The sequence below is a fragment of the Toxotes jaculatrix genome, chromosome 15 (genome assembly GCF_017976425.1).
Source record: "Toxotes jaculatrix isolate fToxJac2 chromosome 15, fToxJac2.pri, whole genome shotgun sequence".
In the NCBI taxonomy this organism is placed as follows: Eukaryota; Metazoa; Chordata; class Actinopteri; family Toxotidae; genus Toxotes; species Toxotes jaculatrix.
The window spans coordinates 10,835,492-10,979,670 of NC_054408.1; the positions used below are offsets into that span (position 1 = coordinate 10,835,492).

At 36.8% G+C, this 144,179-nt stretch overlaps 2 protein-coding genes across 2 annotated transcripts; one reads left to right on the forward strand and one right to left on the reverse strand.

Moving 5' to 3' along the window:
- Positions 1 to 24,625: 24,625 nt before the first annotated feature.
- Positions 24,626 to 103,174, forward strand: LOC121194876 (glypican-6-like). Its single transcript, XM_041058002.1, has 9 exons — positions 24,626 to 25,122; positions 43,142 to 43,300; positions 54,928 to 55,319; positions 61,085 to 61,250; positions 76,646 to 76,776; positions 77,444 to 77,587; positions 99,210 to 99,346; positions 100,421 to 100,596; positions 101,131 to 103,174. Exons 1-9 carry the CDS (start codon positions 24,972 to 24,974, stop codon positions 101,334 to 101,336), a joined length of 1,662 nt encoding a protein of 553 aa, XP_040913936.1. The 5' UTR covers positions 24,626 to 24,971; the 3' UTR covers positions 101,337 to 103,174.
- A 1,168-nt stretch (positions 103,175 to 104,342) lies between these two features.
- On the reverse strand, positions 104,343 to 111,379 carry dct (dopachrome tautomerase; the record flags this gene model as incomplete). The annotated part of the gene is made up of 9 exons (XM_041057374.1): positions 104,343 to 104,518; positions 105,526 to 105,727; positions 105,819 to 105,954; positions 106,057 to 106,236; positions 106,395 to 106,561; positions 107,231 to 107,331; positions 107,748 to 108,047; positions 108,169 to 108,432; positions 111,370 to 111,379. Coding segments are annotated over 9 exons (1,536 nt in total), but the record flags the coding sequence as incomplete, so codon positions are not given.
- Positions 111,380 to 144,179: the final 32,800 nt, after the last annotated feature.

Genomic DNA, 144,179 nt, shown 5'->3' on the forward strand with positions numbered 1-144,179 from the left:
ATTCATCCTGTTACTACTAATGGCATGTCAGCACTCGGCAGTGCATGAAATCTGGGAGGCTGCTGAGTGTTGCAAAGACTTTCACATGTTTTAAGTTAGTAAATAACTGCCATCAAATACAGATCGATTAATGTAAAGCTGATCTTTGATTACTTTTGTTTTTATGCAAATTCCCTCTTGTGACAAATTGTTAAACATATATACGGCATAACTTGCACTTGCGTTTTTTCCACTAGTGCTTATGCTAAGGTGCATCTAGTGCAGATAGTGAAGTAGACTAGCACCTACTGCCCTAAGTGCTCCTTCTGGCATAAGGTGCTGGGACTCTCATCTGCCCCGTATCTCTCTGTGTGTTTGCACGTGTGTGTATATATGCACACCTTTAATTGTGGCAGTTCTCTGTTAGTTTTGCATAGTTGCGCTGCAAGAAAAATAAGTTGTGCAAATCTATGCAAAACTGACGGTGACCTGTGTTTCCATCTGTAACCTTTTTGTGAATATCGTTTCCTCTTCCATGTTGTTCAATCAGGTTTTCACTACAGCTGTGTTAATAAGATAAAGACAGGTTTCAGTAGTATTAAAGTGCTTATAGTGCAGGTAGTTTTATGAAATTCTACTGCAGTGTGAGCACTTAAAGTACTTCTAGACTCATGTCTCTTCTTGGGAAAACTGCCGAAGTAGCTTGTGCACGTGGGTCTCTGATTAGTTTTGCTGGTTTGCTTTCAGCTTTTCACTGTACTGCTGTGCAAATCCATGCAAAACTGATCATAGAACTGAAATGAATCTATCAGAAGTGATCCCTTTCTGTGCAGGTTGGGATAGGTAGCAATGCTCTGTACTAGTGTGGTATTGCACTTGTCCCGGCCTGTTGAGGACATGGGGAACTATTCTGCGCTAGGTTCTCCTGTAAAATGACCCAGAAATACATCCAGGATACCTTTGTAATGGCCTTTTAGATTATCATCCACATGTCACCATCTCCATTTTGTCTGATATACTGTTGTCTGTGACAATCAGACTGCTAAATGTAGGTTCCTTCATGTGCTTGATTTAAGCCACTTCATAGATCTTGGAAGTTGAATGTAATGTAGACATCTAAGAAAATGTTTTTTCCTTAATGTTGCAAAAGTATAAAAATAATGATCCTGTTTGTCACTAATATTCAGTTTTGAAAATAAAATATTTACATTGGCTCACAGAGGTATTTGTTGCTTTCACACCAGATATATAATGTATTAATTAACTGGTTGAATGTCTGAGCAGATTTAAAGAACAAAAGGTGCTTCACTGTAAAGAACATAATTGTTTAAAAGCTCAATATTAAAAAAAACAATGCTTTTGTTTTATGGTAAATCAGTTAAATCTTGCTACCAGGGAGCTGGATGTAAACTTGCATCCCATTTTCAAGTTTACAAAATTCTGATTAATTTTCCCTACAACCATAAAGTTGTAATTTGTTAATGATGTAGCCTTTAAAAACTATTTCAATATCCTCATGTCATTTTCTTCACAATGTTTGATTACTGTTTTATTATTTGAAGGTTTAACTTTTTCTAGCTGTTTAAAATGTGATGAAATGGTGCATGGCAGAAATAATGGGAACACCTCTACGTGTATCTCTTGTCATCAACCTGATTACACTGAGGTAATTTTTTAAAAGGAAAAACCTCTGTGGTATCAAGTCAGCATAGAGATACCATGTATTATTTATCAAGGCCATTAGTATTTTACTATACGCTAGTAATGTTAAATGTTATTTGCTGTGGAACATCTAATCTTACAACCAATTTTATGAATACATTAAAACAAATTTAGAATGAATAAGAAAATATGTGTAAAACTGCCAATGGTCAAACTTTCTCAACAGTCTTAAATTGCAGGTTAATGAACACTGAAAGTTTTGCATGTGCACTGCAGCAGGTATCTTACCAGTTATACATAAACAACTTTAAAATCAGCAGGAGACAGTTTTGATGTAGCTGGTAGTTGGTGTTGCTTCTTGTGCGATCAGGCATGTCAGTGTGGGAGGGGAGACAAGTTTCAATCCTGTGTTTTGAATTTTGGTAGTAGGGATAGTTTGTTCAGGTGGATTGTTCCTTTAAATTGAATTTGCAGTTTGAGGAATACAGTTATGCCTTTCTTTCTCCAGCAGAGGGAGGTATCTGTATATTTATTGAAGTGTCTGCTTATTTCAGGCACCAATATACTGTGTTGTGAATAAAGCGTTAGCAACACTGAAAATCAAGACGAACACACACACACATACAACATTTAGCAAACCTCTGGCCAAAGAGCAGGGTTTTTATTATTCTGCATTGTATTGTAGGCTGGCAGGGAGAGGCACTCACTGGAGTGTTCACCTTTCATTATCATGTCCTCTTTATTTGACAGACAAGATAAATGGGAAGCATCCAGAAAGGACATGAACTCAAAGATGCATTTCTGCTTGTCAGCCCATGCTGATTGCTTTAGCAACCTCTATTTACTTTGATGCCTTGAAAATCTTATGCCTTTATTAGACATAGAATGCTGCGAGATTGTAGGTTGTCAGATAGATGGCACCTGGTGTTTTCGAGTTGTTGTGCTAATGTGGCCAAACAGTTTCAGAGATCACCAAATGCTGCATTCCAACTAGTTTCAAAATTCAGGATATTCAAATAAAACACTTAAAGGACTACATGCAGTAGACACATTCAGCCTAATTTGAAAGTACACATTAAAACTCTTCAGACTTGCTAGTGGCAATTGCTCCATGGATGGAAATGTCAGCCTGTCTGAACACCCACGTCTTTAGTTCAGACTGAAAAATCTTACTAAATGGATTGCCATCAACTTTCGCACAGGCATTAATGGCTTCCACTAATGTCTTCTGACTTTTCCTCTATTGCATCCACAAGGTTAACGTTTGTGGTTTTGCCATTATCAAGTCAAAATTCTAGTTTGTCTGATACTTTGGTTTATGACCAAATACTTTGGTCACTCAGACTCACTTTATGTACAGTGCTAATTAGCAAATGTCGGACAAAGATGGTGATCATTGTAAACATTGTACCTTAGCTTTGTCATTGTGAGCTTGACACCATGTTGACATTAGGATTTAGCTCAAAGCACCACTGTGCATATAAGTGCAGCCTCAGCTGCTTGCCTGTAGAGTGTAAGTCTTGTTATATCAATACCATTATTTTTCAATGAAAAGACGGCAGTAAAGAATTAACTGATATATATCCAGAAAATGGTCTAATTTTAGTAACAAATAGTCTAACTTGATTGTCATGTCATGTCATCATCTGCCACACAGTTATATTAGAGTAGAAATCAAGAGCGAGTACTCCACAAAATGTAAATTGTGTTGAACAAATGAAAACATCACGCTCAGGTTATTGAGTATTTCAACATGTTGTTTGGGACATGTCATTGTACATTTGCTATGAGATGATGATATGAGAATATCTATTCGTGAGCTATTAACTGTAGCCATGGGAAATGAACGCCTGTGTCTTTGCGGATGCCAGTTGTCTCAAGTCATTCAAAGGCGGACTCTAATTAAGACGCAATCCTCTCAGCACAAAAGTGCTCTTCGCTGGATGTGTTGGGCTTTCTGCCTTTCTGCTTGATTATGTTGTTCGTCTCATGGACCTGTTCCCCCCTAATCTGTATTCAGAGTTCAGTCTCTCCCTCTCCCTCCTCATCCATGGATAGAAACGATAGAAATTTTACTAGGCCTTCAACACATGACCGGTATTTTTCAGTTCAGGCCTATGAAAAGCTGACTTTTTTATTGTGAACAATCATTGCCCTCACTGTCCCCTGGTTTAGTGGAGATCACATAGAACACAACAAATGACTTTTAATTCATTATTTGGATGCAATGTACTCTTCTTTCCTCTGAGTAGAAGACTGAAATCTAACATGAAACAAACAAAAAAATCAATAGGCCTATGCCAGGATTCCTTGTGGATCTGACTGATGGGAGTCTGTGCATGCTTAAATTGCTTGGGATCCGTGCTGCAATTATTGTTGTGAATTTGTCAAGGATTACAGAGAAAGAGGATGTATGAGTCTGAGTCATTCTTCTTGGAGTTTGGTTGTTGGTTTCATCAGCGTTTAATAGTCCCCAGTTCTCTGCAGATGGCCTTAAACACTTAATTAACATAAGTCCTGAACACAGACTCTTGTCCCAATAGTAATTACCCAAACCCCAACTGTGTCCACCAATAACTACAGAGTAATGTGTGGCACTCATGATGGTCACAATTTAGCAGACGTCAATTTGATTTTTGCTTTAAGAGTCTTAAAACGTAGAGAGCTCTGTAGTACTTGAGCGGTTATCAGGGCGTGGCTACATTTAGAGGAACCTGGTTAGCTCCTCTTAGTATTTGTAGGGCTAATTGAATATTCAGAAGGGACCTTGTGTGTGTTGATGTTATGTCTCCGGGGATTGTTTAATTCTGCTAACAGATACGAAAAAGCCTGTGTCAGCCATGCTGCTGAGGCTGCAGTTCACTGCTGGCATTCACTCTGATGGGAAGGTGGGAAGGTGGGGGGGGGGGGGGGTCCTGTTCCTTCAGCTGACCTCTGTGAGTTAACCTTGGCTCTATCTCCAGGATTGTGCCCGACCGGAGAATGAACTCTAGTTTTACGTATGCATATGGCACACCACAGCTGTCAATTTATGCTGATGCACTTTTGAATTAGCCATGAAAAACAATTAATTTTCTGAGCAGGTTGATCGGGAGTTTTCACAAAGAGCTTAATCACAATCTTTTGTGCCAGAACACTTGCTGACTATGTGGCTTGTGAAGTGAGACATGGACAGAATTCAAAGAATGTCCATTTGAGATTAGGAAACAATCTCTTGCCTGCTTGACATACTGTGCACACTTGATCTGTTGCGATGTCAAGGAGGACCCTTGTGATTTATATCAGTTAGTAATAATTTCATCAGTAATTCTAAGTTCCTAATTCTTGTTAGTAATAAATACTTAAACATCGTCCAAAATGAAGGATCTCACACGTGTGAGAACATCAGTGACAGCAGTACCTCATGTTGTACATAATGAAGAACTCAAACTGTTTTTAGACCTTGAATGAGCTTATGAGCTTATGTAATGTGAATGGCATAATATTTAGTAGTAGTAGTAATGTAATTACCAAATCTGTGATTTGGGCAATAAAAAAAAGGTTGCAAGTTATGTGTGGATATATAAATCTCCAAAAAAAATGTCCTTGTAAAATATAGGCCAGTTTGGGGATGATTGTGGAAAGCTGCAGTCTGAAGAATAGGGCCCCAAAGGCACTGTGTGCAAGAAAGAGCACGTCTGTGGTTATATACTGGGCTGCTAAATCACATAAAATGTCTTTAACCACACTGCATCACAGCTACCAATCTGTGTCCTATTTTTCTCTCACCCTTACTGTCACCTGTCTCTCATTTCCTGTCCTTAGGGAGTCAAAGTTCCCTTTGGCTTGAAAACCTCTCCAATCTTTTTTCATCTGCTCAACTAATTTCCACTAGGCTGGCCAGTAAGATGCGCTGGCAGACGATTCAGGGCTGCAGATGTTGAAGCACCAACTGTTCTACAGTTTTCTGGCCCTGAAACCTATCAGACGATTTCAGGGTTGTTAACTGAAAGGACAGCGGTATCGAGTCTCTATTTGATAGCGATTGTGTACCTCAGAAGCAGTATTTTGTCAACCACATCAAATGATCCTGTTCAACATATACCTGTAGTGCAGCAGCTGCCTCTTCTGGGGGTTTTCTTTCCAAATTGCAATATGAAGGAACATAATACATTTTTTGTGGCTTTCGAGTGACTGGGTGGCAATTAAATTGACTGCTATCTCTTGGGTTTTGGTTATAGAAAAACCACACAGGTCAGATGGTGGTGAAACATCTGTGAGTATTCCATCAGTATTATATGGTGTGAACAATCCAAAATGTACCATCTGGGCTTTTGGTTCATGTACAGTGGCACAGTAACACTATCCTGTGCTATTCCCACGTTTGTGTTTTTCTAATGTGCAGTGATCTTAAGTAGAATACCTCTATTTCATGTGTGTTATTGTAGTAGAACTAGTATACTTAAGCTTGTTTATGACCATTTTTCTGATATAGAAGCTGTAGCTCATGTGAAGTGGGTTTATTAGTGCTTTTTCACTGAAAACAGCTGCCTGCTGCTGATGGAAACAGGTTGATGAGAGCAGTGAGAATGAACCAAAACAATAAAGTTGGGGGTCCTAAAAACCAAAACAATAAACTGAAAGACACTAAAATGCTCCACTGAGCCGGGAGGTATGGCAGAGTTGGGTATTAAGTCTCTGTGCAGAAAAACAAGTGGTGTTTTTTAACCCATAATATGATATTTTACTATAACTTTAACAAAGTATTTTTGTAGCTAAATCTAGCCAAACTTTAACAATGGTGGAAGATTGGACAATGATCATGTGAACCATTTTTGTCACTATCACTTGTATTGGTTTTAAAAGATACTGATAAATGATTTTTTTCTGCCAAAGGGGTACCGGACTGGAAACAGTCAGGTGTGTCATTTTGGAAGGCAGTGATAAGCATTGTAATTTAGTATGACTTGTTGGATATATCTGTTTATGTTGGTTTAAGTTACAAAATGGTGACTTTTGTAAGATATCCTGTAAGTTGTTTTTCTTTCTCTCAGATCCAGAAAGCATCACAGATCACAGCCATTAAAGTGAGCTGTAAAAAAGGGGCTTGTTACCTCACTTTAGTACTGGTAAACTTGGAACGTGTAAAATCTTTACTGCAGGAAAATGGCCACACATGGAAGTTTTTTTTAACCACCAGACTTGGTTTTGTGGGAGAAATCTGGTGGATTACTATGTGATACAAAACAGGAAGCAGGCTGTTTCCAGAACAAATACAGCAAATGTTTTCAGAAGGTTTCTGAATGGCAGATGGTGGATCAAGGGAAAGTCAATACAGAAATCCTTTCGATGTGCTTTCCTCCTTTAAAAAGAGAAAGAGTACTTTGAAGTGAAGATCCTAATTAAAACTAAAAGTAAATGGATTTATGGTAAATGTAGTCTTACATTTGATAGGTTATTTCTATGATGAGATGGAGGCTACCACCTACCTCAAAAGCAGTTTCATAGTTATACATGCAAAATATCAGATTTATTGATGCATGATCACTGCAGTAAATGACATTTTCTGTTCCATTTTCTGTTTACAGAGTGAGCTCACACTTGTAAGAATATCAGGGCGTGTCAAAGGGGGGTGAAATATGAACAGCGTGTGCCACTATGGCACTGTCTGCAAGACCTAAAGAACATTTTTAGAGAAATGTGTATTTATTTTCCAGCAGACAAAGGAGAGAAAAGATTGCAGCTAAGTCATTTCAGTTCACTCTTATGTTTTATAATGGCAACATGAAACATTGGCTTAGCCTTATCTCACTTAAGGCATTTCACTGTTCGAGTTATGTTCAATCGAAGAGAGGCAAAGCTTTCCTTTCAGTACTGAGAATAACTCATATCCCCTCAAAGGACATATTCTCCCTCTGCATGTCTTTCGCTTTAAGAAAAATGCCTTTTGGTATTGAATCTTTTAAGTTCTGCATTCATTGACGATAATCTATCTATGAGAATGTCACGGTGACAACAAATCCACTGATTTTGTTGGCTGTGGTGATAATTTAATTTGGCAACGTTTAGTTGCCCATAGAAGTTAAAGCTATTCTATTTCAGCCTCCCTGTGGCTCGCTAGTGCTGAGCACTGTCTAACAAGTGTTTGGAGGAGAACTGAGAAGCCAGGTCATCTGAGATAGCACGTGATGATGTTGCTTTTTGTCACTGCATTATCAATCTGGGGTACTGATTGGCTGCCTTAACAAGTGCTGACAGATTTCACACCATGCACCATAATAGGTTCTTGTACCATTAAGGGATTAGGTTGAAAAAAGTGTATTATTCCTTTAAGCAGCATTAGAACTGCTTGAGAGTTTTTTTTTTTTTGACACGTGTCCTGACCTTAGGCCATCTGTATGGAGATGTTATCTCACTGGCTGACATCTTCCTTTGCTTTTCTGCACACCTTCTGAAATATTTCATGCACAAGTCTCTGGGAAATAAAACCTTGTGACGAGGGACTTTTACTGACAGCTCAAATGACACATTGATTTTTTTTTCTGAGGAAACCAGCTGAGAGGAGAAAGACACAAGCCTCTTAGCAGTGTCTCATTCATTAATAAATTGTCTCAAAGGGGAAAAGAAGAAGTCTTGTAACACTGCATCATATGTACAGTTGTGGGCAATGTGGGTGAGAAACTGAACACTTCAGTGATTTACAAAACCGCTGCCCATTTGTCAGTTGCAGCTAAGTAACTGTTTGATAATGGGACAATGCTCAAGCCCTTTTACTCTTAAATGATCAAATTACTCAAATTGTAGAGCAAATATCTCAGCATGCTGCATAATATGGTATACTTCTAAACACAAACTACTTGATCCCATATAGAAAACGACAATAAATGACAATCGTTTTCATGTACTTAACCTCTTAAAATAAACTAAAGCTGTCACTGCTCTTGACATGTTTGACATGTAAAAGCATAAAGCTAAAGATATGTATGGGCATTTGTAATAATCCTCCAGTATTACTTGCAGTGAAAAGATATGTTTCCAGTCCCTCTGTAACCAATGAATCATATAATTTGTCATCACAGAGTGATTCTCCTCTGAGCTATTAGATTAGTATGTCTCCTAATTACTCAGTCTGAATTAGCATAATATTTCAGCTCCATCTTCTGAAAGTTTACAACGTAAAGCTGCAAGCAATTATCTGTCACCAACTTCAGTCAGGAGAATTGATGGTTTGACCCCACTTGTCTGAAAATCACACTTGACACTCGTACTCCTGCAGGCAATGTCAAACGAGACAGCTGGGGCTAACTCTGGATGACACACGTCACTGACTGCTGCTAAAGATGTACCATTTGTCAGAAATAAACTAATATTTCGCCTCAGCAACGGCTCTCTGTTCCACTACGTTTCATAATTGCTGCAAGGCAGCTCCAAATGGATGCTAGACCGGAAAGATCTCCTGTGGTATAAACACAACTGTGGTACTGACATGCCCTTTGTCCTAGATGTAAGAACCAGTGTTTCTGTTAACGTGATCCAAAGAGTTCTCATAAAGTCTGCTCAAGATTTACTTTACATGGACAGTTTTAACAAAAAAACTTGCCGATGCTGCCAGCATGAATTCTGAAAGGACTTAAGTGACTTTCCCACCAGAGAGACATTCATCGCAGCGCACTGGGCCAGACATTCTGATAACTACAGTCAAGTTTATCATGACCTGCTTTAATGACACAATTCTGCACTCTTTTTTTTTTTTTTTTTTTTTTTTATTCCATAGTAGACAATGTATTGCACTCTTTACACAGTGGACATCACCACCTAATTGCACATTAGTGTGGAGATGTGAAAAGCTTGATGCACGCATTGCACTGTAAAAGAACAGAGGAAATCAAAGAAGAATTCCAACTATAGAAATGCGTGGGATTACATGAAAACAGGAGGCTTGAGGATGTTATTGATGAATTAGTGGGTGGATTGTTCTCCATACTTATCTGAACCTACATAAGTGCATCCGTAGCTTTTCATTTCAGGATGACTGTGCTTTTCATTACAAAACAAATAGGTTTTTTTGTTAGTAAGAGCGGCCCATTTAACAGGTGAACTTAATTTCAGTGTACATTTGGCTATCTACAAGAACTGTAAACAACTAAACAATCCGTCTGAAGTTTGTAACATCTCTTAAGAGTCTTATCTGTACTTCTGCAAATGAAGACCTTAAACTCCGTACGAGTAATACATGCTTTGAATTTATGAGCCGTAACCCCTGTGGCAGCGTCATGTTGGTAGTGGAGTGTGGACTGAGCAAGTTCACATCATCTCCCTGTGAACAGAAGGCTCAGAAAAGCCAGGTTAGACGGATGTGATTTTAGTTTATTATGGGTAAGTCTTTTGGTACACAACCTTAATGACAATCATTAAAATCCTAACTACTTTAAAATGGGTTGAACAAGAGACCGTTTTATTTTACAGTCTGCAAACCCTGTGATAATACTATAATTACAGACAAAAAATGATATAAATGATTCCATAATCAGTCTCATTGCAGCATAAACAGTGTTCCCACATATTCTTATTTTTCTGGACTTGTTACCCTGTAATAACATTACTTAACCATGTAATTATTACAAAGGTACTCAGTAATTGAAAACATTTTTACTGTGTAATTTATTGATATCCTATTAATACCCTATTTATATATTAAAAAATCCCAAAAATCCAACACAGGGAACCAACAGGTTAGTACTGATCCGCAATAAGTAATCTTACAAAAAACCTAAAGTCTAGATGGAGCTAGAACTTCAAGCCTGCCTCATACTAATACACTAGCATACTTGCACACACCAATTTTTAAAAATAACAAAGGATTTGGTTTTGAGGATTTGAAATAAATTCAATAGGACAATGTACAAAAATAGCAAAAGAGAGCAAAAACCCATGGAAGTCAGCATTCACTGGCCCATGCCATACTCTATTATGTGAAATAAAAGGATGAATTGCAGAAAATAAAACCAAATCCCAAATTAAAATAGAGATCAATTATCAATTATTAATATAAGAGAATGGCTTAAGTAGGAAAGGCTCCAAGAAAAGTTGCTGTGAAAAAGTCTAATAATAATAACAGAGGCAATGTTAACTTGAGGCCAAACAGACTCCATGGGAGGCTCACAAACCTTTTGATAATTTATCTCATGGCAGTATTATTGATGCAGAATGAGGCCCTGCTGTTCTTTAGCCGATGTACAAAAGAAAAAAAAAATACAAAAGCCGTCACAAGAATTCTGTAAATATCTCATAAGTCGTGTGTCATATCCAAATGATTACAACTGCTAATCTACTGTAACAGGTGATACTGTTACAGTAGATTAAAATATTACAAAAAAACTTAACCAAATAATTTATCAGATTTAAAATAGACTCCAAGCTTATTGCCTCTCAATGGCCACTGTCTGTCAACCAAACACCAAAGCTGCTTTATTATATTCTCACTAATGAGCAGTGTTTGTAAGTGAGGAACCAAGGCCATGGGAAGGAAGACGGGAGGCAGGGCTGGATTCCATCATATTTCCCTTTTGGTCACCTAGCCTTGTTCTTAGTGTCATTGCCGGGACAATGCATGTCTGTGAATTTGGGGGGGGGTGTGGAGCTTCTGAAGGTGCACTGAAGGGAGGGTCACATTTGTTTTGCTTTCTCCAGAATTTCTTACTCCTCCTTTAAAGATGTCATAGGAAAGGTTGTTCCTGCCTCATAGCACAAAATGACCTTAATAGATGCTGATACTCATGGCTTCAAACCTCACTTTCCAAAATGTCCAATCACAATATTGGTACAAAAAATTTCATTTAGATGTATATGGCTTCCTCATTAGATCACAGCTCTGATCCACTGATTCTCTTCTATATTTAGCTGGTTTAATGGCTGGCTTATTTATTTCAGTTTCAAGCCACTGTAAACTGCCAGAAATCTGTCGATTGCACTGTGACTTGGCTACAGATAGAAGTCAATTAATGAACCATTTTCTTTTTAATTCCATTATCTTCTTGCCCTTGAGTTGCATCATTTTTGTCTGTGATTGTGCCAGCATTGATTTAACCTGCAATATGGAGTGATTCAACTGTTTCTCCTGCCAGTTGCGTCCAGTTACAACTAATTTGCAAAGGGGTGGTTGCATATGAATGTGAGATAAAGTCACCTTTTTAATACACGACATAACCTTCACCGAGTGGTTTGGTTGCCTAACCTTCCCCAAACATTAATGACACTGTGCTTGCCATGTTCAACATGTTCCACTACCCCCAATCAAGTGTTCACAGTTGCCTAAACAGCTATAGCACAACAACAAAGATGGAGCAGACCTTGTGAGCTACAGTACTGACTTCAAATGTAATAATAGGTCGGTAGTGTGGGCTCTAATATCTACTGTGCATTTAGTTTGAACACTACAACACTGTGGCAAACTCTTGCAAGGACTTCATTACTGCTACTTTCCAATTATTGCTGGCCTCAGCGTGGTGTACGCTTGTGAGGAGTGATGAGGTCAGAACCTATATAATCATTAACTCTGCACTTACTTTGTATTTACATAAGTAAACTTGTTCCTTGTAAGCTGACTGGCTGAAATAGTTTAATGATGCTTTAGCTGCCATGAGCTCTAATTGAAAGGATATGTAGACAGTGACCATTGTGCAGATGTGTTTGGGATGAACATTTTGAAAAGACTCTCATTATCAGCTTGTTGGTTTTCGTCCAGGCCTGAACAAGATTGTGACTTTCAAATAAAACATCATCCTATTAAATTCATTTTCTATGAAGACAAAGAAATATCCCCTGAATTTTCTATCTAATTAAAATTTTGGACCATACATAAGCTCAGAACACTGAGGCTGATAGTGTTTCAAACTTGTCAAGTGTATCAAGGATTCCTTAAGGTTTTTCCCCCCACATTCAACTTTCATTCATTCAAAGGGTTTTTCATTTTTGTTGCAAGCAGTTTGATGTTTGAAATTGAATGTATTCTTGATGAGGGAAGCTGGGAATTGGCTGGCTGTCAGATCAGCACTATTATCTGCCTTTTAGGTTTGAAGCAAATTAGACTTGGGGTCCCCAAGGTGCCTGGACCCTTGCATACTGGTGGTGTTGAATTCTCAGAGCGTGTCACTTCCTTGATGGAAATTCACTTTAATCAGAAGAAGATTCACAGCCCCTCTGGACTTGTTCACGGCTTTTTGATTTGTTTTCAAGGCGTGTCAGTTAGCACATTTTTCACCAGAAACAAAGAAATGTTCAAATGTATCTCTTAAATACCCAAAGACATTTTTGACCAGTTATTAATCTGGAGCAGGCACACAAAAATCAAGTTATTTAGCTGACAAACCCTAGCTTAACACATGACAGGGCCAGGAGTGGTGCAGACATACTTTGATGTTGCAACATGAACCAAGTTTTTATGGAAAAGTGAAGCTAAGATCAGAAATATACCTAAAATATAGGTTAACTGACAACTGGAGGATAGGCATGTACTGTCTGAATTTGAAAAATAAATGTAATTTATACAGCAATGCAAAAATTTCTTGGTAAAACAGGAACACAAACTACTGTTAATTAAATCCAAAATGTTTTGTTGGATAAATATTGGGCTTTGGCACTGTTTTGTGTTAACTGGTTTTATCTTGAGAGGTCTCCCATACCACTTTGGTGCAGTGCCCGGGTTAGAGCTACACATACAACATTCTCTTGCGTCAAATGTTTATGGGGTCCTTCCGATAGTTGCTGCGATATTTCAGTCTGGACTAAAGCGGTGTTCCAGCCGGCCCATGGACATCACCACCCTGAGAGCCAGACCACTAGCATGCTTAAAAATTAAAACAACATAAAATTGTCAACAGAAGAAACTGCAGAATGTGTTTGTTTACATCATTTAGTTTCAGTCTTAGAGCCTCTAAGGGGTTTAAATGGCCATCATAAGTGTTGTTCTGTTAGAAGCAACAGATTCAAATGCCTGTGAGAGGCTGGCCTTGATTGTTTCGGGTACTTTAGTGTGAAGTACATGATTTTTAAGTGCAGTGCAGTAATTTTTGTTTTTAAATCTGCCTCTTGGACCTTGATGGCAAAAACCCCAACCCCCCTTAACACACTCAAACACATATACTCACATAATAACATACAGTACACATGTGCTGTTTTCTACTTCTTCCTGTCTCTGCTTTTTCAAAAACATGCCTGTGTACACAACAGTATAAATAAAACACATGCTATGAGTGCTATAACTTGGACATTTCCTTAACAGCACAGTTTGGCTCTTGTTGTTGCCTCTCTGTTCCCATCCATCTTGTCTTATCTGTGTTTATAAACCATCAGGTGTGTTGTGTCTTACTGATTCCCGCAGGTAATTTGACAATGTATTTTCAAAACATCTTCCAGGCGCCCAAATAGTCCAAATCATTATGGTTTTTGGCAGATACAGAGCTAGCGACGGATTAAACCAGAGAGGAGCCAAGGAGTGTCAGGATTTGGTTTGTTTGTCCCAGCTGTGTTGTTTACAACTCCCTGCGCTATAGTCTGCTCAGCCCAGCACAACAGACCGCAGACAGCACAGAGGCGTCGGACTACAGGAGCTTTATCTGCTCTCACACTCATCTGCAGGCTCTGTGTGTCCACCACTGGAGAGTGATTGACCACTAGCCTTAGATTGAAATTGATTGCATAAGGGCTATAACAATGAAAGGCTGTTGGTATTCTGGCAGGGGCGTTGAATGAGTGTCAAAGGATGGGATACTGCTGTCACTAGAACAACTGGGTTCTATATTAACTTATTGTCTCGTAGTCAGATTCCTAAGATCGGAGTAGGCCTTTGATCCTAGAGATACTGTGTTTCTAATTGGGTTGTATTGATCCATCCTGCTCCTGCTCATGACGGCACAGCCATGATGAATGTCAGTCTGCTGCGTTGAATGAAAAACTGGAGTAACCAGCCAAATGTTGTGTAGAGTTGAGCTGGGTTGGCTGGGCAATGTGTGGAACCAGGTTTGAGATATTTAGAAAATAATGAAGCTGAAGTGGCAGAAAAGACATCATTACCAGTCTGCTTTAAAGTTTTGTATCACAGTTGTTAGAAGATTCCAAACCAGTAGCGGTTTGTTATCACACCTAAACCTTAATGAGAAAAAATCCTTGCAATCTTTTTTCTATTATTAAAGATAAAAAAAAGAATTAAAGTAAACAAAATAAACTTTTTAGAGGACATTCTTCGATGACTGTATTTTCAGGGGAAAAAATTAAATTGGATTGTATTTGACTGCTTACTGGCACAAAAACATAATCTGACATCAGTGAGCAAATTGTCTGATCACATCAATCAATATTTTGTTGGGTATTTAAAGAAAAGGTGGTGTGGTTTCTTTACAATATATACAAGAAATATTGATTGATTTAAAGTCTAACAGAGTTTGTTTTTTTTTTTTAGGCAAAAATACCACAGTGCCAAATAGAAATATTAAAATATTAAACAGTTCTACTTCAGTAAACAATGGCCCAACCATAACAATAACTTTTATGTGTAGTTTGAGTGTATTTTTCCTTTAACAGACACCCTGCTTAACACTGTTCTCAAGAATGTAAAGCCCTTATTATATAACATAAGGCAATTATGACCAGATGAGTGAGTATGAATAAAGATAAACCTAATTTTGCCCCGAAGCTGATTGATTTTACATTGAGTTTATCATTCTGACATTTGTATATGGCTATAGAGTTATACAACCATCACTTTAGACATATTATGTGGCGTTCATTTTAGCTGCTCTGAGCAATTGACATTAAGTAATTAGTCAGCTCAGTGCATGCCTTTGAAACTTCATCTGACATTTAGAACAAGCACAACAGTACTATACAAACGCATGATATGTTTGGATCATCTATGAAAGTTTCATGGATCCATACCATTGACATTGATACAGGCTTTATCTAAGCATATCTGCCACTGATTCATTACGCTGCATTAGATGCCCGGGGAGGAGGAAAGGGGCAAAGCTTGAAGGATTGCGCCGCATATTAAATCTGTCTTGCTGAACATCGGTAGAATGAAAAAAGTACCCCAAAGATCCAAATGCAGATGTAAAATAACACGTTGCTAGTGCAAAACAAATGACTTTTTACTCACATGCAGTCCCAGGAAATGGAGTGTAGCATAAATTGCACTCTATTATGAAAGGTAAAAAAAACAGGTTAATGTAATGTCACTTACTGTAGGAATGGATGATTTCATTGATGGATTTTTGTTGCTTTGTTTTCTGCTATACTTTGAAACACCTGCTCATGTCCTTCTGCCATCTCTGGATGACTCAAAGCGTGAGCCTGAGTCTTTGTCTTGCATGTTAAAATAATTAGGGTGTAATTAAGCAGAATTAAGTTATTTACCCATCTTTAAATTTAATTATGGGCATGTTTTACCAGTCTTCTGATATTTGCAAAATCTACAGCAGCATAATTGACAGTTCTTGATTATGCCCAGCTAAGTATTTGCACTTGAATCAAACCGCAGTCCTTAAATGTCACTACCATAAAAGAGTCGAGACTAGACTGGAGCAGCCGAGGTCATCAGACTAAAGATAAATCATTGAAATGGTCAGGTTTAATGACACCACACTTATCTTTATGTGCTAATCTACCCAGCTTTATTGCTTTTCTTGGGCTGTTTGCTTGTGTTTGCAGGTTCCCTCAGGTGGAATTCCTCTCCTCAGGGTGGTCGCAATTCAGATTAGACTAAAATCCAGTGTTACCAGGATGTTAATTAATTTTCAAGGACCCTCAGGGAAGAAATAGTTGGGGTTCTGCTTTGTTCAAGGTTGTAAATGATAATGATTAAAAGTTGCTTGCTTTAGAGATTTTCAAACTACTGTACGTTTTGGTTTGGCTGGTACAGAGCTGTGCTACTGTTGGCTGTGGCAGGCACAGGATTTATCATGGAGAACATTTGTTTTGTTGTTTACTGTGTTTGCATACTGTAACTGTTGATCATTCTTCATTATATAATGGATTCATTTCTCATAGTAAGCCCAAGACGTGCCCCAAAGACATGTTTGTTTCTAATGCAATGAACAATTGCTGCAATGACGAAGAATGAGTAATGAAAATATATTCAGTCTTCCCTTGCCTCAGGCTTGTGGAGAATGTGTGGGACCTCTCTGGCCATACTTTACAGAAGCTTCACTGGCGAACCACAAGAGAGGAGTGCTGATGCTGTCAGAGACACACAGTTATCACAAATGCCTTTATTTTCACACTTTGTGTGTACCTGTAAGCTGTTGGAGTTACAAATGTGACATTTAATTAGTCATAAGGAGTCTGAACAGTTGATGCTTTACAGTACACAAATCATACTTTTAAATCATACACAGATTGTGCATGTCTTCATGTAACAAATAATGTACTAAATGTACTGGACTATTATGTGTATTACAATGGTACCAGAGAGGGAGGTACAAGGAGAAGATCTTGTAAAGCAGTCTGATTCCAGTCATGAAGGTAATGAAAGATTTAGAAAAGAATGAATGGTGAATGAATGGATGAATCAGTATCACTATAGACCTTATTTAAAATATATATCTTCTGGAATCTGGTTATAACTGTCTCAGATGTCTCTTTCATTTAGCACTGGATAAGCCATGACTAAAGATAGCATAACACCTGCTACCTCATATTCATAAGCAGAATATGTGCGACGCATGAAGAATATACATGGTGTTGATGTTGGTGCAGTAGGCAAACTGGTGGGGTCCAGGGTAGAGGGCAGACAGGATTTCAGGTGTGATAGAACCAGTCTCTCAAAGCACTTTGCAATAATGGGAGTGGGTCAAACTGAGCAGCAGTGGGGAGTGCTTCAGCACTGGCAGTACGGTGGTGGTCTTGAAGCTTGTGGGGACAACTGCTTGGGCCAGGAACAGATTGAAAATGTCAGTGAAGACCCTGGCCAGCCGCCCTGCACAGACTCTGAGCACACAGCCAGGTGTTTCATCCAGGCCAGCAGCTTTCCATACATTCACCCCGCCCAGGTGCAACGTCAGAGGTGGAAAGTCAGTTCCCTGGGTTGTAGATCTGCTTGTTTCCCCAGTCAAAATGAGCACAGAAGTAGTTTAGCTCATCAGGGAGAGAGGCAGAGCTGGATGTGGGGCACAGTACTGGGTGATTTGAAGTCTCTGATGGTCTGTATACCTTTTGCTGGGGGTCTGAAGAGCTGAAGTGCTCTTCAATCCTCTGTTTGAATATGTGTTAACCCTGGGAGATTCCCTCCCTCAGGCTGGCCCTGGCTGATCTGTAAGCCGCCTAGTCTCCAGACCTGAAAGCTGTATCACTGGCTTTAAGGTGGCATAAGCTTCAAACACTCTCCAGTCTCTGTGCTGGAGCTGGAGCTGAAGAGCAGAGTCAGCACCCTCCAACCAGATCTTGATGGTCCTCGGTGTGGGTTTCACACATTTAATGACCTGGCTGTACTTGGGAATCAGGGACAATGAAAGATGGTCAGACTGTCCTAGGTCAGGGAGGGGACTGGCTTTGTAGGCATCAGACACATTTGTGTAGATGTAATCCAAGGTTTTGTGCCTCCATGAGACATTCTGGTAAAATATGCAATAAGGGAACCCTCAGTTTATTTGTAGTTTAATCTGATTTAATTAGAATCACTTGACTTGATTTCAGGTGCTAGTAATTGGCTTTGTGTCTGTTGTTAAATGTGCTTGAGTTTTTTTCATTCTAAACATAATCACAATCTGCTAACAGAATTGTGTAAAAGTGAGGTGTTTTAGTTTTTAATGAATCATGTTATCCCTACAGGAACTGTAGTTATTTATATATAATATAATATAATATAATATAATATAATATAATATAATATAATATAATATAATATAATATAATATAATATAATATAATTCACTCAGCACTTGCATAAACTGACACACTTAAACAGAAACTTAACATATTTCAGTTTCAGCTGCTCGCTGAGCTTCTTCTAGTCTTACTGCTTTGACTGAACTGTTAAGTGTTTCAGTATTTCATCAATTTCAAATCTTTACACAGCCAAATTTCAGTAAATTGAAACTGTAATATAGATTTTCTTCAGAAACTTAAGCCTTTTCTTGTTCTGCTTCATATGGCATTCATATCTTTCTCTGTGTTATTGTAAGTGATGATGAGTTTCATTTTTTGCACTTGATACATATGGGTGGGTTAGAGTAGGAATAGAAGAATGGGTTAAGCTGATTTTATTTGTGTGGCTTATTCTACCTGAAATTGCAGTCTTATTGTGGTGGAAAGGTTTGCTCCCGTGACCCAAGCCGAAGCAGTCTCAGGTGGAGGTCCATGCAAAAGCAATGCCAGAAGAGCTCTACAAGTGATTTAATAAAATCAAGTGAATCTCACCTGGAATAAAGACACTGGTGCCCACTTCAAGTGCAGGCTTGGGAGTGCTGCACAGAGTCAAGGGTTTGGTGACTAGGTAAAGCCTTTGGCTCAAGAACTGTCTAATTATTTTGAATGCTAATTTAGCACTGGAGAAGCCAGTGTTTGTTTATTCTTGTCTCTGTGGATCTTCAGCCTCACATCTCTGCTGAAATGCGGCGGCTTGTTTCACTGGGAGTGGATTAAGAGTCGCTGTCCTCTGAGCATCTGTTCAGTGCAGCAGGAGATGATATTTCTCCTCACACAGCTCCAGACTACCCTCACAAACTTGTGTGTTGTCATATCTTAGAGAAATGTGAATGAGGACACAGTTGCTGGAGATATAGACTGATACAGACTATTTCTCTCAGGAAGCATTTCAAGTCTTCAGTGCCAAAAAATAAATAAAAAATAGACATCAAATAGACTGGAAGAATTTCTAAGAGGTCAATAGAAAAACAAAGAAAAAAAAACAATGAAACTTTTTTATATTCACTTATTTCCCAGCTTCTAAATGTTAGGATTCACACAGTGAGGTGAAGTGGTTTGGCAGTTTGAGAAGTTTGCTGCATAAAGTAGTTGCAAGAAAATGATTTTGAAACTGACTTTTCTCAGTTTTGAAGTGGGTTGGTTTGTGATGAGTTTCTTCCACTTGAGGTGCCACAGAGTGGAAATAAAAAAAAGGATTTTCATTTTTAAAAAATAATTTAAAAATGTCTATTTATTATACTCCAGATGGTGAGTTTATCATGGTTGTGCATTTACAATATACTAAAAGTTTTGGTTGGAGATTATTAATGTTTATAATTGTTTGTGGCTCCAGATGTTTACGACTAATATCTCTCTTCTGTCTCATCACATTGTTTAATTGTCTCAGCCTGACCATATTATCTCCTGAGATACATTATCTCTTTGTGTCAAGAGAGACTTGGCATGAAAGGAATTATTTGTCCAATTGAAGCTATTACATTCTTCATGAAACTTTTTTTTTTGACAGTCGTGTAAGTTTGAATTCCAGCTGTTTAAAAGACGTTTGTGTGTGTATTATGTCGGTTACTCCAAAGTCAGGGTGTATTGTTTGAAAAGGCAGTCTTACTGAGTTCAAAACTGACTCTTTAGACACTGAAGTTTATCCATCCAAATGATCTGGTGAGATAAGCGGTAGAAACAGGAGAACGCATTTTATAGAGAGTGACTATGAAGATGAAAAGGAATGAATGAAACATCCTCCATACAGTATTTTCAGTGAAGTCAATTCAGTTAACATGTTTGAATTACAGCGATCAGCACATGATTTAACATCCAAAGTAAAATGGTATCTGAATGAATGAGTGGTAAACAGGACCAAGGCTGAGCAATAGTGTGATTCAGGCATGTACAGGGTTTCACCAAAACCATACTCCTTTATTTCAGTGTCAGTGTGATACAGTGATTCGCCGGCAAAAGGCTGAATGTCTGCAGAGAAGAAAGGAACACCTCTGCTTCAGTATCACTACAGAACAGTAACTCTGTCTGTTATATTATAAGCACATCACAACAAACCATGTCACCTAATATTACTGTACAGATTTTTTTAGTCCCACCCGACGTTCCTGGGCTATGAGCAAACTTCTTGTATTTTTCACGACATTACTGAGCTGTGTGTCTTTTCCCTGGGAAACCATCTCTGTACTGTTCTTTTCTGACATGTCTCTGAAATAAATAGCTAAAACACTGATTTATCTCAGTAAAATGTATTTGACCATAGCCACAAGATTATAGTCCACTTCAGCAGCACTGTGACATGAAGTGGAAGCCTTCAGCCGTTAATCAGACAATGCGCAATAGCATGAATTTGGGATTACTAATGAAACAGTCCCACAAGTGACCATATGAACATCTTAACTGGACTAATGCTTTGATCTGATTGTTGTCAAGGCCACTGGCCCTTGAGGTAAAGAACTGAGTATGTAGGGTTTGGTCATTTATATCTATTGTTACTATGGATCAAACTGTGTCTGTAAGTTTGACAATGGCAGTGGCAAGGATTATCAAGGGGAACAAAATCAACAAAGAAAAAAAAAAGAAAATTAGCAGAATCCTTAACACTTAAAGTCTTTATAGTTGAGATATGAATACTATCAGCTTAATTCTCTAGGGACACAGAAGTTGTGACTGACAGTGGCCAAATTAAAAGTATGAAACAGAAACAATGTGGCTTGTCTCCTTGGCATACATTTATTAAAAACAAACAACAACAACTACAACAAAAAACTCAGCTATCCATAGTACCAATTAGATTGTAAGAATGTTAATATCAGTGACACGATATATAATCAGCACAGCCAGTGAAAATTTACCCAAACCTTAGTAAATATAACAAGGGTTCAAGCCTAACAGATCTGACACATTGATCACACAAATATACACTTCATGTGGTGATACCTGCCTTAGATAGATGTGCTTGTATAGGTGTGATTACTCTGTTGTCTGACTCATGGAAAACAAACACGATGTTAAAACTGTCCACACTGTACCAGAGCAGTGTAGGCTGCTATGTGGTTTGTGTTTTATTTAATCAGATCTGTGAGCATATTCATCGGACCTTCTGGCTAGTGGGGGAACTGAGCCATCAGCTGATCTGATGGTGAGATCAAGACTGTCTTCAAAGTAAAAAATTGCAGCATTGGTAGTTTTATTTTTTTTTTCATGGCTTTAACAAACTCTGGTTTAAAACAGCATGATGTTCGTATGTGACACAAAAATGCTGAAAATAATAAACACTGTTGAGTTGTAGCAATTGAATTCTGATATCTCTTCAGTGTTGAGGAGATTTGGAAGCAATACCTGTGGATTGCCACACACACTACACAGCCTTTTGGGAAAAGCCTATGCCAGAAATGCAAGCAAGGAGATTCAGGCTGCTGCTTGAACCTCAGAGTCAAGAGTAAAATCAAATTGTGGACAAATATTCAGTGCTTTCACTCCAACAAAGATAATTAAGGGATCACATGGACTTACTGCCTTTCTACAAGATGATTTTACGAAAGCAAACTGTACATGTAGTCCCCATAAAATGAAATACCTGTAAATCAAGCATGTTCTTTGCCTGCCACATATATAACATGAGATCCATACAAGCATGTGGTTTACACTCTTTCTTGTTTATTATATTTGTGGACACAGTGTCAGACAAAAACAGTCTTTGAGTCAGTTTCTTATTTGCAGATGATTCTGGTTTCATTAGATCATGGCATCAGCGCTAGGTCTCTCTACACCTCCAATCCTGACACGTTGGTTGCTGCCCAGAATAAACATATATTTTCTCACCCATGTGAGCAGTGAGCAGCTGCCCCACGTACAGATATCCATAGGGGTGAAGTCAAAGCCTATTAGGATGCCAGTCAGGGAGAACACTTTGATTCATTTTCAGATATTCATTAATTTTTCTTTTTTTTTTCTGTTGTCATGACTCCAAGGAAGGGCAGAAATGAGGTCATATGGGTTTGTCAGTTTATCAGCATTCTCCATATCAATTTTCATTTTCTACCCAAAGACCCAGATCATTTCTAGTTCTCATTCAAGTTCTGTTTGTTGTTTTCTGCACTGTTAGTGTGACAGTTGCCAAAGTAATAGTTTATTCACCTTGATGGCAGTAGTGTTTACTGTTTTCCAAAGTAGCATTTGTGGTTTTGCCAAGATAATAAAACTCCATTTTTAGTGCATCGTCAGTCTCCTGCCTTTTAACTGCACTACTTTTTACACCTTCCTTTGGAGGAGTACTGGGTATAACCAGCTGGAAGGAGACCCCAAGATAAACTCAGAACACATAAGAGGGACTACATCTCTAGCTGGTCTGGGAGTGCGTGGGAATCCCAAAAGAGCTGGAGTAAGTTGCTGGAGAAAAAAAAAGAAAGAAAATACATATATTAGAAATGGCGTGCACAGGCAGCATGAAAGGCAGCCCATATGCCCATTAACACACACACACACACGCACACAGAAACCAACCATTCCTACAGTGCTTTACAATCTAGTTAGGCAACTTGACAGCTATCTTAGCTGAGACATTCCCATGAAATTAATTTTTCATTGTATTAAAAATTTTCATTTGGATGAAACTGTCCCCTGAGTTTCAAAGTTGGGTACATTAATTAACTGTGACATGTCCAGGTCAAAAAGTCTTACTATAAAAGTAGAGCGGAGAATTCATGAAGGGAGCTGTGGGATGGCTAAGTCTAACCACCATCTCTACCATCCTTTAATTCAATGCCATATTTTAGAGACTACATTTCTGTTTCAAATCATGTTACTGATGGTGTGTTCGAGCAGTTTATTTTTTATGTCTGCAAGTTTCATGCACATGACCACATATGCTGCAATCATCTGAGACAGAGATACATTGGAGTTTAAGTTCGGTGTCAAGATTTATGTTTTCTCTCAGTCAAACTATAATTCCCTTTTGAAGTGTTAAAGACCAGCGACCAGCAAGGTTTTTCAATTTGCTTTGGTCAATAGTGAGGGAGATACAAATCTGCTCCTGTGACCGATCAGACGACATACTGAACCTTGAATCAATTTGAACATAATCCATATTTATAATAATGACCATATTTCCTGAAGGTAAACTGGTGTGAGCTCATAAAAAGGAATTGGAGGTTTCCTTCACCACAAAAAGGAGAACCTGTCCCAATATTCCCCTCTAAACCTGCATCTGTGGATTTAGAGATCTAATGCAAAATCTTCTAGCGCAGCAAGCCAATGTCACTTTAAAGTACCTTTCAAAATCTTGTATCCCATACCAATAGGAATTCTTTGCACAGTGACGGCAGCCATGTTAATCCACTGTTGATCTACCCAAGGATCAAGCTGTTCCAAAATCAATAAAGGCATGAAAGCTTGCCTTCTGGTCTTTGTCACATCCTTAACATCTTCTAGTTAATACAATTTGATACTGCGCTACTGGTGTTTCGCTTTGGTACCAGAAGAATGTGAAAACATTCAGATCCTCTGATATTCTATGAAATCACCATCACTTGAACATCAATTGTCGAACAGTCCAAACAAAGGTTAGTTAAGTATTTTAAATCATAAACATAAAATAATACCAATAATAAAATAAATTAAAACATAGAACTGGAATGTACCACATCTAACAACACACAGATATTCTCTTAAGCAGCTAAAATATACCAATAAGAATTTACAGTAGTGATAATTATTTTACAGTTACTTTATCACTAATATCCCCCAAATATTCCAGTGAGGTTTGCTGTAGTGCTGCCTAATTCTGTGTACTGTTAACATTAGCAGATAAAACCTCATTAAAAAAGACTTCTTTTAAACAGTGACGTTTTATTATATTCAACAGTTCACCTACCCTCCTATCTTTCTATATATATATTATTTCTGATTTAATTATTTCCACTACATATGCGGTGGTAGGTGCCGACCTGCAGCTCCCCCTCCCACCCCCCTTCCCCCCCGACCGAAATGGATGAGGCTGGATTCCACTCCATATTTTGTATTCCGCTTTGCCTTGCCAGTGCATCTGATCTGAAGACAGAGCGTTCCCCTCTCCACGGCATTTCCACTTCAACACAGCGACCACGGGGCTTCGTCTGCTCGGCGAAGTTGTGTCAACACGCCGGGAAAACGCGCTGCCTGGATTCATGAGGCACCTCCACACTCGCTCTCCTCTTTCCTGCGGCGCCGGGGGACTTTTGACCATTCTCGGTTGCTATAGAGCCCCGTTTAGCTTAAGGAAATGTGCTGGTAGACACCATTAGTTTAGCCCACTCATTAAGTACCTGCAGATCTACTGCAGGAGAGTTTTTTTTTTCTTTTTTTTTTTCTTTTTCTTTCTTTCTTTTTTTTTTTTTTACACCAACAAGCGGAATACTGCCGATAACCTTAAACATTAAGGATCTTAACAGAAGTGAACAATGCTCAGACTGGAGACCATCATTTGCACTTTTTCTGTGCTGTCGGTTGCGGTAAGAGCTGATTTTAAAGCTCGGAACTGCAGCGAGGTGAGGGACGCTTGTATCGGGAAAGGCTTCAGCTTCGCACATGTTCCTGTTCAGGAGATCCCAGGTAAGGCTGGACTGAGTACGGCCCGTCTGTCAGTCTCTCGACCTGCCAAACACAGCACTATAACTTGCCTCGTGAATACAACAAGGGATTTTTGAGGAAATAAACGCATCTGCGGGCCGTTTAATGCTCAACCCTAGATGGAAAAGTTCAAAATCCCCATACCACCCCACTGCAACTCATTTAGGATGTGAAGTGGGTATGTAAAGCGGTTTGAATGCTGCAGAGGTTTCATGCGACTGCACCTAACAGCACCTCAACCACCTGTCACTCACTAAGTTGCTGTGAGTTTTCGCTGACCAAAGTTTTTAAACGGCTCACATGGGTTATACCCAGCTGCCAGAATAGTCCTAATTGTTCTGATATGGTAGTGACCAACAGTTGGAGCAGCCTCCTGCATCCCACAGCTTGCACAAGTGAAGTGACAGGCCAGCTGTAATCAGCACACCCGTAAATTAAAACGCCTGAACACACAGCTCTGGACAGTTTGTGTGAGGTTTAGTGATTGTATGTTCATGCTGCCATAACAATATCCAATAATCTCAGCCAGCATCAGTAGTACCCCCCCCCCCCCCCCCCCCCCCCCCCCCCCCCACTCACCCAGGCAGCTGTGGTAAGATAAGTGTGTGCGTGTCCAGCAGAGGTCTCTGACAGTGCTAACCAAGCAGAGATAATGAATGGTCAACTCTGCAGATTAACTCAGATTCCTGCGAAAATGAGGTGATAACGTGAAGTGGAACTGCTGGCTCTTGGAGTGCCTCAGCAGTAGTCCATAACGGTGCCCATTCTTCATCATTTCAGCCGCTACCCTATTGAGCAGTTATGTCAAATACCTCACTGAGTGAATGACACATTAAGGCCTATTTGCATATGGATCCTGTGACAGTAAAAGGTCGAGAGATCATACATGCAAGTAATACATGTTTAATGAAGTTCAGTGTGATTCCCTGTTGGCAGTAAGAACTTGCAAACTTAAGTAGTTTTTTTGTTTAATACAGTTTTCAAAATACTTATATGTCAGAGTGCATTAATAAATAGTTGATCATTTAATCAGCACTTTAATATATTAATAAAAATGACAGGTAAAATGTCAAAACACTATTAAATATACCAGTAAGTAAATTATGAAAAGGTATATGATTAGTATATTAACAAAACAGAAATGATAAAATTCTTGGTTAAACTTGAGCTTTATTCTGTGATATCACTGGATTTTTTTTCTCCACACTTGGAATAGATGTTATTTATTAATTAAGGATATGTTTTGTTTTTTTTATTACTCCTGCTGAGTTATCTCTCCAGGTTGTCACTGTTATGCCTCAGGGCCAGTGATGCTTTTCTATACAGCAGAAAATCTGGCGCAAGTAAAAGGCTGCATATTTGATCACTGGCACACCTGTTCAGAGATGGGTTGAATAACAAACTGATTAAATCCTGTGGATCCAGGTCCCTGACATCACAACTAATCTCCCAAATGAGTGAAAAATTCAATCTCTCTCATCTCTGAATGATGTCACCCTGTATAAACGCCTTTTGATCTAGTGTTTGAATGAGTCATAACCTTACATGTCTGCTAGAGAGACAACGCATTATCAGCACCTCAGCAAATTCACACAGTGATGGGCATGTCCTTCGGGCTTCCGACTTATTGCCTTTCACTCATGCAAACAACATTTGAGCTAAGCCGAGTCTTGACTATGGTAAAAGTGGACATGCCTTTTATTTAAAGGTTAATGTAAAAGTATAACATTTTCTAATTAAAAAAAACCCAAAACCTGTTTAAAGTATCAGAAGCAGAAATAGTACATGTTCTCTATTCTCTTCCATTTTCACTGGAATATAATTTTGAGCTGAATTTAAGTTTTGTCTAATTGATGGTAATCTGCCCTTTTTAAATTGAGCTTATAGTAGACAGTGGAGTACTTTTTTTTGATAAATTAGGAAAATACACTCAGTATTTAAAGCTCATTTAAAGTACACAAATATAATAGAGTTACGGTTTAGTTAAAGGCTCTATGAAGTATATTGGATACTTGTTTGAGATTTCACGATTTTCATGTCGCAGGTTTGTAATATTAGCTGTTCAGCAGATGGCACTGAAGGGGTTAAGAGCGTCCATGTGGCAGACGGAGAGTGTGCTCAATGATGACATTAGTTTGGAGTTAATATTCCAGTACTTGTAGATTAGTTGGTCCTTGTGGGACTCAGTGTAGAGCGACTCTTAAAGCTTCCTGTATAGTTTATTGTTTCTGTTAGCCTTACAGCTGCCATCACACTCTATTAACTCACTGATGATTAGGGAAAAATGTCAACCTTCATGTTCCTGGCACACTTAAAAAAAAAAAAAAAAAAAAAAAAAGGCTTTCGCTGCTTCCCCATACTGTACTCTAATGTTAAATGACATCGCTTTGCTGTTTGATGCCTTGAAATCCGCATTATCTGATGGGCAGAGCCTCCAACATGAAATTGGAGTGACAGATATGTGTGTGTGTGCTCTTGCTATTAGAAAACATGTTAGAGATCAAATTAGTTAGAAAACAGTAGATTTCGTCTGTTGCTTTGTCTGTATGCCACATTTTCTGATTTACATCATCTGCTAAATGTTAATCACTAAATGTTAATCACATTAGACTGTTAAATTCTTGATCACATTTATGTTAATGAATACCCTTTGTTTTCATTGAGAGCCTTTTTCATATGTTTGCAATGGTTGAACCATTACAAATATAATATAGAAATAACAGCAAGTTATAGTGTTCTCAGCACCACTTGTAATACTCAGCCAGAAGCTACAGTATGTTTTTTTTTTTCATGGAGCTAAAAATGAAAAGCTTAAAATCACAGATTTTTTTTTCTGTTGTGTTTGGTCAAACAGAAGGAACCAGGTCAGGTGGAATGACAGTGTTGAGTCAGTGTTATTGACAGAAATGTTGTTATGATCCAAAGCCTAAAGGCTGAGTCGGTACTGTAATTTCTCAAGACTTAGGCGATGTCTCTGCCTGCTGACCAGGCCAGGCTGGAGGCTGTCAGCAGCAACTTGGTGAAGGCATTTTGAATCATGAGAGCATGAACTTTCAGGCTGCTCTAAAAATCTTTTGAGTGTTCACACATCTAAAATTGCCCAGAGCATCTCCCTCTCCACAGTATACTTACCGTTTTTCTATTTAATTGAACTCTTAACAAATTCATAAAGTTCTAGGCTTTTACAGCCTTTAAAAGTTAACCTTAAAAAGTCTAATTTTAAATCCAGTTGCTCTGGTTGAAGATGAGACCTGCTCTCGGTCTTGCCCCTACTGTCTCAGTTTCCACTCAGTGGATTACCCAACGTCTGGAGACAAGATGGGAAGATATGGAAAGTGAGTCACACAGCAGACTTCTGGATTGAATGGAACTTCTTAGCATGTCATATTCTGTCATGCAGTCATTTGACGTCCAGCTCTGTTTACTCCCAGCCAGGAGATGGAGGTGGGACAGAAATAACGTTGCTGATATTTTATGTGATCCTTGGCTGCCTGCACAACGAGGCAAATGATCTCTGCTGAAGCGTGTAATGTGCACAGGTTCTCTACTGTCATGTAATGGGATGGAGAGGATTAAAAAGGGCTAAATGGGAGTGCCTGCAGAGGGAATGGCCAGGTGACTTTGTTAGCCCCTGCAGCATACGTCAGTATCGCTGTGATGTATTGTCAGATTATTGTGACCTTCCTGTCAGTCACACATGTGGTGGTAGATCTGGTAGTAAAGTCCTGAGAGGGATCACAGCTTTTGTTGGGTTTATGGTGTGTTTATTCCTTTACATTTCACCCTGCAAACATTGTAATATTTGTGATAAAATTACAGCTAATTGGACTTTTGGGATTGGTAGCTATTGTTTGAGTTTTTATGTGTAGCACTGGCATTTGAGGCTGCATTCTGCTATATAATGCAATGTGAATGTGTCCTACTGAGAAGCGAGGAGGGGCGAGGGGGGGGTACTATCAGGGAAGAAGAATCCAAACAATCATCATTTTTCCCACAGCAGAGGGGATTTCTCAAATGCTTCCTCCATCCCTGTGTCATCAATCATGCTCATGAATGCCAAAATGGTCTCATGATGGGCTCTCTCTGCGGGTGTTCCCCCTGAGAGCTGTAGGAAACATTTTGTCCTGCAAGTGTTTCAGGGATGCAGCATTGGAAGCAGAACAACACAATTCTCAAATAGAATCAAAAGGCCTATGCAGGGCAATGTTTGATTATTTTTAGTTTTTCTTTCACTTTTGTGTTTCATTTTAAATTGATGAGCTACAGTTTGCTTTACCGCTGGATAAAGCTCTTTGTGATATTGGGTGTATTGTGTGCACAGTACACCTGTACAATTTAATACCATTAAACACATCAAGCACAGTAGTCTTGCGTTAAAGGCCCTGAAAGCGTATTCTTCTCAATCAGTTATTTTCTAAGAGCACTGGGGTCCAACGTGAATACAACAGAGTTTTGAACCTTACTTTTCTCAGTTGTTTGAAGTGGAAAGACGTGACGGCATGAGCGTCTGAGTACCGATCTGAGTTCAGCAACATTTGAATCAAAATCTTAAAGACAGCTGTGAGGTTGTTTGCTTGTGTTTCCAGGCTACTGTCAATGAAATCTTATTAAACTATATCCACATAGTCCTGATGAAACAGATTGGCTGAGTTTTTGAATATGACATGGAGAATTTTTCTATTTAACCTTAACTGTGATTGTTGCTTATTTAGTCATGAGTACCTAATGCTGTAGAGAAATTTGAAACCAACCTTTAAGGGGTTTTATGCCACAGCTGATATGATTAGTATCATGATATTGATCAGTGATGGAAATAATAATTACTTGCAGCCCTACTTTAAACTCTATCATTGCAAAGCTTTGTTGATTTTATGTCAGAGATGTGGCATTTCGAGGCTGCATTATAATAAAAGATCTTTTCATACAGTGTAGACAGATGTACCTAATCAATTGATTCAAATATGTTCTTCAGATTATTCTTCTGTTTTATGTACATGCAGTATCTATTCCATAGTCAGATGTTGCATCATTAGCTGATATTCACAGTATGTCTGTCACTGTCAGGGACTCTATATTTCCCTGTACAGGCCATTTAATTTGTTCAAGTCCAATATTGACATGGAAAGCCTCCATCTTTGCCTCCATAGTCATGCAAAGTTTTTTTTTGACTGAGTTATTTTATTCTACCACTCTGGAACTTACAGTATATGTAATAATGCTCTTTTGCAGCTCCCACAAGGAAGATATCCTCAGCTGTGAATTTTGATGTGTCTGAGTTTGTTTAGGAGGGAGGGAAACTCATGTCTTCAGGGTTACTGTGCTTTTTTTTTTTTTTTTTTTTTAACACCAAAGGTACTTTCTGGATAATATTTCTAAACCCTAATCCTGTCTGTGACCCAAGCTTTCTGTTTATTTTGTTTGTGGCCTTCAGCGGGGTTTATGTCCAACTTTCTGTTGCTCATAACCCTGGTTGCTGAAATTTTAATACAGCCTACACATTTTAAAACCAGAAGGGATTTTAGTTGGCGGTTGGGCAGTTATTAACAATGCTGTTTATTTTTTTGCCAATTTACACTGCATATAATGTGAGCTCATTATTTCGATATTTTCAGTTGAATTTCACTTATTCTAATTGTGTGTAGCAACAAAGCTTACTTCTTTACAAAATGTAATTTCTGAATACTTTAAGAATGGTAACAAGAACACATGAAAGAGACATTGGGTTATTGAAGCTTGGCCAAATACTATAAACCTGACATGCCATCTTTATACTACTGATAAGCATCAGCTGTCATATATGTTACTGAGGGACTGTGTGAACACAGTCTTAGATAATTAATGTTTGTCAAACTCATTTGAGATAAATCTGCTGTGAAAAACATGGAAATGGATTGAAGTTATTCTCCTGAGACGTTGTGGCAATGGCTGTTTAATGGTTTAAGAATCATTTGAAATTGAAAGAATGAGTGCTCCTGTTGTCAACAAGAGATTGAATAGATGTTATTTTGATCTATTAGTTCCTGTCAACAACTGTCCAATTAAACTCTAACCTGTAGTCACTGAGAATTTAGGAAGCTGCCGTAAACACATTTCCACCAGTCATTGATCTTATTTTTTCCCTATTTCCTATCAGTTTGGCCTCGACATACTACATTATTTGTTATAACAATAGAAGCCTTCAACTGCTCTTGGTAGGTTATGTCTTACAGTATAATTAAAAAAAAAAAACTAATTTCATTCATACAATGGACATCATTCTGTTCACATAGTCACAAAATTTAATTTACTCAAATCATAGTTCAAATAGCAGATTTCTGTATGTGTTAAGATTATAAGAAGACTGGACCTATGGTTCACACATGAGTTATTATTAATTTTAATTTTTTTTTAGAATTGTTTACATACTTTCCAGTAGTTGACAAAATGTTGCTGTCTCTTCTCAAGCTGTCCACAGATCAATATTTACTTTCGGAACGCAATCCCCAGGATCAATGTGTATTTCTTCATTGTCATGAGAATCAAATGTTGGCTTTTTCTGTGACGTATAGCTGGTACTTTTCCCCAACACCTCATCTGCCTGTCAAAACCTAGCCATCATGAAATAAAGCCCCCTCGAATGCCTCATTGCTGGATCTATCTTTAGCCACACGTCTGCCACTCCTGTCTTGTTGACAACGTCTGACTAGACCTGATGTGCAACTGGAGAGGATGTTTGCCTTTATGCTGCTGCTGAGGACGGTACAGTCTGGTGTGTTTCAGCAACCCGCCGTGGGGAGCAGTGTGTTGTGCAGTTGAGTTGTGTCTTCTCCCTCGCAGTTAAGCAGACAAGAGGGCGCTTGCACTGGTACAAGGTATCAGAGCTAATAATGGCTGGTATTGGTAAACTAAGCTGTAAATGAATGGTAATGATCAGTGCAGGTCTCAGGCCCCTCTAGGTCCACAAACAGCCACCAGCTGCTACCTGTCCTCTCCCATGCTCCACAGTTGACAGAGAAGATAGTGGCCCTCCCGCTCAGGTCTAATTCTCTAGGCATGCTGCCCACATGGATTGAACATCCACACCTGTCTTCTCCTGCTTCCACTAGGCTTTTTTATTACATACTTCTCAGTAAATATCAAAGCCACACATAGAGCTATACATGCTGATTATACTGTGCCTGTCATTCCTAAATGTGCTGCGCATGGTGGTAAGGAAATCCATACATTAATCTTAGGTTTAATGATGTTGGTGCACCTTGCAGAAGGGTACAGAATATCCCATAGCTACTACCCTTGAGGTCAAACATATTGTACTGTTTGGTTGTATATTTATCTTCGTGGCAAATATTTATACATGGATGTAATATACGGCTCAAAGAAATAATCTTTTTTTTATACATTATTGACTAATCTGCTTTCTTTTCTCATTTAATTGTTTAGTCTTTGAAATTTCAGAAAAAAATGACCATCAGCATTTACCACAGCCCCAAGGTGACATGTTCAAATTGTGTGTTTCATCTGACCAACCGTCCAAAACTGAAAAATAGTCACTCTACAATCAAATATGACAAAGAAAAGGAGCACATTCCCACATTTGACTAGTTGGAGGCAGAAAAAGTTTTTTTTTCCTTTTGACTGAATTTGACTAAAACTCATTCGTTCCCTGTAGATCGAGGTAATGATTAATCTGAAAATGTGTTCAGCTCAAGGGGATTGCAAACACTTTTAACTTGTCTGGTCATCTCCTCTGTACTAGATTACCCAGGATTTTTACCTTTGAACCCAGAAGAGCAGGTATGAGCTGCAGCTCCAGAGAATTCAAATGTCACAGTGTAGCCCAGTTTTGGGAACGATAGGTGTGAGAACTAAATATATTGTCTAGGAAACCTATTTCTCCCCAACAGTTTCTTCAAAGTCTCTTAAAAATGTTTCTTCTGCAGTGACAGAGGGCAGTTATGCATTTATATTTCCTCCTTCAAAGAGTTTTTTTTATAGTACACTTAGAAATATTTCAATATGAAACACTATACCGTTGAGTCAACACTTGGCTGTTTTATCATGCACACAGCCTTGCACATGGCATGTTGCAGTGGAATATCTTGACATATTCAAAAAAATAATATACTGACACATTTGCTAGGAGTCTGAAACTGTTCCAACATCTTTATTCTTGTCCTTTTTCCCTTCACGCTGACTCTCCTGAGGATGAAGAACACCATCATACCATTGTACTGTGCCGCTTTTATTGTAGACTGTTTTATGTCAGTGAGATTTCATTTCCTCTTGAACCTGTCCTCATTCACCCAAGGACATACACTCCTCTGTATCAGCATCCCCTAGTCATTTAAAACACGAGCATGCCTTTCATAATGACTTCTGACATGACCCAAAATGTGATAGGAATAATGTCATTCAATTTTGATTAATGCAGGTTGTAACTTGAGTGAAAATCTTGGCTATTCTGTACACAAAACCCTCTAGAGACTTTATTAAAAGTGTGAAGAAAAAACTGCATGGAATATGCAGATTCATAGATCCATGCTAATGTTCACATACCATGAATTTCATTCTCATGTTCTGTCGTTCCTGAGGATATGATCTGACGTTTGCATGTACTTATCTTGTGAAATTCCAATTGTCAGGGAGCAAGGGTTTCACTGTGCCATATAGAGTGAGAGGTGAAACAAGAATAGTAAATGCCCACTACGCTCAGTATGTGCACATTACGTATCTTGCATGTCTGAAAACATATGACATCAACTGAATATGATCAGTGCTAGACAGTGAGTTACAGCAACCTCTGGCTAACCTCTTCATTTATTTTTGACAAGAAGGTGAAATGTGTGAGCTAACTTAGTCTGTTTAGGGTTAGATCTAAAGATCTTATGGTTTATCATTTGAAGATGTGATGCTCCTGGATCCAGAAAATCACTTATTATCTTATTCATACAGTATATCCACTCACTAATTTGTAGTTTGACTAATTCCTATGTTGTTATGTAGTTTAGTGGTATGTCCGTCGGTGGTCCATCTGTGGTGACGACAGTAGTTACTGAACTGTGAGAGGTCTCAGAGGGTGTGAGCAAGTCCAGTAGAGCATGTATGACTGTTCAAGGCGGAACTAAAGCAATAGTGATTAGGACCTGGGGGACATCGATCAATCAAAATGGACCGGTCACTTGATGCAGGTTGGCAGTGTGGAAGGTTGCGGTCAATGGTAGATGGGGTTGCGTGAACATTTGTTGTTTAATCTGTTGGCAGCGAGCAAACAGCTGCCAGATGAGGCTAAGCAGCCTGCTGAACCGCCCCATTCCCCGTCCACAGGTGGAGGAGTTAGGCCAGAGATGAAAACACTATGGTGGGACTGTTTTATAGAGTTAAAGTGACGGAGGAAGTTGCGTTTTGTACGTGTCACTGGTGCTGGTGTGCATAATGATTCACCTCCATGTGGGATTTGTTGATGTTGGTTAATTTATCCATGATGTCCAGAATGGTGGCGCCAGGAAATAACAGAGTGTGAGCCCCATTCATTCTCAAGTTCCTCACAATCGAATCTCCAATTAGGAGAGCTGACGGAGGACCTGGCTGATGCAGGTGAGGGGTGTGTGTGGTCATCTCTCTGGTTAACCCCTTGCTATGGTGGGGCCAAGACAGGCCTGTGTGTGGGACGTTTGGCTGCTTTGTCGAGCGCTCTGGCAGTGCTGGGAGGTCAGTGGTGCATAGCCGGGTGATGACTGTGAAGAGGAGATAGGATGGAAGTGACAAGACAGCGGGGGGAAATCCTACTCATCCAGGATGCTGTACCTGCTACTCAGTCCGAGTTGACAGGGAGGTGGAGGATGAGGGGGAAGCTTTTTCCTCCAGCTGTTCTTATGGAAAGTGGACCATGGCATCTTGGCTGGAGTGGAGTGAACTGGTTTCTTCGGTTTAGCTCCTTCGAACAGCCAGTGGTCCTTGCTCAGGTGTTGGGCGACTGGCACTGGGGAATCCAGCCCCAGCTCCTCTTCAGCTGGGCCAATGGCAGCCGCACCCGTTGTGACGGACGGAGTCTATGAACGCCATGATCTGGTAGAGAGTGGAGATCTGTTCCTTCAGCTCGGCGATTGTTTGGGTTGAGTGGAGACACCTGTCGCACTGGGATGGAATCATTTTTATAAATCATTTTCGTAGTGGAATGTAGTGAACTTCGAGTGACAACTCATCATCATTATCTTCTGAAGTCAAAGATTTACAGCATTGTTAGTTGTGGGCTAGGCAACTTTTTTTCAGAGGATACGGAAATACGAATCTATTGAGTGTAGAACAACTCACACTACGCTATTAGGCATACTAATTAGGTAGAGTTAACATGTTCTTGCCCTGGAACACAGCCACATCCATAGCTCAAAGTTTGTCAGGGGGAACCACGGGACACAACAGATGGCAGAGAACATATGCTGTGGGCCTCTTTGGCCAGGTACACTGATGAATACTTCTGAGAGATGGCCTAGCTTTGCTGGTATACACTGGAACTTGGACAATTTATTCTCTAAGCTGACTCATAAGTTAAGCTGTGGCATATTACTTTGCAAAAGCCATACATACATACATCTTAATGTAAACTCATAAAACACTTGCCCTTGAGAGAGCATATTACAGACAAGGATGTTACAGAAGACATGTTCTAACTGACATTTCAGTTACCTGTGCACTGATGTGAGAATGATCACAGGATCAGCTGATAAGTGTAGTTTTGAATGCTACTTTGCTACATCACTTATTATGAATGGGGAACAGAGGGAGTTGGGAAAAGTTTGCAGAGTTAGATATTAACACTGTGTCAGACAGTTCTTCGTCAGTGACAGAATTTAAGCAGATGTGACTCGAGCGATTATTAAAAAAAAAACAAAAAACAGAAGGATTTTAAAATGCATGCGTGGAGGGTGGATGAATGCTCGGAACAGTTAACAGTGACAACAGATGCATGGAAGACATCACTAGATCCACAAATTAAATGAACACAAAACATTCACGCAACAGAAAGCCAGAAAAACAATCCCTGCCCTTTCATGTAGGATTATTACACAAACAGATTCCCTCAGCTTGCTGGGAGCAGGTGAACATCCAGCTTGGTATCATCAAACAGTGTATGAATAAGACGCCAATTTCTGTCATTTTGCGTGTTATCACAACACAGTTTTTGCTTTTTGTGTGATATTTCACGCCACGTCATTTCTCTACTGACTAACCCTTAACCCTAATCCTGTCTAAAACAGCACTGATGACAAGCAGAACTAAACGGCATTGAATGACATATGAAAAGCTTAAAATGCATAGATATGACATGCAAGATGTCCTGAAAAGTGGTGTGCTGTATGTACGCATTTCTCTGATATCACTTAGGAACATCAAAAAGCCTCACTTTGAAAACTACTTAACCCCGTTGAAGGATGGGGAAAGGATTACCAATACTCACAACGCATTTGCTGACCATTAAAAGATAATCAGAAATGCTACTATTAAATGGCAGGTGTGCACAATAAGATGTGACTATGTCTCAGCAGGAAGAATAGAGCCAGTAATGTAAGAGCTTCATTAGCAGCGATAATAAGCTACCTGATTTGACTGACACTCCATTTGATTACAGACATGGTACTGACAAGTAATCGCAATTTTTTATTATTATATATATTTATAGGCATTAGTGAATTGCTGAGTGCTTGCATAAAACTCTCGTTAAAACTTAACCTTACATTTTTTTCAGTGTTGGAGTATGTACGTATTGAATATGCATTGCTACTTGTTTTGTTTCTATTAATATGTTAATGTGAGTAAGATGTGCTCCTCTATATGCATGTAAAACATGATATGGTGCCATGGCTCGACACAAAGTGAAGTTACCTATCATCCTGTTAGCCCTGCACGACTGGAGGACAAGGACTGGGATAGTGCAGTGAGGTCAGGTGGGGACAGGTCCCTTTGTCTCATCCTCACAGTCTTGTTATTAATGAATGACTCACCACAAGCCAGTGTTGATACAGTGCTATTAGTGGGAAATAATTCCCCTTCAGCTCCTAAAGTATGGCTTGCTCAGGATCACAGACAACTTGAGGTGAAAATCGTGCTTGATACCATACCAACTAAAAAGCAAACAAAAACCCCATCTACATAAGACTTGGCTCAGTGCAGACCCAGTGAGTAAAGAAACAAGGAGGACTATCCCAAAGCTCTGCTATGATGTTTACTGTTGTTTTCAAAACTCCTTTGCAATTGTCATGGGTCTACACTCACATTGTTCTGTTTTTTGTTTTAGATGGGATACGGGGTGATAGAAAAGCTGAGAAAAGCTTAAAGGTACAGGAAACTTAATCATAGGAAACCTATTTAAACCTAAAGTACTGTGATGCTGGTAAAACAAAACAAAAAAAAGTGAATGATGAGTTCATGATGAATTTCTTAAGTCTCCTCGTGTCTATCTGTGTGTGAGTGAGAGAGAGGCATTACTTGGACAATTTAGCAATACCAGCAATCTGTTTAATGTTTCACCTCTGCCCAAAGGTATCTGTTATAGTAGAATATCTATTGTAGTTGTATACTTGAATGTTAGAAAATACAATACTGTGTCCTTGCCAATTTACAGTTTATTTGAAGAAACATGCTGAGTTCCATAGAAATGATAATAATGGAACTGTATTCAGCCAATAATGTCCCAAATTGCATCTCCAACTACTCACAGCACAGCACAATTTTTTTTTAATCCCCTTTCCCAAAGCTTTGAACTAGCAACACACATGCATGTTGTTTCTACAGCGGAAGACCATAGTTAGAGGTAACAAGTTTGACCTATGACTAATAGCTGTGCTTTTATTGTTAGGAACACACTGGGCATACGAATATATGTCAGAGTACTGGATTATGCTGCAGGTGCTGGTTTGAGAAGTTCCTGATTTCTTATGTTCTTTGATTTTTTTTTGAGGAGAAAAAATCTCATATCCTGAAATCAGTCATAAGAAATCTTTCACCAAAATAATTTTTCAAACTAGAGAATATGTTTTCCGAAGGAAAAGGGCTACAGAACCCAGGGGACGAATGGCATTGCTGGAAAAGCTGTAAGTGATGAAGCAGCTGAAATAAGCCAACAAGTCCTCCAACTTAAATAACCATTTATAATTTGATAGCCCCTACCTTCGGATACGACCCATAGGAGTGTACCAGCAGCAGGTTTACGGGACCTTTGCCATTATATTAAAAATAATAAACCCTCGGTTAAGATTGATGAATGGCCACAGTTTGGTTAGGTTTAGGCACAAAAACTACTTGGTTAGGTTTAGGAAAAAATTCAGTTTGGGTTAAAATAGGTAGTTCCTTAAGGTTAGAGGACCTTTGTCTCCATGGCTACTTTCTCTGTGAAAGTCCTGTGTGTGCCATGTATATATTATATACTACTACACTACTTGCCTAACAATACGGTGTAACTATGAGTTGTAAAAGCTGCTGCGTGGACGACCTGTGGGCTCATTTGGTGACAGGAGGACAGTCTCAAAGTAGCATAAGCTGCAAGAAGCATAGGAGGATGAAAGGATCATAGAAATGAAGATAAAATGTAGTGTGACCTGTTTTTGGTGTAGTGGCTGAACCAGGTTACTGCAACTTCCGTGTTCATCATGTGATACATGGTGGCCCCAAAAAGTATTTTTCCTTAACACAATCATTGGAGAAGGAGCTGCAGCAAAACAGTGAATTTTTTGAGTTTCGTCACAAACCCTGTGAATTCGATTCATTGTATCCAGTAACATTTGGAAAACCAAAAAAATGCTTGTTAGTTGAATTAATTCATTGTTGGTTATAGTTTTTTGATGTTGATCACAATAGAAAATCTAAAAATCACTAAAATAATATAAATAAGTAAAAATCTTATAAAGAACCTTTCTATGATGCTACAGAAAACTCTGTTTTTCTTTGCTGTAAAAGAATGATCTGGTCCACACTCCATCCTGTCTGTTGCTAATGTGTGGTCTGTACTCCAGCAGACAGGTTATCTGTGAGGCTGCAGTGCTGTTTTAACCTTGGCTAGGAAGGTCATGACACTTTGCTGAGTGGTGAAGTCCCTTGAAAGCACCTTCCCATATGTTGCTGCACGACAGGCTTATTTCTAAGTGATGTTTTGCTCTGTTGAGACTGCTGGAAACACAGTAGGGTGTTGTGTCAAGATGGATTTTTTTTCTCTCGACATATCTGATGAAAAGGGTGCACTCAAAAATGTGTAGCCTGAGGGGACTTCCCAGCAACATCTGTTTTAAAGACAGTGTAGTGTGTGGCGTAATGAAGTTCTTTAATCCATGTTTTTCATCATTTAATGTTTAAATAACTGGTGATTTGAAATACAAAAATTTTCACCTGCTTCTCAGTCAGCACAGGCCTGATTAAATGATGCAGGAAATGTGAGCCTCATGTGCGTTATTCAACAAAACATCTGCAGTGGGAGGTGTCCACTGAATGCTCCACTAACATATTTGCACAGTGGCATATTTCCATCTAAGATCAAAACCAGATTATACTGTGCGTGTAAATTTGTCTGTATTTTGACAGTAATTGTTCTGTTTCTCTTTCACACTATGTTCTTATTTACCAAAACCATGGAGATGCTATTTTCTAGAGAACTTAACTATATAACATAATAGCAATAAATGTATTGAAATTATATTTAAAGATTCAGTACACTGATTATAATTCAGTCATAAAAAGCTGTCTTTGGATTTGTGATGTGCGGGATATTTATTTGATCGATTTTACCATCGGGGGTTCAGGGGCCACTCCCTCTTGACATACTTAGCAATACCTGCTGCCTATTGAAAAAGGAACAAAACATTAATAATACATTATTTAATACATATAAACAAGCTCACACTGTGAAAACACTGAAACACTTTGAAGTTACACATTCGAATTCTATGTAAATAAAATAAGTTATTTTTTGATGGAAAGTGAGCACCCATGGAGAAAATAATGAAACGTTTTAAAAGTCAAACTCCATACCTTATAGAGAGGGTGTGTTATTGGAAGAGAGTTTTCTCTTTACCACCCTCTGTTTCAGCCTATGGTTTGCGACCGACTCGCACAAAGATGTTTTATCAAGAGTTAATCTGTCTGCTGAAAAGTAGGATTTGTTCAGTTTATGAAGCAAAAGAGAAATTAATTACACTGTTTTAATTTTACAAAAGCCAATGTTGTTCTAGCCGGCAACTAAAGCATTCTTTCTACCTCATGCATGCATTACTATCAAAGTATACTTACAGTGCTTCTAATGATAAATGCAGGATTATTATCCTTAGTATGAAAGCTGTTTCTTAACCATGAGATCAGTATGTGTTACAAAATAATCTCAACTCAAGGTCCATTTCCAGTGCTTTCAACCACATCTCACAGTCTTTATCAACAAATTCAGTTGGCTCAGGTATCAGGACGACTCGCTGTCACACAACTAGAGTTACATGCTTAGGTCATGTAGTGACACCTGAGGCACTTTCATTCGCTGACAACGCAGTTGAAGGTTCTGAGTCTGACAAGTTGATGGTTAGTTGATATTACTTTGCCACACACTGGAGTCACCAGTCTGCATGTGTTTCTTGATCTTCTGCAACACATGCTTGTATGTTTTTTTGAAGTTATCAAAAGTGCAACAGACTGCAGTTGTGAATGCTGAGTTTCTGAATTGTTAGGATCTCATTCATAACCCCAAAATGCACACTGCTGTAAAGTACCTTTCACACTTTCATCTGTGATCCAATTGACACTTTTATATGTCACTTTTATATGTCACCTTTATATGTGAAATCACTCTCCCTTTTTCTGGTCTGTACTTAAATAAATTCTAGGTGTTGAAGTATGAATTTTTTAGATCTTACCTCACGTCATTATTTTTTGCACACCAATGCGCAAAAATGATCTTGTGCTCATATCATATTGTTGCTCACTCTGGGGCGCTCACTTAGTGAAATCCATTTCTTGTTCTACCACTGTGCTGTCTATCTGTTGCATGCAGTGAGAATTTTACAGCTGCCATCTGCTTACAGCTGCTTTCCTGATTGGAAGCTCATGCTCATTGTAGTCAATGTACGTTAAATGGGCTTTTTTTTTTTCTTCCTTTTTTTTTCGTGCTTTGTGGAGGGAAGAGAAATCAGAGAGTAAAGTGTGTGCAGGGGACACTGCTGAAAAATCTGTGAGGTGGCATCCATTTAGTTCATGATACAGCCCAGGTAGAGGATACATGCTGAAGGCAGTTGTAAAGGCGCATTTATTAAGTCAGTGAAGTTGGTAGGTAGGTGGACTGAATTCCACTGACAATCTTCAGTCATTGTGAAGTAACAGTCATTAATAACATGTGATTGTGTTTCCATTTCATTTCCTGTTGTGCTCACCCTGCCACAGTAATATTAGGTTTTAGGCTGTGAAATGAAGAAATAAATGCTGTTACAGACTGAGTCTGCATTATCTGTGGCTCTTTTGAAATGGCTGCTTGGGAAAATGGACTGATGTAGATCATTAACTTTTGAGTCACTTCAATATTTTCCCACTGTCATTAATTATGTAATGTGCAAGAGAATATTTTATAGGAATGTGTTATCTGTTTCCTTATTGATTTGATGACACCGAGCCAATGATGCTGCTTATTGTCAGACCAAATGAGAAACACCACTATTGTTCCTCTTCAGCGTAAAATAATGTTAAAGATTCTGTAAGGCAAAAGCCATTTTTACTCTGTCAGTTTCTGAAATTAGGAACTCATTTTCTGTACAGAGGAAATTAGAATGAAAGTGCATATCTCATTTCATGTGGGGATGGTTCCCGACAAGGGTTTCATGTTAGACTGCTGACACTTTAAATGTCATTGAGTTTGTGAGCTACAGTTCTGCCAAACCAAGTGTAACTATAAGTCACTGGCATGTGGTTTATCCATACCAAGTCTCATCCTCATTTATTTTTTATAGTTTTATGTCTGAAAGTGTTAAAATGTGTAAAAGTAGTCTCTAACAAACTGAAGTGGCTCAAAAATCACATTTTTGTTTACTAAGCAATAACAAATTACATTATGTGGGGTTACAGATCATGAAAAGTTTTGTTCACACACATATATCACTCCTCCCAGCTCTGCGGTAGACCTCCCTTGTCCCTCTATGAATTTGTAAAACTGTCACATGATGATATCCTCATCCATTTCCCTTGGTATTATCCCTAAAAAGCTGTTCAGATTCAGTTGGCCCTCAGCCTCAGTGTGCTTACCATCATGAATAGCTCTCTGTCCCCTGGATGTGATCTTTTTAAGACTGCTTCTCTTCAACTGTGGCTGAAGAGTCCTGGCCTAGAGCCCACAAACTTTCAGCCTGTTTCCAAACTGCATGTTCTGTGTCACTGTAGCGTGAGTAGCATTTGTAACCATCAACCCCTTCAGCATAACAGGTTGTGTTTTATCAACTGAGGAATGTTTCCAAGAGCAGATCAGTTCTGTCTTTTGGTAACTTTTGGAAATATCGTACCACCTCTATCACAGTAATACCTTGTATACTTGACTCAACAGTGGAGCCATGAAGCAGCTCCAGATTGTTCAGCAGCTTGACCACTGACCCAGAACAAAGCATAGCTTACGCTATTGCTGCCTTTAAGTCTCGTCTAAATGCTCACTTTTATAGAATTACCTTTCTTAATAACTAATATATTCTCCTTTCCTTGTGCTTCATGTACTGGCTATTTGTTTTTTTTGTATATATATGCTTTTTTTTATTTGTAATTTGTTTTCTGTTGCTGGAATTTAGAACCGCAGATTTTTGTGTGCCCGAATTTCCTGTAAATTTGCATAGTAGTCTTTAGAGAAATTTAACTTAGAAGAAGGATGACTGTAGGATGGAAAGGAAGGATTTTGAGGTGGTGCAGCAGTTTTAGAAATTTTATATAGCCTAGTTCTGTTACAGTTATCAGGACTATGTATAGTCAGTGTCGGTTTCAGTATGGACATGTTAACATTTATTTATGTATTTTTATTTTGCAGGTGACCATCTTCGCATATGTCCTCAGGGAAACACATGTTGCACCCAGGAAATGGAGGACAAATTTGGCCAACAGAGTAAACAGGACTTTGAGAATCTGGTGGATGAAATGAGTCACGAATTGAGAAGCACCTTTGTTTCCAGACATAAGAAATTTGATGGTAAGTCTTAACAGTTTTTTTTTAAAGTTAATGCTTTTTGCTGATTAATTAATTTTGTTTATTCTACTGTTTTAATGGTCAGTCACAGTAGAACAAATTGCTATAAAAAGGCAAATCAAAGTACTGAGACTGTACATGTCAGTTCGAAAAGATTCACAGTTTGTACATTTGTAGCTGTTCTCCTTCAAGAGGAGATGGGATGTGAAAATCTCATTAATATGCCTAGTAATGGAGAACCCTCTTGTTGGATTAGACAAACATGGCTTCTTGCACAGCAGACTGACAGCCTGAACAGCAGTACAGAGCCACACTCTGCATTATTAAGGTTGTTTGGTGGTCTTGTGCTGTGTGTGATCTTGTCTTAGCCCCATGGTGACTGTCTTGACCACCGCACATCCACTGAGCTTCTGCTATGGGAGCGGATGTACTCATTACTGAACCAAGCTCACTCTACCTCTCCATCTGTCCCTCTTGGTATCCTTCTCTATGGAGTCAGCTCCTTGTAGTTACAGTTTAATGAGAAATAATAATCCCTCCAGCTCTCAACATTAGACTGTGTGTGGAGGAGCAGCTTATCAGTGTGAACAATGGTGAAGGGTGGTGGAGGTGAAATTTGTCAAGCATGTCCACCTTTCAGCATTGTTAAACAATTTATTAGGAATGCAGCATAAAAACCTTGTAATGAGGAATCACTCAGAAACCTTTGAAAGATTACTGTGTCTGAATTGTCTTTGTCTCCAGGTGAATGGCAGGACATAAGTTGGACAGGTCGTAATGAAAATACACCCTAATGATTCCCATATACTATTTTAATGCAGGGACACATACTACAAATGGCTGTACTTATTGTTATTGTTATTGTTATAATTATTATTATTATCATCATTACTATTTAATCCCTGGCATATACTGTAAAAAAAACAAATCTCTATATTTAAAACCCCAGATTAAATTTTCCCTCAAATATTTAGTTTATTTGTTTCTAGGTGTAACTGTGAAGAAAAAGCAAAGCTGTCCGGGACCATCAAACTTTGGCAAGAATACGCAAACTTTATTTGTTAATGCACTCATCAAAAGAGTGGTAACAAAGTGTCTGAAAGGGGAAAGAAAAGAGAAATTTTGAAACCACAAAGTATAAAACCAAGAAAAGCCAAAGGAAGCAAGAGAGTTAAAAGTTTAAAGAGCTTTTTGAAAGGTGTGCTGGGACTTTTGCAGGATGATATTCTAAAGTGAAAGAACAGGAACCAAAATAGCAGTATCACCTTAAATGAAAGGATCTTGTATGCCGAACACGTTGTCATCTACAAGTGCCGTTGCATTGTGGCTGATAGAGGTTTATTAAACTAATTTATCCGGTGGTACATGGATCTCATTCAGTATGATTAATAGTTAATCTTGTCTGTTGCCTGTGACATGCATGGTTTGCATATACAGCAGCGTAAAAAGAAGCTTTCCTGTCTCTCATGTAGGAACAAATGCACATAAACACACATAAATCCAAGTTAATTTTGAGTGTTATTAGCAAATCAAGCATCTTCTAATTGCACTGGCGCTGACATTTTTCTGGTATTTGTTACAAATCTGTTTGCTTGCTTGTCATCCATGGAATTTAAATTGCAAAACAGCAGTCTCTGACAATGCAGGAGTCTTGGGGCAAAGAATCTAGAGTTGTCTCTGAATTCAGAATTGGTATCGAGTAGTAATTGTTCTACCAGTGCAGAGCTGAGACGACTGAACTGATGGTACTCCGACAGCTGCTGGTGTTAAGGGCTACCACACGTGCACAAACAACAAAAGGCAATCAGACTAGGAGCACAAAAGTGACAATACTGACATTATACAACACAAATAACATATGTTAACAGATTTCTAACTAAAATAAAAGGTGGGCACTGTTTTTTGTTTTTGTTTTTCTCCTGAATGCAAGTAGTTCAGAAATATTATAGAACCTCAGCATATTTGATTTCACGTCCCTATATTTAAAGTAAGGTTTATCATCCACTACAGTGTATCTTGTGGGATTCCAGCCCATTCATATTATATTATTTCCTGAGACTTTTGGGTTTTGTAAGTTTCAAATATTAATAATGCACATTACGGCAACTTGGCCTGGGCCTCATCTGTCATCACATCTTCATGTTGCTTTACAAGATACTATCTTACACCTTTACACCATTAAGCACTTGTTGTATGATGTTAACACCTTGTAAATAGAATATAAATAACATAAGGTATAATATGTCAACATGAATGTAACCTCTCCCCTTAGATCTCAGAAGTGAAGAGCCGCACTCCCCTTATCCAAAAGTAATTCTTATCTTTGTCCAAAAGCAGGAGGTCAGAGCATAGGTTTTCATACTGGGATAGCTAAATATATCCAGTGTCACTACTAAATAATGTTTGAGTGGTTAATAGCGCAATTTAATACTCAGCAGTCAATGTCTTGTCTTTCTGTACTCGTTCTTGTCAAACTATTCAACATATTATATGAAACGAATGCTATTGAGTTACAGTATTCAACTCTCAGGTGATTGCACATTGCCCAGAAACTCAATGTCACAATTCCTCTGTGATGTCTGTCTGTTTTTTTTTCTTTTGTTTTGTTTTTTTTTTTCCCGGAATATACACTTCTTTAGCCAGCATGTGATTCCTGGAAGCTTGCATAAATAAATAAGTGTTATTTTGATCAGCTGCTGTCAGGATAGTGAATGTCATGAGCAGGGCTCCACTGAGGGAGGAAATGGGGTTTGTCCAGCAGCACTTAGATGTATGACTCCAGGCACCCTCCTTCCTCTTGGGGTTTGCTGCCACTCTCCATAATTTCATCAGCGTCAAAGCAGATGCTATATGCGGGTTTCAGCTCCACAGCCCTTTGCTGTCTGGAGACTCTGCGTCTGCTGAGGGTCTTGTCTGACCACCCGCTATGGAAATAAGCAATATTGATTGTTAGATTTGAATTTCACCCTCATCTTTGTTTGTCATTAATTGAATATGAGTGTTTGATGTCGTGTGATCATTAGTTTTGAGTTATCAGCTGAGATTTAACACACCACTGCCAGGATAAAAAAAAACAACATGCTTTTTAGTATTTCAATTATTATTTGTTTAGAAATCTGCACATTTGACCCCATGTGCCTTTTTTTTACCAGAATAATTGTGTTGGCCTTGATACTGAGCCAGAACACATAGCTAAAGAACCAAACAATACAGTGCTGTTAGTTCATTTAGATGCTCTTTACCATCTATTTAGCACCTGGCTCTGGAATCCCACCTACACAGACAGTGTATGTGTGTATTTTCTTCTCTTTATGCAGAGTTTGTGATGAGTGTTACTGTAGCTGACAGTAGCTGGCCAGCCCACGCATACCTGACACCACTGCCTATGTGTCACAGTTAGAGGGCACAGTCTTGACTATGCCAAGACCATGTGAGCAGAAATACAGGAATATCCACAACAACCCAGATGCACAGTACAGCTGTATGAATCTAAGAGAGAAACAGCATCATCTGAGAAATCAGTGTCAAACAGGCTTTCACATTTGCTGCATTTTATTAATAAATGTGGTGATTTACACACACAAAAATGCTATTTTTTTTCCACCCAAGTGCAGGGTTGAGTCTGTTGGGCCATTTTTCTGAGTTATTTCCACAGAGCTAGGTAGTTTTTGTGTAACCCAGCTGCCGGTTTAGTGGTTGAGTCAGCCCCAGTGACAGCTGATGCCTTGCAGACAAGACCGCACCCCCTCCAAATTCATGTATCTACCCAGCTGTGCTTTGTGCCCTTACAACTGTTCGAGTGTTTAATTGTAAAGTAAAGAGACAGTTTGTATATAGCTGTTGTGTTAACTGTAATGCTAGCGCGCTAGCATTTTGATAGCTAGCGTAAGCAATCACAGTAACTTGTGTGCACTTTCAGCATCATGGACAGCTCAACATAGAAATAGTCCAAACACTACTGGAATGAGGGTAAGCCTCACCTTTCTCTGCGACTACTATTATGCACTTATGTATCAGCTGACATTAAAATAGCTTAAACCAGGGATGTCCAAACTGTTCCACAAAGGGCCGTGTGGAACAGTTCGGACACCTCTGGCTTAAACAGTTCCCTAAAATTGAATTAATCGAATTAAATATACAAGCAATACTATATTTTACTTGGAAATGGAAAGTGTATTAAAAACTACTGGTAGTTTAAAATTGCGTTTTGCGCTCTCTCTCAGCACCATGGACAGCTCACTACAGGCATGGGGAGCGAAATGGAGCACGAGAGACAGAGGGGTAGCAAGCCAAGCGGGAGAGAGGAATTACGATTGCTGGAAAAATTGGGTCGCTGCCTATACACATATACCTATATGAGTAAAACAAGTATTTCATGTTACTAATGGTATTATTACTAACTATTTCTGCTGAGGATGTTTTAAAAATCAAAAAAATCTGAGGTGGTTCTGTCTGAAGAACTTCACCCTCCTTGAGTGCTGAGAATTCTCTAATAATTCCCTCTTTGTCCAGTGATCTGGTTATATCATGCTCACTTGAAATCTGAGCAAGAGCTGACAGATGCTCCTGGAACACAGTTGACCTCAGATACATTTTGATGAGCTTTAAGCTTGAGAGAGTCACTACAGCCACAGGCACTGTCACCATGAGTCGTAGAGCAATACTGAGGTTAGGATACAGTTCAGCTAAATGGTTGCTGTTAATGCAACAAGGAATATTCAGGCCAGTGTTTTCTTTCACTGGCACGATACTGACTGCCGTTGACACCTCATGGAAAAAGTCCTCGGCATACACACCTTACTTACTCCGTGATTAGTTTATTTATTTGTGTTATGCATAGCCCTCTTTGTGTTTTTGTTTCAGGTTTACTATAGCCTATCTTAATGAACAGCTGTGTCAGAGGGAAATGAACAGAATGGCAGCTTCCAGACCTGATAGATAGTTTTACAGGAAAGCAAATAATTTTTCATTGTTCAGTTAAGTAGCCTTCCTTTTCGTCTTATGTTCCCTGCATCCACAGCATCTTGATTCTACATAGCAACATAAAGTTCCTAAAATACTTTAGAGAACTTGTTAGTTGTTGTACATATTTTACATGTTTTTACAAAGTATTTTTTATAGAATAGAATAGCCTGCTTGACAGTAATGTTATGGCCGTGTTTTCATGTCATAATAACAATAAAGTAATCATACTGTTGCTGTTGTTGATTCAAGTTTTATAGTGTGTGTGAACTGACCCTTATGAATTTGTTATGGCTTTTTGAAAAATAAATATTTTTCTAAAATTCCAACATTGTTTAAAAATGTTTGGTTTATTGCATATATGTGTGATTTGAACTACCAAATCTAGCACAAAGTATTTTGTAGACATGTAGTCTATTGAAATAGCATTTTTTTTGTGTGTTTTTTGTTTACAGATTTTACTGTAAAGCAATATGAAAAACAATAATCAGTTTGAATTTTCAACCAATCCACCCAGTATTGAAGTTAACATGAACCAGCATCTGAACAGAATATTCATCGCATCTTGCTGAGCTAAACGAGCAGCCTCCCTGTGTTAGATTAATGCAGCGTGTGGTTGGTCCAATAGTAACCCAGCAGTGTACCCTACATTTTTGAGGGTGTATGTATCAAATAGCGTGTCTGGATATTCTCATTGTTTTCACAATAATGCATATTCTAAAACCACAGGACCTAACTGTTCAGAGAAATTACACAAAACAATGGCTGGCACAGAGAATTCTTTTCTGCCTTGCTTATTAAAGACTAAATCAGGGGTCTTAATTGCTAATCAATTGTTGGCCCTCCTGACCATGAACACCATGGTGCTGGGTAGCCAAACGGAATATTAATCCACAATTGATCTTTTTAGCAGTTACTGACTTACACACTGTTGTGTTGTTGGAAGCTTGTTGAATTTTGCATACTTACACAGGAATATAAAGAGTGAATTCTCTCCTCTCTTAGCAGCCATTGTTGAGGTGCCTTTGCGCAAAGCACTTAAAGCAAAATTACTCCAAAGAAGCTTCCAACCATGAAAGGCCGTACTGTGCTGGCCAGCTACCAGGTGTGGATGTTTGCGACTCAATGAATGTGAAGCTGGACGGTGCTGAAAAGGACATGCTTGCTCAGCAGAACCATTCTTTAGTAAAGAAATCCCATTGGGCCATCCAGTTAGAGTGTGTAGGATTCAGGCAGAAATTGCACAGTATGTATCTCTGTACACTGTAAAGTTTTGTCTGGGATTTTAGCAGTCTTCATTTACAGGTTCTGATGGACAAGCTTTGATGTTTTTGGAAAATTTGAAGATTCCACTTATAACTTTTCCTAACTCTATCTTTTGTTTAAGAATTTTCACAAGATTAGAGAACAGAATCTCTAATCCCAGTTAACACTTATAGTATTAACCAGCACTCTAAGTATTCCTGTTTTTTCCTCATGGTAAAGAGCTGGATGTGGTAACTTGCACCTATGCAATTAGATTATATAGATAGATTATATTAGATACTAATGCAATTAGACTAGATTAGATTATATTTCTATACATTACATTAAGCCTTTTTTTGGTGGATGTCTTTGTCTGGACTCACCAACATGCAATTTACTTTTTTATTTTGCAGCTGTTATTTTAAAGCCTGTGCTTTGAAGTGTTACTGTGTGACTCACAATAGGCAAGTCACAGGAATTAAAGACAAGAAAATGGAGACCTAAAAGGTCAGCATGTCATGTACTTTACAGTAGCATAGCACTCAAGCAGCCCTCTGCAGACCAGCAATTCCTGTCAGACCAATCAATGACCCAGCTTATGATTGACATATGGAATTCAAAGTGCTCCTTCATGTACAGCTTCATGTGCAGACATGAGAGCTCAAAGAGAGTGAAAACCTAGCTGTGTACTTTATATCCTGCAGTTCCAATAATCACAAAGTAAGGGATGGGCTCCCTCTTTGATTGGCTGCAGGCTGCTGTAGGAGAAGACACTGAGTGTTTCTGCTGGAGATAACAGGCTGTTTACACAGGACAGGGTAGCTTCACTAGTAACTTACACAAAATTCTGACAATGCGTTGCTTGCAGGACTGTGTTTTACGAAGGAGACATCTGACAAATTACTAGAAAAAAAATATTGTACTGAATTAATTAACTTTCTTTTAGTGTATTTGGGTTTTTTGGTCTCTTTCATTAGTCTGTGGCAGTTTAAGAATTATATTGTGAAATTTTAGTGTTGGGTTAGTCCCTAAAGGAAAATATGACTTTATGTTCACAAGAATTAATATATTCAACCTGTTCCTTGCAATTGTGAGCAGTTCCACAATATTTCTGAAAAAAACTGTTCAAACTGGAGGGTGCATCCACATTTTTCCAATTGTTTGTAGGTTTTCTGCATAAACCCATATAATTCAGTGTCAATTTTACAACCCCCCAGGTCAAACAAATTCCATCCTGGACCAGAGCACCTTTTCTGGGCCAGAGTTTACTCCCAAGACATTTCACCAAATTATCATCTCCAGGACCTTCCATTAAACACAAAATGACTAAAACATGCCACAAATTGCATCACATTTTTATAAAGAAAATATGCAAATATTAATTTCTTTGTGAAATTGTCACAAAAATCTTTGTCAGGAGAGACTGGTAAGGTTTTAACTGAGGCCCCATCTTTCTTTTCCTCCCTACACAGCTTGACTGTATCGATTCGTAAATTGCACTTCACTCTGAGATCCTGTTTATGTCTACAGATGCTTGTACCCAAATACTACAAATCTGCAAATTATCTGCCATAGATACACACAGATTCTGAGATATCTTTCCAATGTCTATCTAAAAAAGCACTGAACCAATGTTAATCAACTGCTCAAGACTGAAAGACTGATCAAGACTGAAAGATTTAACTGTGCTGCTATATGAACATCTCTTCAAGTCTTTGTTTGAGCACAAATATACATGGAACTCTGCTTGCACAAACCATGGAATGCATGGTCCAGAAAGCTAATGCCGCAATTTCCTGACCACTTTTTTTCTGTTTTTGCTTGCTTGCTTGTTTGTTTGTTTTTGTGGATTGTATTTACTCAAACAAGGAAGAGTGAATTGTGGTGGAAAACCAGACCTTTTTATCCTCCTGCGTTATGGCTGGTCACAGTTCAGGAGACTTTGCTGTAATTAATTTTGCAGGCCACTTCTCACAAGGGTTTTCACAGTGGATGTCATCCCACTCACAGCTGCCTTTGCTGGTTATGTTCTTAAGACCAAATCAAGTTGACTCCATAGTCTCTATTATCTCCAGAAGCTGTGGTCTGCTTCTAAATGAAAAGCACGCAACTTGCCTTTTTCCATCATCTAGCTCTAAGATTTAAAATAGGAGCGATCGGTTTCAGGATTGCTGAAATAGAGATTACTGACATCTCTGACATCTACGCGAGCATCCATGAGTAGGTTGTGAGAGCAAGCAGCTGTGGAAGCACGTAGAGACACAGGCTTTCTCTTTATCACAGAGAGAATGGCTCTGTGTAACCTCTTCACAGCTCTGTGTGCACAGTGAGGAATTGGAGCCCAACTGAGTTTTATCAGCGAAATGTAATGAACTCTGTGCAAGTTGGGTGTATTAGAATCACCCCTGTCCTGCTTTTCAGCATCGTTATCCTCTGTTTGCAGCTCTTGCAGCTTTTCATTTAGACAGACGTCTTAATTACTACGAAGATTTATGTGAGCTTTCCTGTTAATTTTTAGTCTCTGACATTTCACTTAATTTGCTATTGTAGAATATGATCCCTCATGAATTTTTGCTAATTAGATTAAGATATCTTTTTTAACTAAATATTAGAGTCACTGAATTATACTGAGGCCATCCATAATGTAATCACTCCAAAACAGAGCTCAGAATGACATTAAATATATTGCCCACATTAACAATAAATTTTTCCTTAATTACATTAGTTATATTCAATTAATATCTCAGCTCATACTTTGACTGCAGTGAGATTTTTTTTTTTTAACTGCACCTTTTCAAATGAAATTAGTTTTGAAGCTGTCATTAATCAGTGTGCATATCGCTCAGCACCACTGACTATTTTCATTACCAAAAATGAGTTGCTGAAGCACAAATCATGCACGGCGCTTAGCATATTTAAATAACTGCTCCCCGTAGTCTTTCATTCACTATATAGTCTGGAGAATACTCAAAATAACCATACTCTGGCCAACACCACAAGTCCTGCATCCTGTACGTACTAAGAAGAAGAAGCCATATCCTCTTACAGAAGAAAAGCACGTGTGCAAGTGATGTAATTTTAACATTCTGTGTGCATATTTTTCTTTCTGTTGTTGTGCAACCTCTCACTGATCAGATGTGATTTTGGTGTGGCATTATGGACAGACATGCCATTTTGTTTCTCTGCTTCTGTAATGTGTGGTTTCACCTGCATTGCTGAGCACTAATGACCACTTCAAATCCATTACAGTTTTGTCAGGGCCATTCTGATAAGTGACTGTAATGTGCATGGCTCAGAGGTGCCAGATGGATCTTTTAGTGGATATGTGTTCAGAGTATGTCATGTGACCTTGCTACCCTGAACTGCTGTACGGGCGCTAGTTAAGGACGACACTGGCCTCTAGCAGCCGTGGTGATAATGACCGGAGAAAAGGAGGAAGTTAGGTGATGTGGTGTAAAGAACAACAAAGATGGATGGGTGGATGGATGGATGGGTCAACAGAACAGACTGCTGTTCATTTCCTATGTGAAACCGATCAGTCAGTGATTTTTCATTTATCCATGATGTTTTAATCGTATCCATGGCAACAAAGGTCCTCTAACCTTAAGGAAGTACTTATTTTAACTCAAACCATAATCTTTTCCTAAACCTAAAAAAATAGTGGTTTGCTCAAACCTAACCAAACTGTGACCATTTCACCATTGTAACTTTGTGGATTATTATTGTTACCATGACTACAAAGGTCTGGTACCTCTGGGTCATATACAACGGTAGGGACAAACGACTTACATGGTCGTTTAGGTTGTACAACTACTTCTTCAGAACATATTGTGAGATATACAAGGGCTGCAGTTACTGTAAAATGCACTTGCCAGAATACAACATCTGGATTGCCTTAATAGTCCGCAACTTTAAAAAAAATAATAATAATAAAACACACACAGTAGTAGTGACAGGGTTTGTGATGTTAATAACTAACATGCTGTCACAGGGACAACCCACGCAGCTCATTATTTCAAATCATCCTTGCCTTTTGAGTGGTTTACTGCTAGCTTTGTCCACACAGTCACTCCTCTTTCCACTACCTGCGCCGCCGAGAAACTAAGAGGCTTTAAAGCTGCGCTAATCAATTTTTTTTTCAACAATGAATTGAATAATGTGATAATGTGTGTTAGTTAATGTGAAGTTAAAGGTGTCACTTGTCTCATAGTGACGAATCCACAGGAAATTATCTAAAAGAAGCCGATTTACCGTCAGGAGTTTGCATAGATCAAAACTGAACTAAACGTAGAGAGAATATTGGACTTCCAGAAATATTTCTCCAGAGAAATGCTGATCTGTGTGGCCGATGTGTAAATAGGCAATTGTTTGCAAACATGTTCGCCATATCAACAGTATGAAATAATAATATTTGAATATTGTGTTTACAGCTATTTCCACTACCTTCCAGTGGCCAAAAAAATCAATTAATGCTGCTTTAACTCCTTGGATGGGACATACTGCCCTATAAAACATAGTCATTTAGGAATATAAAGGACTTTATGTAATCTCTACTACCCTTTGTAGGATTGGAGTCTCCTCTGACTAGTCTTAAACTATTTCTTTTTGCTGTTAAATGTGCAGACTTTTGAAGCCCATTTAAATTTTAATTGCGGTCCTTGAAAGCCAGCACTATCATTATGAATAGCAGATGGTCAGAAATACTATCATCTCATCTGAGTTTCTGGTGAGTCACAGAAGTCATGAGGCATGAGGCAAACAACAAGTGGTGGAATAAGGAGAATACAGAATGGCTGCAAACCCTACAGACAAACTGTAATGTGCGGTCGTAATCATATGGAAGGATAATTTATTGCACCTCATCTGACAGCCTTATGCTTCCAGCATATGGAGCAAATACTCCAGTCAGAATCTGTATATAGGAAATCATTCACGAATATATATCCTTTCTATAAAGGTACAGGCATGTTTGGGGTTTAAAGGTGAGATATGTGTAGTACAGACCTCATGCACTGCAAACACAGAACTTATTGCTTTCCAGAAATATATGAGGAAGGCTCCTATTGCAATGTCAAAAGTAGTTTGCTGGAGATAAAAATCAACAAAGCCGTGAAGTCTCTTCAAAATGAAATCAACATCAGACGGCCTAACTGATATGCTATTTTTATATTTTTTGGTTGTCGGCATATTTGCTGTCGGAATTGCAATCAAGCAGACTTCCCTTTTAAGCTGCATTCTATTTTGCAATCAGATTTAATGTAATTTTGTTGAATTCCTGTTTTAATCACAAATGTAGGGAGGGTTTCCTCTGCATCTCATCAAGGCACATCTTTGCATGCCAAGTACGGAATTAATACCAACACAGTCACATATCAAAGAAAATCAGACAATAACTAAGACTTTTTTGTCTCTTTCTATCCCAGAATTCTTCCTGGAGCTACTGGAGAACACAGAGAGGTCCCTGAATGAGATGTTTGTGAGGACTTACGGCAAGCCTTACATGCAGAACTCAGAGGTCTTTGAGAACCTGTTTGTTGAGCTGAAGCGCTATTACACAGGAGGGAATGTTAACCTGGAGGAAATGCTTAATGACTTTTGGTCGCGGCTACTGGAGCGTATGTTCACACTGCTCAACTCCCAATATGTCATCACAGAGGACTATCTGGAGTGTATCAGTAAGTACACCGACCAGCTCAAGCCCTTTGGAGACGTGCCCAGGAAGCTCAAGGCTCAGGTTACCCGGGCATTCATCGCTGCACGCACATTTGTCCAAGGGCTCTCCGTTGGCCGGGAGGTGGCCCAGAGAGTGTCTAAGGTAAAAGTTCTCATCATTTTATTTAAATTCAAAATTTAACTAGATTATAAAACACCCAATCTACTGCTTGTTTTAGTCAGTTACAAATCCTAGGTCATTCTTCTAGAAAATATTCTGAATTTGGCCTCACCTTTGTGTTTGGTGTTTCTGCACTAAGCACACATTATCCCCCCTGGATTTTCCACACACAAGTTCCTGCCAGATACTTTTCTGACTAATGTGGGCTCTCTTGGTGCATGTCTTCAGGAAGTTTGGGGCGAAAGGCGGCTTGTTCAGGTGCTGTCTAGAAAACAGTGTTGAAGGATACGTAGATTGCTCAGGAGACATGCCCAGACAATGAAAAAGGAGAAAAAAGAAATTTCTGCCATCCCTGTTTATTGCTGTCTTGCCTAATATTTGTTCAGCCTGTATAGAGAAGCTATTAATCATGTTGTTGCCTTAGTATTCTGTTTGATGCAATGTAATTTTAATGCAGCTCCTGCAGTATATCATACTGACCTGGGAGAGTGTGTAGTTTTGATCATGTACAAAGTAAGATTAAAGGAAAAGCAAAGGGCTAAGGCTTGGATTTGTACACACTCTACAACAACAGGACTGTTTCTGCAAGCCCTCTCATGGGTTGAGAGAAGCACTGATAAGCACTACACAGCAAATCCCCAGCCACCCTGCTTTCTTTTCACTACTGTATTGATATCAGTTGGATTGGATAATCAACACTATTATAAATATTTATGGGCCTTCTGAACAGTAGGAAAATATACAAACCCTCTATCATCAGACACAGAGAGAAAGACACTAAGGACAAGACACTGCTGTTCTCTAAGAAATCCAACATTCATTCTCTGTTAGTCCCACCACAGTGCACTTGCTGAACTTATCAGCTCCCCCCTCACCGATAGTAGTGGTGAGGCTCATTTAGAAGTAGCCACAGAGGATGTGTTGTTAGTATGCGTTTACTGAGTTACACCAGCATGTCCCAGCTTCACCTCTTGACATTTCAGTGGGACCTGAGATCCAGGTCATGTGTCTGGGACTGCAGCCCTTTGATCCCCAGGGTATAAACTCATCATGAGGGATTGGGTGTAAGCATAATGGAATAAGACACTCTGCTAGAGGTGTCTGTTGCACAGTGTCTCTAAGATGTGACATCCATGTTTATTGCTGCTGGGATATATATTGAATTAAAGCAGGCGATGTAGTACTTTATTTCTTTTCACAGCTTAAGAGACAAAACCCAGCAGAGCTGAGGAAGCAGAAACTTATGTCTAGAGTCTGCGTCTCACAAACAAAGCTCAAACTTCTTCCACATCCTTACCCAAACAGTACATCTTCCTTTATCTGAAGTCATTAAAATTTTATTGTTGTTTGTCTGTTTTTTGATTCTTTACAATATTTAAATTAAATATTTAAATTCCGGAAAGAATACATTTATTATCTGAATGCACTCACTATAGTAAGATAGCAAAGTAACTGACAGGGAAAAAAATGCATTCACTTCACAATAATTTTATTTTGAACAACTTGCTTTACAACTTTAAATATGGCAGTACAGAGGAAGATCTATGATTTTGCTATAATTTTATTGTACATTTTATCGTACATCTACATATTTGAATCATTGACCAACTACTTGTTGTGTGACACCTGGATCTTTACCACTGCAACAGTTTAGCTAATGTAGCTAAACATGAACATATCTAAGCAGCCCAGATAATCATGGCTATAACGCTGACTATCAAGCTGACTCTGTGGTTACCTAGCAACGATACCCCATGCTCTTCTTTATAGCTACGCTTTATAGCTATGTTTACATAAAACTGCAACCTTCCATCCCTGTGTTATTTGGTTACATACAGTGGGAAGCAATTTTATCCAACCCTCCTGAGTATCTAAATGTTTACTCAATAAAGGTTTTCTGATGACATTTTTATAAATTATATTTTGAGTTGAGTGACAATTATATTGATATTGAAAATGTACCTAATATTGATGTTGTTAATCACTTGCTAGTATGTAGGGCCACCAGATTGTTGCAAAACACAGCTAAGCTTTTGGGAACTCGGTGGTGACATTGAATTTGCTTCAGCTGTGATACAGATATAAATCCCATCTATGCAGGTAGCCAAGCTGAGTAGCAAACATAGCAAAGATGAAGGAACTCTCTGAAAAGCTAAGAGAGGAAATTATTTCATTACTCCAGAGAGACAGTAGATACAGGACGAATTCCAAGACACTTCAAGTTCCAAGAGACATGGTTGGCAGCATCATACAGTCTAAAATTCATGGTACAGCAGCAAACCTTCCTGGGCTTGGAAGAAAGAGTGAAATTTCTCAAGGGAGAATCAGACATTTGAGAACAACTCCTGAGAAGAAAAAAAAAACCCAATTACTGCCAAAGATTTGCAGGAAGACCTGATGAAGGCAGGAACAGAAGTTTCAGACTATAAGAGGAACATTAAACAAGCAAGTACTTCATTCCCAGAAACCTTGTTTTAGTCCATAAGAAGTCAGTCTGAATATGCAAGGAAAAATGTAGACTGGTTCTGTAGAGTTCTACGAGTCTGTTCAATGGAGTGATGAGACTAAACTGCAACTGTTTGGACCCATGGATCAGCAGTATGTCTGGCAAAAGAAGGCTAAGGCAAGACAAGAAGAACATCCTAACTGTCAAGCATGGACAGGGATTCGTCCTGTTGTGGGGTGTTTTGCTGGTTAACTGGTTAACGTGACCCTGTCACTGGCATCATGGCTTCTTTAAAATACCAGGCAATTTTGAAGAGGAACATGGTGCCCTCAGTCCATAAATTAAAGCTCTCAATCCCCAGATTAAAATCCCACTGAAAATCTTCAAGATTTTCAGTGGGATTTAAAGAAAACATTGGCTGCACGATCGGTGATCTGGTGAAAGCTTTGGCACAGTAATGGTCTACAATGCCAAAAGAGAGGTGTCAGAAGTTTATGAGAAACTATCAGAAACTTTTAGTGGAGGTCATAAAGATTAAAGAATGCTGGACAAAATATAATAATAATAATTTTGCTTATAAGCCTTTCTGGAGAAAATTTGAGACAGTCCTCCTGTAAAATAACAACCCCACAGGTCGTCTTTGCAAGCAGCTTATTATGGCCCATAGTTAATGTTTTATTGCGCCCTCTAGCTAGAAATTATTATGGGGACAAAGGAGGAAATCAGGTGATGTGGATGGAGCAACAAAGTCTGCATTAGGTTAGGAGAAGGGGTTGGGTTGGATGAAAACACGACTGTTCTTTTCCTGTGTGAAATCGTGTCATTTGTTTTAACTGTGACCTGTTACAGACAACTGTCTATCTAGCTGATAAGGTTGGAGGACTTATTGGAAAATTAAATATGTCTTTAGCACTGTTAGTAAGTTCAACGTTAGGTTCTTAAAATGACTCACTTAGGCAGTATTACTAAACTTTCTTTGACAGTTTACCAAGGCTTTAGTTGATATGCTTTAATTAAATTTTATTAACATCACCAGAATGTCTTGCAGGTTAAGGGGAATCAATCATTTTGATTTGCAGCTGTAATACAGGTTTCCTCTTAAAGACTAAAAATTTCCTGCAGTTACATTCAGGTTTGATTTTATATTATGAACTCATTTAATGTATCGTCTCAGTTTTCAAGTAAAGAAACCTGGGATGATTTGTGTCAAGCTTGTTGTGCATTCCCATTAAGCAATGGGTAAGGCAATAAAAGCAATTTATCCCTCTCACAGTATTTACATTACATTATTTTAGCATATGCCAAAGAAATTTACAAGAGGGGCATCCATCCTCTATACAAGCTAGATATTGTAAAAAATTGTTAGTGCATAGTTCCTCAGTGCCACGGGAGAGGTTAGAAGGTTGTTTTTATTTATTATTTATTTATTTATTTATTTATTTTTAAGCAAATGAGACATTTAGTAAGTGCCACCATGGCATGTCGGGGTGTAGTCTTAAAAGGCAAATTTTCAGCCTGAGAGATGCTTAATAAGATTCTTGTTGGTGCTTCATGGAATGCAGAAAAAAAGTCCATTAGCTGTGACCCAGGAGCATTCATTCCAAACATCTTGACAGGGCTTCAGAGTACAAGCAATTGAGTGTTGAGAGTAAGAATGTGGAGTGCTGCATGCTCTTCAGAAATCATGTAACAAAATCAGTTTCAGTAGGTCATGCAGTCAAGTTTTTATTTGCTATCTCAAATGCCACTATACTGGCTTACACAAGGCAAAACACTGATAAGGTTTTGCTCTTTGGCTATAATACAGCAGAACAGCTGATCCAGCTGTGTCCTGTAGTTCTGTGGGAATTTCATCACTATCACAATGCCTCCTGAATGAGACGCAAGATGATTGCTTTGTTGTTTGTGCAAAGCTCTGCAAATGATATACAATCTATTAAAGTCACACGCCGGATACGCTCCCTTAAAAAAAACAAAAGCATATCTAGATCTGCACATCCTTCTCATGGATATTAGTCTCCCCGAAGTGAGAATCTGTCTCGGAAAACATTTGATCAGCATCATGTTCAGCGAGTTGTGAAATCGTTCTGATTGAAAAAACAACAGTGAGACAATACCACAGCTGATTGTTAAACTCCACCCTCTTCAGATGTATTATGAATTTAATTTTGGCTAATAAATGAATTTAACTTTCACCCACTAAGATAATGCTGTGGTTCTGACTACAACCACCTCAATTGACCTCTTGTTTAGATCAATACAAGAAGGTCTTAAACACAGCATGAGTAAAATATCTGTTCATTTTGATCATATATTCAGAAAATCATTGTTTTGTGTGAGTATTTCTGAATCAATTGGTGTTACAGTGCATTTGGACACCAAAACTTCATTAATTTGTTTTTTTTTTAATAAAAAAAAAAACAAAAAAAACAAAAATAAATACAGCCTCAATTAAAAAGTTTGGATATCTCAATAGTCAGCAAATGTAAACCAAAATCTAGTGTGAAGTCCTCCTTATAGTCCACTCCATTAACTATCTGCTTCATTACCTTTGCACTGATCCAGTCACTACAACACAATTATATATTTCAGTGTGTTGTTGTGCTTTTTAAGGCCTGTTGTCTACAATTGTCGACCTATTATAGACTTTCTGTGTGATATGCCAAACTGGTACCTAAAGATAAGGTGAACTGCATATTAACGAGATTTATAAAATTTCGTAGCTGTGGAGTGATTATGTGTCAAAACACACTTGATAAATACTGTGTCAGTGATATTTATGCTTATCCTGTCTGCTGTAACTTGCACTTTTTGATGTGCGTTTATAACTCGGTGACTGATGAGGCCTTCCTGCCATCTTCAAACTCCACCTGTCACACAATAACATCATATCCTTTTTGGCTATGAAATCTTGGAAATTAAAAATAGGAAAAGATGAATAACTGAAGAGCAAAATGCTTGACAGCTAATTCTGACTGAAGAGTAGGGCAAATAGATATTTGTTTTTATGTGAGTAAGTGCTGGCCAAATTGTCTGACAATGATCACACACACTATAACTCTCTGGCCTCGACTCTAGTATATAGTATATATATATATAAATAGTATTCTGATAAAACAAAAAGTTTTCCACCTTAATAACTTCAACTGTGGTGCATTCAGACAAAGCAAGTTAAATAAAGTAGATGGAAAATGGCAAACATTCAAATCTATTAAATGACAGAATATGACTCAAATGATCCTGGATTTCACAGGACCTGTCCAGATGCTAATGACTACTGTCTCACTCTGTGTCCTTGCAGGTAAGCAGCACTCCAGCATGTATGCGAGCGCTGACAAAGATGCTGTACTGCCCTTTTTGTCAGGGCATACCAGCAGTTAAATCCTGTAAGAACTACTGCCTGAATGTCATGAAGGGCTGCCTGGCCAATCAAGCTGACCTGGATCCTGAATGGAACCAGTACATTGGTAAGTCTGTATACTAATGTCTTGGCATGGATGCGGTGGGTATGGGAAAGACGCACAGGAAGTTATGTCACATTAGCTTTCATAGTGATGAGATATTTATAGAATCAATTTTCACCTTCACCATTACCTTATAGATACTGCTATTGCTGCTTTTACACAGTGTTAGCTTTTAATGGTAGGCTGAATTTAGAAATCACATCCTTTTTTTTGTTTTCTTTGTTACACTTCAGAAAGAACACCTTAGCGCTGAAACACGAATGCTTTAGACACTTTGAAGCTGATGTTTTAAGGCCGTAATAATTTCAGTTTACTTAACGTTGAAATTTAAATACCATTCAATTTATAGCACTGAAATATTTTTACTTTATAAATCAATTGTCTGAATTTATGTGGTTTGAATTTCCTTCTCTCTAATTCCCACAAGGTTAAATTTCATTATTAGACATTCAGTTGATTCAAATTATTATAATGTTTTCATGTTTCCATAATGTTTGTTGTTTCTTTTGGCCTATGCGAGCTGAATGTGTGTAACTCTATAGTAAAGCTACTTCATACCTTTCTTTTATTTTCAAACTATTGATATAAATAAAATGTTAAAGTCAAAATGTTAAGCATGTAGGTATGCAGGATTACGCAAATCGGTGTGTTATGTTGTAGCGTTTGACTTTCTATTTTAGGAGAGGTTACCGCTAGGGCTGTGTTGTTTTCTTATTCTGACAATATCAGTTTCATTGACTCACATCGGGGCCTCGGAGAAGGTGCTTTATTTGTTGTTCATCTATCAATATTTTCCTGCATGGAAAGATTTTATTCATGGGATTCTGCTCTCCTGCTGGGCTAAATGGGGACCTGTAATAGGGCAGAAGTGCACCCGCGGGGAGTGTCAAGTTTTGTGAAGAGAAGTTCAATGGAAACTTGTTCATCTCAGAGACAAAGAATACAAACATGAATGTAATATTTATATATTTATTTAATATTTCATGGAACGCGTTACACAGATGATTCATGCTGTCAGTTCGATAGGCTCATCCTGTAGGATTGAACTGGAGCAGCGACAGTGAAAACGTGACTAGGCTGCTGTGGGAAAGAGGAGAAGGAGCTCTGGTTGTTGCTTGCTAGTCTGTGGCAAATAAAACATTGAAATCCTACCACTCAAACTTTAAACTGAGAGCAGACAGCTTTCCAACTTTTTCCACCCTAGCGTTTCCAACTGGTATTGGCACTGCAAAGGCCAGATTTCTCACTGTTTTCCTCAGAGTTTAGCAACTACCAGCAATAGGGGACACTAACTCTAGCCGACAGTTTGTTTCTGGCTGATCATGGTTTCCTTGTGGCTCCTGGTTTGTTTTCTGACTGCTAGCAGTAGCTAGTGGTATCATTAGCAGCATGGCCAGTGCTACCAGAAACCTCGATCTCAGTGCTACGATAAAGGCAGAGTAAAACACAGAGTTGGATTTTTTTTTAATTTATTTTTAATATTTTTTTAAATATGAATTACTTCCCATTCAAGACTCTCTTGTTTTACCTTGGTTTCTGTCACTCTCCCTCTTCGCCTTCTTTGCTTCCTCTAACAATGGGTTCTTTTTCTTTTGCTGGGTAGAGTTTCTAGAGTTACTTCAATTGTTCCACCATCCGCATGTCATTCCAAAAATTCACTCCCCTTTTAGCTCCTGTTTGGTGCTCCATCTCCTGAGGAAACATCAGAGGGTCTTTTTTTTTGGCCTGCTCTTTGTTCAGTCCTCCTCCAGTCCACCAGTCCCTCATCATCTTTGGCACTCTGCCATTTTACACTGGGCAAGTAGTGTGCAACAAGCTTGTGTAAGCTTGTGACCTTGACACAGCTACACAAAGTTTTGTGCCAGTCTTTGAGCCACTGGGACTATATGGACCAACGAACCAAAACAACGAGCAGCTCAAAGAAGGTGAAAGCTGCAAAGAGCTTCAGGGTGGAATGTTGATTCTCAGTGGGATCTGCAGCACTTCCAACACTTTTCACATTATAAGGAGTCATATGATTCATTGTTATTATCAAAAATATCTCCTAATGAAGCTTTAAAGATATAATCGATTCATGTCGACATAGACCTCATCAAAGATTTCTAAAACAGAGCAAGTGCGTACTGGAAAATATAAGGGAGCTAATTTTATATTTCTTATTTGAAAGAAATTTCCTTGTACTGCTTACTTTCATATTTTTCAGTTGATATCAATGTCATTATTTTAATTTAATTGCTAGACAGTGTTTTGATTGCTTTTCAAAACATTAGAAAATAACCAGTTTTAACAGATTGCTAAGATATAAAACAATATTGTGTTGGATATATTAGTTATTTTTATGACTATAAATTGCATGTCAGGCAGGAAAGAAAACAAAATTTGCTGTCGACGCATGCTGTGGAACTGAAGCCGACCTGACCTGACCTGACCTGACCTGACCTTAGTGAGCCAGAATGAGAATTATTAAAACAAACCATAAGCATAATTACAGATTTTATTTTCTCAAAACAACACATTTGTTCCATCCATCATGCCCTTGAAAGAATGATCTTTCCTGACACCAAAGGGGCATGGTGGAAATTTGTTGTGTGTTTTTGTAGCATTGCCTTACAATATGGAATGGTTGATATCTATTTAAAATCAAAGCAGTTTAGTCAGAATATGATAAAACTGCATGTAAGCTCACTGCCTTACAGTGCTGCCTCTTATGAAATTTAACAAGGTGAGATACTGGTATTTGATAAACATAATCTCAGTGTTTTCACTTTGCAGTTGCCTTTGTTCACACAAATCCATCATTATCTCCATTCTATTTGATTAATAATAGTTTTTTATAATTTATTCTTTTTGTTAATATATAATCCACTCGATATTTTACTGTATACATTTATGGTATTTTTTGAAATGTATTTTTACATTTAGAGTCATGGGTTTTCTTGTTAGAGTTTTCTTGTTAACCTTTGTAGACGAAGTTCAATTTCATAAAATGAATTCTCATTTTAGGTCAATACTTTACAGCTGAACTTTTATGTAGCTCACACTGCATGTCAGAAGAATACTATAGATAGAGCATCTTCTAGGCTTGTGATGTGTTATGACAATAGCACATGACCTTTTACGGGGGGTGGTGGTGTTGGAACTTATTATAGCATTTGCTAAAAGTCAGGGAAAATGCCTCAAGAATTACAAACATTTCCACTCACACACACACACTGATCAGATATTGCCTCCTACAGTATTCTTCTCTTACTGAAGAATTAAACATGCTAGAAATCCAGCATGGTTGCTCTGCAATTGCTGTACTTCAAAAAGGTATTTCATTAATCTACAGAGCTGAGGTTGGTTGTCTAATAATACTATAACTGATAAGCTAACATCAGCCCAGCAAGTGCTGTTAATGTCAACTTGTAGAGTGTCAGATGGAAGATGATGGTGTGTTTCTGCTTTGCTAACCTTTGATATGAATATTTAGACAATCGGTCTTATATTTTGAATGCTGCTCCCAGGTGAGTGTGGTCATTATGACTCACTGAATAATAATTCATAACCTGATACCACTGTTAACTAGTTCACTGCCTTTTAATGGTGACACCAGTTATACCAGTCTGTGTCCTTTATTGATGAGGGTAAGTGCATTACTGAAACAGTTGGTCAATTAATGAAGTAGCTGAGCAGTAGAAAAAAAAATTAGCAAAGTCAGTAATGTACAAAATTGGTGGCAAAGACACCCCCTTCAGAGCTTACATTCAAAAAACAATCAACAAAGTAAACATGGCACCATCACAAGCTGTAACAGCATGTCTGTTAATTACAGTTTCAACAGGCCAAGCAGCATATCTATCTTACGTGCCAGTCTGTTTTAAATTTGTGTATATATATATATATATATATATATATATATATATATATATATATATATATATATATATATATTAATCTCCATCCATCTATTTTCAAAGCCACTTACCACTTAGACAATCAAGACTCACCGTTCCACATTACCTGCATTTCTTTGGCCTGCGTGAGAAAACCCACACAGAAACGGGGAGGAGGAAATAGAAACTCAAACACTGTGTGTCTTCACTAATACATTGCAATATACTGTATGTAATCAAGTGTCAGTAAGAGAGATTGCTGCTTGCTTCTAAAAACCAACCAAGTGTCTTTCAGTCCAACTAGAAATGTCTACATGTACTCCACCAACAAAGAATGAAATTTAGACACAGCTCCACTTGAATTTGACAACTTTGCATTTCTGCCATTAATCCTGGAGCAACGTTCATTCTGTCTTTATCAGAATTCTTGTCAATTGGATTATTGTTCCTTAGTGTAGATTAAATGCCAGTTCCATATCTTTTGGCGCTGACATTTCATGCTCATTATAGGATGAAAGATTTTCAATTAGCTTAAGGTCTAACCACAAAAAAAGTATTGACTGGGCTCTGCGTGTTAAATTGTCAGGAACGCTTGTGTATGTTCCACACAGGCAGACAGAGTAGTGTGATGTGTAATGTTATGTGCATGAGTAGTATGCTAATAGGAATCATACTGTATAACTGCATTGTTATTTCTCTGACCTTTCAGGTAGTCATCTTGCCTTTATTTACATATAGAGGTCATCTAAAATGTGATATATTAGCTCTCTTAATAAGAATACGCTTTGGCTTTAGAGAAATTGGGAAAAATACCTGAGAGTCTTGCAGAGCTGATACAGACTTGGAGCTAAGATATTCATCTTGATTCCTGTGGCATCCATTCAGACCAACATCATATACCTGCTCCACTGACCAGAGAAGACAAGATATTGGGGAGGTGAAAACTAATCCAACCAAAGAGTGAGAAATCCTTTAAACCTAGAGGCTGTGCCCCTGATAGCAATGATTTTTCCCTACAGCGCCTTCTCACTGCACAGCTCCACTCGCAGGAAATAACGCCCTGTGATTAAATGAATTCCAACTTGTGACAGAACTTGAACAAAAACACACACCAGCTCACATTAAGCAAGTCCTCACCTTCATTTATCCATTATATGAGTGAGAAACAAAAGGGGACTGTTGTGATTCTGCCAGAGGCAAACTGAAACAGGTGTGTGTATGAAGAGCAGCTGCACTGCTATATATTCCACAGAAATGTGAATTGTTTCTAAACATATCTGAATTTATTTTCCAGTTTTCTGTGGTTCTACTGCAAGAAGAAAAATAATAATGGTACCAGAATCTCATATTTGGATGCATTGCTTTGATGTTCCACTTTCTCTGAAATTAATTGTTAGTTGTTGAAGCCAGCGTACAAGAAATGATGGAAAAATTGTCATGTCTGTAAGTTTGTGTTACTAACAACCCTAGATCAAATGGCCTTGCCCACATGCATGTTTTGCTTGAACTTGATTAATTAGACAAGTAAAGCAAGGAAAATATGACCAGCATTTGGAAAGGTGCTGTTCCTGGAACTAATATTCTGGAGCTTTAGTTCCAGAGGGTCATCTAATTTAGTAATATTATTATGTAACACTTTTGCTCAGGAGAGTTAGTAAATATTTGTTCATGCAGCAGCTAAAATGAGCTCAACGTAGCATAAATATGAGCTAAATAGAGCTAGAATGTCACACTGTAATCTGTATTTCTTGCTTAATGTTACACTGAATAAATCAAATCCGAAATAAATCATACAGTAGATTAAATGGGCTCTGCTGAGTAGCCAGTCTCTAATCCATTCGTTCCCACTGGAGAACAAATCCTTGCTGACCTCTACCCATTCTGCTCCTAATCACAAAACTTGCTCAGTGCATTAATTATGGAAACAGATGCTAATTGCAGCATTTTTAAGCACTGTATTGTATTAGTTCTTGCAGTGTAATCGTTGCAAATACCAGAATTTGATTTAGGAATTAGTTTGTTATAAATGCTACTCTTTTATGCACTTATAAACGTGCATTTCAAAAAGCAGTCCATGGTCAATTTGAAGACATTAAGAGTGGGATTAGATTTTAACTACATGAATAAGCAGGGAGCTACTGATGAACAGCTGTCAGTCTGTTCACTGCACCTGAGAACTCTCCACTGAGCATAATCAGGACCCACTCTCCAAATCCTCTGGGATATATAGAGCATATACGCTCTCTGCATAAATCACCGGGAATCTGTTTTAAGATCATCTCTTTGACAATGTTTACTTGTCTTTGTGTTCTTTTTGTAGAGAAATGTTCTGAAGCAGATTCTTTTCAACCATTTTTGCTTATTTGGTTATTTATCAAGTTGTCTGCACAAATTGATGTCTTCTTCCTCTCAGGTCATTTGAATATCACTCACACTCTGTGGTGATGAATGTTGTCCTCTGCAGTTTGCACCTCACATGTCATTATCATTTTTTTTGTGCTGACACGTAGTTGACACCTGTGATGGAACTTTTTCTCCTGTGCCCTCACAGCATTCACAGTGAGACTCACCACTGACTTACAGTAATCTTTAAGTGGACTGGTCAAATGTTCTGCAGCTTTATTTGCAGTCTTGTTGAATTGGTGTTTACAGGCTGTTACTGTTCTCTCTGGAGAGACATGTCACCACATTGGAAGTGATCTGCATCGATTCCATCTACTCGTTTCTTTTTCATTAGGTGATTTGTTTCACTTGGTAACTGGAGCCACCCACAACCTCACTGTTTATGAAAATTCAAGCCAGTAACAGATCCTTTCCTTTGTGCAAAATTCCTCATGAATAAAATATTGACAGGAAAAAAAATCCTTCCCTAACACACTGTGAGTGGACAACCCATGGCTGAAAGTCAGACCGCATGTAGAAAATATTTTCTGCTCACAAGGAGGGTTTTGAATTTTTCGTGACTACCAGCATGAATTTAAACACCTATATGTCTCCCACTTGCACTTTATCATAATTAAGACAGTCTAGTGACAGGCTAAACATGCAGCCAATCAGCTTATCAACCAATCTGAATGTGCAGTGCCAGTGCAAATCATCCAACCAATGACACTTCTACCAAAAAGATTTGAATGTGGTTGAGACAACACTTGGCTTTAGTTAACAGGTATTTCTATTAAGTATACAGTGGGAATTTAATTCAGTATTATTAATGTTTAAAATAGACTTAATCGACTCTGCAACTGATCTGACAAAGGCAGAGACAAAGAGACAAAGAGCCCGTGAGTGGGCGAGTGAAAGCGAACTAGCACATCGAAAGAGCTGAAACTTATCTTTATCTGGTACTTATATAATGTAATTGCATATGAAACTGTTGCAGACTTGAGTCTCTGTGAATGGTGACAGCCTCTGATTAACCTGTGATAGATTTCACTCATGAAATAATCTGGTGGCAAAAGTATTCAGATCATTTACTTGAGTAAATGTACTAATACTACATGGTAAAAATACCGCCTTACAAGTTAAAATCCTGAATTGAAATTGAGTATATAACCATCATCAAAAAAGTGAAACTATAAAGTGGCATGAAAAGAAAATACTCAAGTACTTCAAATCTTTACTTAACTATAGTACTCGAATAAATGTACTTAGCTACATTTCCACCACTGGAAATAATGGGTTATACTGAAAACATAGTAACAGACAAGACAGAGAAACTAGTGAAGATGATTTGCTCTTACTAAAAATCATGAATCTCTTCTAACTAGTTTCTTTAAAATTATGGCCCTAATACCACTTCTGATCTGCATAATCTTCCAGTGTAAATGCTGCATCTGTATGTGCAGTATTTAAAATCTGGGGCCTTTTTGCCCTCTGCAATGCTGATTAATGCCTTGGTTTGTCATGGAAATTCTTAGACTTATTTATGAGTGTAAATAGCTATTGTCTAGCACATTGTCACTGATTTCCATTATTGTCGACAAATTTCTTGATGAGCCTTTAAGCTTTGTCTGTTCTGCATAATGACCTCTAAGAAAAAGGAGGATAGAAACACGCCTCGCATCTGATATTTGTCTAATTATTCATAATATTGTGCAGTCAGTGGATTGAAAATCGGAGAACTTGAACTCTCGCGAGCAGCCACACATCTTTACATTTAATCAGCTTTCCAGACTTGCAACACCCACATCCACATGAAGTTTTATTGAATATGCAGATTTCTCATATGACTACCCACCAAAGTTTTCACCTTGTGTGGGGCCCAATCTCTAACATAATGTCAAAAGAAAATTAGTATTAACTAAGTACCTGAAAACTAGCTGTATCCTCTGCGCTATTTCTGTTTTTCCTTCCTGTGTGAGGTCTGACTTTCCATCCAGAGAATAGATGCTTTTGAACAGCGATGATTTAGAACTGTGGTGCCTAAAAGCCATTTCACCCACACCTCTGGAGTTAAATGGATTTATAATGGTTTGCACTGCCTAAGCTTTGTGACTTGTTTCACCACCCATGGGCAAAAGGTTAAGTAAACACAAAGCTCCACTGTAAAAAAAATCCCTTCTTCCAACACTCAAAATATTCTTTAATCTAATAAGATGTGCTAGTATTACTAATGACTTGTTATACTGTATGTACTGAGTATTCAGAATTTCAGGATTGAGCTGTTTGAATTTAGATCATTTTTCTTGTCTTCAGCACAATGACATTCAAACTAGACGTGAATGCTCCCTCATACCTGAGGAAAAGGAGCTTCACCAGGAGCGTGTCACGCAGCATGGGTGCACTTAACAGCAAACCTTAAACCATTCAGTTATACATATACAATAAAGCTCACCTGTATAAAAAATGTTCCATATGTACGTTACATTTTTTAATACTAATGCAGCAGTCTGCCTATGATTTTTACAATGTGGTAGTTATTGGTCACTGTAATGATTGCTCCAGTTGTTACTGGCTGTGAAGCAATACCTGACTAAAAAAAAAAAAAAACACTGTAAAATATGGGGACATATCCACAGTCTGCTGGGAGCAGTAACTTTCTCCTGGTTGCCTGGCAACCGGTATTCAAGCCTATAACCACCCATAAAACTCAGAATTGTCATTTTTTACACTTTTTTACACATTTCTGTGTAAGTCAAACAAATAAGACATAATGTGTGAACTAGTGATTTTTTTGTGTGTGTGTCATTGGCAGGCAGATTTTATTATTGTTGGACACAGCATGGCTAGCTGTTCCCTCCGTTTCAAGTCTTTGTGCTAAGCTAACCATCTGCTGGCGGTAGCTGAAAGAGACGTGGGATCCATCTTCTAATTTAAATGTGCACTAGAAATCAAATAAACATATTTCCCAAAATGACGAATTATTCCTTTACGTTCAGCAGTGGCCAGTGTGAGGTTTCAGCAGTCTGAGATATTAAGATCAGTTGGGGGACCTTCAACCTCGCAATTGCATTTAGGTTTTTGCTGGTGTTGTGTCCCAGCAACAAGCCTACAGAACATATCCCTCTGCCCCATCTCAGCAAGAAAAACACTGCAGAGAAAGACAAAAAGGGACTATTAAGCTGAACCTTTGAAGGCTTTTCAGTTTTCACTGGCTAGTTTGGTCTGACTCTCACAATAAGTAAAACCATTTAGTTTTCTTAAGAAATGTTCAGGATATTAGAATGAAAGCCATTCAAAGAACTTTTCGGCTCATGTTGTAAAATGGTCAGTGACATAATCAAGACAATTTAGCTAGATACAAGTTTGAAAAGGTGCTTGACAAGAATATTGATCTTGCATAAGAATAAGATTATTTTTAATAAACCTTAAATAATGTATTTTTATTGGCTTTTTTGCAGTGTAGTTCAAATGTAGAGACTACTGATAAAACTCCATGTCTTTTATGCTCCCAGCTGTGAGAAGACCGTAAACTTGAACCAACTGGCTGAGGAAATTACATGACATTATATACCTTCACACAGAGTTATCACTGGCACATTATAGACCTTGTCTCTATCATCCATTTACGTCAGCCATCTGAAAAAGTCAAACAAAGGCAGCACCAGGTGAACATAGTGCTCCAACTCTGTTTAATGTGCAAAAGCATCTGTAGTGACAACATTAATTTCCATTTTGTTTTATAGTTCTTTGCTTGCCTAATCACTCACAGTTACATGAAGATGTGGTTGAGCGGATCTAATTACAGATTCACTTCCCACCTGTGCAATTACGAATCTGCAGAAAGAGAGAAATTTTGTGAAGAGAAAGAAATGATTCTCTCTGGTGTGGTTATGAGCAGCGAGGCCTGTCATTGTCTTTGCTCAGAGCTGCTCGCCTGTTGAGCCCGTCCAGATCACATCTGAGCTTTGTGATGGTGATATGCTCCGTTAACATGGCTTTTACAAAGTGCAAACAAGGACGCTGACTGGGGGGGGCGGGGGTGCACTGGTGTTCCTTCAAATTCCATGACATCTCCAACTCCATTAGTAACGCGATCTGCTTTTGAATGGCTTATTATTGGATTATGCTGCTTAGTTTCATTAGCAGCGCAGTATCAGTGCTGCTCCAGTGGCTTTTGCATTAGTAGCTATGCTTAATGTTAAGTGTGCTGTTATCCCTCCATTACAACTTTGTACAGTAATAATGGAAACAGAACAATGATGAACGTGTCTTGCTTTATTTGCAAACAAGACCAGGAGTCTTCAGCCATGTTAGCAGCTAAATGCTAAGAAAGACATGCTAACATGCTGATGTTTAACAGGTAGTATTTACTATGTTCACCATCTTAGTTTAAAGACTGTTAGCATGCAAACATTTTCTAATGCAAAGTACAGCTGAGGCTGATGAGAATTTCCTTGATTTTTCAGGTAATTGGTCATAAATCCAGGTAAACCAGGTAAATTTGACCTGATTATGGTGCTAGATGAAAAATCAGGGGATCCACAAGGTTAATGGTTGGAATGTGTCTAGCAAATTTCATGTAAATCCATTCAACAAGTGTTGAGACATTTTACTCAAAACCACAAATGAAAATCTTTTGGTGATGCTAGGGGGCAAAAATTAGGAGGTCACTTAAGTCTTTGGATAAATTGTTTGGAAACCATAAGAGTCTGTACCAAATTTTGGCCTAGTCTTTGGGTAGATGTAGATGAACAAATAAATCAAACTTTTTTCATGCTGGCAGTAGAGGAAGAGTCAGGGGAATACCAGAGTCAGTCTGAGAATCTTGATTATTGGTAGCAAATTTCACAGCAATCTATTTAATTGTTTTCTAGAAAATTGATTTGAACCAAAAATGTCAAACTCGCAGTGGCACTAGAGGAAACATCAAGGGATATTCATAGTCACTAGGATTCATTTTCCAGACCAGATTGCCATCCAAAGGTCCATGTTGCAAGTGTGCTGCAGTCCTTATGAAGGCAGGTTATTGCAACAGTCAGCTACATCTTCTAGAAAAACTCAATGCACGACTTGCCCTTTGTAATTCTTGTATTTTCAGGGGATATTTTTAATACACTGTATTCTCCTTTTCTGTGGCTGTCCTTACAAGTCACTGAAGGTCAACAAAGACCTTATTATCACCAATTTGTGTGTGGTAGCCATGCAGAAACTTAACTGCCATATGAGTGTGTTTTATGAAAAAACATTTTGAACATGGCATTAATGTTGTAGAAGAAAAATTAGTTCTTGATGGTCTAAGTGTGCCATCTCTGTTTTATGGTTATTAAAACTTTAAAAGTTTGTTAACATTATATGGAAATGTGTCTGCACATAGGTGTTCAAATGTATGTCTGTATGTGTGTCTTTGCACATATAGAAGGACTTTTTTTTTTATCAGTACAAAGTGTGACCAAATGACAACATGCATCTTTTCCTTTCCATTTTTATACCGTTTCATATTGCACCATTAGTTGGTTGACTGAACCACAGATGAGCTATGCTTTACAGAATCCAAATTACACTAGAGCCATTTTTCATCCTGTGGAGCTCTTCACAGGCAAAGAGCCATAGACGGGCTTGTTCACTTTCCTTATTTGTCCTTGTCTGCTGGAGGCTTGCCGCTGGCTGACATAGCCTGAATTTAAGTGGACATCAATCTCGATAAAGAGGCAGAGCCCCGAGTAATATTACCTCCACTGATTTTTTTTTTAGCTGTTTTCCAAGACAGCACAAATAAGCATGTTTTCACATCACAAACTGAAACATTAACCTCTGCAATGAAACAAAACATTTGGATCACGCTGTGGTTTCGTAGCATGGGTGTCTTTTAGTTTTACATGTCTTTATCCAGGGATCATCTCGGTTGTTTCTAAAAACCTTAGCTCAGAATAAGACAAGATCCGTCTATTTGCATGACTGTGTCATGATGATAACAAGATTTCCTCCAGCTGGCCACTGTCCTATCTCAGAGCTGCAAAAGTGATGCAGGGAAAATTTGGCTCAGAGTGGCAGCCGGGCCACTGCGGACTAGACTTCATGCACTCTTCATAAATGAGAGTCATTAATTCTCCATGTAGGTAGAATTTTTCACATGCGGTGCAGGAGCCCCCTCTTCCTCTGGGACAAAGCTGTACCCTGGCCTGACTCAACCCAATCAGCACCACTTCTCATTCTCTAGCTCTCTTCTTTCCCTCTTCTCTTCCTTCTTCTACTTTGTCTCTGTCTGCTCTCCCTCAGTTAGGTATGAAGACAAAGTTCCCGGTTCCCTCTGTTTGTCGAGCCCATCTGATAAGTTGCAGATAAGTCACCATTGTTTGGAAAGATTGCCATCGCCTCTGATGCTGGAGGCACTCTTCTTTTCTCTTATTATGAAATATGAGTTGTTCCCACTTGGCTCCCTTGACCTAAATTTTCAGTATTTGCACTTGTCAGTTTTTAAGCATATGCTTGAATTTAGATTTTTTATTGTGTGTATTTTTTATAAAGTAGGGGCTCCTGAGGCGGTTGAATGAATTTACATCATAATCAGATTAGACAGCACGCTGTATGCCAATGCCACATTCAAATTATTTTTCAAGAACTGCAAGACAAAAAGAAAATATTCAACCTTAATTGGAATTAGTGTAAAGAAAAACATTATGACAACTACTCTGCGTCAATACTAATATACTGATACAAATTTTAATTTTTCATTTGATGTCTTTGCTGGTCCAGGTGTCACTTACACTTCACCACATGGTTGCACAGTGCTGTGATTGAGGCACTGCTGTAGAAAACCATTTGGCGCTGACATACAGTAGTCTGTATATTAAAATCTCAGTTCGCATCAAAGGCTATTTGTAGTCCACAGTGTAAACAAACATAAGAGCTCTTCAAAGGCTCAGCCTTTGACATAATTGGAAAGGAAATGGAGTCAGAGCTGAGCTAATGTTTCTCGGCTCTTTTCCTCTGCCATCAGTGATCTCAGGTCCCAGTAGAATGAAAAGCTGGACAGGTCTGCTATCAAAGAACTGGAGAGTAATTTGGATTTTTTTTTCATGTACAGTATTTGTCTCCTATTTCCTCTTTAAATCTTTGGGTACCTTTCACACCCAAGTATTGGAATGTTTACAATTCCAATTATATCATTAAATATATATTATATATACATATATATATTTTAATAGGGTTTCAGTCACTGTTCTTTGGTCTCCTCTCTGAAATATTATCTATGTCTTCACCAATTATGCCATTTTCTTGTGATAGGTGGGGTTATGGGAGCAACAAGCCAAATTAAACACATAACTGTTGAAAAAAAAAAAAACAACAAGCTGCTTACTGCATTGTAGTACAGGCACGTAAGATGTCATTGTTTCTGTCGTCTCCAAATGACAGGATGACCTTATTTAGTAAGGAGGTAATTGTAGAGCCATTATGACAGCCTGCTGGTGAGGTCTTATCCTGGGAGGTCTGTGGATGGAGAAACCTCTCCTGACAGACTGTCTAAGTACTGTCTCCAGGTCTGGAACTTGCACAGTTATGAGTTAGTGGTTTGGTGATGTCCAGCTCCCTGTGGCACCCCATTCAAATGCAGAACTGCCATTTTGGAGAGTCTGGCACATTGACATATAGACCCTGCGCGGCTTAGAGCACTTTAGCACAGTTTCATGGCAATACCAATTAACTCACGTAGCCTCTAAATGTTTGCCCAACTAGTTTGAACTACTAAGTTTGAGCTAATCTGCACCATCATCGTTGTAAAGATTAAACATTTTGAAAACAAAATCCCTCTTGCATTTGAAATAAGGTGTTAATTGAAAGTGATGAAAACAAATGGACTCTGTGGAGATGATAAAGGAAAGTGTCTCATGTTCAACAAGGCCTTCTGGCTTGTGTCCACATGGTGATATTAATGAGCCATTGACCTTTTAGTATTCATTGCCCACAGTGGATGTAAATCAGTGCTTGACTTTCAAAAGTTTTTTTAAAATCTATCACTCATCAGTGGTATTCGTTGCATGCAGCATAAGAAAATTTTGTAGACTTGATTGAATTTATCTACATAAAAATAGAATTTGCCCCAAGATGGATTCATGCTTCAGAAGTGTGTATTGGTGGACTATGATGTGGAAGCAGAGGTAATTGACAATACTATGTAGTGATCAGAAACCAAGACACAATAGTTTGTCCTATTGTAATAGAACCTGGAACCAATTTTGGTCTTTTTGCATGAAAAACAGTTATGAACATAGCCGCTGGTAAATCTGTTTTCAATGAACTAACTGTTATTAGGTAGGTATAGCATTTTAGCATTTAACCAAATTCAAATAAGTAGAAGTGTGCAATACAGTATGGAGATGAACACACTTTTCTCTGGTTGTGTTCTTTTTTCTTTTTGTTTCTTTCTGTTCTCCTTTTCTGTGGAAGTTGATAGAGACTTACTGACACACTGGTAACTTGAGAAAACAGAAACAAATGAAAAAAACATTTGTCAGTTTGACAACAAATGCATTGCATTTTGGAAAGCACTTCATATACAGAAAGCACAAGCAAATACAGAGAACCTGCATAAACAGAGAACAAGCATTTATGTAAAACAGAAGAAGATACAGAAAATAAAAGTAAACACAGAGTCGCTGCAAATTCACTGAACTTAGCTGCAACACAGTAGAAACGTATCCAGGGACATGAGTGGAGCCCTTTTTGCTTGTTTTTATGACTGTGTTTTCCACATTTGCAGTGACTTTCTAAATGTGTGATCCAATCAGTGAATGTAGTTTTCTTCCATTTACTTGTGTTCTCTCTAGTGATACTAATGTTGGACCCTGCCACATCTGACATGACAGGAATGCCTCCCCAAGCATTTGAACGAGACCACATAGTACATAAAAATATTGAGTGAAAATAGAGATGGTCAGCTACATTTCAATCCAGTCATTTCCCAAGTACATTGAAATCACTGCAAATCAATTTTTGTTAAGAAGAAAAAACTTAACAAAAATTGCTATATTGAAGGTTATTTTTGTGCGTGAGTAAGAAGTGTTTCTTCAACTGTATGTGTGTCTGTTTTCACCCCCTCCTCCACCTTCCAACACCCCACCTTTTTTGCCACTGTTATGATAGATGCCATGCTGCTGGTGGCGCAGAGGCTGGAAGGACCTTTCAACATTGAGTCTGTCATGGAGCCTATTGATGTCAAGATTTCAGAGGCCATCATGAATATGCAAGATAACAGTGCCCAGGTCTCCTACAGGGTATGTCAATTAGGTTTATTCCCCAGTGAACAAAAGTAACACCTCAGACTGATTGTTGAAGTCCAAATTCTCACAAACTCAAGTATGGGTAGGAGGGGAGCTTGCTGTAAGCCATACTGGGCTGTGTCTAAGGTGTGTAGCACAACACATTCTAATTATGTCCAAGTTTAGGTCTTGTATTTGAATTATATGTTTCAGTTTGGTCAGAAAATCTTAGTTCAACTAACAGTAGTTAATGTGTTTCCTGTGTTTTACTGCATTTTTCTTTGCCCACTAAATTGTAGTCAGAAAGAAAAAAAAATGTAGGTGGTTGTGAAGAATTTTTTCAGCCCACACAGTTTTGGATGCCAGTTTTCATTCAAAGCTAAATGCTCTGTTGGCTTTCCCATGCAACAGATGCAGTTTTGTTTATGGTTTAAGTATATGTGGTGTTTTCCCAAAAGCCTGTAAAAACTTAACTCTATCATCTTAAATAGCATTGGTCACAGCTCCTACTTGAATCACCTATCAACATGGTTACCTCAACTTGACGTAGAGCACTGTCACGCTGGTAATGTGGGGTGAATGCTTCACAAGACCTTAACAAAACAGCATGTTTTCCCTATTTTCTGCATCCAGAGTAATTTAAACCCCTGACAATTGGGTGCCCATGTTTTTGTAATTGCAGGTTTTTCAAGGCTGTGGCCAGCCAAAACCCGCAGGAATGACTAGGTCTACCCGTGGTGTTTCGGATGTGTTCAACGCCCGCTTCAGGCCGTACAGCCCAGAAGAGCGGCCTACCACTGCAGCTGGCACAAGCCTAGACAGACTGGTAAGGAGACAGAGCCAATGCTGCTATTTTCAGGCAAGACACTGCTTCAGTGTAAACATCATTTGTCTTTCTGACTTGACACTGTTGATTAAAGCTGGTGATTTGCCATCTTAAGCCCCTGGAGCCGGAAATTAATTCTTTGTACTTGTCCTCCATTCAGGCCCCTCTATTGATTTGTGTTTGTTAACGAATCAACAGCTTTACCCCAAGAGGGCAGTGGAAGGTGTGGTGCACTGCATTCAGTACCCTTCTCATCTCTGTGTACTTGGACAACAGAAAAGAAGGGGATGAAAGACGATAGATAGATTTTGTGAGGCTGACCATATCAATTGTTTGCTGTAAAGCGCACCTTTATTTTCTACCAGATTAGTTGTATGTTTGTGGGATTGGATCTTGATACATGGATTTCCATCTCAAACAACCTTGAAACCTAAAATGCTGCATCAGGGTAAAGGTTAACATGGAGCTGACAGTCCAATTCAGCTGAGAGACAGTTCTCATCATGGATTACCTTTGCAGCCACTGTGTCCTTCCTTTCTCCCCTCTAGCCCTTTTCAAAGTGAATCATTGTGTCTTAGTTATGTTGGTATTTAGAGCTATTTATATCAAAAACCCCCCAAAAAAGATTTTTTCATATTTGACCCATGAAAAGTAACAAATTTATGAAATTGGTCTTGTGAAACAGATTCTTAATCAAGAGTCTTAGTGCTTTCTGTCAGGTTAATAATAGGTTATTTAGTTAATGAATACATAATTAGAAAAACAGCAGTTTCAGGGTTTTTTTTTTTTACCATCTGGCTCTTGGAATCCCACAGCAATAAATTAGTTATTTGTTTTATTCAATTCTAATTATGTTTTGGCACAATCTAATTAATTCTCCACATATTTTGATGTCTTACATACAGCAGTTGCCTTTTTAGCTTTGTATGTCCGTCAATGATTTCTTCCACCTACACTGAATTAATTAAGACTTTCTGTTTCCCTGCCTTTATGCTGCAAACCAGAGGAGTGTTTGGAATACGATGCAACACAGTGTAAGGTTCAATATTTTATACTCATTTCAGTAGTTTTTTTCTGGGAATATTGTCAGGTATTGTTTTATGTATTATGACTGGAGGCAAAGATGATGTATTAATATTGTGTGGATGGGGCATAGGATTGTATTCGAAGCATTACGGGCATTTACAGTAAACAAGCATTGTGACCTGTAAATCCCAGTGGTATCCAGCAGCTGTTGTGTTAAGTGTCAGTTATATTTTCATTTTCAACTCACATAGGATTCAGTGTCACATACTGTCTTTGAATCCGCCATGAAGGATTTCATTTATCAGGGGGCTCTAATGCAGGAGCTGTCCAGAGGTCGATAATGGCCGCTGTGGTGTGTTATGGCATCAGAGTATCAGCTATTAAACACGGAATTTTACAGTTGAGCTGCTAACTCCAAAGGGATTGTCGAACACATGCCACAGTGTCCTCAGCTAGTGAGGATTTCTCTCCGGAGATCCTACTTGAACCTTCGTCAACCACCATATCTATTCTAGACACATTCCAGTCCAAGACCCTCATTGCCATAGCTAATAGAGTCAACTCCTCGAGGAAGCCAACCAATCAGCAGGTGACCTGTGCCATCAGAGCTGGCAGAGGGGGAGAACTGTGAAGAGCTGGTGGGGGAGTGTTTCAGCCAGCATCTGCTCTAATGGTACAGTGATGTGGGGGCTCTAGACTGCTCATGAATAACTGGGCAATTAGCCTGCTTGGAGAATCCTACAAAATGGAGCTCAGTGACAGCAGCTTATTTTCAATGTACGACAGCTAGACCAGTGTACCTGAGTAGATATTCCCATTATCAAAAGCTGTGTATCCGAGGAGTCCAAGCTGACCTGGCCACACGAAGCCGCAAATCGAGCCGAGACTCAGAACTCTACTTTCCATAGATTTAGAAATTTCAGTAAGCATTTGAAGGCTTTTTGGAACGTGACATTTCAAATAAGAAATGAGCAATAACATGCATATTAAGCGGCATTGACTCCTAGTCAGAATGTGCATTAAATGATTTTTATGGACAGTTGAGGAAAGCAGTAAGCTCAACACTGACATTTTAAGTAATGTTACTTGAAAGCAAACTGTTTAATTTGGAGTTGGGTTTCAGGCAATTTTACAAAATATTCGCTCTCCTTTTAGCTCTGATTTTGGTCTCCACTGTCTCTGTAACTATCTGTGAGAGAAGTATCTGTTTTTCTTTAAGCTGCTGAATGCTCCGATATGTTCACCCTTTTTTACTGAAAGTAGCTGCCTGCTGCAGCCACTACTCTGGGTGTGACATTGTGGCCAGAAAACCAAAACAATGAGCTGAAAAATGTTCTGTCTGGTGTAGTCTCTGTCAGTTTACCACACTGAGCAACAAGTCACAACTTTCACATGCAAGTAGTCATATGGTCCACTATTTTTAATTAATATACAAGTACTTATTGTAGTTGATTTAGTATGTATACTTTTGAATGAAATGAATTACGTATGTATACATACAGTATGTTAAATGACATAGCATGTGGCAACCACCTCAGCTGAATGACAAAGCCATTGTGAGAAGACTCTACTTATCCTAATCCTTCTAACTGCCACTTTAACTGGCACCTATTAATATAAGCTATAATAACTTGATGCTAATGGAAATACAGGTACTAAAAATCAGCAACAACAGCTATATTTCCTCAATGACAAGTCTGTAGTACCCTGGGATTAGGTTTCTGATAATGAACTGTGAACATAAGTGTTAAATACTGTAGACATTTCCCCACTAAAATAATAGAGTATAGCATCTGTAAACATGAGAGAATTAAACCTTTATAATGAAAAAATTAACACATGCTGGTGTCCTGGCGGTAGTGTGATTAACCTTGCAAACACTTTCCAGCTCGATTGCAGTTGTGAACCTTTGTATAATGTCATCTCCTCTTCTTCCTCTTTGAATTTCCTGTCTCTTTGTATTGTTGTGCTACCAATGAAGACAAAAACACATTAAAAAGTCTTTTTTTTTAGTTAATTAACCCAACTTACCAACTTAAAGTAGTTCAAAGAATTATCCTGCATTGTTCACTTTTGCTGGTAAAATGGTTTAGAAAGTGATTTGTGTTAAATGAGTGCTATCTCAGTTGCATTAAACTTTTTAATCTCATAAACCAACTATATACTGAGTTTTTATGTAGTTTTGATTATACAGTAAAAGAAGCAGCCACAGTGGCACAGTAGCACAGTAGTCAGCATCTAGTGTTCTCTACTGAAGACAGCAAAAGTTGCAGTGGTTTGTTCAGCCAACACTGAATTATCTCTGTTGAGGTCATATGTTTTAGATATTCACACACATCTGCTGTGTGCTGCAGCTTACTTCCAGCTGTCAAACATCTTACATGGTTGTTAACACACAGTAAGCAAGCAAAGACATGGCAAGGACATGCAGAAAACTACCCTCAAAATGCACAAGTGCCCTAGTATTAACCTTTTATTGGTACATTTCGAACTCGTGAAAAGTTAAATGAATTTCTGTTGAGTTCTTGATTTTGCAGAATTTAGATGGTTTAGTAGTGATGATTGTATCACACAAGGTAATCCTATTTAAGGAAATTTCAGCTTTACAAAACATGAGAAAGACAAGAGTGTAAAAGTTCACAGTAGATGCTTTTGGGTGGATTTGTTAAGAAGGTGTAGTACAATGAGTCAGGAAACATAGGCCACTAAACTGAATAGAATCACTTAAGGTTTATTGCACGCAAGACGCTCTGAAGTGTGCAGCAGGATGTGGTCTTCACTGTGGTCATATTAGCTAATTAAAAAACAGGTGGTGTACACTCATCAGTAGCCACAAGTTATATTAATGCTTTAATGTGTATTTTGTTTATTCACCTCATTATTGTCAGGAAGTTGGTTTACCAGAGGTTGTGTAAGGATACATCCTATTATTTGTTTGGAATATAAACAGCTGAGTTGTGGCAGTAGGCATCGCATGAATTTCCCCAAACTTGCTTTTGTATCTCTGCAGTCCTTGAGAGCTAAGGTGAGATAGGTGGTCAGGGGGAGAAAAGACAGAGATGACATCTCTATATGGAAAGTTGGGTCAAGGATCTCAATTGGCTCAAAAAAGGCTTGGTACACCTAAGAAATATCACAAAAATACAGTAACACAGTGACTTCGGTTTTACCCGAAGCTTTCTGTCAGTGTGCATGTCTCAATTGAAACTGCACCCTGTTATTTTTTCTTTTTTTTTCATATCTGTGCTCTACATAAGAAATACTTGTAAAGGTGCCAGTCTCGTCTTACGGCTGCCTTGTGCCATCATTAATGTGACAGCATTTATGTGTTTACCCACAGGCAGGGACATGACTGGGTTTCCTGTGAGAGCACATCTTTGTTATCCCACACACTGTCCTCGTTTACATCCTGGCACAGGATAATTACCCGTGACAGTGACACTGCTCAGCCTTGTGAAAGTTGACAATAGTTGAAAGTGTCCTTTGATAGGAACTTCTTGTCTGGATTTACCGCTAAGTTTGTGAGTCAAAGAATGTGCAAGGGATGGCAGGGAGTGCCTGCATTCATTTCTTCTGTTGCCTATAGAAGAGCCTGGAGGAGCAGGCCCACCTCCAGCTCAATGAGCCATGACTGTTTAATTGCCTGACATTCTGTCAGAGCACACACCCTCAAAGCTCTGAGAGAAATGGAGATTTTAAAGTCCAAAGAGGGGATAAAGGCACAACAGACTGTCAGGCTCAGAGGCACATTAAAGATAAGAGGTGGTGCTTTTAATTTGACATTTGTAACAAGTTTTGTGCAGTTCAATTTAGTGTAGTTTTATTGGTCCTCTTTGTCGCCCCTCTGTAATACATGGTTCATATTTTATCCGTATGGCACTATAAACAATGCGAGCCAGACACAAACAAGACTAGACTGTAGAAAGAGCCTGTAGGGAGCAATATATGTCAAAAACGTATCCCTTGATCCATGACTTTGTTTCTGTAAATAGTGTGGGACCTTTTTACGTAGCTTTCAGAAGATACTTCTTGAAAGTCAGTCAGATGCATCAGATAATATTTTTATTGAAATTATTAAGGCATCATTAGCAACTTCAAGGTTATTCATGTACAAACTCCTATTATTAATAAATGAAACTTGAGTCAGCTGTGGCCCGCTCCAGCATCCTTGATGAATTTAGAAAGCTCTCTTCATAAAAAAAAAAACAGCTAGCTCAGTTAATCTGCATTAAATGGAAGATACGTCAAGTTTTGGTTTCAAGACGCAGTTCACTTCTGTTCACAAAGTCTTTTTGCAACAAGTACAGTACTTTCCAAAAAAAATGCTCCAAGTAATGGGAGAGAAAATACAATTGAGGTTGTGATTATTGATTAAACAGTTCCTGTTTGCCTTTTCTCAAATCCAATTTTCACCTTTCTCCTAATATTCAAAATCAGCAATAATATTTTTGTTTTTCTTGACACACAAACATGATAGAAGGTTGAATATTGTGACAATACACATCAAATGGGAAAACTATAATTGTAAACAAATTATAGCTCCCCTTTCATCTGTGCAGACATAATTTACTCCTGACTTTCTCCTCTCTCTCTCTGCCCGTCTCACCCTGTCAAACAGTTTTTGTACCATTTTGAATAAAGTAAACATTTTTGAAAACCAAAGTCCACAATCAACAGAAGTTATTCAGGATGCATTTAGGCATACACCCCAAGGTTAGTCTAAGCTTGCCGCAGAAATTCCCGACTCCTGCTCAAAACAGAAAAACACTTTAGAAAATATTGTGGAAAATGCTCATCAGACAAAATGCTGGACACTCACAGTGGTTTCTAACCTTGGATCGCAAGATAAATATGAGGGATTGCATGAGGATTAACAAGATAAACAGAAAACTGTGTGTTTAGTTTTTTGGGTTTTGTCTAACCTTTTGCTTTTTTTTCCTGTGAAACAATAAAAAAGCTTTACTTCTTTAGGCCTCTGATTGTTACCTATTCAAATAAAATGATCTGAGACAAGTTTTAAGACACTCTTGGAGCCTGGATTTGTGTCTGACATGGTTTTCCCTCAAAAAAAAGTTAAATTACCGTAAATCTTAAAATTACATCTACCCATTCCCCCTCATTAAAAAAATATATAAATATACAAATATTTTTCAAGTTAAACTGCTGGACACCAGATTTCTCCTATTTCAAGTCCATTCTCAATGTATGTGTCTCGGTGGTTTAAAGTTTCTACATCACACCAAATGTCACCAAATCGTGCTCATACATACATGTCTTAAACTCGGTTGTAAGGTGAACACACAGGCACACACTCTCCTCCTTCAGCAGGTGAATGTGAAAATGGCCTTCTACTGTCAGACTGTGCACATACATCATTCTGCACAGTGAAGGTCAAACTTTTAAGTGAAGTAACAATAAGCAAAACATGTTTTTTAGCTGAGGTGGACTTCATAGAGAATAACCAAAAGCAATCAGTCTCACACTCTGACATTAGATCAAGGGCAGTTTGTTGTGGGTTATATCCTCCAGTTTGTTGCGTTCTTTATTTTGCCCATGTGCATTTCAGTAGTTGGAAGACACTCAAGACAGAAAGAGGCACTCACTTGTTGTCCTCTTGGCTTGCCCTCTCAATAAGAAAAGGTGGCAGCACAGTGGATCAATGCTTAGAATTGCTGCCTTGCAGCAAGAAAGTTTCAGTTTTTTACCCATGTTTGTGATTTTTTTTCTCTTGGTACGTCTGTTTCCTACCACAAAGGCATGCAGGTCAATAAACTGCTCTTAGGTGTGACTGTGCGATTGTCTGTGTTTCTTAGCCTTGTAACAGACCAGTAATCTACCATTGGTTTTTCCTTGCTTTTAGCCAATACATGGGCTCCAGCCTTCCATGACTTTGGACTGAGTGTGGAAGGAGCAAGATTGGAAAAAATAAAACATTGCACAAAGGCAGTCTTTTCTATGTATGGTTTGAGGTGGAAACTATCACTTATCACTTATCTGTGCTCGCTTTCATGTCAGGATGGATTATTCATTGATACAGATAGTACATGGATAACTTGTAATAGTATAACATTAAGTAAAACTGAATATTCATACACACAGTCTTTTTCTTTTTTTCTCTCATTCTTTGCCATGTTCTGTAGGAAACACTGAGTATAAAACATCCGTGTGTGGTTTGTGAAGTCAGTTGTCAGGAAAAAGCGCAACCACTCCTTTCCCAAAATCTTGACCCTGGCATTATATTTCTTCAGTCCAGGAACATGTCAAGCCACTGAAACATTCTTGTTTTGGATACAGCTTAATGGAAGTAAAGTGGGCCTATCCACAGCTCCATTCTCTGAGTTGTTGTATGTACAGACTCTTGCCCAGGCCTTGCAATTATGGAGATTCCACAGATTCTAACATAACTCATACTTTTTCTAAGACCACACAAAAATAAATAGTCTAGAAGTGCATATGTGGCGTGATACTCCAGAGCATCATTTGATGGTAGATTTAACAAGTCCCTGGGTTAGAGTTGAATCTCAAGTGTGGAAAACAAACACAAATTGAAAAGGTTAATTAGCGACTACATGATGGGTATTATAGAAGGTCCCAGACCTCTTTTGAATTTTGAAATCATGATCACTTCCCTTTTCAAACTAACCACCTGTGCAGTACACACTAGTCATACTGCTTGTGGTCTTTGCTATTTGTCTTGAACGCAAAAGAGCAAAACATCTTACCAGCTTACCAAAGCAGACATGCTGTCAAAGCACCATTTTCTCACTTGGCCACTGCGTTTACTGTTGGTCAGATGAAAGAAAAAGTAACTTCCATTTTTAAGCATGATATTTTGGTGTGCTTACAAATACGAAAAGCAGTGGCAATGCAGCACATGCAGATGTTCTCCATTTTACAATGGACAGAAACCTAAAGGCAGTGGTATATAAACGTCTGCATTGTTTGTTCCCCCATAGCAGTGGCAATACTGTATGTTATGTTTTTCAAGCGTTAACATTAGCGTTTCAAAAGATCCAACATGCAGAAGCATCATTTACTTGGTGTTAGGTTTACTGCTTGCTGTCTGTTTGGGAAATGGGGGAGTCTGGGTGGAGCTGACATGGGGATAGGGTTGAATGCCAGTAATTGAGATCCCTGGATTTCAGATGATTTCTCTCTAAAATCTGATCCTGTAATTTTTATTTATTTATTTATTTTATATTAATGTTCTCTGATTCCCAGTTTATGATCATTTTTAACACAGTGTCCATTCTGAGAATGCGCTCCACCAGCACTGTCAGGAAATAAGAAGATATAAAGGGTTAATATCTTTTAATGTTTTATTTTAACAATAACTGCACATTAGACCAAGTGAAACTACTTATTGGGACAAGTCCTGTGTTGGAAAATAAACTAATAATGTATCATTTTTCTAAAAAAAAAAAAAATGAACATTTGAACAGTTAGCTCACTTGAGAAGAGCTGTCAATGTTCAATCCTGCATTGTCCAGAGTTCCTCTACAGCCAGTATTAGAATTTCTGCAACATTAGCTACTGTGGGCGATTCAAACAGAGGGCGAGTTTACAAGACATAGCTAGCCATCTCCCACTTCCCCCTCATAATGTGCGCAGTTATTGTAATATATCTCTGATAATGTGGGAGGTCCACCTGTCTGTTGTTGATGAAATGCAGTTAGCCGCTTTCAAGCTTTCCATAACAATTTGTCTCGTTTCTCTGAAGCGATGTGGTGTCACAACACTAAAAGAGTGTTTTCTTATTTGCGACCCTTCTTCCACTGGTTTGTGGAAAAGGGGTAGATATTGATTTCAGCTGTGTTGTTTGGTCCCGTGGCAGTTTTTTCAATGTGTCCTTTGCCTTTGTCACGTTTTTATGGTTGTCCTGGGGATGAGTGCTCATGTTGCTTGTGTTAGCTGTTGTGTAGGCCATTATTTTCTTGCACAACTTACAGATCTGTCAGCAACTCATTATTCATCATTTTCTCCACATTTTACAAGAAAGCCAAAATACTGCCACACCCCTGATTTCAATGCAGGTGGTGCTTATTCTGTCTCTGTAATACAAGCGTTGCCTCCCGCTGCTGCCATTTGTAAGAAGTGCAGATCTCAGGAGACTGTTTTGTACAATAAAGGCGACTGCACCCTCTGAAATACAAAATATGGAATAGGTGAGGAAAAACATTTACGGTTGGCTATGGAAGGCTATTAACTTCTGTTCTGATATCATAATGGCAAAAAAAAAAATTCTGATGTAACAAGACCACATGATAAATTTTATGAGACCTACCGATGCATTTCATGATATTTTTGTGTCATGATATCTCAAATTGTGATTCATTTTCCCATCCCTACTTTAGAGGAACTGCAGCGCCAATCACCTTCACACTGCTTCAACTAATCAGAAACTTAACTAAAATTTGCAAAAGTAAACAGAACTGATATGGATAGAATATATTCTCTGAATGCTAATTATAACAAGAGACAGCAGTAATAAATAGTAGACCTTCAAGTCCCCACTCAGAGTAAGATCCTGCATTATTTATGCTGTTAATACATGATCTGAATTCAGATTACTGTTTGGTCTGCAAATGATGGTCTATGCAACATCAGTACAATATGTTTAGTTTTAAAAATAATGTATAAAATATGGTTTAAATCAAATAATCCTGTTCAAAACATCATACCAGACCACCATAAACCTCGTTACCCCAAATCCTTACCCCAAAACTATAAATAATATATATATATATTTTATTCTTTTCCTTGATTGCATGAACTATGACACACAGACACGTGTGTGTATGCTCATGGTCTGTAATGTTCTGTATGCAAAGCAGAGCGCAGGAATGTGGAAAAAATGATGAAAGCATGCACAGTGTCATGTGCACGTCTGCATTTAAAATTCAGATGTGGATAAGTGCTGGCTTTTAGTGCCTGGAGTTGGCTTGTTGTGGCTAAAAAGCAAGTGGCAGTATTTTATTTTGAGAAGGACAATGAGCCACATAGTGCTCTTTCTCAAAAGCAGTGCTATCGCAGGTTTATTGCCAAAGTAAAACACTGTGTGCTCTCTCAGCCATCACTTAGATTCTCAGACGGACAGTGTAGCGCTGGATGGGGAAGGAAGAGCCCCGGGAGATGACACACTGCTTCTACCCTGTTAACTCAGGAGATTGCCCTCCTTTAAAAAACAACCATTATTATTATACACCATATTTACTTTATATATTAGGTGACCTGTGGTGACTGTAGGTTTAAGGATGGAGCACATGAGGACATCAGGTGGCATACTATATAGAGCGACACAGTTCATGTTAGGAGGAGATTGGGGTGGATGGATGGGTCAACAAAACACAGGACTTTCACAGAGAAGAACTCTATTTGTTTCCCATGTTAAACTGATAGTCTCATTGATTCTTTCATCCATGGCCATCCCACAACTTTAACCACGTGTTTATTATTCTAACCATAATTACGAAAGTCCTCTAACCTTAAGGAAGAACTTATTTTAACCCAAACCATGATCTTTTCCTAAAACCCAACCCAAGTAGTTTTTGTGCCTAAACTGTGTTTATTGTTGTTACCATAACAACAAAAGTCTGGTATGCCTGCTGCTGGTACGCCCCTATGGGTTGTATCTGAGTGTGCTACATGTCCCCTGGTCAGGGGCACTGTGCTGGGCAGCTTCCACTTGTCCACATATGTAATTGTTTGCATATGGAGCCATGCATTCCTTGAAAAGAGCATTCTTCACAATTGAATCCCAATAAAGGTTTAAAAAAGGCCAGTTTGTGTGGGTGTGTAACCATGTAGATGAGTCTTTACAAGGACCACAAGGCGTACTTTTTTTGAATGGACCCCTGAGATCTGTTCTATATTAAAACTCACTTAAGGTGACCAGTAACCACAGTAACCACCATTCACCACATCTACCAAGGCAGATGAATTCTAGGATGAGCCCTTCAGGGTCTGTTCACAGATCTATTACACATAATAACAGAAAGCAGACACAGTTTTGCCTGTCAGCAGGACTCTCTGATTATAAAATTGAAAAGTCTGAGAAAGTGAGAAAGGAACTGTGTATGTAAATGAATGGGAAGTAGAGCCCCTCTTTGTCACACATCCATCACTTTGTGTCAGGAGCTAAGGCATAACTAAATAATGCGTCTGACGAACATGCAAAGAGACGTATTCCATAGAGACACATCTCAATCAGGCTATCAGAGAATTGGGGTTATAGCTATACAGTACAGCAAAGCTCCATGACCTTGGTCCTGTAGCGAGATAAAGACATCAATCCAAAAGGTGCAACAACCACAGAATACTTATCTTCCACATTTCACCGCTGAGATTCAAAAGGCAACACTTGTAATGCTATCAAGGAGACAGGCAGAATAGGATCACTGGGCCTTACTGCTAACTGGGTTGTAAACAATTCACAGGCCTGTGAGTCTAATATGTAATAAAGAGAAGCAGAAGTAATAAAAATTCACCTGTTTTTAAAATTCACCAGATTGATTTCTTCTTTGAAACAATTTTAGAATGATTTAATTTAAATGCATACGCATTTTCCTATGTGGTGTAAAATAAAGGGTAACACTTCCAAAACCATTCTTGGTACTCACATTTTACATCTTACAACATTTCCAAAGCCTAGTCCAAGAAGTTCAAAATGAACTTCAAAAAGAATAACTGGAGTCTGGGCCATGTTTATCAAAGTTTTCTAAGAAGTACATTTAAGAAAGCTCTCTGGAGCCAGCTCAGGAAAAACAATTCTACACCAAAAGTGAAGAATAAGACACGATTATAAACCATCTCAGTCTTACTTACAGCACAGAGTAATCTTTCAGAGCAGCTCTCAACCAATCACATGCTTGATCACATGTAAACTCAAAGAGAAATTGGATTTAACATACAGCTGTTCAATTTTTAACAAAAATCATTACATTTAATCAGTGATTTGTTATTCTGTAAAAGGCTGTATGTTTTTTATTTTTAAGTCAATTTTAGTTGTGTGTATTCTTTGATATATGAAATTGAATTAATAGAGATTAAATTATACAGAACTGGCAAAAATGGACACAAAATGAAAAATGAAAAAAAAATCTGCGGAGGTACATCAGAGAAAACAAATTATAAGGTGAATACAGTAACACATTGACAAGCGCAGGGAATGGGAAGAGATGCATGGAATGACAATGTGGACAAAATTAGTGCCAGCTTTGTTCTTGTTATTTGCACCAAGGACTGCTAAAAAAAACATCTAAAACACATTTGAAGAAAACAGCTTACAAGAAAGCAGCCACTGTAGCTGGCAAGATAAAATAACCCCATTCTGGATTATATGTATTACTCACATCATCCTGACCAAATATACAGAACAGTAAGTTGCAAGGGTTGCAAGGGAATATTATGGGTGACAAAAAAAAAATCTCAACTCAAAGGTTGAGTAATCTTCTCTGAGCATCTGAAAGCTGCGTACTTTCCTCTTTCGCCGCTCTGCAGTTTGATAAATTTGGGCCATGGGTCTGTTTAGGTTATCTGGTTTTACAAAGTTACTGGCTCACAAAGTAATATGATGTTGGCCTCACCTCCAGTGATGCACTGAGAGTGAAAAGCCTGCACCTATGATTAATACAGCTGTCAAGAATCCTATCAGGAATAAAAAGAAAATTGAGGGTATTTAAAATGCTGTAAATGTTATTTAAACACAGTACATTATGTCAAGTATACTAAATTATGTATTGTCAACTATGATCCTACTGTTTGTTAGCTGCCTTGGTGCCTTGGGGAAAAGATTAATTTTTAGAGCCCATTTTATAAAGGTATGTTTTAGGAGGTGTCTCAACATGTATTATTTGTATTATCCTTCTTTATTGGGTAACATGGTCTTCTTTTAATTGAACACATGCATGTAGAGCTCAGCATGTTACCAGTTGTTCTAAGTCTATGTGTGTATTTCTCTCGTCTAAGACCTAACATTTCTTTTGAATTGACACTATTATGGATACAGATACGTTATCAAAATTAGGTATAACAGGTTCTCAAAACCCTCTAATTTATTCCCATGACATTTTTATGGTCACACCCGCTTCTTAGTTTCCATGTGCACTGAAAATCATGTGCAACTTAAGTATTAATTTATTTTAACACCCTGATGAATGTTTTTGCAGAGAATGAGAGGTGACAGCAATGCAGTATTAAATGTTTGCTGTTGTAGAACTTCAGGTGAGCTGTAATTTCTCCTTTTGGTTCGAAGTAACATTTTGAAGAAATTTGAATAGAATCACGTTTAAAGTAAAGCATATGAACGCAATACTGACACTGCTAACGGAATGGAAAAGTTTCGCAGTGTTAAATGTCAGAACAATATTTTAATCAAAACACTTTTGTATGAAGTTAAGTCTGTTAAATCTATATCATATTTACATTCATATTTATCATATTTATATTAGCTGTCTCACTAATGACCTATTATCACCCTGTATTAAAATGTGATCTGTATCTGTATATTTAATTTGTATTAACAGGCACATATATACAAGTTATAAATGCGTGCAGAATGTATAAGGCATATGTATAATACAATAAGGCTTACATTGTGATCAGATCTCACACCCAGCAAGTTAAAAGGTTACCTCGCCTGGCCTGTTCCTGCAATCTTATGCAAGCCTGGCGAAAAGCCACAGACGACCCACCCTCTGGACTAGAGCAGAGCTTATCCTAATTTGCATATACCCCTAGAAATTCATGAATGCAGATTTGTTATCTAGCTTACAATTATGCATATACTATATGTAGCCAAGTGTCAACGAAAAGTTAAAGTGACAATAGGGTGTAAATAGGGTTTCATCTCTTGCAGATGACTGAACGCTGTAATTGTTGTAGCTATTCTGGGTGTTTTTGTAGTTGCAAGTGTAAATGTTAAGAAATCATAAAACATGGTTAATTAAATGAAGGCAAACAGAGAGAGGGAGGTGAGGAGAGAGCTTGCACATGCTGTATTGAAATAAAATATTTAGTAACAGCTGAGTTAAAATAGTTCAGAGTTTGTTATCTGTACTGCTTGTAATTGTGATGACAATAATCACTTCCACTTGTGAATTTTAGTTTTCAGAGGCCAAGTCGACCAGCAGCCACAAGGCTAATACTAGAGTCATTTCATACATCGTTCCTTCTTTCTCAGTGACTAATGCTGGTGCCATAAAGGCTCTGCTACTTTTCATATCTGTCAATGCATTAATTAGGCACATTGGCCCCATTACACTCTAGGCTGCCTGCCTCTCGGGGGAACAAGGGCAGCAGGGAGAGACCAGGCCTGCTGATGATTGCTCTGTTCTCCACAGAGCATAGCTTCCCTTTAATCATCTCCCTTTTTCAAACTTCTCCTGTCGCAGCCTTGGGCAAATCACACGCGCAAACTCACCACTGTTTCATCAATATTCTGTCATTTTTCTTCACCGTGGGATCATTGTGTGATAAATTTTGCTCACCATGATAAACCATATTGCCGAACAGTGTAGTTGTCATGGGACTGAGTAAATGGTTTGAGGCAATATTATATAAAACAGGCTGCTGAATATGACCTACTGTACGTTGACAGTATGTAAATACAACGGGAGCTACAACAACATGCAGCGACCTGATCATATTGTGTGAAATATGAACAAAAATCCAATTAGTACTTTGGGCTCTAACACCATCTAGTAATGAGCTGTCATTTGAAATGTCCCAAAATCCCAGTGGATGACTGCACTGCTTTATCATGGTTAAGATATAAGCTCTTCTTTTGGTGTTTTTTCAAAGTTTTTTTTCCATATATGTTACTTACTGAAATGATCAGAGCTGGTCAAATTAGCCTAAAGACACCAACGTTGTTGGTTTGTAATTATGCACCTCCTCTATCAACACAGTTTCTATTTTTGGAACCAGCATTTTTTTTGTGTGTGTGTTTTTTTTCCAAGGCACATAGAGATTCACCGTCACATTAAATTAAAGGCATGATGAATTATTTCTCCTACAACAGTTATGAAGACTGTTGAAAGCTGAAAATAAAGTTATGCCACAGGGTGTCACAGAACTGAGCACTTTAACTCAGTGTTCAACTTTTTCTCACTGAAGTATGGTATCAAAGCTAAATATGACAACATACTCAGACTGTATGGCAGCAAATCAAATGTAATGTATTGTGCAATTACATCAACACACTCTACAGTATTTCTTTAGGGAAGCAGTTTTAAATCTGTATAAGTATGTGTAACACTGATAAGTGATAAATATGCATTACTTGTGTTTATTGCCTCAATAGTATCCGCTCTTCAGTTTCTGTCAGTTGTACCATTAAGATAAATCTCACAACATTTCTGCAATTGTTTGAAACCCAAGCTACAAAATCAAACAAATGCAAAATAATAGCCAGTTTTGCATAGTAATAGAATTCCTCTTTATGTCAAGTATCTATTCCCAGAAAGTAGCATAATAACAATCTCACAGTGCTGTCACTGACGGTACTGTCACCAAGAGACTTAAGAAAGATGTACGCGCTGCCCCAGCTGAGGCTTTGCTGAGACGTCCGTGTTAAATTAAGCCATAATGTTGTGCTGTGACAGATTTATGCTAGGACATAATCAGTTGTAATCAAGGGAAACAAGGAGGGTGGCTTCGGCTGAGAGTTGACGAAACTGCAGAAGAAACTGCAGAACAACGCTAAAAATGGTTTATCGTGAACATGTGGCATGTAGCCCAGCAGTCAAGGACAGAAACCAGCGCTGCACTGTCATATCAAACCACGTTTAGTTTTGCAAGTAGTTTGCGTGCTGTTGTCTAACCATGATTGGCTTTGGTGTACCATTCCCATCTGTGTGAGTGCTGCAAGATAAACAGCTGAGTGATGTCTTTCTAGTCTCATCTATTGTTAAGTCACAGAGGGGAAACATATTTGCTTTTGCCCTCTGTTGATGGATATTGATTGGATGAAAACAGCCCGCATCTATATGCACTCTGGTAGTTACCTGCTCTAAGCAACACTGTCAGTCACCTTTGAGGTGAATGTTTTCTGGCAAGGGCAAAGGAGACATGATAAAGTGGAGGCAACTGGTACTCAAAACATTATCACAGAGGTCATTTACTTGTTATGCTTTGGATTAGCTAATATTATTTCTACTCTAGCGATTTTTTAATTTGCTAAAAGTGCTTTAGAGCCAGATGGCAGGTCTTGCTTGAGAGAATCTGCTGTTTATGGATAGACCTGAACCAATGAGTAGGGCTTTATGACGTGTTAGACACCAGATTAAATAGCCGTGTCCAGGGACATACACCCACAGGGCCTCAGCCCCCTGATACTCGACACTGTGGCAGTTGATCTGTTGGCTACATTACCGCATAGTGCACCCAGACTTAGACAGGAGAGTGTATTAGTTTTTAGGATTGGCTCAGTCAACAATATAAGTCGAACAAGAATGTGATGAAGAGGCAGAGTTATTCTTACTGTGGCCTTCCTGCTTGTGAGAAACTATTCTGTCTGTCCTCAAAGTGGTCACTGGTCAGGGAGAGACTCATGGCATGGCCAAGGTCTTGGTATGAGCAGAACTGACTCTCTGACCTCTGTAATTGAGATGCAGGAAGAATACTGCATTCGTATCAAATGAAAAACTATTTTAACGCAGACAGGAGGAGCAGTTGCCAGGGAAAATAAGTTGATCGAGGAGTTGTCTGCTCCTTGTGGTTTAGTGGTAAGACCTGCTGCCGAGTCTATGATTAGATTGAACACGCACTAATTTAGCTCTGACTTGCACTAGAGGGATATGCTCTGTGGCAAGCTACGATTACATCCCCAGATAGGTGCTTGAAAAATGATAATTGTTAATTTAACAAGATAGAGTTGTTTTAACTGTCAGGGACAGAAGGCCCAATAAGCTGTTTTTGTTTTTTGTTTTTTTGCTTTGTTTTTTTTGCTTTCGCAAGGGAGAGAAAGGGAGATTTAGCAGCCGACAGAACAGCCAGGGGAGACACTAAGCACTATAGCTCTGCTCTGGCAGTGCTACGAGCAGGATTTGTGTGCTTTTGAGGGTAAAAGTTAGAGAGATCGTCAAGCCACATAGTTTTTTTTCTTTTTTTTCTTTTTTTTTTATTGAAAGGGCATCATCCCACAGCCAGATAAGCGCTCAGGCCCCTGACATTGTGCTGTTGCCAGGAGTGTGACTACAGCTTCAAAGCCAGGGACACGTCAGCTTTTGATCTGAGAATAGGCAAGGGCATCTGAAAAACCACTGGTCAAAGTACAGTTCACTCACATTTCTATGCTGGGCTGAAAGGTGGCACACAGCTGCCACCCTATTAGAGTGCGTGCAGAAAAACGTATGACCTACCGGCATGTGCACTCAGCTGCATGCACACAAAAACAAGACAGATGATTAATATTGTAAGAAATATTTTGAGTGTCTGTAAACACACAGATTTTAAGCCTGCTAACACCCTTATCTCTCTGACTCATGCTTTTGTTATGGGAAATAATTATTCTCTGTAAACATTTCTTCATGTTTATTCATTCAAGCAAGCCAGTTTCCTTTAAGAGTGGGTAAACATCATGCTGTATATCTGGTATGTTTAGGTGGATTTCTTTGTGGTGAAAAAAAAAGAAAAAGAAAAAAAAAGGTGAGGTTATGGTTGTATCATGGGAATCTCTGCTATGTGAGCTGTAATACATTACAGGATACTTCTCAGCGCTGTTTACTGCTGAATTAATCTCCTGTATTGTGGTTTAGGGCTGTTTCGTAAACTTCCTGTTTTCTTGTTCTTCAGTAAACAAGAAAGAGACATGAATAGCAGAACATTTGATTAAATATCAAATTAAGTACATATTTATAAAACATTCAGCACATATTCAGTGGCATAAAAAACAGGAGCAACTACAGTCATGCCCTCCAGTTCATTTAAATTTTGGCTCTCAGGATGTTTAAAATGAAGACATGATGAAAAGGTGGAAGAGGACAGCTGTAAGAGCAGTCCAGAGATGACTGAGCAAACAAGCATATATCACAATGGGAAGAGAAAGACCAGAGGCTTTATTCACAAAGCTCCTTAGAACAGGAGTCTGGTCTAAGATCATGGGTCAACTAGACACGAAACCTTCACTTTCACTTAGGACTGAGGTAACAGAGAGGAAAGACCAAAGAGAGATGAAACGAGAGTCATAGCGAAGAAGCAGAGAGAGAGAGAAACACAATAAAGTGATATATGGCTCATGACAGGAAGCAGGGAGACAGAGGGCAAAAGAGAAAAAAATATGGCTGAAGAGGAAAGAAGAGAGCAGGGAAAACTACACCTTACTGCAGCTTTTCCTCCTCAAGGTTTAAACTGATGCTGATTAATCATGAAGTAATCCATCTGCTTGTTTAAGCTGAACTCAAGCATCTTTAAAGCCTTAAAGTCTGGTGATATTGGGAATTTTTGTTATTGTCATCAAATCCCATGAAAAGACCATAACCAACAATGAATTGATCCTAAAAACAAGTAGTATTTATGTAGCCAGAACCTAACAGAGCGTATTCATTTGTGCAGCAGAGCTCTGGTGTAAAAATATATATACATACACACACACACACACACACACACACGTATATATATGTGTGTGTGTGTGTGTGTGAGAAAACATTATTGAGGCACATTGTTGCACTGGGTGACATGTTCCTTCATAACAGTGAACCTGGCCAGTGTAGTTTATTATTTTGAGTAAATTCCACATACACCACCCTGCTGCTGTAAATACTCATTATTGCAGCAAATGTGGAATAATTCTCAGCTGAATTTAGTACACAACAAATACATGGTTCTGTTTCAGGCAACTGTTAAGCCTTAAAAAAAAAAAAAAAATCTTACAAGTATTCGTCTGAAGCCTTTAGCACCTGCAAATCTGAAACAACTTTACATTTACTGACATTTGCGATGCTTTTGTTTTTGCACCTCTGAGTCCAAGGTAACTGTATTTTCTGTCAGATAAAACTGCTCACTTTCTAAAAATCCTACAACCTTGATGACTGAGAACCTTCACAGTCCTTAATGTGAATGTCATAGTATAGATCTTCCTAAAACATGTTAGGGCACACAAACGTGTAAAGTAACTTTATATACATCATGCCTTTAAGTCACATGAAATATTTGTGATGTGATGTATAAAACAGAACGAGAGCAAGGCCACGTACAGCCCTGTAGGATCAGCCTTCATCACGACGGCCTTGGCAAAATAGAAATATACTGAATTTTTCTGTTCTTTCTTTCATAGCAAAATCAATATGTGACAAAACATTAAACTCTGATAATACAATTATAATATAATTACAATGCAAATACTACATAATTACAACACAATTATATGAAAAGAAAGTAAAAAAGAAACATTAGAGCGTGTGATAAGTTAAGCTGGGTTAAGGGTAGAAATGTCAAATGACCTTATTATATCCAGTGTGAAAACCAAAGCTTCTCTTGTTTTTGTTTTTCAATCTATTAAATGTTTGCATATTAGTCATTAGTGCTAAATAGGGAGACTTCAAGTAAATTGTGTTTACTTTTTTGGTTTTCTGACTCTCTGATGAATTTGTCACATAGTCTAATGGGCTTATAAATGGTTTATTTATGTTCACAAATGTAATTTTTTTCAACCCATAAGGGAACACTAAATCTTTCTGTTCATTTGAACAATTAAAGATTACCTAATATGGAGATGCATGTTTTTAATTGGACAGTAATAAGTACATTCATGTGCCAAGTGTGAGTGTGTTGGGAGAAAAGAAGTCCTTTGAAGGAAAAATTATAATATAAACAATCATGGCTTTCGCATCCGGTGAGTAAATGCTTCAATCAACGGCCTTGTTAGCCCTCATTACTGAACCATGGGTATCACACGTTAATACCATCTTTAATGTCACCAGGAATCAGAATAGCTATCACACATAATTATATGTGTGATCTGTTCATATGTCAGTGAAAACAAATACAGTGTAATATCCTGAGGTGAAGGCGAGGGGAAGGGGTTTTGTCTGTGATATTCGTTGTGATTTTTAATGAGAATATCAATCCTGGCAGTAATATGCAGTTGATTGTAATGAGGATCTTTGCTCTACACACACACACACTCCTCTCTTCTTCCTCATATACCATCATCATACTGGAGTAGTACTGTATAGCATGCTTTTCCTGTATATACTGGAGATTTTTGTCTTTCCTTTAGCCTGGCTGCTTGCATCTGTTTCCATGGCAAATGCTCGTTCTGTGCAAGACCACATGGAGATTCATGTAAACACGAAGTTTGATGTGAAAGGAATATCGTTAGCAAACATCATTGCTTTCCATTTGAAATGTATTTCTCACTTTTATTTCCTGTCTGTGCTTTCTTTCCAGCTGCTTTCATCTCCCTGTTTCTTAAAGACATAGTGCCATCTAGTGTGCACTGCAGCTGCTTGCACGCCAGGGTTGCTTGTTGCAGTCATATTATTTATTCATGGGCAATGCGCAATGAAGTGAGAGGCAGACTTTTTGCTGGCAGATCCTGAGAAAAACTGTGAATCTCTCACTTGTTAAACTAAACTTAATGTGTGAGCTTTAGTCAAACATTGCCAGTCAATCTCTTGCATTGAGTGCAGCCTTGACCCTCTGGGCAGTATCAGAGCTGCTGAAGTGCTTTGGCATCAGTGTGACAGGATTAACACATCAAAAGCAGTGTCGGGGCCTACAGCAGCGTCACACAGTCAGTACAGCACCTTTCATGTTCTGCTCAGGTTCACTACAATTTCACGTAAGCCAGCAGCAAGTCAGACGGAAAAAGATAATGGGCCAACCTGCTGCTATCAGGCTTTCCCTCAGCTTCAGTGAAATATGTCAAATTCTGTGTGTTTGATGAAAGATTGGAGTTCAACAGGCTCAAGTCGGGAAACGATATCTGACTGTGTCACATGGCCGGGATGCAAAGGATCATTTAAGTCTGACATTCAAGCTAAAATTATTGCTGCGAGCCTGCATGGCCTTAATTTTCATGATGCAAGCCTTCAATAGTTAACATGGAAGGAAAATTAATTCCAAATATTTTTTTGAAAGTTAAGGGTTAAGACATCTCAGGGTTAAATCCCATAATTTATAATCGCTTTGGTAAGATGTGGTAATAAGTGAAGGTGGGGCAGTTTTATTATGACTTTACAAATGAGCTGCATCATGAGTTACAGGTTTTAAAGAAGATGAAAACTCGGGTATTTGACTCAATTAAAATGCTAAATTTGAACACTTTTTATATACTGTATATCAAAAAGTTCAGGGATGCCTTTCAGTGTCTATATTTGCTTTCAGATGCTTTTACAAGGATATATGGTATTGAGTAATATTACTGTAAGACTTTGAGGACTACAGCATAATAAAAGAAAAGGCATTGGTCATACTGTGATAAATATTATCTTAAATATATAACTTTAAGATAATATTTTCTTTTCAGCACCCATATTTGTTACAGTCTGTACTGGGTCAGCTGTAACTTCAAGGCTGCAACCGCTACAACTTAGACTTGATTTGTTTATACACTTTTTTTTTTCTCCCATGTAATGACCCCTGTCTTTGATAGGTGGTTGACATAAAAGAGAAGCTGAAGCTGTCCAAGAGATTTTGGTCCAACCTGCCTGAGGCAATGTGCGTGGAGGACAGAGTGACCGCTGGAAATGCCAGTGATGAGGAGTGCTGGAATGGGCACGCCAAGGGCAGGTAAGGGCGCCAGGGCCCGGGGCTAATACATGCCAGTACAAAAGGTTATTTAGAAGTCCAAAGTCTATTCAACTCGCCTAGTGTTAATCAGTCTGATCCTAGAATTAAGGACCAGATTATTTACTTTCACTGTCTTAAACTCAGCTGTGCAAGAGCTTGGCATACTTTGACTGCGTTTCACCAAATAACAAACGAGATGTGGTCTCTTAAATAGTCGAGTGATTGTCATTTTGGTCCATGGATGCACTTTTTAATATACAGTTTAATTTACTAAGATGCTATTTGCATTTTTGTTAGTGTTATTTTATTGAACTGTATTTTAATTCTTTTTTTACATTGTGCTACCACGATGGTGTTCCCTCTGGTATATATCTGATTTTATTCAAGGCAATTGTGCAGGCACTCCACATGCCCACAGCCATCACTGAGGTTCCTCTTAACTGTGTGCTACTTTTATGCATAACGTCAACTGTGCGATCAAAACATGTTCAGCATTCATACTTTAAATTGTTCAAATAGCCCTTACAACTAATACTTTAACTTACTTGATATTCTGTCACCTGCTGCTATTTTCTAGGACCAAAGTGAAAAACCAGTCAAAGTGACTCATAAATATTACCTCTTTTATGCTTGCAGAGGTGCATATTATCCAGAGTGACCTGGGCTTGGGGGAAACAAATGCTGTTGTGTCTTATGATTTGTGGAATGCCCTCACGTGACGGCCTCCTTCTTATTTATCAAACAAGAATGCAGGCAGCTGACATGTTTTCCCTGAAGAAATATCTCCCAAGTATGTCAGAACGTTACTGCTGCGTGAGAATGAGACCCACATCTCAAAACAGCAAAATGTTTGTGTATTCAGTCCACCCTTAACCCCTCTGCCGTTATTCTTCTTAGACATTTGACTTCTGATTATGAAAATTCATTCACATCAGAGAGCTCAGATAATGGGTTGTCTAGTGTCATGAATGCTGAGTAATGAACAGCGGCTTTATTTTCCTTTCAACAAGCACCTTGTCAAAAACAATAATGTCAGTTTGTTGATTTCATTTTGTTATATTTTTAAACGAAAAGGTACTTCCCTGAAGTCCAAAAGGATGGACTGACTAACCAGGTGAATAACCCTGAGGTGGGTGTGGACATCACCCGTCCAGACACCTTCATCCGACAGCAGATCATGGCTCTGAGAGTGATGACCAACAAGTTGAAAAATGCCTACAATGGCAATGATATCTACTTTCAAGACTCAAGTAAGTTTTTTTTTCTTTGGGCAAGAAATGTAGTTTTTAGTCTCACCATCTCTGCAGTATTTGGTCAAGTTCATGATCCAGCTTTTCACTTGATAACCTGTCTCTTTTTGAAATACTACCTAACCTTGAGGAAGCGACACACAAGTGCAACCAGAGAAACAAAAGGAGCAAATAACCAACAAAGGCAGTCTGTTGTGAAAAAACACATTGCCAATAATAGGTCTTCATCAAGGTGAAACACTGATAAAGACAGTTAGGGAACAATATGGACGTAGTGCATGTGTTGTAGTCGCTCTTCTTTTAGCTCTGAAAACTGACTGGTAATTATTATGACTATTTTCACATGCACATGATCATCTGATCCAATATTAATATAAAAAATAAATTATTGCAGCTTTAACTTTAATGTGAAAAAAGTTGAATATTGTGGCTTTAAAGGGACAGTTTGTAAAACCTGGTTGAATTGTTGACTTTGTTACTCTACTATTTCAGTGAGATGCTCAGTCTGGCTTGTGTTTTGTTATGGTGTTACAGGCGATGAAGGCAGTGGCTCAGGCAGCGGCAGCGGCTGCACAGAGGTCTGCCCTACAGACATGGACGGTTCTGCCACCGAAGCCCCAGTGGTGAAAGCCGACCGAAGCGGCCCTGTGGGTGACTCTGCCCCACTCCATGCACCCTATGTAGCCCTGCCAACCATGCTGGCCCTCTCTGCCCTGGCACTCCACCGACAATGGAGATAATGCTGGAGGAATGGGCCAAACATGGACAGAAGGGTTTTTTTTTTCCTTTTTTTTTTTTTCTTTTTGCAGTTTTTGTATTCAGGCAGATTGGAGCTACAGTCAGGCAGACAGTATTCAGGCTGCCAGCCTTGAGGCTAGAGGAGTCTGCTCGGAAAAAGAGAGCAGTCATGCATCATGATTTCCCACTTTCCCAAAGATCGTGCAGTGCCATCCTTAGACTTGATATTTTTTGGCATCACCTCACCATCTAACACTGATGCCAACCCAACTCAACAAACTCTCTTTCAGAGATTGAAAAAAAAAAAAAAAAAAAACCTATTTCTTGCACATATGGCAGGTATTAATGTAGGTCTCCATGTGAAAAAAACATAACATGCACTTTGATTGTTTTGATTTTTTTTAAATGCAAAAATTGTTTGTGTGTTGAAAAATGTTGAGAATGTGGTTATTTGATGCACCTAAAAGAGGCACAAGTTTCATATTTGTTTAATATTGTATTTTGAAACAAATACAAAGCATAACGATCTAAATGACAAAAAATTCATCAACGTGGTTTCTGCCTAAAATTTTAATTGACTCTATTTTCCAGCCATTAACTCATGTGCCAATTATTGATTTTTGAGAGAAGTGAATAGTCTGTCATGAACTGTCATGTTTTATGTTTCTTTTTAAATCAAATGCAGCCACCAAATCAAATTTCTTCATCTTATGTTTTACAGTAATTTCATCCATTTCAACCATCAAGAATTAATTAAAGGGTTGGTCATGGATCTGCTCTGCTCTTAGCTATCCATGAAACTGTTCAGCAGCCGCCTCGTGCTACAACATACATTGTGTTAAAAGGGATAAGATTGACATTTTTATATAGTCATTTGCCTTGCAACAAATGTATTATCTGCAAAATATTCTCATATCATGCTGATTTCTCAGGCATGGCTTCTGGAGTAAACAGCCTGGACAGAATTATCATGGAGCAGTTATTGCCATACAGAGACGGTGCCACCAATATACAGCAGTGCCATCGTAGTGATGCTGGTTCTGTAGTGTCGTGGGGTGCATGTCCTTGCATAAAATTAATTCATTCATGTCAGAGTGGGCTAAAAAAATTTCAACCCTCACTAATTCACTAATGTATAATTAATTATATATGCTGAATATATTTCTGGGGCTTATGTCTCCATTGACTGGTGTTTCCACCTAACTACTGTAAAGCGTAGTGACCTGCATACACAACCACTCAATAAGCAGATACACAAAACAGCTATTTTTAAAAGATATTTAAATGATTCTTAAACATACTCTGGTGACATAATGAAGCCCTACAAAAGACGTCCCACACAGTGACTGAAAGTCATGATTTTGTCCTATATGCTTGTGTAAATGGACATGTGCATTGCACTATGAAAAGCAAATTAATTCAATACAGAATCACCACCACTGAAGGTGGTATTGTGCAGCTGGAATCTCTGTATTAATTTGCAGTAATTTGGGCCTATAAAAGTTTTCTGCTGTATCCTCAGAATACTCTTCAAGTATTTCCACAAAAAGTGTTTGATAAATACAGGAATTGCATATACAGGAGCAAAAAAAGGTGTGTTGGCCACTTTAGCGTATATGATTTAATAGCCAAAGCTTATTCTGTAACTGCTGTAACAGTTTAAATAGTCATTAAAATGTGCATTGTAGCAACAAACTAAAATGCTGTCAGACAGTATTAAAAAGTCAAGTTGTAAATCACAAAAAATTAAAAAAAAAAAAATATATATATATATATATATTACCACAGTTATTTAAAAGGTTAGGGAATTATTAAGAGAAGAAGTAGCAAACAGCACACAGTGGGTACTGGAAATGCAAAGAAAGGGTCCCTAAATTTATCTGCAAAGCTTGAATGGTTATGTCTGCACCACAGACAGGCTTGAAGCCGACCACAGTCACCTGTGAAATGAGAATCTGTGGAGACCGGACAGGGCTGAATGCTTCAGTGAAGCTCCTCAGTAGAGCGTACTTACAGAGAATGTGAGAGGCCTGGCGCTGCTGAGGGGGGCGGACAAAACCAGCCTGTATGTACGTCCACTGTTCTCTGAGAGCCCGTCAGCTCCATAACCACCAGGCCAGCTAAGCTTACATATCCACAGAATTAGCCTGTGTTATACCGTTCGCAGTATATCAGTGAATATTTGTTGAGCTTTTCTTTGTTGCATTTAAGTCAGCGTTTGCATTCACATTGCAAGAACAAAAACTATAGAGAAAATCTGTCAAATGTGTCATTTAAAATGATTCTTTATTATGAATATCGACCTTATAGGATGCCCTTTTTATGTTTTATATCATTGAACTTTTAATGGTAATATTTTTGCAATAAAATATTGAAAATGGTTGTCTGGTCAGACAAATTATCTGAAAAATATAATTAGCAGGAAACACTAAAAGTCAGCATTTTTTACAATCAATACATTGCTGGATGAATTCAAATCTTAATGAGGTAAAGTCTGTTTGGAGTTTGAATATAATTTAAAACAGAGGGGAAGAAGAACTAGATAAGCAAATATGCCTTACTGTTTTTCAGTGCAATTAAAATGATTGCATTTGTGTTTTGTTACTGTTCTTGAGAATAAATATTTATTAAAAACATTCCAATAGATTTGTATTTGTGGCGACTGTTAAAGAAATTATTAAAGTCACATATTATGGAAAGAAAGTGTTGCAAATGAGGTAAGATGGCTGAAAAGATTGCACGAAAACAGTTAAAGTACACATTTATTTTGATTGGTTTCACTTGAAACTTATAGTAAGTTTCTATCAATATTTTTCAGTGGATAGTACGATTTACATCATTAGTCTTGTTTGAAATTAGACTTAATATCAAAAAAGTACAAGTGTCATTCATTCACAGGATTAATATTTTCCCCTTGCTTCAGAGCTGGGTTTACAGGACATTGTAGATTGGCTGCTCCATACCTTCTAGGGTATGGATGAAGTGTGTTTCAGAACAACAGGTGAAATCTAGGCTTCCTCTGTGTACTTCCTATTTGTGAAGTCTGCTTTTATCAGAGGTTCAAAGCCACTGTTTCTTCGTTGACGCAGGTAGAGCACAAAGATAAGGAGAAGCACCAGGAGACCGATGAAGACTCCCCCCAGAGTGGAGCCCAGCACAAACACAGTCGGCCCTCCGGTTGCATCTGTAAAGATGAAATACAGGTTGAGATGCACATGGAAATCTATTTACAGCAGAAAAACAAGAAGTAAATGTCATCCGTTGCTTTAAAAATCAGATGTTTCAACTGTTTGCTCACATATAACTAAGAGAGTTTTGATAAATTTGATGAGACTGTGAACCAGCATCTATGACTCAATGTTCTTCAGCAATTCTAACTTGTAACTATTTCTAGTTCTGCTACTTCTAACAAAAGTAATTACATAATTAAGTACTGTGGTGTGCAGCAAAAACTTCAATAGTCAATTTCAAACACAGAACTGTTAAATATTCACAAGTTTGTACTTTCAAACTAAAAAAAAAAAAAATTCAAAAGCAGGATGATTACAGAATTTTGCCTTGATGTTATACTTTCACAACACTTGAGTGTCTCCTCCCTTTTGTCTGTTTTCTCATAAAAAATGTTTTTGTTTGTTGTACATTACAGGTTGGCATCACTGAGCAGTCTGTGCCAGTGACTTGAGCAGAGAGAGAGAGAGAGAGAGAGAGAGAGAGAGAGAGAAAGAGAGAGAGAGATGACTTTATGCCCTTCCATCTGAGGTCAGATGGAAGTTAATAAAGTTGAAAAGTTGAGGCTGAAAAGCTTATTTGCCTTTTTGCTGAGAGTTAAGAAAATGTGATACCTCTGTGCAGCAAATATGAAGCTACAACCAGAAGTTGCTACACCTGGCCAAGAAGTAGTCATGACCCTTAGGCTTTTGTACGGATTACACAGAGGAGATAAAACATGTTCATTAGTGAGCTTTAGAGTTGCTAGTAGGTGAATGTCGTTATCTACTGCAAGCTATTTCCCCCCCATTTCCAGTCTTTACACTAAGCTAACTGGCTGCTGGCTGTCGCTTCATATTTACCTTACAGATATGAGAGTGGAATTGATCTGCTCATCTAACGCTTGAGAAGAAAATCAAAAGGTTCCAAGTTCCTAAAACATAAATCCATTCCTTTAAACTCGTTTGTTTAATACTTGCTTACCATCTATGTCGATGGCGTAGGAATATCCCAGCTGATCAGATGGAATATAGATCTCCTCATTAGTGATTGGAGGGAAAAAGGGAACCATGTTGTACTCTCTGTTGTGACCAATGGGGGCCATCTCATCAGGGAAGGTGGCGTTGGATGGCACAAACCTCTTCATCCACTCTTCAAAAATGGCATCAGTGAAAGCATGGAGCACCTGCAAGGTAAAACAACCAGAAACACCACAGGGATTTTAATAACAGCTCTACCAAGTCATTTCAGTTTAAACTGAGAAATCTGATTCTAACCAGAAAGATGGGGTCGTTGGCTGCAGAGTGGGACAAAGAGCTGGTTCCATTGAGCAAAGAGTGGACAAGGTTGTGAAGGTTGTTGACTGTTTCATCCAGTTCTCCGTCTGGTTTTTCATACCCTTCAAGAGCATTTCTGTGAGTAACAAAGCACAATGTTTGTTGCATCGAAGTTTAAAAAAAAATTATAAAGGTATAAATTTAAAATTATTATTGATGCTAAACAGTAGAATTATACCTAAAACTAAAGGAAGAGTTGGTGAAATAGGGAGGGCTGTCAAAGTCCCTGATTCCAAGACAGCTCCTGACATCATTCATGGTAGGCAGAGACATGTTGCTTTGCTCCATTATCCCTCTCTGAATGAAACCTTCACTGGTGCCGTTACAAAGAGTCACCAGTCGATTGTAGTCATCCAAACTGAAAGGGAAAACAATTAAAACGTTAAAATGCTTCACTGGTTTATACCAATGAAAACACAAATTAATCTACCACACAATGTTTATTTCATTATAATCCACCCAATAATTACTGGGATCTTTTTTTTTTTCCCCCTGTCTTTAATAGTTTCTGCTGACCTGTTACACACCACCCCCCATCTGGAGAATCTGGACTGGTTGCTGATGAGAGAGGGGTTGTCTGGGTTTCGGCCCCCCAGCAGAGAGTCGGTACACACGTCACACTCACTCTGCCCAGTGGCAAAGTTCCAGTAAGGGATCGCAAAGTTCTCATTGCCAATCAGTCTCTGCAGGGAAGAGACACATTTTATTGATATTAGTATCAGAAATGTTTTTCACCAAAGCCAAAATCCCAGTCCTGACTGCTACAGAAGCTGCAACATTCTGTTTGAATCCAGTCTAGGATTTTTGCTTGGTCTTTCCTGTCCTTCTTTTTTTAAGTGCATATCCTTATTTGGCCACTACACTCTTCCCTGAGCTTTCAGTCTGTCATCTGTCATCTAACATCAAAACTGTGCCTCTACATTCATTCAAGAATTGTAAGTATTGTGTGTTCCATCCTCATTTTTGTTCTTGAAAGGACATTAAAAAGGTCTCCTTCAGTATATCACAAATAAAATTTAGGTAGGTCAGGTAAGGGAGTAGTAAGGGAGTCTCTGTGACGTATTTGTGCTTTTAAGGATATGTTAAAATGTGTTAAGAATGTGTTAAAATGTTATTGATTAATAAACTAATAATAATGGATACTTTTTATAATCAAATAGCATTTTAAGAGTTAAGCTTTAGAGTAAGTTTTATTTGTTTCTAATGTAGCTATCATTTGCAAAGAACCTACAAAATATAAAGCAATAATACAATGAAATGATGATATCCCTAACATATGCCAAAAATAAATGAATAAAGTAAGATAAATAAATCATTTTAATCACATTCTTGCCCTAGAAGATCGCACATACCTGTAGCTCTCTCTCCAAGCTCAGAAGGTGATACCTGTGCCAGGTAATGAATGCTGGACCTTTGTGTGAGAAATCAATGGCTCTGAATGGGCGACCTGGACCTGCAGGGAAATTAAGAGTCTGAGCTCCTCTCTGTGGGCTCACATGACAATAATGCGCACACGGGGAAGCAGGTCTATATTTTCAATTGTAATCAGCTGAGAAATGGGAGAAAAAGACTAAACTAAAACTAAGCAATTGTGAATCTCAATATGCTACAAACTGATTTAAAAAATATATGATTTGGGGTTTGCTTAATTTGCTTAAAATAGTAAGAAAAATCATCAGTTACCCTACTCATTGCACCTTTTTTGTCTGTAATACATTATCAGAGCTACTTTGAATAAATGCTGATTTTACAATTAATACATGTATATTCCTAATATTTCTATTATTATGTCCCATTAATCAGAATCAACCAGATCACTTAACTATTTCTAATGGTTTTATGTCAAGAAATGTGACCATGCTCATTTACCGAGAAGAGTGTCACGGACTGAGTAGTAATGTTGCCACACAAAGAAGTCATAGATGGAGATGTTGGCAATCTGTGGCTCGGTTCCATTTGGTCCCAGGAGTCCCAGCCAGTGCTGGGTGGCAATAACATAGTCTGGGTGGATGGTGGTCTTAGCCAGTTCCAGAGTATTCAGGAACTCCTGGAGCTCTTCAGGGGTCAAGGAGTGGATGTTCTTCCGCACCACAGGAGCTTTCCTCTGGTCACAGTTTGGCCCGGTCCAGCCAAATTTACACTGGCCACAGTCATAACCTGCAAAGTTACCTGCAACAAAGAGGGCAAACTAAACATTAAATCTCAGGAAATGTTGGGCTAATGCTCTAGTTCTACCTCTACCTCAGCTGCTCACTGACTTAACATCTTAATAAAACTGTACAGCACTCACCAGTACATCTGCAAGTCTGATTGAAGAATTTGGTCGGCCACCTCTCTCTGTCATCAACATTTCTCAGTCTGTACGGTCCTCCCCAGGGTTTGTTGTCAACTCGAACTGTAGAGCAGCTTCCTCTCCCCGACAGAGAGCCACACACATTAGTAGGATCTGAGCCCAGAGCAGGGCAGCATTGCTTAGACAGAATCCCCTCCACTGTGCAGCACACTCGAGGAAACTGAGCCCCCGCAGGTTCAGGCCAGAGGAGTAAACAAAGAAGACCAAGACCCAGGGCGTTCATCATATTTCACCTGTTTGTTACCTCCAGTCAGTGGTAACAAATCAGATTGTAGATCAACTTCCAGCAGTTATACAGTGAATTAGTTTCCCCAGAAGAGCGTAGAATCTCACTCTGCCACGGTCCCCCGTTGTGTATCTTCAAATTAGATTCGGTGATAGTTTTAACAGTAGTGGAAACAACACTTAGACCCAAATCATGTTGTGTTCCAGTTGGTTACATGCACATTAAGGACGCTTGTAATTTCTCCTCTTGCTTTTGTAGAGCTGAGGGGGATTAAGCCACTGGTCTTGTGATGATCACCTGACAGCAGAGCTGTGAGCTTGACTAAGATCTGGATGCCTGCCTGTATTGCCTGAAGGGACAACTAAGTGTTAAATAGCTACTTTGTACTAAAAGACTAAATTGTGCCTGATTTATTACTTTGAGTAAATCAGAAGCTTTCTAAGTTTCCTGTGCCATTGATCAACCTTTTCACCTCAGTCTCAGCTGACACCTTTAGCTGTTCATGTGAGATGAGAAAAGAACAGCTGTGGGAAGTGTGGGACTTGATGATCTAGTTTAAAACATTGTGTTATCTTTCACACATAAAACACATAGTTAACAAAGTTTTTTTTTTAAAAAGTACAAAAGTATTTGTATCAAAATAGTAAAAGTGAAAGTACTCACTACGCAGAATAACCCATTTCAGAATACGGTATATTACATAACGAGATGATAATTATTGCTGGGTTAATGTGCACATCACTTTAATGTTGCAGCTGATAAATGTGGGACAATTTTAATTAATATCTACAATGATGGGTAGTTTGTGAATTTTACCCTGGGATCAATTAATTCTTAACCTATAACACTGCGCCATAATTTATTTGTTAATTGTCTTTTGCGTGATTAATCTGAATCTGCCAAGGACCTAGTAGCTAACGTTTTCCAATAAATATAGTAAAGTAAAAAGTAATTATAAACGGTTCAACTACTGTACGTTTGGCTCAAAACTGTACTAAAGTACAGCACTTGTACACAGCTTTTGTTTTTCAAACTACAATGCAACTTTCAAAACCCAGTCTGCACTACCACTTCCATTACAGTGCAGCCCTGATGAAAATTTGTAAACAAATGTATTAATAAATGCTTAGCAGAAACGTAAAGAATATGCAGTAAATGAATAACTGGCTAAAAACAGTGGCGTGATCCTTTGAGGGATAGTTTAGTTCTTTTGAAAGAGCCCGAACAACAAAAATGCCCCAAAGGCAGAAGAGCCCTTGTCTGTTTAAGACTGATGGGAGATTAAATCAAACTACGTCAAAGACTTACATGAGCGGATTTCATGTGACCAGCTGTCTCAATCATTACTGGCAGCAATACAGGTTTGAAACTGAATTTAGGGATGAAGACATGTAGCACATGCAATGTTTTATGGATTTCTTCTGTTTATTATTATCTGTGTATGTTTTGTACTCTCAGAATTTCCTTTTTGAACAATAAAATCGAGCTTGACTCAAACTGTAGCCACACAGACAGGAGGAGAAATCAATGATATACTAAATTCTGTTAAAGTTAAATAAACTCATCTTGTTTCTTTCTCATTTCTATTTTGTTTGTTTTTAACACATCAAACATATAGTTAAATGAATAACTACCCGCACATTCATACTTGAGCACCCACGAGGTTTCACTTGTGACTGAAAACAAGACAATCACTTGCTCTTGTGTTTTCCTCAGAAGTCATTACATTTGGCGATGGTCGGGTCTTATCGTTTAGATATTTGTTTCTCACTGCCCTCTAGAAGTAAAAATTATATCACCAGATGTGTTTAAAGCAGCCTTTGCTCTGAGGCAGCACCCATCAAAGACACTTTACAATGTAGTCAGACCCTTGATGCTGAGATTTGTCTCTTTGACCCACACTCCTGATGCATTCCAGTGGCCAGGCATGTGACTGCTGACCGTTTAAGTACATGTAATATTTAGAGTTAAGGGGAGTCTGTACTCCCACACACTGAAGAGAATGTTATGGAGTGTTTTTCTATGAAAGCTTCACATTTACAAGTGCAGCATATCATTACTGATACAAGATCCTACATAAATTTAGTCTAAAAACACCATCTATTCCCTGCTATCATACTTTATGGAGACTTTCTGGTTTTTGAGGCATTCACATCAGGTGTCAGACAACATGCTACATGCCATGTGTCATATGATTAAAACAGGATAAAATCCCACAGTGATGTCAGTATACAGTATACAGCATAGACCTTGACACTTCTCTCTGGAAACCCATTTATTCTTTGTTAATATTGTCTACAGGGGCCAAACTCTAGATTTCATGTTAAATATCATTTAGCAAAATGTTGACATCACCAAATACTAAATCATGATTGACTTTTTTGGAGGTGATTATATTCCTGTTAAAGTGACAGGTTTGAAATCAGTGTCCAAGTGCGCATATATATATATAATATATATATATATATATATATATATATATATATATATATATATATATATATATATATGAGTCTGTACTTCGAACAGACATAAACATCGTCCTATGATAAATGATTCATGTGTGACCACTGAGTGTTTTACACAACAGGGCCTGTCAGGTTCACTGCACTCAATAGGATTAGTATGCAGGATTTCTGAAAGTCAAATGGAATGTCTCTATAGAAATTATTTCACATTGATTTCAGTAAATAAGTCTGCAAGTATGTAAGTGAGAGGAAAATAAATAATGACAAAGCTGAACAGCTAATTCCATTGTTGTTCATCACAGTCATGGCTTTTCATGTGAAGGGAAATTTGATGTTTTTGCGCACATAATCCATCTCAAAGCAGTATAGCAACTTAAATCAAATCAAAGACCATACAAAAACACTATCAAGTGAAAAACATACCTAGTTTAAGACAGATTTAGAAACATAAAATATATATATATATATATATATGTGTGTGTGTGTGTGTGTGTGTGTGTGTGTGCGCAAAGAACACCTTCAACATGAGCACACACAGGTGCATGTTCTCAGATATGCAGTGCCTTTTTGTGTGTGCTACACATGTGAGTTCTCTTTGTCCTCCAAATATTTCACCCCATCAGGAGGTTCCCGGCTGGTGGTCGGAACGTTTTTTTACCTTATAAAATGCAGCATCAGTGTACAGCATGACATTTTTTATGACATTTTGAGGTCTTACAAAAGTCAAATTTTTGTAAGACCTCAAAATGTCATAAAAACGTCATATGGCCGTAAGGCGTCAAAAAACGCAAAAAAAAGTCAAATTTTTGTAAGACCTCAAAATGTCATAAAAAATGTCATATGGCCGTAAGGCGTCAAAAAATGCCAAAAAAAAAGTCTAATTTTAGTAAGACCTGAAAATGTCATAAAAAAACATCATACGGCTGTAAGGCGTCAAAAAATGCCAAAAAAGTCAAATTTTTGTAAGACCTGAAAATGTCATAAAAAACGTCATACTATAGTAAGGCGTCAAAAAATGCCAAAAAAAGTCAAATTTTTGTAAGATCTCAAAATGTCATAAAAAATGCCATATGGCCGTAAGGCGTCAACAAAAATGCCGAAAAAAGTCAAATTTTTTTTTACCTCAAAATGTCATAAAAAAACGTCATAGTATAGTAAGGCGTCAAAATCGGCCAAAAAAAGTCCAAATTTTTTTTTACCTCAAAATGTAATAAAAAACGTCATAGTATAGTATGGCGTTTTTTTCGGGCAAAAAAAGGCAAAAAAATTTTTGAGCTCAAAATGTCATAAAAAACGTCATAGTATAGTATGGCGTTTTTTTCGGGCAAAAAAAGTCAAAATTTTTTTTGACCTCAAAATGTCATAAAAAAACTTCATAGTATAGTAAGGCGTCAAAATCGGCCAAAAAAAGTCAAAAAAATTTTTGACCTCAAAATGTCATAAAAAACGTCATAGTATAGTAAGGCGTCAAAATCGGCCAAAAAAAGTAAAAAATTTTTTGGCCTCAAAATGTGCCGAAAAACATCATAGTATAGTAAGGCGTCAAAATCGGCCAAAAAAAGTCAAAAAAATTTTTTACCTCAAAATGTCATAAAAAACGTCATAGTATAGTAAGGCGTCAAAATCGGCCAAAAAAAGTCAAAAAAAATTTTGACCTCAAAATGTCATAAAAAACGTCATAGTATAGTAAGGCGTCAAAATCGGCCAAAAAAAGTCAAAATTTTTTTTGGACCTCAAAATGTCATAAAAAACGTCATAGTATAGTATGGTGTTTTTTTGGGGCAAAAAAAGTCAAATTTTTTTTTGACCTCAAAATGTCATCAAAAACGTCATAGTATAGTATGGCGTTTTTTTCGGGCAAAAAAAGTCAAATTTTTTTTTGACCTCAAAATGTCATAAAAAACGTCATAGTATAGTATGGCGTTTTTTTCGGGCAAAAAAAGTCAAAAAATTTTTTGACCTCAAAATGTCATAAAAAACGTCATAGTATAGTAAGGCATCAAAATTGGACAAAAAAAATCAAAAATTTTTTTGACCTCAAAATTTCATAAAAAACGTCATAGTATAGTATGGCGTTTTTTTCGGCCAAAAAAAGTCAAATTTTTTTTCAACCTCAAAATGTCATCAAAAACGTCATAGTATAGTATGGCGTTTTTTTGGGGCAAAAAAAGTCAAAAATTTTTTTGAAATCAAAATGTCATAAAAAACGTCATAGTATAGTATGGCGTTTTTTTCGGGCAAAAAAAAGTCTATTTTTTTTGGACCTCAAAATGTCATAAAAAACGTCATAGTATAGTAAGGTGACAAAATTGGACAAAAAAAATCAAAAAAATTTTTTGACCTCAAAATGCCATAAAAAACGTCATAGTATAGTATGGCGTTTTTTTGGGGCAAAAAAAGTCACAATTTTTTTTTACCTCAAAATGTCATAAAAAACGTCATAGTATAGTATGGCGTTTTTTTCGGCCAAAAAAAGTCAAAATTTTTTTTGACCTCAAAATGTCATAAAAAACGTCATAGTATAGTATGGCGTTTTTTTCGGCCAAAAAAAGTCAAAATTTTTTTTGACCTCAAAATGTCATAAAAAACGTCATAGTATAGTATGGCGTTTTTTTCGGGCAAAAAAAGTCAAAAAAATTTTTGACCTCAAAATGTCATAAAAAACGTCATAGTATAGTATGGCGTTTTTTTCGGGCAAAAAAAGTCAAAAATTTTTTTGACCTCAAAATGTCATAAAAAACGTCATAGTATAGTATGGCGTTTTTTTTTTCGGCCAAAAAAAGTCAAATTTTTTTTTGACCTCAAAATGTCATCAAAAACGTCATAGTATAGTACGGCGTTTTTTTCGGCCAAAAAAAGTCAAAATTTTTTTTGACCTCAAAATGTCATAAAAAACGTCATAGTATAGTATGGCGTTTTTTTGGGGCAAAAAAAGTCAAAAAATTTTTTGACCTCAAAATGTCATAAAAAACGTCATAGTATAGTAAGGCGTCAAAATTGGACAAAAAAAATCAAAAAAATTTTTGACCTCAAAATGTCATAAAAAACGTCATAGTATAGTATGGCGTTTTTTTGGGGCAAAGAAAGTCACAATTTTTTTTTACCTCAAAATGTCATAAAAAATGTCATAGTATAGTACGGCGTTTTTTTCGGCCAAAAAAAGTCAAATTTTTTTTTGACCTCAAAATGTCATAAAAAACGTCATAGTATAGTATGGCGTTTTTTTCGGCCAAAAAAAGTCAAAATTTTTTTTGACCTCAAAATTTCATAAAAAACGTCATAGTATAGTATGGCGTTTTTTTGGGGCAAAAAAAGTCAAAAATTTTTTTGACCTCAAAATGTCATAAAAAACGTCATAGTATAGTAAGGCATCAAAATTGGACAAAAAAAATCAAAAATTTTTTTGACCTCAAAATTTCATAAAAAACGTCATAGTATAGTAAGGCGTCAAAATTGGACAAAAAAAGTCAAAAAAATTTTTGAGCTCAAAATGTCATAAAAACGTCATAGTATAGTAAGGCGTCAAAATTGGACAAAAAAAGTCAAAAAAATTTTTGACCTCAAAATGTCATAAAAAACGTCATAGTATAGTATGGCGTTTTTTTCAGCCAAAAAAGGTCACATTTTTTTTTTACCTCAAAATGTCATAAAAAACGTCATAGTATAGTAAGGTGACAAAATTGGACAAAAAAAATCAAAAAAATTTTTTGACCTCAAAATGCCATAAAAAACGTCATAGTATAGTATGGCGTTTTTTTGGGGCAAAAAAAGTCACAATTTTTTTTTACCTCAAAATGTCATAAAAAACGTCATAGTATAGTATGGCGTTTTTTTCGGCCAAAAAAAGTCAAAAATTTTTTTGACCTCAAAATGTCATAAAAAACGTCATAGTATAGTATGGCGTTTTTTTCGGCCAAAAAAAGTCAAAATTTTTTTTGACCTCAAAATGTCATAAAAAACGTCATAGTCAAAATTGGACAAAAAAAGTCAAAAAAATTTTTGACCTCAAAATGTCATAAAAAACGTCATAGTATAGTATGGCGTTTTTTTCGGCCAAAAAAGGTTACATTTTTTTTTTTACCTCAAAATGTCATAAAAAACGTCATAGTATAGTAAGGTGACAAAATTGGACAAAAAAAATCAAAAAAATTTTTTGACCTCAAAATGCCATAAAAAACGTCATAGTATAGTATGGCGTTTTTTTGGGGCAAAAAAAGTCACAATTTTTTTTTACCTCAAAATGTCATAAAAAACGTCATAGTATAGTATGGCGTTTTTTTCGGGCAAAAAAAGTCAAAAATTTTTTTGACCTCAAAATGTCATAAAAAACGTCATAGTATAGTATGGCGTTTTTTTTCGGCCAAAAAAAGTCAAATTTTTTTTTGACCTCAAAATGTCATCAAAAACGTCATAGTATAGTATGGCGTTTTTTTTCGGCCAAAAAAAGTCAAAATTTTTTTTGACCTCAAAATGTCATAAAAAACGTCATAGTATAGTATGGCGTTTTTTTCGGCCAAAAAAGGTCACATTTTTTTTTTACCTCAAAATGTCATAAAAAACGTCATAGTATAGTAAGGTGACAAAATTGGACAAAAAAAATCAAAAAAATTTTTTGACCTCAAAATGCCATAAAAAACGTCATAGTATAGTATGGCGTTTTTTTGGGGCAAAAAAAGTCACAATTTTTTTTTACCTCAAAATGTCATAAAAAACGTCATAGTATAGTATGGCGTTTTTTTCGGCCAAAAAAAGTCAAAATTTTTTTTGACCTCAAAATGTCATAAAAAACGTCATAGTATAGTATGGCGTTTTTTTCGGCCAAAAAAAGTCAAAATTTTTTTTGACCTCAAAATGTCATAAAAAACGTCATAGTATAGTATGGCGTTTTTTTCGGCCAAAAAAAATAAAAAAATTTTTTTGACCTCAATATGTCATAAAAAACGTCATAGTATAGTATGGCGTTTTTTTCGGGCAAAAAAAGTCAAAAAAATTTTTGACCTCAAAATGTCATAAAAAACGTCATAGTATAGTAAGGCATCAAAATTGGACAAAAAAAATCAAAAAATTTTTTGACCTCAAAATTTCATAAAAAACGTCATAGTATAGTAAGGCGTCAAAATTGGACAAAAAAAGTCAAAAAAAATTTTGAGCTCAAAATGTCATAAAAACGTCATAGTATAGTAAGGCGTCAAAATTGGACAAAAAAAGTCAAAAAAATTTTTGACCTCAAAATGTCATAAAAAACGTCATAGTATAGTATGGCGTTTTTTTCGGCCAAAAAAGGTCACATTTTTTTTTTACCTCAAAATGTCATAAAAAACGTCATAGTATAGTAAGGTGACAAAATTGGACAAAAAAAATCAAAAAAATTTTTTGACCTCAAAATGTCATAAAAAACGTCATAGTATAGTATGGCGTTTTTTTCGGGCAAAAAAAGTCAAAAAATTTTTTGACCTCAAAATGTCATAAAAAACGTCATAGTATAGTATGGCGTTTTTTTTTCGGCCAAAAAAAGTCAAATTTTTTTTTTACCTCAAAATGTCATCAAAAACGTCATAGTATAGTATGGCGTTTTTTTCGGCCAAAAAAAGTCAAAATTTTTTTTGACCTCAAAATGTCATAAAAAACGTCATAGTATAGTATGGCGTTTTTTTGGGGCAAAAAAAGTCAAAAAATTTTTTGACCTCAAAATGTCATAAAAAACGTCATAGTATAGTAAGGCGTCAAAATTGGACAAAAAAAATCAAAATAATTTTTGACCTCAAAATGTCATAAAAAACGTCATAGTATAGTATGGCGTTTTTTTCGGGCAAAAAAAGTCAAAAATTTTTTTGACCTCAAAATGTCATAAAAAACGTCATAGTATAGTATGGCGTTTTTTTTCGGCCAAAAAAAGTCAAATTTTTTTTTGACCTCAAAATGTCATCAAAAACGTCATAGTATAGTATGGCGTTTTTTTCGGCCAAAAAAAGTCAAAATTTTTTTTGACCTCAAAATGTCATAAAAAACGTCATAGTATAGTATGGCGTTTTTTTGGGGCAAAAAAAGTCAAAAAATTTTTTGACCTCAAAATGTCATAAAAAACGTCATAGTATAGTAAGGCGTCAAAATTGGACAAAAAAAATCAAAAAAATTTTTGACCTCAAAATGTCATAAAAAACGTCATAGTATAGTATGGCGTTTTTTTGGGGCAAAGAAAGTCACAATTTTTTTTTACCTCAAAATGTCATAAAAAATGTCATAGTATAGTACGGCGTTTTTTTCGGCCAAAAAAAGTCAAATTTTTTTTTGACCTCAAAATGTCATAAAAAACGTCATAGTATAGTATGGCGTTTTTTTCGGCCAAAAAAAGTCAAAATTTTTTTTGACCTCAAAATTTCATAAAAAACGTCATAGTATAGTATGGCGTTTTTTTGGGGCAAAAAAAGTCAAAAATTTTTTTGACCTCAAAATGTCATAAAAAACGTCATAGTATAGTAAGGCATCAAAATTGGACAAAAAAAATCAAAAATTTTTTTGACCTCAAAATTTCATAAAAAACGTCATAGTATAGTAAGGCGTCAAAATTGGACAAAAAAAGTCAAAAAAATTTTTGAGCTCAAAATGTCATAAAAACGTCATAGTATAGTAAGGCGTCAAAATTGGACAAAAAAAGTCAAAAAAATTTTTGACCTCAAAATGTCATAAAAAACGTCATAGTATAGTATGGCGTTTTTTTCAGCCAAAAAAGGTCACATTTTTTTTTTACCTCAAAATGTCATAAAAAACGTCATAGTATAGTAAGGTGACAAAATTGGACAAAAAAAATCAAAAAAATTTTTTGACCTCAAAATGCCATAAAAAACGTCATAGTATAGTATGGCGTTTTTTTGGGGCAAAAAAAGTCACAATTTTTTTTTACCTCAAAATGTCATAAAAAACGTCATAGTATAGTATGGCGTTTTTTTCGGCCAAAAAAAGTCAAAAATTTTTTTGACCTCAAAATGTCATAAAAAACGTCATAGTATAGTATGGCGTTTTTTTCGGCCAAAAAAAGTCAAAATTTTTTTTGACCTCAAAATGTCATAAAAAACGTCATAGTCAAAATTGGACAAAAAAAGTCAAAAAAATTTTTGACCTCAAAATGTCATAAAAAACGTCATAGTATAGTATGGCGTTTTTTTTCGGCCAAAAAAGGTTACATTTTTTTTTTTACCTCAAAATGTCATAAAAAACGTCATAGTATAGTAAGGTGACAAAATTGGACAAAAAAAATCAAAAAAATTTTTTGACCTCAAAATGCCATAAAAAACGTCATAGTATAGTATGGCGTTTTTTTGGGGCAAAAAAAGTCACAATTTTTTTTTACCTCAAAATGTCATAAAAAACGTCATAGTATAGTATGGCGTTTTTTTCGGGCAAAAAAAGTCAAAAATTTTTTTGACCTCAAAATGTCATAAAAAACGTCATAGTATAGTATGGCGCTTTTTTTCGGCCAAAAAAAGTCAAATTTTTTTTTGACCTCAAAATGTCATCAAAAACGTCATAGTATAGTATGGCGTTTTTTTTCGGCCAAAAAAAGTCAAAATTTTTTTTGACCTCAAAATGTCATAAAAAACGTCATAGTATAGTATGGCGTTTTTTTCGGCCAAAAAAGGTCACATTTTTTTTTTACCTCAAAATGTCATAAAAAACGTCATAGTATAGTAAGGTGACAAAATTGGACAAAAAAAATCAAAAAAATTTTTTGACCTCAAAATGCCATAAAAAACGTCATAGTATAGTATGGCGTTTTTTTGGGGCAAAAAAAGTCACAATTTTTTTTTACCTCAAAATGTCATAAAAAACGTCATAGTATAGTATGGCGTTTTTTTCGGCCAAAAAAAGTCAAAAATTTTTTTGACCTCAAAATGTCATAAAAAACGTCATAGTATAGTATGGCGTTTTTTTCGGCCAAAAAAAGTCAAAATTTTTTTTGACCTCAAAATGTCATAAAAAACGTCATAGTATAGTATGGCGTTTTTTTCGGCCAAAAAAAATAAAAAAATTTTTTTGACCTCAATATGTCATAAAAAACGTCATAGTATAGTATGGCGTTTTTTTCGGGCAAAAAAAGTCAAAAAAATTTTTGACCTCAAAATGTCATAAAAAACGTCATAGTATAGTAAGGCATCAAAATTGGACAAAAAAAATCAAAAAATTTTTTGACCTCAAAATTTCATAAAAAACGTCATAGTATAGTAAGGCGTCAAAATTGGACAAAAAAAGTCAAAAAAAATTTTGAGCTCAAAATGTCATAAAAACGTCATAGTATAGTAAGGCGTCAAAATTGGACAAAAAAAGTCAAAAAAATTTTTGACCTCAAAATGTCATAAAAAACGTCATAGTATAGTATGGCGTTTTTTTCGGCCAAAAAAGGTCACATTTTTTTTTTACCTCAAAATGTCATAAAAAACGTCATAGTATAGTAAGGTGACAAAATTGGACAAAAAAAATCAAAAAAATTTTTTGACCTCAAAATGCCATAAAAAACGTCATAGTATAGTATGGCGTTTTTTGGGGGCAAAAAAAGTCACAATTTTTTTTTACCTCAAAATGTCATAAAAAACGTCATAGTATAGTATGGCGTTTTTTTCGGCCAAAAAAAGTCAAAATTTTTTTTGACCTCAAAATGTCATAAAAAACGTCATAGTATAGTATGGCGTTTTTTTCGGCCAAAAAAAGTCAAAATTTTTTTTGACCTCAAAATGTCATAAAAAACGTCATAGTCAAAATTGGACAAAAAAAGTCAAAAAAATTTTTGACCTCAAAATGTCATAAAAAACGTCATAGTATAGTATGGCGTTTTTTTCGGCCAAAAAAGGTTACATTTTTTTTTTTACCTCAAAATGTCATAAAAAACGTCATAGTATAGTAAGGTGACAAAATTGGACAAAAAAAATCAAAAAAATTTTTTGACCTCAAAATGCCATAAAAAACGTCATAGTATAGTATGGCGTTTTTTTGGGGCAAAAAAAGTCACAATTTTTTTTGACCTCAAAATGTCATAAAAAACGTCATAGTATAGTATGGCGTTTTTTTTCGGGCAAAAAAAGTCAAAAATTTTTTTGACCTCAAAATGTCATAAAAAACGTCATAGTATAGTATGGCGTTTTTTTTCGGCCAAAAAAAGTCAAATTTTTTTTTGACCTCAAAATGTCATCAAAAACGTCATAGTATAGTATGGCGTTTTTTTCGGCCAAAAAAAGTCAAAATTTTTTTTGACCTCAAAATGTCATAAAAAACGTCATAGTATAGTATGGCGTTTTTTTTCGGCCAAAAAAAATCAAAAAATTTTTTTGACCTCAATATGTCATAAAAAACGTCATAGTATAGTATGGCGTTTTTTTCGGGCAAAAAAAGTCAAAAAAATTTTTGACCTCAAAATGTCATAAAAAACGTCATAGTATAGTAAGGCATCAAAATTGGACAAAAAAAATCAAAAATTTTTTTGACCTCAAAATGTCATAAAAAACGTCATAGTATAGTAAGGCGTCAAAATTGGACAAAAAAAGTCAAAAAAATTTTTGAGCTCAAAATGTCATAAAAACGTCATAGTATAGTAAGGCGTCAAAATTGGACAAAAAAAGTCAAAAAAATTTTTGACCTCAAAATGTCATAAAAAACGTCATAGTATAGTATGGCGTTTTTTTCGGCCAAAAAAGGTCACATTTTTTTTTTACCTCAAAATGTCATAAAAAACGTCATAGTATAGTAAGGTGACAAAATTGGACAAAAAAAATCAAAAAAATTTTTTTACCTCAAAATGTCATAAAAAATGTCATAGTATAGTATGGCGTTTTTTTCGGCCAAAAAAAGTCAAATTTTTTTTTGACCTCAAAATGTCATCAAAAACGTCATAGTATAGTATGGCGTTTTTTTCGGCCAAAAAAAATCAAAAAATTTTTTTTACCTCAATATGCCTTAAAAAACGTCATAGTATAGTATGGCATTTTTTTTGGCCAAAAAAAGTCAAAATTTTTTTTGACCTCAAAATGTCATAAAAAACGTCATAGTATAGTAAGGCGTCAAAAGTGGACAAAAAAAATCAAAAATTTTTTTGACCTCAAAATTTCATAAAAAACGTCATAGTATAGTAAGGCGTCAAAATTGGACAAAAAAAGTAAAAAAAATTTTTGAGCTCAAAATGTCATAAAAACGTCATAGTATAGTAAGGCGTCAAAATTGGACAAAAAAAGTAAAAAAAATTTTTGACCTCAAAATGTCATAAAAAACGTCATAGTATAGTATGGCGTTTTTTTTCGGCCAAAAAAGGTCACATTTTTTTTTTACCTCAAAATGTCATAAAAAACGTCATAGTATAGTAAGGTGACAAAATTGGACAAAAAAAATCAAAAAAATTTTTTGACCTCAAAATGCCATAAAAAACGTCATAGTATAGTATGGCGTTTTTTTGGGGCAAAAAAAGTCACAATTTTTTTTTACCTCAAAATGTCATAAAAAACGTCATAGTATAGTATGGCGTTTTTTTCGGCCAAAAAAAGTCAAAATTTTTTTTTGACCTCAAAATGTCATAAAAAACGTCATAGTATAGTATGGCGTTTTTTTTCGGCCAAAAAAAGTCAAAATTTTTTTTGACCTCAAAATGTCATAAAAAACGTCATAGTATAGTATGGCGTTTTTTTCGGGCAAAAAAAGTCAAAAAATTTTTTGACCTCAAAATGTCATAAAAAACGTCATAGTATAGTATGGCGTTTTTTTCGGGCAAAAAAAGTCAAAAATTTTTTTGACCTCAAAATGTCATAAAAAACGTCATAGTATAGTATGGCGTTTTTTTTTCGGCCAAAAAAAGTCAAATTTTTTTTTGACCTCAAAATGTCATCAAAAACGTCATAGTATAGTATGGCGTTTTTTTCGGCCAAAAAAAGTCAAAATTTTTTTTGACCTCAAAATGTCATAAAAAACGTCATAGTATAGTATGGCGTTTTTTTGGGGCAAAAAAAGTCAAAAAATTTTTTGACCTCAAAATGTCATAAAAAACGTCATAGTATAGTAAGGCGTCAAAATTGGACAAAAAAAATCAAAAAAATTTTTGACCTCAAAATGTCATAAAAAACGTCATAGTATAGTATGGCGTTTTTTTCGGCCAAAAAAAGTCAAATTTTTTTTTGACCTCAAAATGTCATAAAAAACGTCATAGTATAGTATGGCGTTTTTTTTCGGCCAAAAAAAATCAAAAAATTTTTTTGACCTCAATATGTCATAAAAAACGTCATAGTATAGTATGGCGTTTTTTTCGGCCAAAAAAAGTCAAAATTTTTTTTGACCTCAAAATGTCATAAAAAACGTGATAGTATAGTAAGGCGTCAAAATTGGACAAAAAAAGTCAAAAAAAATTTTTTGACCTCAAAATGTCATAAAAAACGTCATAGTATAGTATGGCGTTTTTTTGGGGCAAAGAAAGTCACAATTTTTTTTTACCTCAAAATGTCATAAAAAATGTCATAGTATAGTATGGCGTTTTTTTCGGCCAAAAAAAGTCACATTTTTTTTTTGACCTCAAAATGTCATAAAAAACGTCATAGTATAGTATGGCGTTTTTTTCGGCCAAAAAAAATCAAAAAAATTTTTTTACCTCAATATGCCTTAAAAAACGTCATAGTATAGTATGGCGTTTTTTTTTGGCCAAAAAAAGTCAAAATTTTTTTTGACCTCAAAATGTCATAAAAAACGTCATAGTATAGTATGGCGTTTTTTTCGGGCAAAAAAAGTCAAAATTTTTTTGGACCTCAAAATGTCATTAAAAACGTCATAGTATAGTAAGGCGTCAAAATTGGACAAAAAAAGTCAAAAAAATTTTTGACCTCAAAATGTCATAAAAAACGTCATAGTATAGTATGGCGTTTTTTTTCGGCCAAAAAAAGTCAAATTTTTTTTTGACCTCAAAATGTCATAAAAAACGTCATAGTATAGTAAGGCTTCAAAATTGGACAAAAAAAATCAAAAATTTTTTTGACCTCAAAATGTCATAAAAAACGTCATAGTATAGTAAGGCATCAAAATGGGACAAAAAAAATCAAAAATTTTTTTACCTCAAAATGTCATAAAAAAACGTCATAGTATAGTATGGCGTCAAAATTGGACAAAAAAAGTCAAAACATTTTTTGACCTCAAAATGTCATAAAGAACGTCATAGTATAGTATGGCGTTTTTTTCGGCCAAAAAAAGTCAAAATTTTTTTTGACCTCAAAATGTCATAAAAAACATCATAGTATAGTAAGGCATCAAAATTGGACAAAAAAAATCAAAAATTTTTTTGACCTCAAAATTTCATAAAAAACGTCATAGTATAGTATGGCGTTTTTTATGACATTTTGGGGTCAAAAATTTTTTTGATTTTTTTTGTCCAATTTTGACACCTTACTATACTATGACGTTTCTGATGACATTTTGAGGTCAAAAAAAAATTTGACTTTTTTTGGCCGAAAAAAACGCCATACTATACTATGACGTTTTTTAAGGCATATTGAGGTAAAAAAATTTTTTTGATTTTTTTTGGCCGAAAAAAACGCCATACTATACTATGACGTTTTTTATGACATTTTGAGGTCAAAAAAAAAATGTGACTTTTTTTGGCCGAAAAAAACGCCATACTATACTATGACATTTTTTATGACATTTTGAGGTCAAAACATTTTTTGATTTTTTTTGTCCAATTTTGATGCCTTACTATACTATGACGTTTTTTATGACATTTTGAGGTCAAAAAAATTTTTGACTTTTTTTGTCCAATTTTGACGCCTTACTATACTATGACGTTTTTTATGACATTTTGAGGTCAAAAAAAATTTTGACTTTTTTTGGCCGAAAAAAACGCCATACTATACTATGACGTTTTTTATGACATATTGAGGTCAAAAAAATTTTTGACTTTTTTTGCCCGAAAAAAACGCCATACTATACTATGACGTTTTTTATGACATTTTGAGGTCCAAAAAAATTTGACTTTTTTTGGCCGAAAAAAACGCCATACTATGCTATGACGTTTTTTATGAAATTTTGAGGTCCAAAAAAATTTTGACTTTTTTTGGCCGAAAAAAAACGCCATACTATACCATGACGTTTTTTATGAAATTTTGAGGTCAAAAAATTTTTTAATTTTTTTTGTCCAATTTTGATGCCTTACTATACTATGACGTTTTTTATGACATTTTGAGGTCAAAAAAAATTTTGACTTTTTTTTCCCAATTTTGACGCCTTACTATACTATGACGTTTTTTATGACATTTTGAGGTCAAAAAATTTTTTGACTTTTTTTGGCCGAAAAAAACGCCATACTATACTATGACGTTTTTTATGACATTTTGAGGTCAAAAAAAATTGTGACTTTTTTTGGCCGAAAAAAACGCCATACTATACTATGACGTTTTTTATGACATTTTGAGGTCAAAAAAAATTTTGACTTTTTTTGGCCGAAAACAACGCCATACTATACTATGACGTTTTTTATGACATTTTGAGGTCAAAAATTTTTTTGACTTTTTTTGTCCAATTTTGACGCCTTACTATACTATGACGTTTTTTATGACATTTTGAGGTCAAAAAAAATTGTGACTTTTTTTGGCCGAAAAAAACGCCATACTATACTATGACGTTTTTTATGACATTTTGAGGTCCAAAAAAATTTTGACTTTTTTTGCCCGAAAAAAACGGCATACTATACTATGACGTTTTTTATAAAATTTTGAGGTCAAAAAAATTTTTGATTTTTTTTGTCCAATTTTGATGCCTTACTATACTATGACGTTTTTTATGACATTTTGAGGTCAAAAAAATCTTTGACTTTTTTTGCTCGAAAAAAACGCCATACTATACTATGACGTTTTTTATGAAATTTTGAGGTCAAAAAAATTTTTGATTTTTTTTTGTCCAATTTTGACGCCTTACTATACTATGACGTTTTTTATGAAATTTTGAGTTCAAAAAAATTTTTGACTTTTTTTGGCCGAAAAAAACGCCATACTATACTATGACGTTTTTTATGACATTTTGAGGTCCAAAAAAATTTTGACTTTTTTTGCCCGAAAAAAACGGCATACTATACTATGACGTTTTTTATAAAATTTTGAGGTCAAAAAAATTTTTGATTTTTTTTGTCCAATTTTGATGCCTTACTATACTATGACGTTTTTTATGACATTTTGAGGTCAAAAAAATCTTTGACTTTTTTTGCTCGAAAAAAACGCCATACTATACTATGACGTTTTTTATGAAATTTTGAGGTCAAAAAAAGTTTTGATTTTTTTTTGTCCAATTTTGACGCCTTACTATACTATGACGTTTTTTATGACATTTTGAGGTAAAAAAATTTTTTGACTTTTTTTGGCTGAAAAAAACGCCATACTATACTATGACGTTTTTTATGACATTTTGAGGTCAAAAATTTTTTTGACTTTTTTTGTCCAATTTTGACGCCTTACTATACTATTACGTTTTTTATGAAAATTTGAGGTCAAAAAATTTTTTGATTTTTTTTGTCCAATTTTGATGCCTTACTATACTATGACGTTTTTTATGACATTTTGAGGTCAAAAAAAAATTTGACTTTTTTTGGCCGAAAAAAACGCCATACTATACTATGACGTTTTTTATGACATTTTGAGGTCAAAAATTTTTTTGACTTTTTTTGTCCAATTTTGACGCCATACTATACTATGACGTTTTTTATGAAATTTTGAGGTCAAAAAATTTTTTTGACTTTTTTTGGCCGAAAACAACGCCATACTATACTATGACGTTTTTTATGACATTTTGAGGTAAAAAAAAATTGTGACTTTTTTTGCCCCAAAAAAACGCCATACTATACTATGACGTTTTTTATGACATTTTGAGGTCAAAAAAAATTGTGACTTTTTTTGGCCGAAAAAAACGCCATACTATACTATGACGTTTTTTATGACATTTTGAGGTCCAAAAAAATTTTGACTTTTTTTGCCCGAAAAAAACGGCATACTATACTATGACATTTTTTATGAAATTTTGAGGTCAAAAAAATTTTTGATTTTTTTTGTCCAATTTTGATGCCTTACTATACTATGACGTTTTTTATGACATTTTGAGGTCCAAAAAAATTTTGACTTTTTGTGGCCGAAAAAAACGCTATACTATACTATGACGTTTTTTATGACATTTTGAGGTCAAAAAAAATTGTGACTTTTTTTGGCTGAAAAAAACACCATACTATACTATGACGTTTTTTTATGACATTTTGAGGTCAAAAAATGTTTTGACTTTTTTTTTCCAATTTTGACGCCTTACTATACTATGACCTTTTTTATGAAATTTTGAGTTCAAAAAAATTTTTGACTTTTTTTGGCCGAAAAAAACGCCATACTATACTATGACGTTTTTTATGACATTTTGAGGTCCAAAAAAATTTTTAATTTTTTTTGTCCAATTTTGATGCCTTACTATACTATGACGTTTTTTATGACATTTTGAGGTCAAAAAAATCTTTGACTTTTTTTGCTCGAAAAAGAACGCCATACTATACTATGACGTTTTTTATGAAATTTTGAGGTCAAAAAAAGTTTTGATTTTTTTTTGTCCAATTTTGACGCCTTACTATACTATGACGTTTTTTATGACATTTTGAGGTAAAAAAAATTTTTGACTTTTTTTGGCCAAAAAAAACGCCATACTATACTATGACGTTTTTTATGACATTTTGAGGTCAAAAATTTTTTTGACTTTTTTTGTCCAATTTTGACGCCTTACTATACTATGACGTTTTTTATGAAAATTTGAGGTCAAAAAATTTTTTGATTTTTTTTGTCCAATTTTGATGCCTTACAATACTATGAAGTTTTTTATGACATTTTGAGGTCAAAAAAATCTTTGACTTTTTTTGCTCGAAAAAAACGCCATACTATACTATGACGTTTTTTATGAAATTTTGAGGTCAAAAAAATTTTTGATTTTTTTTTGTCCAATTTTGACGCCTTACTATACTATGACGTTTTTTATGAAATTTTGAGTTCAAAAAAATTTTTGACTTTTTTTGGCCGAAAAAAACGCCATACTATACTATGACGTTTTTTATGAAATTTTGAGGTCAAAAAAATTTTGACTTTTTTTGCCCGAAAAAAAACGGCATACTATACTATGACGTTTTTTATAAAATTTTGAGGTCAAAAAAATTTGTGATTTTTTTTGCCCAATTTTGATGCCTTACTATACTATGACGTTTTTTATGACATTTTGAGGTCAAAAAAATCTTTGACTTTTTTTGCTCGAAAAAAACGCCATACTATACTATGACGTTTTTTATGAAATTTTGAGGTCAAAAAAAGTTTTGATTTTTTTTTGTCCAATTTTGACGCCTTACTATACTATGACGTTTTTTATGACATTTTGAGGTAAAAAAAATTTTTGACTTTTTTTGGCTGAAAAAAACGCCATACTATACTATGACGTTTTTTATGACATTTTGAGGTCAAAAATTTTTTTGACTTTTTTTGTCCAATTTTGACGCCTTACTATACTATGACGTTTTTTATGAAAATTTGAGGTCAAAAAATTTTTTGATTTTTTTTGTCCAATTTTGATGCCTTACTATACTATGACGTTTTTTATGACATTTTGAGGTCAAAAAAAAATTTGACTTTTTTTGGCCGAAAAAAACGCCATACTATACTATGACGTTTTTTATGAAATTTTGAGGTCAAAAAAATTTTTGATTTTTTTTTGTCCAATTTTGACGCCTTACTATACTATGACGTTTTTTATGAAATTTTGAGTTCAAAAAAATTTTTGACTTTTTTTGGCCGAAAAAAACGCCATACTATACTATGACGTTTTTTATGACATTTTGAGGTCCAAAAAAATTTTGACTTTTTTTGCCCGAAAAAAACGGCATACTATACTATGACGTTTTTTATAAAATTTTGAGGTCAAAAAAATTTTTGATTTTTTTTGCTCGAAAAAGAACGCCATACTATACTATGACGTTTTTTATGAAATTTTGAGGTCAAAAAAATTTTTGATTTTTTTTGTCCAATTTTGATGCCTTACTATACTATGACGTTTTTTATGACATTTTGAGGTCAAAAAAATCTTTGACTTTTTTTGCTCGAAAAAGAACGCCATACTATACTATGACGTTTTTTATGAAATTTTGAGGTCAAAAAAAGTTTTGATTTTTTTTTGTCCAATTTTGACGCCTTACTATACTATGACGTTTTTTATGACATTTTGAGGTAAAAAATTTTTTTGACTTTTTTTGTCCAATTTTGACGCCTTACTATACTATGACGTTTTTTATGAAAATTTGAGGTCAAAAAATTTTTTGATTTTTTTTGTCCAATTTTGATGCCTTACTATACTATGACGTTGTTTATGACATTTTGAGGTCAAAAAAATCTTTGACTTTTTTTGGCCGAAAAAAACGCCATACTATACTATGACGTTTTTTATGACATTTTGAGGTCAAAAATTTTTTTGACTTTTTTTGTCCAATTTTGACGCCTTACTATACTATGACGTTTTTTATAACATTTTGAGGTCAAAAAAAATTTTGACTTTTTTTGGCCGAAAAAAACGCCATACTATACTATGACGTTTTTTATGACATTTTGAGGTAAAAAAAAATTGTGACTTTTTTTGCCTGAAAAAAACGCCATACTATACTATGACGTTTTTTATATTTTGAGGTCAAAAATTTTTTTGACTTTTTTTGTCCAATTTTGATGCCTTACTATACTATGACGTTTTTTATGACATTTTGAGGTCAAAAAAATCTTTGACTTTTTTTGCTCGAAAAAAACGCCATACTATACTATGACGTTTTTTATGAAATTTTGAGGTCAAAAAAAGTTTTGATTTTTTTTTGTCCAATTTTGACGCCTTACTATACTATGACGTTTTTTATGACATTTTGAGGTAAAAAAAAATTTTGACTTTTTTTGGCTGAAAAAAACGCCATACTATACTATGACGTTTTTTATGACATTTTGAGGTCAAAAATTTTTTTGACTTTTTTTGTCCAATTTTGACGCCTTACTATACTATGACGTTTTTTATGAAAATTTGAGGTCAAAAAATTTTTTGATTTTTTTTGTCCAATTTTGATGCCTTACTATACTATGACGTTTTTTATGACATTTTGAGGTCAAAAAAAAATTTGACTTTTTTTGGCCGAAAAAAACGCCATACTATACTATGACGTTTTTTATGACATTTTGAGGTCAAAAAATTTTTTGACTTTTTTTGTCCAATTTTGACGCCATACTATACTATGACGTTTTTTATGAAATTTTGAGGTCAAAAAATTTTTTTGACTTTTTTTGTCCAATTTTGACGCCTTACTATACTATGACGTTTTTTATGAAATTTTGAGTTCAAAAAAATTTTTGACTTTTTTTGCCTGAAAAAAACGCCATACTATACTATGACGTTTTTTTATGACATTTTGAGGTCCAAAAAAATTTTGACTTTTTTTGCCCGAAAAAAAAAACACCATACTATACTATGACGTTTTTTATAAAATTTTGAGGTCAAAAAAATTTTTGATTTTTTTTGTCCAATTTTGATGCCTTACTATACTATGACGTTTTTTATGACATTTTGAGGTCAAAAAAAATTTTGACTTTTTTTGGCTGAAAAAAACGCCATACTATACTATGACGTTTTTTATGACATTTTGAGGTCAAAATTTTTTTTGACTTTTTTTGTCCAATTTTGACGCCTTACTATACTATGACGTTTTTTATGAAAATTTGAGGTCAAAAAATTTTTTGATTTTTTTTGTCCAATTTTGATGCCTTACTATACTATGACGTTTTTTATGACATTTTGAGGTCAAAAAAAAATTTGACTTTTTTTGGCCGAAAAAAACGCCATACTATACTATGACGTTTTTTATGACATTTTGAGGTCAAAAAATTTTTTGACTTTTTTTGTCCAATTTTGACGCCATACTATACTATGACGTTTTTTATGAAATTTTGAGGTCAAAAAATTTTTTTGACTTTTTTTGTCCAATTTTGACGCCTTACTATACTATGACGTTTTTTATGAAATTTTGAGTTCAAAAAAATTTTTGACTTTTTTTGCCTGAAAAAAACGCCATACTATACTATGACGTTTTTTTATGACATTTTGAGGTCCAAAAAAATTTTGACTTTTTTTGCCCGAAAAAAAAACACCATACTATACTATGACGTTTTTTATAAAATTTTGAGGTCAAAAAAATTTTTGATTTTTTTTGTCCAATTTTGATGCCTTACTATACTATGACGTTTTTTATGACATTTTGAGGTCAAAAAAAAATTTGACTTTTTTTGGCCGAAAAAAACGCCATACTATACTATGACGTTTTTTATGACATTTTGAGGTCAAAAAATTTTTTGACTTTTTTTGTCCAATTTTGACGCCATACTATACTATGACGTTTTTTATGAAATTTTGAGGTCAAAAAAATTTTTTGATTTTTTTTGTCCAATTTTGACGCCTTACTATACTATGACGTTTTTTATGAAAATTTGAGGTCAAAAAATTTTTTGATTTTTTTTGTCCAATTTTGATGCCTTACTATACTATGACGTTTTTTATGACATTTTGAGGTCAAAAAAAAATTTGACTTTTTTTGGCCGAAAAAAACGCCATACTATACTATGACGTTTTTTATGACATTTTGAGGTCAAAAAATTTTTTGACTTTTTTTGTCCAATTTTGACGCCATACTATACTATGACGTTTTTTATGAAATTTTGAGGTCAAAAAATTTTTTTGACTTTTTTTGTCCAATTTTGACGCCTTACTATACTATGACGTTTTTTATGAAATTTTGAGTTCAAAAAAATTTTTGACTTTTTTTGCCTGAAAAAAACGCCATACTATACTATGACGTTTTTTTATGACATTTTGAGGTCCAAAAAAATTTTGACTTTTTTTGCCCGAAAAAAAAACACCATACTATACTATGACGTTTTTTATAAAATTTTGAGGTCAAAAAAATTTTTGATTTTTTTTGTCCAATTTTGATGCCTTACTATACTATGACGTTTTTTATGACATTTTGAGGTCAAAAAAAATTTTGACTTTTTTTGGCTGAAAAAAACGCCATACTATACTATGACGTTTTTTATGACATTTTGAGGTCAAAATTTTTTTTGACTTTTTTTGTCCAATTTTGACGCCTTACTATACTATGACGTTTTTTATGAAAATTTGAGGTCAAAAAATTTTTTGATTTTTTTTGTCCAATTTTGATGCCTTACTATACTATGACGTTTTTTATGACATTTTGAGGTCAAAAAAAAATTTGACTTTTTTTGGCCGAAAAAAACGCCATACTATACTATGACGTTTTTTATGACATTTTGAGGTCAAAAAATTTTTTGACTTTTTTTGTCCAATTTTGACGCCATACTATACTATGACGTTTTTTATGAAATTTTGAGGTCAAAAAATTTTTTTGACTTTTTTTGTCCAATTTTGACGCCTTACTATACTATGACGTTTTTTATGAAATTTTGAGTTCAAAAAAATTTTTGACTTTTTTTGCCTGAAAAAAACGCCATACTATACTATGACGTTTTTTTATGACATTTTGAGGTCCAAAAAAATTTTGACTTTTTTTGCCCGAAAAAAAAACACCATACTATACTATGACGTTTTTTATAAAATTTTGAGGTCAAAAAAATTTTTGATTTTTTTTGTCCAATTTTGATGCCTTACTATACTATGACGTTTTTTATGACATTTTGAGGTCAAAAAAAAATTTGACTTTTTTTGGCCGAAAAAAACGCCATACTATACTATGACGTTTTTTATGACATTTTGAGGTCAAAAAATTTTTTGACTTTTTTTGTCCAATTTTGACGCCATACTATACTATGACGTTTTTTATGAAATTTTGAGGTCAAAAAAATTTTTTGATTTTTTTTGTCCAATTTTGACGCCTTACTATACTATGACGTTTTTTATGACATTTTGAGGTAAAAAAAAATTTTGACTTTTTTTGCCCGAAAAAAACGCCATACTATACTATGACGTTTTTTATGACATTTTGAGGTCAAAAAAAATTTTGACTTTTTTTTGCCGAAAAAAAAACACCATACTATACTATGACGTTTTTTATGACATTTTGAGCTCAAAAAAAATTTTGACTTTTTTTGCCCGAAAAAAACGCCATACTATACTATGACGTTTTTTATGACATTTTGAGGTCAAAAATTTTTTTGACTTTTTTTGTCCAATTTTGACGCCTTACTATACTATGACGTTTTTTATAACATTTTGAGGTCAAAAAAAATTTTGACTTTTTTTGGCCGAAAAAAACGCCATACTATACTATGACGTTTTTTATGACATTTTGAGGTAAAAAAAAATTGTGACTTTTTTTGCCTGAAAAAAACGCCATACTATACTATGACGTTTTTTATATTTTGAGGTCAAAAATTTTTTTGACTTTTTTTGTCCAATTTTGACGCCTTACTATACTATGACGTTTTTTATGACATTTTGAGGTCAAAAATTTTTTTGACTTTTTTTGTCCACTTTTGACGTCTTACTATACTATGACGTTTTTTTATGACATTTTGAGGTCAAATTTTTTTTTGACTTTTTTTGTCCACTTTTGACGCCTTACTATACTATGACGTTTTTTTATGACATTTTGAGGTCAAAAAAAATTTTGACTTTTTTTCCCGAAAAAAACGCCATACCATACTATGACGTTTTTTATGACATTTTGAGGTCAAAAAAATTTTTGACTTTTTTTGCCCGAAAAAAACGCCATACTATACTATGACGTTTTTTGTGACATTTTGAGGTCAAAAAAATTTTTGACTTTTTTTGTCAGATTTTGACGCCTTACTATACTATGACGTTTTTCGGCACATGTTGAGGTCAAAAAAAATTTTGACTTTTTTTGGCCGAATAAAACGCCATACTATACTATGACGTTTTTTATGACATTTTGAGGCCAAAAAAAATTTTGACTTTTTTTGGCTGAAAAAAACGCCATACTATACTATGACGTTTTTTATGACATTTTGAGGTCAAAAATTTTTTTGACTTTTTTTGTCCACTTTTGACGCCTTACTATACTATGACGTTTTTTTATGACATTTTGAGGTCAAAAAAAATTTTGACTTTTTTTCCCGAAAAAAACGCCATACCATACTATGACGTTTTTTATGACATTTTGAGGTCAAAAAATTTTTTGACTTTTTTTGCCCGAAAAAAACACCATACTATACTATGACGTTTTTTGTGACATTTTGAGGTCAAAAAAATTTTTGACTTTTTTTGTCAGATTTTGACGCCTTACTATACTATGACGTTTTTCGGCACATGTTGAGGTCAAAAAAAATTTTGACTTTTTTTGCCCGAATAAAACGCCATACTATACTATGACGTTTTTTATGACATTTTGAGGCCAAAAAAAATTTTGACTTTTTTTGGCCGAAAAAAAGGCCATACTATCCTATGACATTTTTTTATGACATTTTGAGGTCAAAAAATTTTTTTACTTTTTTTGTCCAATTTTGGCGCCTTACTATACTATGACATTTTTTATTACATTTTGAGGTCAAAAAAAAATTTGACCTCTTTTTCGCCGATTTTGACGACTTACTATACTATGATGTTTTTCGGCACATTTTGAGGTAAAAAAAAATTGTGACTTTTTTTGGCTGATTTTGACGCCTTACTATACTATGACGTTTTTTATGACATTTTGAGGTCAAACATTTTTTTGACTTTTTTTGGCCGATTTTGACGCCATACTATACTATGACGTTTTCTTATGACATTTTGAGGTCAAAAAATTTGACTTTTTTCGGCATTTTTTGATGCCTTACAGCCGTATGATGTTTTTTATGACATTTTCAGTTCTTACTAAAACTTGACTTTTTTTGGCATTTTTTGACGCCTTACAGCCATATGACATTTTTTATGACATTTTCAGGTCTTACAAAAATTTGACTTTTTTTCGCATTTTTTGACGCCTTACTATATTATGACGTTTTTTATGACATTTTGAGGACTTACAAAAATTTGCAAAATTTACAATGTAACCCTCCCAGTTTTAGCTGATCCCTGTTTCTACTGACATGTGATTGGCTCAGCCGCTCAGTCAGTCATCAAACTGTCAAAAGAAAACAAGAAAGACGAGCAGGGTAAATTAAGAAAGAAGCCACAAACACACCTACACACACACACACACACACACACACACACACACACACACACACACACACACACTTAATTGCTTTTATTTGAGCAACACCACATGCAAGCAACACACAAAGCATCTTATTTTCCATGTTTTCATGCTACCAAATAAAGCAGAAATTGAACAGATTTTTGCCAGTCTGTTTTCCTCTGTTCTCCGGGCACACACACACACACACACACACACACACACACACACACACACACACACACAGTAGTTTTAATGTTTAAATAAACATAGTGTTTTAGTATGCATAGTATGTGTGAGCATATGTAGCTTACTTTAGTACACTCTACTGACTGTATATCATGTATATCATTAGATTGTTTTTATATTGCAAATAAAGTATTCATTTAAAATTCATAGTTTCACTTGCGTCCATCGTGCGATCGGGTAAAAGGCCTCTCCAAACCAAGCTCCCGGGCTGAATTTCAACCCCAGCCCACTCCTGCCCCCAACAATGTCAGTATCACAAGATCAGGTATTTGTGGCTTTTTGTTGTTGTTTTTCCTGTACATGTTTAAATATACCATAAAACAGAACTGTAAGTCAAGTAGAGCACTTAATACTGGATTATTAACATTATCTGCCATCTAGACTGGATTTTAAAAGGGCTTTCTTTAGTATTTCATTTTAATTCAATTGTTTTGAAAGTTTAACATTATTATTATTATTGTTATTATTCCGATACTTTGAGTGTGTTATTTGAACTACCCACTGGAAAAGGCTTCAACCATAAACTATCTTCAAAATGTATAAACACACAGAATCCATTATTCCTCCTGAAACACAGGATGGTGCCAGAGAGTCATGATGAAATACGCTAGGACATATAATGGCATGCAAGACATTAGCTGTCAGAGTGAAAAATATATTTGATACAAGAATGGTGGGCTTAGCTAATTAAAAACAATGTTTTATCAGGAACTTTCTTGTGATCCATTTCAGAAAATCATACTTATCAGAATAAGATTATTGCCAATATCTTTCTACTGTTATCTAAGACACCATTGAAATATAGAGAGAAGTGGCAAGATTGAATTTATATTTGCATATCACTTAGTAGTTATAAAGCTTATTGCCTCTATTCACTACCATTTCTTTTCATGGAGTTCCCGTCCTCAGGTTCAACATAAGGATGTGCATAATAATCCATAATGCATCTTTGAAGCAGGACAAATGAAACCATTCTGTTAATAGTCTTTCAACACAGATGGAGGTGAAAGGATCTACTTGTTACCATGTGGATGGAGAAATGCATCCATTTTCTTGACAGCTTTGTGAATATTGCACTTAATACCTAACCCACTCTGCATAAGTTTTATAGGATTATTTGTTGGCTAAATAATAGATGGCCTTTTAAAATTTTAATCTGGACCACTTCAGTTACATTTAGAGAGAACAGAGCTCAGTGTCCTAGAAACTGGTGAAAAGCACCAATTTAGATGTTTTTGCTTGTTTGTGTTTTGTATTTTATTAATGATATGTAATGTGAGGAGCCACTTGACAACACCTGCTGGGCTTTTGGGCTTTCTTCTCCATATTCATTATAGTCTTTTAAAGCAGCCCATACCAGATCTAAAGTATTTTTACTCTTCTGCACAAATGTGCATATACTTCCACACTGAAGGAGTATGGACAACAGGTCATGTGAACCTCATTGTGGTTCAGTTATTTCCTGCATGGGCCCCCCACAAGTACAAAATAATAAATCATAAACCAACAGACAACACTGAATTAAAATGTTGCTTATCAATTTTAAAATTAAAAGCTCCATGACTTTCATTATAAGTTTAAAAATATAGCACAGATCATGTAAATATCTATAAATGATATGTCTCAGACTTCCTTGATGGCTCTCTGAATAATTCATCCACAAAATTCCTCTAACTGATGTTTGTAATTAGTCAAATTCTCAGATAATTTTTGAATGTATTTGTAAATATTCAAACATTCAGATCATTTTTAAATGTGTCTTGGCATGCCTAGCTCTTAATTTGTCCACATCACTCTCCTCTGTTGAATTCTATTCTATTAGAAAATATCATCCACTTTTTCTGATTAATGTCACTTTTGTACAGTTGTAACAGGCTTCCTCTTTTCATATTTCCAAACAATACTGTATAAATCTCCCACTAAATATCTTTGTATTCAAATCTGAGACAGTATATTCAAATCTGTGAGAAAGAGTGAGACTGTAGATGCAGTATCTGTAGACAATAGCAGGGGGGCAGTGTTGCTGTTTCTAATGCCATAGGTTCAGGGGAATGACTGGCCTTAACAGTTTGCATTTCCTTCAGGATGCTCCACCAAATATGCCATGAAATAGTGTAGGATTGGACATCTTTGTACTTTAACTGTCACCATTTCAAATCTCAACCATGCCAAGCAGTGACTGACAGTATATACAGTGGACTGGGTGGTATGCAGTCTTGTGAAATGAGCAGCCTGTATAGAGTTTTAATCCTCTTTAAGACTCCTATCCATCTCCAAATTAATATCTAGGGGCCACATATCCCTCTGCACTAGTTTGTACTTTTATAACCCACTTCTCTGGCAAACTGATCAAATTATTCACTGGAAAATAAGATTAATAGTTATGCTGTAAAACATGCTTCAGGTCAATTATTTGGAAGATTCCAATGATATACTCATTACACTATAAAGCCAATTCAAGGACAAGCAGCATGAAGAACTGTGTTGTAGATTAATCAACATTAAAGGTCAACATGCGTTCAAATTGACGAAGATGCTATCCAATTTCATCAGTATGAAGTGCACAGTATATGTGAAACTTATAATGCTCATTACATGCATTTAAATGGGTCTGTCCTAATTACTAATCAGTCTCTTGTACCATTAGAGATGGAAATTAGAAATACAAAACAGACCCCTGGGCATCATTCACTCAGAATATATTAGATTTTCCTTTCATACTAGTGCTGGCATTTTGAAAGAGAAACTCTTAAGACTTTGTCTAATATTGTAATATTTCAAAGGCAGGCTTCTTATTTTTTATACTTAAGCTAAAATCTCTGGAAGTGTGCAACACTAAAAAAAAAACCAATTGTTTGTGAATATAACAGAGTAGTGTGATATAGTTTTGTTCAACTGGCTTCTATAAAACAAAACTATACTGTTTATTTTGCTATGCCCAATCAGAATATTGGCTAGACCCTTCAGTGATTCTTTCTTCAGTGATTCCCGCCCACCTCTCTGGCAGCTTACCGATTTACATTTGAGCATAATGCAAGCATTAGAGGAGGCACAAGGCAGCCCTGATAAGTTACAAAGTGCTCCAGGGGTAAACCTCGTAAGAGAGGGTTTGGAGTTATTTACAGCGTTCAAATCCTTCAAAAATTCATGTCTGGAGGATGAGATTGGTTTTGCAGTTGATGCTTTGCACACAAAGCAAACACAATACACACGGAGGGTGTTTAGCCGTAAATGACCAGATGACATTAATTCTAATTGACTGATCTCATCCCATGCTTAGGACCAGTGTGTATGATACTGCTCAGGACACAAGGGTCCTGTCAAGGCACAATGTTACACACAAAGCAACAAAACAGAAACACTGAGATTGGCTTAAAGACTGAGGAACACAGAAGACTAAAAATGATTTTTAAATGCAATTTAATTTTCAATGAAGCAATACTTAAGTTGTATGGCATTTTCTATTCAAAGATATGTTTTGATTGTGCAATTCTCATAATAAGAGTGCTCAAAAACTGCAAAGCCATTACAAAAGGAGGTTAAAGGCAATGGAATTCCTTCTTATCAGAAATGCTTTCTGTACAGTTGTTCCATTTGAAATGCATTTAATTGCAAATAGAAAAGAAGAGAGAGAAAGCCAACAATGCAAGGGGCTGAAGCATTTTTCTCGTCTGCTTTGAGTGAGCGTATTCAAATCTAAGCGGGCAGACAATGAAGGAAAGGAATCGTGCTCTGAATAGCCTCTCTCTCTCCTTTTCATTCCCAGGCCAATCCACAGCCTTCTTCTTCTCTGCTGTTAGGGGCGGGCTTTCCACTCGCAGCTCAAACTTCCTCGCCACTGTAGAACAACACATCCACCTGATAGCACAGGAAAAGCACACAGGGAGGCATTATTCACCATGTTACTGTGAGAGATGTGTGTGGGGGGCTGAGGTCCTCTGTAAATATTGTCTATGGCACTCTTCATGACATACTTGGAGTCCGTGTTGTCGTTCGCACAGCTATTCACCCACTTGTTTGACAAGGATGCTGCTCCTTACTTGAGTCAGGCTTTGCCAGGCCTTTCCTCTAAAGCCATGGCCAAGCCTTGACCCAGGATCCCTCTCCCCACTCATTCCAATGAGGGGAGGAGTATCTGAGGATCATGGGACACAAAGTGCTTGAAGCCTGTGCCTTTGTTGGGGCAAGCAGGGGGAGAACACCCCCAGCAGATATGCTGACAGTCTCATGGAAGCAAGAGAAGAAGTTGAAGCAAGAAAGTGCACCCTTCAAACTTTCCAGTGCAGTGCTAGGAATTCTATTTCTTCTCAACAAAGATTTATACATATTTATACAAGCCCAAATACTGATAGGAAGGTGGTAGAAAAAAAAATCTTGGAATTGCAGAGGTAAACTATATGTAAATGCCATAAAGTAATAGACTTGTAGTGCAAATCACACCATTTTATCTTTAATTTTGCTTTCGTACCCTCCCCACTCCCCCCCATCCTCTTTCCTCTGGCTTAAAGGTGCATCAGAGATATGCATTTAAGCATATTCAGAACACGGGGCGTGAAATTAAATGTGTGGCAGAGTGAGAAAAATATACAGACGCTGGAGATGCCTTAAAAATAGTCATTTATGCAGATGGAGAGGAGTGAAATCATTTGCAATGGGATGACCCTCTCTCCAAGCATTTCTCCCCTCACTGTTCTTCCCTAATCTTGCACTGTATCTTCATTTTTCATTGAACTCGCCAGTTTGCTGCTAAGCAGCCTTGTAGATAAGGCAAAGTGCTAAAAGGAGACGACAGAAGGAGCTCAGTGGGCCCGTTTCTATTGCACTTTCACCCAAGGCAATGGGCAGAATTTAACGGATTCCTTCCAACATATGTTTTTGCCAGATAAGTAAACAGTGTGTGTCGGAAATGAAAAAAAAGCATTTGCAATTTAATGACATTACAGCTCCCAGCTTAGCCCGCCGTGCTGCGAGGCGAGGAGCAGAGAAAGGGGAGAGCGGAAGAATGGAACCGGGTGTCATCAATGTTTTTTTTTCTTTTCCCTTGCAAGAAGCAGCACTGAATTCTTCTTATTCTTTTCAAACCCCTTCCCTTCTCCATCCCTTCCTGCTATTTTGTTCTCTTGCCCATAGTTTCCTCGCCTTTGTCGGAATGAAATTATCTATTATTTTATTCAGAAAACTTGCCATCCCCTGCCATTCTACCCTCTCCAACATCTGATTCTCTCAGATTTTCTGAGCTAAAACACATCTACTCTGGCCATGGTGCGTTCACTCCCTCTCTCTTATTCTCTCTGTCTCTCTCCCTCACCCCCCTCCCTTCCCATCCTTTGTCTGGCTTCATCAAAGTGCAATAGATGCTTGGCACAAAAAAAAAAAGCAAGCCTCCATGTTGTCATAACATTCAGACCTAATATGAAGACCAGTAGTAGGTGATGAGTTGGAGAGAGAATCACCCCAGAGTCCATATTTCAGTGGCAGTAAACGATCCATCCATCCTATGTGAAACTCAGTGATTTTCCTCTTTTCTCCCTGGCGGCTGTCAGGCAGCTGCCTTATTATAGAAGGCTAATTGTGCAGGAAAGCAGATTATGAGAGTGGTAGGATGTACTCCTTGACCATGTGCTAATGTGATGACAAGTTTGGGGACCCTCTAAGCAAAAGGCGTCGCACGCCAGGGCACTTTTGGCACTGGCTATAATCTGCCTTTGGTATTAACTCAGCAAACCCAGCTTGTTTGAGTATGGATCAATCGCTCGCTCATTATTTTTACAAGAAAGCTTTATATTCAAGGCGCTTTCCTGGTGTTGATCTCTCATTAACCATGCTATGTAAATGCACTGGCAATCCCTGTGTAAGGGATACGTCACCCCGGGGCCCAGGCTTGCAGAAGCATGTTAAGGAGAAGAAGGGGCAGGAAATTTGGGTCAGCTGCCTTCGCCAAAAGTTGAATTTCAGGTTTTGCTCAAAGCCCCCTGCTCAGCTTTTCTCTTTTAATGTGTTTTTGTTTGGTGATGTTATGTTTTAAATGTCAGCCCTGGAGCTGTCCAGCAATTTAGGAGGCACAAAAAGCCCTGTCTCAGTATCGCTTCCAAGTGTTCATGTTACCTCTGTAATCGCTGCTGGCTGCAACATTACACACACTCCATTCACTTGTGGTCTTTTATCACCACTGAGTGTATTGACTGTACAGGTAAAAGGTTAGATAGGGTCAGAATGAGGTGATAATATTACAGGACAAATAGAAACACCTTGACACGTTGTGCCGAGTGGCAATATGGCGTTATAGGCTACCTGCTCCTAAACTAACTTATTTATCTGAGCAGAAAGGACCTGACATGTGACACAGGATCTTGAATCTGCATGCATTGAATTAGCTGTCAAGATGCATTGTGCATCAAATTAAGGGGGAAATATTTCAACTTGTTTACTCATTTCTTACATGCACATACAAACATCCAACAATTCATGGCGCTCAGACATCTGTTTGCCTGACAAGAGATCGTGAGGCACGTGGTATGAGAAATAGAGGATTCTGCCATATTTGGCTTCACTGTGCACTGGCATGGTGAATGACGCAACAGGAAAGTGAACCTGACAGCACCAGGCATCCGCTTGGCATTTCTTTTGCGCCCTACATACATAAATCTCTTATTATTGCTCTGTGTTAGGTATATATATTTTTACACCTGTCTGCACTAATATCAAAGTGTAGAGGCTTGCTTTTAGAAATTCAAGTTCATTTGTGTCTCCTGTAAGAGTTTGTATGGGTGCCATCTCTTTGAGGAGGAAGAAAAACATGGTGCTATTCCCAGGTTTCATTCCATTTTGAAAAGGACTGTCAAAGGACACTGTTCCACATGACCCATTTTATTTTTCATACAAACAACTTCAGTGTGCTTGAATTAACATGTTGAAAGTTCCAGACTTTTCCATGGATCTGTCACACATGGCAGCACTAGACAGTTCAATGTAATATGCATCTGTTCTTTACTTTTTTTTTTTTTTTTTTACCATACTTTTAATTGCTATTGGTAACATAAAAGCATGTCTCTTACATGTGGAATAATTAAGAAAAACATTTAGAGATGAGAACCTCTCAGCGGCTCAGAGGTGAGAAAGAGAATGAGAAAGCCTGAGATGTCTCTGTATCTGCAGGTACTTCAGCAGCTCCTAGCCTCGTAACATTTTTGTTAGTAGCACAGTGAGAGTGAAGGCCAGACTTTTGATTGCTTTCCCTGTCTCACATCGTTTTATAGCTCCCCTTTCTTCCTACACACAAGCAAACAAAGCAAGTATAAATACTATGTTCAAAAGCCATTACCGTCAGTGTAACCCCATTTGCGGTAACAAAGAACATGGAAAATTTCCACAACACAAAATGACTAGGTAGAGCGCGATGATGTGGCTAAAGAGTATGGGATGTCTGAAGGACCCCTGCATGTGATATCTGGTAGGACCATTCATAATAGATTTGTTCTGAGAACCTTCACATTACTTCCCAATTAAGGTATGAAGTCATGCTCCTTCATCAGTATAACTAATGGCACGTTTCATGAACCAGCCATGTTTTGAGATTAAAGACGTGTTTTGCAAGTGTTGGATTTTCTGCTGAATATGATAAGGCGCCCGCACAAATTATTGCTTTGCTGTCATCGAGGTACATACATTTGGGTTCTTTATATTGTCATTATTAAGGCATCTATATGGTTGTTCCAGTGCATTACACCACGGCCACAAAATTGTGTGTGTGGGGGGAAAAAATATGACAGCTATAGACATGAGATCAGTGTCAGCTCTATTAAACAAGCAACCACACCTGACACTTTAAAACTTAATAACATAACAGTATGAAGAAATCACCTTTTGCTTTTTGGACTGGAGTCTCTCAGAAAAGTACCGCAAGCAGAATGACAAGTTGTCCTCCACTGATAGAAACAAAATCCAAGTTTCCGTCCACTGAATGCATTTTTCAGGATTTCAACATTTCAGTACACACAGATTAGTTATGGAGTGACATATCATTTGGCAATGATCTATTTTGCCACTGTTAATTACAACTAGTCTGCAGAATTTGACTGCTAAACCCTGATATCACAATACAGGGTGTGAATCCCAAATCAAGCTTTGTACACCATAATCCTGTTAAAATGTAATAAATAATCCCTGTGAATTAATGTTGGCAATATTTCATTTTAATAAGTTCTTGTAAAATCGAGAGAGAGGGGAAATTGATGGCATTACAGCTCACTCACTTCAAGTGTGGTTGTGAGTGTGCATGAGGAAATCATTCCTTCTCATTAAAGGTGCAATCTTCGAGCCCCCCAGATCTTTGTTGTAATAACTGGGGAAAATAATCTCTTTTATTGATAGGCACATGTAGCAGAGAGTATGCCAGCTGACAGGTACTTATCTTTTGCCTGTGTCCTGTGTTATAGAAAGATATAATTCTTTGTGACTGCTCCTCGGGGCATCAGCTCTTCAACTTCATTATTTCTTCTTATGATAGATATATTTTTCCTTGAAAACCTGAGAATTAATACGAGAGCCAGCAATCTCTGCCAGCGGTCATTTGGAAATGGAACAAAAAATGTCATGTCAGTTTAAAGAACATTTTTTAAGGCTGCTCACTGACATTATTCTAATTTATTGATGGATTCACAGAATCATCCTGTGCCTCATGTTTTAGGTTATTAACTTAATGATTTCAGTGACTACCTGGCAGCTGTAGGATCTTTTTCAAAATATCTAATCTTGTCAGATATTTGATTGTGTCACCCCACTTTTTTTCTGACATTTCTGTATTTACGTTTGTATATAGTACTCTCAAATTGTATATTTTAATCCAGCATTTCTAATGTCTGAACATGGCTTGTAAAATAATAATCCTGCTGAATAACACTGAACATGAATATTAAGTTATAATGTAATGAGTTCTTTTAGACAGCAGTGGGAGCCTTAGAGTTAGACAGCTTGCTCAGAGTAGAGTGTGTTTTTCACTTTGCATATTTTCTTCTGTTTTACACTGACTCGGATACAACAGACGTCCTCAGGCTGGTCTTTACAACAGATCTCAACACCGTCTCCATCTAGGTGTTCAGAAAGTCTCAAACCTTTTTGGAGATGAAGCTTGAAATGTACTACAAATTCTTAAAATCTGGGAGATCACATAGGTCCATTATTCAGTTATTTCACTTAGACTTCAACAATTTGAATAGAAAATTTCACTCTTGTGTTACGTTGACATTACATTTACCTCCTCATTGTTTGCAGTCCCATAAATTTCTATGCCATATCTGTAAAGATGATATTAAATACTGCAAAAATCAACCTTTTTTTCCTTCATATTTTCATTTCTTGTAAAGTGGGATTTCATAAGCTTCTTTAAGGGAGTAAAAATTAAAGATATCTTTTTCTTTTGAGGTTAGAAGAGCTCTAACATGTATTAACGTGCAATGATAAATAACAGTAGAACAATAGTATTCTTGCTATAGTAACAAATGTGTCAGTGCCAGACAATCTGGTAGACACCATGAGCGTAGTTCACTCACCTCACCTGCAAAACCCATGATTATCCTCAACTACCCCCCAACCCATCACCTCCACCCACCTGCCCCCAACCTAATTCAAGCGTTCCCTCTCTGAACTCCAGCAGGGGTCCATCGACTTATTGCATTATGTACTATTAAACAAACTTGGACTTCTTAAAAGCAGAGTCAGACTTCAGAGGCTGTGTGGCATGTTTATAGGGATGGACTGTACAGTACACAGAGATTTCTCATTTCTCTTGGTGACCTTGGGCACAGTGACATGTATGGTT

Excerpts from the sequence above, each read along its gene's own strand:
- LOC121194876 (XM_041058002.1), top strand. The coding sequence starts at position 24,972 with ATGCTCAGACTGGAGACCATCATTTGCACTTTTTCTGTGCTGTCGGTT. Across the intron at positions 25,123-43,141 it reads TCCTGTTCAGGAGATCCCAG|GTGACCATCTTCGCATATGT; the intron begins GTAAGGCTGGAC and ends TTTATTTTGCAG. Across the intron at positions 43,301-54,927 it reads CAGACATAAGAAATTTGATG|AATTCTTCCTGGAGCTACTG; the intron begins GTAAGTCTTAAC and ends TTTCTATCCCAG.